This window comes from Rhincodon typus, chromosome 5 (genome assembly GCF_021869965.1).
Source record: "Rhincodon typus isolate 14 chromosome 5, sRhiTyp1.1, whole genome shotgun sequence".
Classification (NCBI taxonomy): Eukaryota; Metazoa; Chordata; class Chondrichthyes; order Orectolobiformes; family Rhincodontidae; genus Rhincodon; species Rhincodon typus.
The window spans coordinates 59,535,471-59,641,670 of NC_063336.1; the positions used below are offsets into that span (position 1 = coordinate 59,535,471).

Sequence of the window (106,200 nt, forward strand, 5' to 3'; positions counted from 1 at the left end):
GTTCATCCAGCTCCACACCTTGTTATCTCAGATTCTCCAGCATCTGCAGTTCCTACTATCTCTGATACAAAAATAAAAGGTGCCTGATCTCTACAAAAATATCACTTCCTGAACACGAACGCAATGCGAATTATATCAATATGTTTTGACTCCCCTTTCACCCCAATGGGGGTGCATCTCCTCCATGGCAAAAATACAGGAAGAATTTGGGAAGTCCAAAAAAAAGTGCCAAATGCAGCATTTGTTGCAGATAGTCTATTGTTCATGCATGTGCAGATTCAAGAACAGCTAGCAATTTAAATTTCTTTTCTTTTGTGCAAGATGTGTGTGCCATTGGCTAGGCAAGCACTTACTGCAATTCCACATTGCTCGAGAAAGTAGAGATGAGCTGCCTTCTTGATGTAATGCCATTAAGATGGGAGTTCCAGACTTTTGATGCAGCAACACTGATAGAACAGTGATTTATTTCCAAGTCAAGTGAGTGGCTTGGCGGGTAACTTGCAAATGGTCATGTTCCCATATAGCTGCTGCTCTTGTCCTACTGGATGATAAAAGTTGCAGTTTGAAAGCTGTTGTTAGAGAACCCTTAGTGAGTTACTGCAGTGTATCTTGTAGATTGACCGCACTGCTCCTACTTTACATCGGTGATGATGAGATTGAATGGAATAGGTGGTAGATTAGACACCAGACAAGTGATCTGCTTTGTCCTGGATGGTGTCAACCTTCTTGATATGGAGAATATTCCATCACACGCTTGATGTTTGTCTTGTAGATGGTGGACACACTTCAGGGAGTCAGGAGGTGGGTTATTCACCACAAAATTACTAACCTCTGAACTGTTTCTGTAACCATACCATTTCTATAGCTGGTCTACTTCAGTTTCTGGTCAATGGTAGCCTCCAGGATTTTGATAGTGGGTTCTTCAACTGAGATGGTTAAATTCTCTCTTGTTAGAGATGGTCATTGCATGGCATTTGAGAGATACCAAATGTTATTTGCCATTCATGAGCCCAAGCCTGAAGGTTGTCCAGATCTTGCTGCATATGGACACACAACTCATTAGAATCTGAACAGTCATGAATAATATTAAACATTATGCAATCATCAGTGAAAACACCCACTTCTGACATTATGATGAAGGGAAAGTCATGGCTGAAGGGGCAGAATATGTTTGATCCAAGGACCTCCTACAGTGGTGTCTTGGGACTCCAAATTTGCAGATGGCACAAAGCAGGGTAGAAGAGCAAGATGTGAGGAGGATGCAGCGATGCTTCAGCATAATTTGGACAAGCTGAGTGAGTGGGAAATTGCATGGCAGATGAAGTACATTGTGGATAAATGTGAGGTTATCCAGTTTAGCAGCAAAAACAGGAAGGCGGATTATTATCTGACTTTAAAATTGAGAAAGGGGAATGTGCAATGAGAACTGGATGTCCTCATACACCAGGCACTGAAATTAAGCATCTGAGGGCAGCACTCAATGAAGCAGGCGAATGGTATGTTGGCCTTCACAATGAGAGGATACTAATACAGGAGCAGGTATGTCTTGTTGCAATTATACAAGGCCTTGATGAGTCTACACCTGGAATATTGTGTACAATTTTGGTCTCCTTATCTCAGGAAGGATGCTCATGCAATACAGGAAATGTGGCAAAGGTTTACCAGCCTGATTCCTGGGATAGTGCGACAGACATATTCGGAGAGGTTGAATTGTTTAGGATCATATTCGAAGTTTAGAAGAATGAGAGTGTAGTCCCATAGAAACGTGTAAAATTCTAAATAGGACTAGACAGGGTAGATACAGGAAGAATGTTCCCAATAATGGGGGAGACAAGAACCTGGGGTCACTGTCTAAGAATACAGATAAACTATTTAGAGCTGAGATGGAGAAATTTCTTTACCCAGAGTATGGTAAGCCTATGAAATTCGCAGTTGAGGCCAAACATTGTATGATTTCAAGAAGTAGTTGGATATACCACTTGAGCTAAAGAGATCAAATGATATAGGGGTATACGAGCAAACTTGTCAGAGGCAGTAACTACTCGGAGGTGGAGGAGTTTGTTTAAGCGAATCAAACGGTCTAATACGAGCAGTTACCGGTAAATGCAGGGAGAGAAGTTCTAGGTAGACACACAGGAATATCCAACTCACTCTGATTCATGAGCACGAGTTACAGCTTGTCTAGCAATCAGCTGGAGTTTATCTCCATCCCCTTTTCTAGTGCGGTCACTCCATCATGTGCTCTCATTTTAGTTTGATAATTTAATCAGAGTTTGATCATTTAATCAGCTAATTACTTTGTCTGCTATTCCCGTCCTAGCTGGTTGACAAGATTAGATATCTAATGGTTAGGGTTCACGGTCCTGTGGTCTAACTGAAATGTCACAGAGGTGTTGCCATTTCAACATAGTCAGTAGACCACATTGTTCCACCCAAATAAGCCTTGCTTAAGCATTTTCAGTCAATTATCTCATGTCTACTCTATTATACCTCTGTGCGAGAATGGGACAGTCTTCCCTTTCAGACAGAAAAGCAGGAACAGGCTATTGAGTTGCTTGATCAGCCATGACCATTATGAATGGCAGAGGAGTCTCGATGGGGTGAATGCCTACTCTTGCTCCTATTTTTTTTATTTTGCTGTGTTTTGTACTATTTAGTTGATTGATCGCCAACAATCTCATCCATCTTCCTTGTGCTAGGTATAACTCCAACAAGCAGAGAGTTTATCCCAATTCCCAGTGACTTCACATTTGATTTCTTGATGCCATACTCAGTCAAATGTTGCCTTGATGTGAAAACAGTCACTCTTGCGTCACCTGCAGAGTTTAGCTTTTTCTGTCCATGTTTGAACCAAAGCAATGGATGAGGTCAGGAGCTGGGTATGCCTAGTGTAACTCAAACTGGGCGTCAGTAAGCAGGTCATTGCTGAGCACGTGTTTAAGAACACTGTCAATAACCCCTTCCATAACTTGACTGATGACTGAGATAATGTTTAAGATGGCCTAACCTGTCAAGGAACTGTCCAAAATAGCGTGTGCAGTGAAAAAACAAAGCAGTGCCAAGTATTTTAGTGTTCCTGTTGACAGAGTATCATTAACTGAGTTGCGCTGCTCACCAGGTAAAGATTTTGCTGAATAGCTCCAACTGATTAAAGATGTGGATCAAGAATTTAAGGCATTAAACACTTACGTGAAATATTTACTTGCACAAGGGATTAAGCATTTAAGTGAAATATCTGTTTTCATAAGGATTTAGTTAATCGAATTTCAGTCAATTGAATTTTTTTTTAAATCAATGAGTGTTTTATTTCACGAGTAGAATCACCAATAGACACAATAGACACCAATAGACATTTTCTTTCAGCTTGTCTGCTGCCGTATGGCCACGATTGATAAGTCATAAGTAAGGTGAGTTGACATGGAGAGAGATGGACATATGGTTCTGGGTAGGGGAATGGTTTGGGATAGAGGCTATAAAGGGTCATTGAAATGATAGGGGACGCAGGAACTATGAGAGGCTGAGAGGTAGCTAGATGTGCTTCTGGTAGCATTGAGGAAATGAAGGGCCATGAAAGATGAATAGATGGGCACAAGGTAAAAGATGCCGTGTGGATCGGTACAATGGCAGATGTTGACATGGATGATGTAGGAGCATGGGATCAGTATAGGACATTTGTTGGCATAGATGATGCACAGAGCCTGAAGAGGAGTGAGCAGATGGGATGTTTTTGTTTTCATCTTTTAAACTTTGAGCACAGTGCCAAAGTTCACAGGCAGGCTTTCTGCCCAGTCTAAGTTGAGAACTGGCACCCTTCTCTCCCCCTCCCCACTTCCTGCATCACCTGGTTTGATTCTCAATCAACCTTGGAACAAAAATAGAAAGAGCAGGAGGTCATTTTTAAAAAATCATGTTTGTAGAGCCAAATTCTCACCTGCTTCTGTACACATGACCCAGGAATGAAAATCTGGCATTTTGAGTTTCTGAAGAAATTATATTAATGTTTGCAAACAATTGTCATGCATTGGGCATTCCTTCAAAGCAACTCATCTGTTTGAGATTCACTTTCATTGAAAGTGAAACCAAATAAAATTTACAGTCAAGCTATTTAATAAATCAAGCTACTAAAGACCTCTTTGAAGATAAAAGTACAGATCAGCTTTGTTCAAAAAATCATGGATACAACATGTATCATACTGTGATGGAATCTATACTTATAAAAGTTAGTATTTCTTGAGGCAGATCCTAACTGAAAATAGAAACGGAAAGAAAAACAGAAAAGAGAAACAAAAAGGAAGCACATCTTCCCAGTTTGTAAGGAATCAAAAGCAAACTGAGATTTAGAAAGCAAAAATTCTAAGCAGATCAACCATGAAGGATATGAAGACACAGACTAAGTTGAGTAGTTGCAATTAATGAATCCAATGGTGTAGAACAGGCAGTTTGAAGAAGGCAGAGTAATGATCCAGAAACTAAGAATAGGTTGCTGCAGCTATTTTTCTTACTTGAAGATAATATTCATGACTTCACCACATCTAAACCAATATGAACAGGTTCTACAAATGTGCAATTTGTTGTGAAGACCATGCCTGTGCAATTCAGATTGGGTCTGTGCTACTGTAGGCTGAAAGGTTATTCTATTTTAAACCATGGTATCTTCTGTGTAATCCTCACCCTTTCAAAGGTAGTGTTGAACCAGGTTTTTGAACAATTTCAATGTACAGGTACATCATAATCCTGCAGGGATAGGAATTCCAAGATTTTGATGGAGAGCAAGAGGGAGAGAAGGAATGGCAAAATAGGTCAAAGTTTGGATAGTGTGTGACTGGAAGGTAACTTGCAGCTCCGTGGTGTTCGCATACAGATTCTGTGTTTGTCCTTCTAGATGATGGGAGTCACAGGTTTGGAAGGTGCTGTCAACAGAGAAGTTGGTAAGTTGCTGCAATGCATTTTGTATAAAGTACACATTACCATGACTGCACATCAGTGATAAAAGGAGTGAATGCTTAAGTTAGTGAATGTTGTGCCGATTAAGTGGTTGCTTTCCATCAGTAGAGTAGAGATCCATGAGTACTGTTAGAACAACACTCATCCAGGCAAGTATTCTCTTACACACCTGGTGGGTAAGCTCTGGCGATTGAGGAGGTAAGTTAGTCACCTCAGGATTTCCAGCATTTGGTCTGAACTTGTGGCCACAGTATTTATATAACTGATTCACTAAGGTTCCTGTTCAATGTTAACCCCCAAAGCATTGATTGTCAGAAATTCAGTGAAGAAAATGTCATTGAACATCATCGAAAGATGGTTAAATTCTTTTCTTGTCGGAGATGGTCATTGCTTGCACTTGTGTGGCATGAATGTTTCTAGCCATTTAGCTGCCTGAGTCTGAATCTCAGTATCTGAGGAGTTGTGAACGGTGCAGAACATTGTGCAATCATCAGCAAACATCCCTAATTTGAACTTCATGATTGAAGGAAGGTCATTGCAGAAGCAGCTGAAGATGGTTCGACTTATGACATTACCCTGAGGAACTCCTGTAGCAATGCCCTGGGACTGAGATGGTTGGCTTTCCAACAAACATTACCATCTTCCATTGTGGGCTTGGTAAAACTGCAGCTAGCATAGAGCTTTCCCCTTGATTCCCATTGACCTCAGTTTTGCTAGGGTTCCTTGATGCCACATTCTGTCAACTGCTGCCTTGATGACAAGGGCTGTCACTTTCATCTCCCCTCTGGAATTCGGTTCTTTCATTCATGTATGAACTCAGCAGTAATGAGTTCAGGAACTGAGTGGCTTTGGTGAAAAGCAACAAGAGTATCAGCAAGGATGTTATTGCTTTGTAAATGCTTCTTGATAACACCCTTTCAACACTTTACCAACCAAATGCTTTCCAGCTTCAGAAAAGCACAAGTCACAGTACAAAGTAAGTAACAGGGAAGCTGTTTGAACAAGAAAATGCCCTCTCAGCCACTTTGAAAATCTTATATAAAGAAATAAAGGAAAGCAGTCAGACCCCACTCCAGGAGGTTCCCCGCTGCCCCATGACTGGACTGAAAACAGAGTCAGCCTCCATTACCACCTTTTAAAAGGGCTGTAAATGAGCAAATTTGCCTGCATGCTTTGTGTGCATTCCTGGACCATGAAAATGAGGTGGTTGAAATGACTGACTTCGCCAATGTAATCAGGAGGCAATCATACTTGCTGGCCATCTGTGTGATATTGAAGCCCCATCTACTCTTGTTTCTGAAAATTGAGCCTAATCTGTCCAATACATTACAGTAGCACAGTACTTACTTTTTTTTTAGGTGAAGACCTTATCCAGAATAAACGTTGATGTTCTTGACAATGCACCTCAGTTATGCAATATGATTCAAAAGTTCTCAAACAGCAAGTGAAAAGTAAAATACTGGTGCCAACTCTCCGACACCTCCTCCTACCGCCCCCTTGATCATGACCCCACCCCCGACCACCAAACCATCATCTCCCAAACCATCCACTACCTCATCACTTCAGGTGACCTCCCACCCACAGCCTCCAACCTCATCGTTCCTCAAACCCGCACCGCCCACTTCTATCTCCTTCCCAAAATCCACAAACCTGACTGCCCTGGTCGACCCATTGTCTCCGCCTGCTCCTGCCCCACCGAACTTATCTCCACCTATCTGGACTCCATGTTCTCCCCCTTGGTCCAGGAACTCCCTACCTATGTCCGTGACACCACCCACACACCCTCCACCTCCTCCAGAACTTCCAATTCCCCGGTCCCCAACACCTCATCTTTACCATGGACGTCCAGTCCCTATACACCTGCATTCCCCATACAGATGGCCTAAAGGCCCTCCGCTTCTTCCTGTCCCGCACACCCGACCAGTCCCCCTCCACTGACACCCTCATCCGCTTAGCCGAACTCGTCCTCACCCTTAACAAATTCTCTTTCAATTACTCCCACTTCCTACAGACAAAGGGAGTGGCCATGGGTACCCGCATGGGCCCAAGCTATGCCTGCCTCTTTGTAGGTTACGTGGAACAATCCCTCTTCCGTACCTACACTGGACCTAAACCCCACCTCTTCCTCCGTTACATTGATGACTGTATCGGCTCCACCTCGTGCTCCCACGAGGAGCTCGAACAGTTCATCCACTTCACCAACCCTTCCACCCCAACCTTAAGTTCACCTGGACCATCTCTAATACCTCTCTCTCCTTCCTGGACCTCCCTGTCTCCATCTCCGGCAGCCACCTAGAAACCGATATCCATTTCAAGCCCACCGACTCCCACAGCTACCTAGAATACACCTCCTCCCACCCACCTTCCCGCAAAAATGCCATCCCCTATTCCCAATTCCTTCACCTCCGCCGCATCTGCTCCCAGGATGAGGCATTCCACTCCCGTACACCTCAGATGTCCTCGTCCTCGATTTTCAAGGACCGCAACATCCCCCCCCTCAGTGGTCGAGAACGCCCTCGACCGTGTCTCCCGCATTTCCCGCAACTCATCCCTCACACCCGCTCCCCGCAATAACAACCAAAACAGAATCCCCCTCGTCCTCACGTACCACCCCACCAACCTCCGGATCCAACGCATCATCCTCCGACACTTCCGCCACCTGCAATCCGACCCCACCACCAAAGACATCTTTCCCTCCCCACCCCTATCTGCTTTCCGGAGGGACCACTCTCTCCGCGAGTCCCTTGTCTGCACCACACTCCCCTCCAGCCCCACCTCACACGGCACTTTTCCCTGCAACTGCAGGAAGTGCTACACCTGCCCCTACACCTTCCCCCTCACCCCCATCCCAGGCCCCAAGAAGACTTTCCACATCAAGCAGGTGTTCACCTGCACATCTGCTAATGTGGTATACTGCATCCGCTGTTCCCGTTGTGGCCTCCTCTACATCGGGAAAACCAATCGGAGGCTTGGGGACCGCTTTGCAGAACACCTACGCTCGGTTCGCAATAAACAGCTGCACCTCCCAGTCACGAACCATTTCAACTCCCCCTCCCATTCCGCAGATGACATGTCCATCCTGGGCCTCCTGCAGTGCCACAACGATGCTACCCCAAGATTGCAGGAACAGCAACTCATATTCCGCTTGGGAACCCTGCAGCCCAATAGTATCAATGTGGATTTCACAAGCTTCAAAATCTCCCCTCCCCCTACCGCATCCCAAAACCAGCCCAGCTCGTCCCTGCCTCCCTAACCTGTACTTCCTCCCACCTATCCCCTCCTCCCACCTCAAGCACCACCCCCATCTCCTACCTACTAACCTCATCCCACCCCCTTGACCTGTCCATCCTCCCTGGACTGTCCTATCTCCTCCCTACCTCCCCAGCTACACTCACCTTTTACTGGCTCCATCCCCGCCTCTTTGACCTGTCTGTTTTCTCTCCACCTATCTTCTCCTCTGTCCATCTTCTATCCGCCTCCCCCTCTCTCCTTATTTATTTCAGAACCCCTTTCCCTCCCCCATTTCTGAAGAAGGATCTAGGCCCGAAACGTCAGCCTTCCTGCTCCTCTGATGCTGCTTGGCCTGCTGTGTTCAGCCAGCTCTACACCTTGTTATCTTAAATTCCCAATGTCTGTTCACACCCAACATTGTGATGCATCCCTCGTGCACAGACAATGGCATTCGATATTTGCCAAGCCCTCAGTATCCTCATGGCACCTCTTACATCCACCTGCAGGACACAGAGGAAACACAGACCTACATTGCTAGTTGCTGGTGAACCATGCAATGAAAGATTGCTGCAAAGACCGTTTGAACACCGGGACAGGCACCCAGCTCATTCATTGGACCAGGCTGCAACTCAGAGACAATGTTGTGTGGAGCTGGAGGAAAACAGCAGGCCAGGTGACGTTTTAGTTTGGAACCCTTCTTCAGAAATGGGGAGGAGGGAGGGAGCTCAGAAATAAATAGAGAGGAAGGGTGGGGCTGGGGAAGGTAGGTGGGATGGTGATAGGTGAGTGCAGGTAGGCAGTGTTGGGGATTGGTCAGTGAGGTGGGAGGGGCGGATAGGTGGGAGAGAAGATGGACAGGTTACTCAGCTGCACACTTGCTCTTTTAGCACTCAAACATTAATGCAGACCTGCATGCTTGCAGTTTTGTTGTCTTGCCTAACAATGCACAATATGGCAAGCTCGTCAGTGCTTCAGCCATATTGACATGCTCTTTTGTGCAGTCACACAGCCAGGCTGCTTGTAAAGATTGCCAGAAGGAAGCTGTCTGGGATGATGGAGGACATCTTGTTGTATAACCCACCAAGCCATCAATCCAATCTACATGTGCTAGCTCCATGCATGGCAAACACGCTGCACATTTATTCAACCAAGTCACTATGTTGGAAAGTGACTGGGGGCTAGTCCTCAATCCAATCAAGGGGGAAGAACCATCAGTCAAGGGCACAGTCCAGGGATTTGGCCATGGTCAGTCATCTGCTTGAGCTAGAGTGATATGTCAAACTACCATCTGGGAATTGGTTATAGTCAGTGTTGTGGGGCCTTCACCAGCACTCAATGGAATCATATCATCAGTAAGAGAGCTGCAAACACAGCGTCCAGTTATGTCTGGAGGCTGCTTGAAGTCAGTTAGAAGTCTAGGGAAACTACCACCCTGAGGGCATGTATAATGACCATTGTGGAGGCTGTAGGTGTAAAAGGGGGATTTGCTGCCAAAAAGGTTGGAGCAGTCAAGGAAGGGTGTGTGGAGAAGGCACAGTTGGGGACAAGGGATGGTTACGTGAGGGGAGCTCAAGGTATAAGGGGGTAGGCAGAGCAGCATTGGAGAGCATGATAGGGTATAGGAGCAGGGGTTATCGGGCAGTTACTACTACAGTGGCCTCCAGAAGGGGAGCATTGAGCACCAGTTTGGGCATCATTTAGACAATGTTGGAGCTCAGATAGTAGAGAGGACAGTTGGAAGTTAAGTTCAACATGCTGGGTGACCTCCTTGGTGGGTGGGGAGGTGTGGATGGACAGAAATGAACAGTCAGCATTGTATGAGGTCAAAGTGGACAGAGGCTGTATGGAGGGAGAATACCTGGTGCCAAAGTGAAGGACAGTGCTCACATGTCCACCATTAGTTGCAATCCCCATCATTTGCTGTTTTCTAGATGCTAACTGCAACTGGAAAATGACTGGGACAATGCCCAGGGTGGGCAAAGTAAGTATCAGTTTGCTGGACAATAGTTTGTGTTCCATGACTGCTGGACACTAGGACATACATGAAGCAAGGATTTTCTACCTCCAGCAGCATTTGAAATTAAATGTATTCTTCATCCATCACAATGCATGCAGAGTAAACACGCTTACAGTTCAAATGCTGGCCAATGGCAATTTGCCCCGTGTCTTTGGTGCTTGCAAATCTAACACTGGCATCACAATAAAGCTGAACTAAATAGCAATGGCTTAAAAAGAAGCACATGCTAGCTAAAGTGTCCCATCACTTGTGAAACTTCCAAGGATGCTGTGGGAGGAACATCACTTCACCATATGTTATATGAATATATTGATGGGCTGTACTGAATACAATGAAAAGTTGAATGGTTGATTGGGACTGGGATGGGAAGGGAGTTGGAATGCAGTCGGCACTCTCTTTTTGATATACGGTAATATGTTGGTCACTGAGCCAACAGGGCACCTTCACCAAGTTGGTGCACATGCTGCATCCAGGGCTGTGGTGGATAGATAATAAGGCTCCTGACGATATTGTTCTGTTATTTGGATTGGTTCGGAGGGTCCCTCCAGTATAGTGCTGCATCATCCTGGCACCCTGTGCTCTGCACAATTGAAGCAGGCACCGAGACAATGTGGAGTTGGACCCTGAGAAACTGGGAGTGTGTGAGCAGCTTTCCCAAGGAGGAGAGTGAGGACTTCAGGAAGCTCTCCTTGTGCATAACAGAGCTCAGATACATTGGGCGTTACAGGTCAGATGGAAATTGAATGACACTCATTTCCAGGAGATGAGAGCTGGGTGCAGCAGATGATCAGTAAAGTAAAATAATCACTGGTCATGATGCCAGTATGGTAGGAGCAAACTGTAGCCTCTATTCATTTCATTTGTGTTGTATTTTGCTTGCTGCAAATAAAAGTGCCTGTTTGGGATTGCCCCATTGTTTACCTGATTGTTCCTAACTGGACCATGACAAGATGTGGGTCAGCCATGGGCAATGGGGAGATAGTAACAGCAACCTACAGCGGGTTGTTAGATAGACTGTAGCTATGGACTGTGTGACATGGTGGTTTAAGAACTAGGGTGAAAGAATAGTGTTGCATGTGAGTGTGTCAGCCATGCCTGCACTGTTCCATGAGCAGGTGTGGCTTTGTGGCTGTTCATTGCCACTGAAGGGAAAACACAATGACCAACTGTACAGGGACACACTGGCCTTATACAGACAGTGTGGACACCAGGGCTGCCAGTCATTTGGCAAATATGCCCTGAGTGGTGAGTTATTCTGGGGGTAACACACGTTAAGATGGAGTTAAACCTGGATGAGCAGGACACCATAGGAGCAGTGTAGGTAGTTAATGAGGTTAGATTGGTAAAATGCACAAGAGATCTTGCTAAGTCTCATATGAAAATCTTCCAAAACATTTGGCACAAATGACACTTACCCAAAAAATGTGAAATTCAGCCTGTTTTGTATTACAGAAGTTACTGTACAATCTGCATTACTTGGAATCTCTTCTTTGAATAAAGCTACAGGAAAAGGATGTTATTGATTAACAATATCTACTTTTATTTTGTGTAAAGTTCCCAAATTTCAAAATCTCTCTTGTTCATACAAATTATGGCTACCGGCAAGTACATTTAATTGGAAATGTAAGGAGGTCAGACAAATGAGGGGGCTCTCAGACTTAAAATTCTAAACAGGACTGGAGAGAGTAGATGTAGGGAGGATGTTCCCGATGGTGGGTGCGTCCAGAACCAGGGTTTACATAGAACATAACAGCGCAGTACAGGCCCTTCGGCCCTCGATGTTGCACCGACCTGTGAAACCAATCTGAAGCCCATCTAACCTAAACTATTCCATTATCATCCATATGTTTATCCAATGACCATTTAAATGCCCTTAAAGTTGGCGGGTCTACTACTTTTGCAGGCAGGGCATTCCACACCCTTACTACTCTGAGTAAAGAACCTACCTCTGACATCTGTCCTACATCTATCACCCCTCAATTTAAAGCTGTGTCCCCTCGTGCTAGCCATCACCATCCAAGGAAAAAGGCTCCCACTATCCACCCTATCTAATCCTCTGATCATCTTGTATGTCTCTATTAAGTCACCTCTTAGCCTTCTTCTCTAACGAAAACAGCCTCAAGTCCCTCAGCCTTTCCTCATAAGACCTTCCCTCCATACCAGGCAACATCCTGGTAAATCTCCTCTGCACCCTTTCCAATGCTTCCACATCCTTCCTATAATGCGGTGACCAGAACTGTACGCAATACTCCAAGTGCGGCCGCACCAGAGTTTTGTGCAGCTGCAACATGACCTCATGGCTCCGAAACTCAATCCCTCTACCAATAAAACCTAACATACCGTATGCCTTCTTAACAACACTATCAACCTGGGTGGCAACTTTCAGTGATCTATGCACATGGACACCGAGATCTCTCTGCTCATCCACACTACCAAGAATCTTACCATTAGCCCAGTACTCTGTATTCCTGTTACTCCTTCCAAAGTGAATCACCTCACACTTTTCTGCATTAAACTCCATTTGCTACCTCTCAGCCCAGCTCTGCAGCTTATCTATGTCCCTCTGTAACCTGCAACATCCTTCCGCACTATCCACAACTCCACCGGCTTTGGTGTCATCCGCAAATTTACTAACCCATCCTTCTACGCCCTCATCCAGGTCATTTATAAAAATGTCAAACAGCAGTGGCCCCAAAACAGATCCTTGAGGTACACCACTAGTAACTGAACTCCAGGATGAACATTTCCCATCAACCACCACCCTCTGTCTTCTTACAGCTAGCCAATTTCTGATCCAAACCCCTAAATCACCCTCAATCCCATGCCTCCGTATTTTCTGCAATAGCCTACCATGGGGAACCTTATCAAACGCTTTACTGAAATCCAAATACACCACAACAACCGCTTTACCCTCATCCACCTGTTTGGTCACCTTCTCAAAGAACTACAGTCTGATTTGGTGTAGACCATTTACAATGAAGATGAGGAGCCATTTCGTTCTTCACCCAAAGATTGGTGAGGCCGTGGAATTCATTACCACAGGAAGTAGTTGATGCCAAAACATTGAATGTATTCAAGACAGGCAGCTAGGTATAGCACTTGGGGTGAATGGAATCAAAGGTTATGGGGAGAAAGCAGGATTAGGCTGTTGAGTTGGATGATCAGCCATGATAATGATGAATGGCAGAACAGGCTTGGAGGGCCGAATGGCCTCATCCTGCTCCTATGTCTCTCTAGGAGTTCCTTTGGCAATTATGCCTCTGCTTTTTGAATCACCTCAGCTCCAGAAATACGTCAGTACATAATGGGTCAAACCTCTTGAAAAATTAATGGCTTGCTCAAGTCATACATCCTATGTGTGTCAGACAGCGAGTTCAGGATTTGAAGAGATAGGCTGTGGGTTGCAAGTCTCAGCAGCTTCCTGCTATATTTTGCTGCTCCACTATTTGCTTATGTAAACAACAGCTTTGCTCCAAACTCCCCATTATTTTTGAGATCATTGGACTAACACATTAATTGACCATTAAGCTCAACACAGTATTTTAAGGCTTTTGTTTAATTGGACATTGTAATTAACTGACAGCACAAGTATCTTCTTAAACAAAACCAATCATCCTCTCTGATCCAAAAAGAAACAGTGTAAGCTGTTAAATCTCATTCCTACTTGGAATAAAATTTTCCACTTTTTCCTATTCTTCTGCCTTCTGGGTTTTTTTTATTTCTCTTCCTTAACCCAATCCTTTTTGATATAGCATGTATATTTGATTTGACTCAAATTTTATGTTCAGTTGTGGGATGTGGGTGTCACTGGCTGGCCAGCATTTCTTGCCATCCCTAGTTGCCCTTGAGAAGGTGGTGGTGAGCTGCCTGTTTGAAACGCTGCAGTCCTCTTGTTGTGGGTTGACCAATAATGCCATTGGGGAGGGAATTACAGGATTTTGACCCAGCGACCGTGAACAAACAGCGATATTTCCAAGTCAGGATGGTAAGTGCCTTGGAGGTGGTGGTGTTCCCATATGTCTTCTGCCCTTGTCCTTCGAGATGGAAGTGGTCGTGGGTTTGGAAGGTGCTGTCTGAGGATCTTTGGTGAATTTCTGCAGTGCATTTTGTAGATATTACACACTACTGCTACTGAACGTCAGTGTTTGAGGGAGTGGATGCTTGTGGATATATAGTGCCAATCAAGTGGGCTGCTTTGTCCTGGATGGTATCAAGCTTGACTGTTAGTGGGACCGCACTCATCCAGGCAAGTGGGGAGTATTCCATCACACGCCTGATTTGTGCCATGTAGATGGTGGTCAGGCTTTGGGGAGTCAGGAAGTGAGCTACTCATCGCAGTATTCCTAGCTTCTGACAACCTCTTGTAGCCACTGTGTTTATGTGGTGAGTCCAGTTGAGTTTCTGGTCAACGGTAACCCCCAGGATGTTGACAGTGGGGGATTCAGTGATGGCAACACCATTTGAATATCAAGGGGAAGCAGTTAGATTGTCTCATTGGTGACGGTCATAGCCTGGCATTTGTGTGGCACGAATGTCACTTGCCACTTGTCAGCCCAAGCCTGCATATTGTCCAGATCTTGTTGCATTTGGACATGGACTGCTTCAGTATCTGAGGGGTCACAAGTAGTGCTGAACATTCTGCAATTATCGGCTAACATCCCCACTTCTGACCTTCTGATGGAGGGAAGGTCATTGATGAAGCAGCTGAAGATGGTTGGGCCTAGGACACTACCCTGAGGAACTCCTGCAGAGATGTCCTAGAGCGGAGATGATTGACCTCCAACAACCGTGATCATCTTATGTGTCAGGTATGATTCCAACCACCAGAGAGTTTGCCCCCTGATACCCATTGATTCTAGTTTTGCTGGGGCTCCTTGATGCCACACTCTACCAAATGTAGCCTTGATATCGAGGGCTGTCAAACTCCCCTCACCTCTGGAATTCAGCTCTTTTGTCCATGTTTGAACCAAGGCTGTAATGAGGTCAGGAGCTGAGTGGCCTTGGTGGAACCCAAACTGGGCATCACTGAGCAGGTTATTGCTGAGCAGGTGCTGCTTGATAGTACTGTTGATGACACCTTCTGTCATTTTACTGATGATAGAGAGTAGAATGATAGGGCATTAACTGGCCGGGTTGGACATGTCCTGCTTTTTATTTACAGGACTTATTTGGGCCATTTTCCACATTGTTGGGTAGATACCAGTGTTGTTACTGTACTGCAACAGCTTGGCTAGGGGACCGACAAGTTCTGGAACACAAGTCTTCAGTACTATTGCCGGAATGTTGTCAGGGCCCATAGCCTTTGCAGTGTCCAGTGTCTCCAACAGTTTCCTGATCTCACGTGGAGTGAATCGAATTGGCTGAAGTCTGGTATCTGTAATGCTGGGGACCACTGGAGGAGGCCAAGATGGATCATCCACTCGGCACTTCTGGCTGAAGATTGCTGCGAAAGCTTTCATCATATCTTTTGCACTGATGTGCTGGGCTCTTCCATCATTGAGGATGGGGATATTTGTGGGGCCTCCTCCTCCAGTGAGTTGTTTAATTGCCCACCACCATTCATGACTGGATTTAGCAGGACTACAGAGCTTAGGTCTGATCCGTTGGTTGTGGGATCCCCTAGCTCTCAGTCACTTGCTGCTAATGCTGTTTGGCACACAAGTAGTTCTGCCAATGCTTAAAGGAGTTTGGCCACTAGAGGGTGATATTACATTTATTAACGTTTTCACAAATACTGACCATAAGATATAGAAGCAGCACAGACTGTTCAATCCGTCAAGTCTGCTCCATCGTTCAATAAAATCACAGCTGTTCTGATAACTCATGAAATTTATTTTGTTTTTGCCAATAAATATTAATAATAGACAAAAGAATTCAACAGGTGCACAAAAAACTTACATAACAATCTTAGAAAAAAAACAAGTCCTCAATCAATTGTCCAGGCCGGAAAACATGGAAAATAAGACCAGGAGTAGACCATTTGGCTCTGAGCCTGTTCTGCCATTCAATATGATCATGGTTGATCAGCCATCCTTACCCAGTCTGGCCTACATGTGATTGCAGACCCACAGCAATGTGGTTAACTTTTAACTGCCCACTATGCAATTAGGGATGAACAACAAATGTTGGCCTAGCCACATCCACACCCACATCCCATGAACAAATAGTAAGCAATTCAGAATTGCTTGTTCTGCATGGTAACACTCCAGGATAATCTGAAGAAATTTGATGGATAGACTAAGATCAGGGTCAGTCTGGTCTATAAGCTGGAGAGCATCACCATTAGTGCTTTGGACATCAATGGCACTTGTGCATCTTTAGCCAGATGGTTACCTGAAGTAACCACCTCAGCTTGATGTCCACCTGAACTGAGTTTAAAGTCTATTCCTGGAACAACAAGTCAACCCCAACACTCTGGGGTGTTGCACACCATTTTCCCATAACCATTTGCCACAATGTCACAATACTCTAGGCAATCCAGTGAATCAGGAAAAGAAGTATCTCCCCATCCACCAGGCACTCCATAACATCCCTTAATGCCACTCTGAAGCTGGAAAACACATGGCCTCAATCTTTGACAATCCAACTTGATAAACCCTGGTAAGTTAAGGAAAGCTTCATGGAGTTCAGGCTTTACAAAAGAACCTAACCTGGCTTCAACCTTACACAAAGATTGTGGGAAAACCCAAACTGCACAAAGCATGGCAGATACTTGATGCACAAGTGGAAAAATAAAAACCTCTCCAGCTTACAGCTGTGGTTGTCCAGCCATAAAGAAAAACTATAACGTACCAACATTAAGGCTTCCAACCACCAAAAATGAAATTTAACAGAATTCTAATATTACAGGTAGAAAAGTGATTATCCAGTACAACATCACGATAGCAAATATCCATATAGTGACTATTGTGTCAGTTGTGCTATAATTGTTGCTTTGCAGAGGCTTCATAGAAACTAATGTAATTCCTTATATTCCCTTTCCACAGGCTCTCTTTTTAAACATTTTCATCGTCTTTGCTATTTATTGATTTTCTTTTATATCAGAATGTAGATTCAGTTGAATAAACAGCAAACCACAAACATGGTTTTTTTCATTTATTAAAAAACTGTATAGGAGTCCTGGCACCCACTTCAAAATAGCTGAATGGTTTAATTGTGGTAATCTACTCTTTGTAGAGGTAACTTATGTACCTGTAAATGGAATTGCAACATCACCACCCTCAGGACAAGAATTTAAGAGGTCAAACTTCAACTTACCCACCTAGATTCAGAGACAGCTGAGAACTAGGACTGTATTGATAAATTTACAATGTGCGTGTTATTATGTTATTATGCAGTTTGCTTTACATCAGTTGCACAGTGTTTACATTACAGTATACAGTAGGGTTGGACACAATTTTAATAAAAACAATTCCCTTAATGTTGTCTACATTGTCTTAACCCCACTGCATACAGCTCAGCAATAAAGCAATCAAAAATGTTTTTTTTCTTCAAATGACACTGAAAAGCATCAATACAATTTTGACCAGCATGGATCAGTGTTAAAATAGAAAGTGCTTGTATTACTAAAAATGTAGTAGCCATGAGAAATAAAAATCAAAGAAGGTGATCAAAAATAAAAAGGGCAAGAAAGGAGTGTTAACTTTAATAGCAAGTATTTACAGAATTGCATTCAGAAAAACAGATAAAGGTACAAAGTACAGAGCAGCTACACTGTTAGAAATACTAAACAACTATAATGCTTCAAAGTAAAGAAGGAAGCCAAGATTCAAGAGATACAATGAAGACCAACATGCTATATACAATTACATGAATTAAGTCACAAGCAAACAAAAAACACCAAAAATTTACAAGTATACAAAGCAGCAGCAGAAGTAAGTCATTCAGTCCCTCAAACCTGCTCTGTCATTCAATAAGATCATATCAGATCTGTTCGTGTTTTGAATTCCACCTTCTTGTCTGTCCCCAATAACCCTTTGTTCCCTTGCCTAACAAGGATCTGTATAGCTCTGCCTTAAATATATTCAATGAGCCCACATCTGCCACCATCTGAGGGAGACAGTTCCAAAGTTGCACAGCACTAGAAGTTTTTCCTCTCATCTGTCCCAAAAAAGGATGATCTTTTAATTTTTAAACAGTTCCCCATGTTTCTGGGCTGACCCACAAGGGGAAACAACCACCTTGTCAAGACTAATCAGGATTTTGCATACTTCAATCAAGTCACTCCTCACTCTTCTAGACTCTAATGGGAAAAACCTCAATCAGTCCAACCTTTACTCATCAGAGGATCTTCTCACTCCATGTATCTATCTGGTAAACCTACAATGCGTTTACATCTTTTCTTGAAGGAAACCAAAACTGCACAGAATATATATGATGTCACTTTGTATAACTGAAGTACAACTTTGTTACCTTTAGGTTTAATTCCTTGTGTAATAAAGCGTAACATTCTATTAACTTTAGTTACTTGTTCTAACTGCACACTAGCTTTGCGACTCTTGCACTAGAATCTAAATCCCACTGTCCCTCAATTTTCAGGTTGTTATTCTTTTCTTTAAGTAATACTTTCCACTTGAATTCTTCCTGTCAAAAAGAAGAACTTCACATTTTTCCACATTATACTCAATGTGACAAATGTTTGCCCACTTGACCCAGCTACATCAATTTTCAACCTGCTTAAGCCTCTTCACAACATACTTTCCTACCTATCTTCAAGTCAACTGCAAACTTAGTCACTATGTCTTTACCCACAAACCACGCCCGCCCCCCGCTCCCCCCCACCACCCATCAAAGTCAGTGAGGTAACTTGTAGAAAGCTGAGATCCAATACAGACCCTGCAGTATTCCACTCATCACATCCTGTCAATCAAAAATCCAAATACATGCATACATTGTTTTCTACCAGCCAGTGAAGCTTCTATCCATGTTAATATGTTACCCCTTACACTGCTTTTAAGTGCAATAATCTTTTATGTGCCTGTAAAAAGCCTTATGGAGATCCAAGTACAGAATGTCTATAGATTCTCCTTTATTCACAGCGCAGGCTTACCTCTGAAAAAAACTCCAGTTAATTAGTGAAACATCTCCGTTCACAAAACCACACTGACTTTTCCCAATTACCTTGAGTTTTTCTAATTGCACAGCTCTAAACTTTTTACTGAAGAAACTAATACTCTCCTCAAGAGAGACATCAAGCCAACTAGTCTATAGTTTCATATTTTGTGCTTTCCTTCCTTTTTGAAATGGGATGTTATATTTCATTACTTTCCAGTCTAATCAGGGAAATTTGGAAAATTAAGAGCAACGATCTACTGTCTCATCAGCATTCTATTTTGAAGCATTAGGATGAACTCCAGCAAGACCTAGGATTAGTCAGCCTGCAACACTATCAGTTTGTTCATTACTGCTCCCTCTATGTATTTTGCATCCTCGATAGCAAAGGCAGAAACAAACTTTGTTAAAGTTTATCTGCTATTTTCTTACCATCTATGATTAACACCTTATTTTCACTCTCTGGTGAGCCAACACTTGTTTTCCTTACTCTTCTCCTTTTGAAATAGCTGTAGAAACACCTGCTATCCATTTTTAGAGTTCTAGCTAGCTCTGTAAAATGCCATAATTTCTTCCTCCTGATTAATCTTTTAGTCACTTCCTACCATTCTTTACGTTCATCAGATTATCTGACCTGCCACTCAAAGTCAGAGTCAGCTGTACAGCATGGAAACAGACCCTTTGGTCCAACTCATCCAGGTTGACCAGATATCCTAAATTAATCCAGTCCCATTTGCCAACATTTGGCTCATATCCCTACTCTTTCCTACTCATATACCCAACCAAATGCCTTCTAAATGTTGTATTTGCAACAACCTCCACCACTTCCTCTGACGGTGCATTTCATAAACAAACCACCCTCCATGTGAAAAAGTTGCCCCTCAGGTCCCTTTTAAATCTTTCCCCTCTCACCTTAAACGTATAACCTCTACTTCTGGACGCCAGTACCCTGGGGAAAAGACCTTGGCTATTTACCCTATCCATACCCCTCACGATTTTATAAACTTCTATGAGGTCACCCCTCAGTCTCCGATGCTCCAGGGAAAATAGCCCCAGCTTGTCCAGCCTCTCCCTGTAGCACAAAACTCCCAACCCTGGCAACATCCTTTTAAATCTTTTCTGATCCTCTCAAGTTTCACAACACCCTTTCTAGAGCTGGGATCTGGATCCTGGTCTCTCCTACTCATGGAAACATCTTCTCCACGTCTGCCCTATCCAGGCATCTTGATATTCTGTAAGTTTCAATGAGATCCTGATGACGTTACCTAGCATGGTGACGAAATGTCTGAACGAAAACAAGCCAGCTCAGTGAGCAAGTCAGCAACCTCACTCACAACCCAAGTTACAAACCTTTGCTAAAACCTCAACATTTAATGAGATCCCTCCTCATTCTTCTAAACTCCATCGAGTACAGACCCAGAGTCCTCAACTGTTCCTCATTTGACAAGCCCTTCATCTCCGGGATCATTCTCGTGACCCTCCTTTGCACCTTCTCCAATGCTAGCACAAACTTCATTAGATACGGCAGCCAAATCTGCTCGCAATATTCCAAATGTGGTCTGACCAGAGCCTTATACAGCCTCAACAGTACATCTCTGCTCTTGTACTCAAGCCATCTTGAAATAAATGACAGACACAACATAGTGTGGAGCTGGAGGAACACAGCAGGCTAGGCTGAAGAAGGGTCCCGACCCGAAACATCAGCTTTCCTGCTTCTCTGATGCTGCCTGGTCTGCTGTGTTCCTCCAGCTCCACACTGTGTTGACTCTGACTCCCGCATCGGCAGTTCTTACTATCTTTGAAATTAATAACATTGCATTTGCCTTTGTAACTGTCAACTGAACCTGTATATTAACTTTAAGAGAATCCAGAACTAGGACTCCCAAGTTCCTTTGTGCTTCAGAATTCCAAAGCCGCAAAAGAAGATTAGAGGCATAGGTTACTTTCCAAAGTGCATAACCTCACACTTTTCCACATTGTACTCCATCTGCCACTTCTTTGCCCACAGTCCTAGCCTGTCCAAGTCCTTGTGCAGCCTCCCTGCTTCCTCAACACTACCTGTCCCTCCATCTACCTGGTGTCATCTGCAAACATAGCAACAAAGCCCTTAGTTCATTGTTCCAGATTGTTAACATATAATGTGATAGTTGTGGTCCCAACACTGACCCATGCAAAACTTCACTGGTCACCAGCTGCCATCCTGAAAAAGACTACTTTATATCTCTGCCTTCTGCAGTCAGCCAATCCGTAACAATGCCAGTAACATGCTCATATCACCATGAGCTCTTATTTCACTAAGCAGTTTCCTGTGCAGCACCTTGTCAAAGGCCTTCCAGAAATCCAAATAGATCATGTCCACTTGCTCTCCTTTGTCTAACGTGCTCATTACCCCCTTAAAGAATTCACAAATTTGTCAGGCATGGCCTCCTTTTGATAAAGCCCTATTTTACTCTGCGCTTCCAAGTATTCTGCAATCGCATCCCCACAAAGAGACTCTTAATCTTAGCAACAACCAGGTTCAGGCTAATCAGCCTATAGTTTCCAGTCTTCTGCCTCCCTATCTTCTTAAACAGGAGTGTTACATTAACCATTTTCCAGTCCCCTCAACCCTCCCTGCCTCCAGCGATTCCTGAAAGATCACTTCCAATAACTCCACAATCTCCTCCGCTATCTCCTTGTGAATCCTAGAGTGTTGTCTATTTGGTCCAGGTTATTATCCACCTTCAGACATTTCAGGTTCCCCAGCACCTTCTCCTTCGTGATAGCCACTACACTCACCTCTGCCCCAACTCTCTTCAAGTTCTGGTATGCTACTGGTGTCTTTCATCATGACCACTAATGCAAAGTACCTATTCAGTTCCTCTGCCATTTCTTTGTTCCCTGTTACTACTTCTCCAGCCATCGAATGTCTACTCTTGCCTTTCTCCTACCTTTTAGATGTCTAAAAACTCTTGCAATCTTCTTTTATATTACTAGTTCGCTTATCCTCATATTTCATCTTCTCCCCCATTATTGCTTTCTTAGCTATCCTCTACCGTATTTTTTTAAAAAAGGCTTCCCATACCTTTGGCTTCCCACTAATCTTCACTGCATGGTATGTTTTTTCTTTTCAATACAGTGTGGAGCTGGAGGAACACAGCAGGCCAGGCAGCATTAGAGGAGCAGGAAAGTTGACGTTTCGGATTGGACCCTTCTGAAGGAATGTCAACTTTCCTGGTCCTCGGATGCTGCCTGGCCTGCTGTGTTCCTGCAGCTCCACTGTGTTGACTCGGACTCCACAACCTGCAATACTTGCTATCTCAGATGCTTTTTTTTTTGCTTTTATGCTGGCCCTGACGTCCTTTGTCAGCCACAGTAGCCTCCTCCTCCCCTTATTATGTTTCTTCCTTGGGATGAATTTCTGCTGTGCTTCCTGAATTACTCCCAGAAACTCCTGCATTTCTACTCCACCTTCTTCCCTACTAGGCTGACCTTCCAATCAACTCTGCCCAGTTCCTTCCTCATGTCTTTGTAGTTCCATCTACTCAGTTTTAATAATGTTACATATGAAACCAGCTTGTCCCTCAAACTGTAGATTGAATTCTATCATATTGCGGTTAGTGCCTCCTGGAGGTTCCTTCATCTTAAGCTCCCTGATCAAGTCTGCCTCAATACATATTACCAAATCCAGTATTGCCTGTTCCATATTGGATGCTATCGTAAGTTCCTCCAAATAAAACCCATCTCAAAAACATTCCACAAATTCCCTTCCTTGGTATAAACTACCAACCTGATTTTTCCAGTCCAACTGCACATTGAAGTTCCCCATGATTATTGTAATAGTGCCTTTCATACTTGCCTTTTCTATCTCCTGATTTATTTTCTGCATCACATCCTGACTACTACTGAGGACTGTATACAACTCCCACCAGAGTCTTTTTCCCTTTGCAGTTCCTCAACTTATAAATTTAATTTCATTTCTTTCTAAAAAGGCAACCTTGCCTCCTCTGTCCATCTGCCTGTTGTTTCAATAGGATCTATATCCTCAGATATTTAGTTCCCAGCCGTGATCCCTTGCAACCACAACATCATACCCATCAATTCCAATCTGTGTTACAAGCTTATTTACACTGTTTCACATATTGCGAGCATTTAAGTACAACACCCCACATTCCGGCATTGACCACCCTCCCCGCTTCTCATTGTTGTCCCATTATTTTCTGTACCCAAAGTTAGATTGATGACACTGTCCTATTCCTTGTTCTGGAAACTTTAATAACCTCTGCTGAGCCCTCTCCAACCACCTTTTCACTTTTTCCATCATTTTCCATGCAATCTGGAGATTACCATCATTTTGGTTCTACTTTTTAATTTACTCCCAAGCTGCTCAAATTCTTTCAGCAGCATTTATTTCCTCTTTCTACTTGTATCATTGGACAAGAACAACTGGATCTTTCCACGCACCCCCCTCAACATTCCAAATTCCCCTGCAGCCCAGATGAAATATCTTGAACCCGGGCACTAGGCAGGGATCTTAGCCTTCAGGACTCTTGAACCTGGCCACAGAGAGCATATCTATCCCCCTGACTATACTATCCCCAATTACAACTACATTTCTCATCCCTCTATAATCAGGGAGACCAAACCCAGACTCGGGGTTTGGTTTGCGGAGAATCTACAGTCTGCAGGCACCAACCAACCCAACCTTCCAATTGCCATCTACTTTAACTCCTCTGGTGACATGTCCATCTCTGACTTCTTCCACTGTCACTGAGGCCTGATGTAAACTGGAGGAACAACACCTCACATTTTACCTGAGGACTTTACAGCCCAGTGGCCTGAATATTGACTTCATCAGCTTCAAAATGTCTCCATCCCCACCTTTTCATCTTTTGATTCACCTATCCGCTCCACCCATTGCACCGACCAACCACAATTACCCCTACCTGCATCCACCTATAGCCATCTCACCTACCCTCCCCCAGCCCAACCCTCTCCCTCTATTTATTCCTGGGCTCCCCTCCCCCTCCCCAGTCCTGAAATTCTCTATCCCTGTTCATTTGTGGGATGTGGGCGTCGCTGGCTGGCCAGCCAGCATTTCTTGCCCATCTCTAGTTGCCCTGAGAAGGTGGTGGTGAGCTGCTTTCTTGCCATTAGAGAGGGAATTCCAGGATTTTGACTCAGCAACAGTGAAGGAATGGCAATATATTTCCAAGTTAGGATGGTAAGTGCCTTGGAGGGGAACTTGGGGGTGGTGGTGTTCCCATATGTCTGCTGCCCTTGTACTTCGAGGTGGAAGTCGTCGGGGGTTTGAAAGGTGCTGTCTGAAGATCCTTGGTGAATTTCTGCAGTGCATCTTGTAGCTGGTACGCCCTGCTGCAACTGAGCACTGGTGGTGGAGGGAGTTGATGCTTGTGGATGTAATGCCAATCAAGTGGGCTGCTTTGTCCAGGATGGTGTCAAGCTTCTTGTGTTGTTGGGGCTGTACTCATTCAGGTAGGTGAGGAGTATTCCGTCACACTCCTGACTTGTGTCTTGTAGATGGTGGCGTTGAGGAGTCAGGAGGGGGGTTATTCACCACAGTATTCCTACTTTCTAGCCTGCTCTTTTAGCCACTGTGTTAATGTGGTGAGTCCAGTTGTGTTTCTGGTCAATGATAACTCTCAGGGTGTTGATTCAGTGATGGTAACACCATTGAATGTCAAGAGGCAGCAGTTAGATTGTCTCTTATTGGTGATGGTCATAACCTGGCAATTGTGTGGCACGAATGTCACTTGCCATTTGTCAGGAATCTCGTTGCATGTGAGCATGGACTGTTTCGGTATCTGATGAGTCACGAATGGTGCTGAACATTGTGCAATCATGGGCGAACATCCCCACTTCTGACCTTTATGACGGAGGGAAGGTCATTGATGAAGCAGCTGAAGGTTGGGCTGAGGACACTACCCTGAAGAACTCCTGCAGAGATGTCCTGGAGTGGAGATGATTGACCTTCAACCATGACCATCTTCCTATGTGTCAGGTATGACTTCAACCACCAGAGAGTTTGCCCCCAATACCCATCGATTCCAGTTTTGCTAGGGCTCTTTGGTGCCACACTCCATCAAATACAGTCTTAATGCCAAGGGCTGTCACTCTCACCTCACCTCACCTCTGGAATTCAGCTCTTTCTACATGTTTGAACCAAGGCTGTAATGAAGTCAGGAGCTGAGTGGCCCAGGCCAAACCCAAACTGGGCATCACTGAGCAGGTGCTGCTCAATAGCACTGTTGATGGCACCTTCCATCACTTCACTGATGATTGAGAGAAATGTTGACTTTCTGGCTCTTCAGATGCTGTCTGACTGGCTGTGTTTATCCAGCTCTACATTTATTGTCTCTAGCTTCCAGCATCTGCAGACCTAACTGTCTCCAAGTCTCTATTTCATTTACTTAGTTCTTAATTTGATGTTTAAAATTGGTCTGTCCCCTCTTCACCTACAAATCTATGTAGATCTGTGAAAGTAACGTATAATAATTGTCAAACTAGTAACTATTCCCAACCTATGAACTTACAGTTTTCCTGTGATGTTGTGCGCTGCACACCCAATTCTGGGTTTCAATTTATCCTGTGAAGTATTATACAAACTATGAACCAAGAAAGCAAACAAAATGCACCAATTCCCCTCTACACTGAAATCTCCCACAGCCTCTAAATTCTTAGAATTACATACTCACTCCCACTGTGATCTCTCCTTCCTGACCGGGTGCAGCATACTAGTCATGTGCTTTCAACAAGCCCTCTCTTAAATAGAGCTCAGGGGGCTGAGGTGACTCACATGACTTAAGCTTCAACAGTAATTTTAACACCCATTTGAGACCTTATTCAGACTTCAGGTGGTAACTGTCCCTCTGGATCAGAACTGAGTCAGCTGTCTTATTTAGCTTTTAACTAGGTTACTGAATTTTATATTTTTGTAATGGAGAATGAAAAGAAAGTTTTCCCAGTTCTATTCCCATGCTGCCTCTGAATTCCCTCAAATTATACACTCACTTGAAATATGTGTTACTTCAGGTGTGATCTTTCCATCTTTGGCTTACTGGTTTTTATGTTACATTTCACATTTTGGAGATGAAAGACATTCCCGATAATTATCCACCTTGAAAACAAAGAACTCATTTATTGGAATACACAAACCAGTTGTATTTCAGGGAAATAGTTCTGCCAGATGAAGGAAGATATATCTGTGACTGGAACTGTAAAAGACTCTCTCCCTATTCTGTCAAGAAGGACAAATTGGAGAAACATCTAAGTACCAAAGATGCAAATATATCCACAAAATGCATGGGTGATCTTAAGTTAAAACCTTACCCCTCAAGAAATGACTTCTCTAACTGATATTTTTCACTCTTCCTTTTTGTACTGAACACTATCTCCTTTGTAACTTTATAACCACATTTTTATGTATGTTTGCTGCATTTTTATTATTTTTTCTTGAGGTTAACAAGTTATTCAATTGTTGTTCCTTTCATGCATGAAAATCTTGTAATTGGCTCCTTATTGCTTCTGGTAAAATAGTAACTACATTTACACTGAACTGAGGTTTGGCTGTGTGCTAAAAAGCATAAAATCTTTTTGTGCCAAATGAGTAGGCTGAAAAAAAAGGTTGGTTCACTTCTCCTCACCTGACCATAACATAATTTGATTTTTTTTTGCGCCACGTATGTGTCTGAGGTCATGAATGCAGGAAGACAAACATTTCCAAGCACACACATTAAGCACTGGGTTCACTGAGTTTTTTTTCCATTCCCCTCTGGGATTGCTTGACTCAGTTAGCTACATGGCTGGTTTGCAATGCAGAGTTGTGTCAACTAAGTGGGTTTAATTCCTGCTCTTGGTTGAGGTTACTGTGAAGGATTCTCCTTTTCAACCTCTGCCCTTGCATAAGAGATGGCCATCAGGTTAAACCACCACTGGTTGTCTTTCTGTCTCTCTCACTCTAATGAGAGAAAGGCTCTATTATCCAGTAGTGCTATTGGTGACTTTACCTTTACCTTTCATCACCCTGTATACGTAGAGTGTATTATGGTTGGAGGAAAGGGGTGAATCTTTAGATCATCTGTTATTCAACAACTACTTTTTAATTTCCCAGTTGCAAAAAATCCATAATGTAATACAAGAAATAATAATGATGAATAAAAAACAACTAAATAACATCAGAAACAATTGCTCAGAAACAGAACTTCCCTTCCTTGTTATAAATTTCAGTTTGACACTTTATAAAATATACTCACTGAAATTGATCCTGAAAGGTTGTGGGAGTAAAGTACTGTTTGTCCTGCTGCTTAATGAAACAATTGGCTTTTGTTAATTGTGTTATCAATTCTAGAAATGTAACTGCTCGCAAAATGCAATAGATGCGCAACTACTTTAAAGACTTTATGTTCCACTTTCTGTTTTGACACCCCGTCCCTTGATTCCATTCACCAATACTTGAACAAATTTGATCTTACTGAGCTTGACTCTGTGAAGTACAATGAAAGGATCTTACAAACAGGCCATTCAGTGATACATGACCCTGTCTCCCCCTTCTTTCCCCCAGTCTGATCTAGGGGTTTTCTTTTGGATTTTGTCAACTAACTTGAATTAAAAATCCTTCTGTCTCATATCTTGCAACCACAACTTCAAACAAGGATGTTTCATCAATCCTGTGACACTAACATCACCAATTATCGGTGTAACCCAGTTTTTGTAAATCAACGTGGAGTTGAAGTGTGGTTTTCCTGCTGGAGAAAGATGCAATCACGGGAAGGGGAAAGACACTATTCTTGAGAATATTACCTTTTAGTGGAAAAAAAGGTTGTACACCGGTTTGTAACTGGATTTTTTTCTTCCAGAAGATTGTGGTACTTATGTTCAAGAGGGCTGTGTGCCATACCAGCCTGTAAATTGCAGATTTCTGTGCTGCATATCCATTTCAGCCATACAAAATCAACTATCAACATTTCAATCTGTTAGGAAAATTTCTGCATTCATAAGATTGACTGTTTAACTATGTTGTAATCTTCAATAAATATGGTGACATTAGGGTAGTATCACAGAATCATACAGCAATTCAGAGGAGGCAATTCAGCCTATCATGTCTGTACCATCCTATTATCTAGTCTGGCACTATTATCTCATGCCAATCTTCAGTCTTTTCCATATATTTCTGCACACCATTACTATCCAAAAAAAAATCCAATGTTCTCTTGAAAGCCTCAATCGAACCTATCACATTTCCAGACATTGCAAAAACCTAAAAACTTTTCGGAGTCCTGGAAGTATTCTTAAACCTTGCTTCACAATTCTGAACTTGTTTGTTATCCTTGTTCAGAGGCACTCTGCACCCACCCCTCACCCATACTCCTGCAAAATACCGGTCATATCCTATTTTAAAAATGGAAAGCACCAGTCACTGATCCCAGAGACTACTGGCATGTATCAAAATAGACATAATCAATTCAGTGGCTACCTGTTATTGCATCAGTTCAACGAATATGGGCACAACCCCATTCTTCCAGTAAACTTTATTTCCAGCTTTACCCTGATAATTACGGTATGTGGAAGATGCCTGTCTATTATGGTAAATACAGTAAGCGCCGAACTCCGCACAGCTAAACTGAACCTGGCTGACTTTGTTGCGAAAGTATGAATCTGGGAAATAGTCTGTACGGTGGCTTAAGGGGAACTCCCGAGGGTTTTCACTTGTGTTTAAACCCAGTTTTTTTTTTGTAAATCGGCGTGGAGTTGAAGTGGAGTCTTCCCGCTGGAGAAAGATGCAATCACGGGAAAGGAAAGACGGTATTCTTGAGAATATCACCTTTTAACGGAAAAAAACCAAAAAAGTTGTACACCAACTCCCATTACTGCCCCCCCTCCCCCCGCAAAATAACACAAGTGTGAGTGGATGTTTTCAATGGCGATCGTGGAAAAAAAAGGGTAGGACCCGGAAGCAGAAGCAGTAGCTGGGCTCGTTTGGAGCTGTGCCTATGGGATTGAAGTCGGTAATGGAAGATGTAAATGTAAGAGATGGGGGAGATATGCTTGCGTGCAGCGAGGATGAAGAGGCGGCTGGTTGCAGAGAGGAGATAGAACGTTGCCCGGATGGGATTGGAATGGAGAATGTTACAGCTGGCTCCCAGGACAATGGGCAGTGTTCCACCCGGCTCACGCCTGCCACTCAACCCTGGCACCAGCAGCACGTTTACTGCACCGTGTATTATGTGGAGAATGAGAACTACCACAACTCAACGCTGGAAGCCGAGACAGGGGAGCAGAGCAACCAGCCGTCTGACTCGGGCCGAACCACACCGACTGATCCGGGCGGACAGACGGATCGTGATACCGCCCCGTCCCTGACACCGGCGAGTTTAGGACCTACCGCTCGGGAACCTTTCAGTATCTCCCGGCAGGTCGACATTCAATCGGAGGGGAACCCTTATGCTGGAGAGTATAAACATTTTGTTATTTTGACCTGTCGCGTTTGTCTAGATGACAAACCCATCCGACCACTTCCATGTTGCAAGAAGGCTGTTTGCGAGGAGTGTTTGAAGAGGTATCTCAGTAATCAGGTCAGTCCCATCGTCACGCTTGGCAGAACAGTAACTTTAGGTATCCCCTTTGCGCCGACAATGCAAGAAACCATAACCCTACAGAGACTGATACTGAAGCCTTGATTGCTACATGAAGTTTTACAGGACTCATTCATAATTCACGCAGGGTGTCTTATGTTCATGTTTAAGTCATGTTACAACTAACCATTTCCAAAACAACGTATTCGCTGTTAACAGTATCTAAAATCGTTTGCTCACCTTTGAGCGCACTTGATTTAGAATGTGTGATTTTTATTTTGTTTAGGACTAATTTAAATAGTGAATTATTTTTCATAGTTAGAAATTGGGAAATTTATTCAGTGCAACTTCAATCAACCAGAAGGACTGACATTCTGCATATAGCTTGCTAAATTAGATTAAGAACAGTCTTCTATTTTAACATCTCGATTGCTGAGGTGTGTTCAGGATCGGTATGCTTGGTTTTTAAAAATGCAGCGTAATCTTCCTAACGTTTTCCAATATATTGCAGACTAACATCAAATGAAGTTGGGATTTTTAATCTCGTAATATTTGAATTGAACGAGTTCTGGTTCTTTCTGCAAATAAAGCTGAACTGAGGTCATACTTTTAGGGTAAACGCTAGAAACAAAGGGAAAGTCAGGCTTTTATCAGAAATTATTGTTAAGATATGGAATACATTTCAGGTCAAATCAGTTGTGAGCTTTTTAAGAGGGAATTGGATATAGAGTTAATGAAGTATATACTTAAAGAGTATGGGACAAGTAGTAGAGAGAGGATTGAAGTAGCTTCCTGCTGTTTTAATGTTGAGCTGACATTCACAGAGGCCAAGTAGTGCTGAAATTTTTACGATTTTAGCATGAGCTGAATCCAACATGGATTGGTAACAAAACGTACGTTCTTAAATTGTGAGGTACTGTTTCTTGTTGTTCGACCTTGTGTTCTGCGACAATATCAAGAGCTCAGCTAGCACTTCAGAAGATCCTGAAAACTAGACCTTAGCGAACTAAAGGTGAAACTTTAAACTTAGTCAGGTAGTTTGTTTATAATTACAGTGGTTTGCTTTTTATCTGAAAGGATGGTATTTTCTCTTTCCTAGTTTTTGTATTTTTAATCAATGGTTTATTTGTGTTCCAAAACAATATAGTCAAAGAAAAAAATCAGCAAAATTAATCAGCCCACACTAAACTCATGTAGTTCGCTATGGGTCCTTGAGGATAAATGACTCTGCATTTATAGTTAATTGATTGCATACCTGTCAAAACAACATTAATCGTCTGAGTCCCGGGACATTAACCAGACATAAAATATAAAAATCAGTTGGTTGCAGATTGTAGCAAACTAATCTGTAGAGATGGAAGTTATAACACATTATTAAATAAAACTTGATTTTCTGTAAGACAGTTTTAAATACTCATAAAATAGTTGCAACACTGAAGGAAGCCATTTGGCCCATCATGTCTGTGCTTTTCTGCTGTATTTCTGAGAGTAGCACCGCAAATGTTTTCTTTTTAAATATTTATCCAATTTCTCAAATTCCATTTTGAAAACCATAATTGAATGTGACCCCACTACGCTTTGAAGTGCATTCCAGATCCTAGCCACTCACTGAATAAGGTTTTTCCATGTCACCTTTGGTCCTATTGTCAGTCATTTTAAATTGGCATCATCACTTTTCACATCTGTCTTGACCCTTCATCATCTTGAACGCTTCTATAAAATCTCTCTGCCTTTTAAGGAGAACAATGCTAATAACTCTACATAATTGTAGTCCCTTGTCCTCAAAATAATTCTTGTAAATCTTTTTTCCCAATTTAAAGTCTTCGTATCCTTTAATGTATGGTATCAGAATTGGATGCAATACTCTAGTTGAAGCTAAACCAATGTCTTATACAAGTTAGTGATAGCTTCCTTTTATTTTACCCCAAGCCTCTGTTTACGATATCCAGGATCCTGAATGTTGTATTAACTGGTTTTTCAACTTGCCCTGCCACGTTCAGTCAATGATGCACATGTATTTCCAAATCCCTTGACCCCTCTTTAAAATTGTACACATTGTTTTATACTGCCACCCCTTGACCTTCCTACCAAAACGTATTATTTCATGTTTCAATTGCAATTCAAATTATTATCTGTATCATAACATCAAAAGTATGTTAATTTGGTGGCCACAGTACATTTACAAAATGATAAAGGACCTTTGTTCTGTGTGTTTATACTGTCAAACTAATGAGTCAGATGATGTGCTACATTGCATTTGGCGTCTTACTATTACCAAACAATCTTTTACCTTCAAACTTATAATGTTTATGTATTGTTTGGAGGGATGTGGGCTTCAGCGGCTGAGCCAGCATTTATTGCTTCTGCCTAATTGTCCTTGAGAACATCGTAGTAAACTGCCTTCTTGAACTGCTGCAATCCATAAAATCCAGATGAAATTACTCCACAGAGGCTGGTATCCTATCATCAAATCACCCTTTGTTTACACATGGAGAGTCCTTGACATTCATACAGCTCCCTCAGAGCCAGCTCTCAGTGTGAGCAGAATGTCTGACACTCCTGTTCTTATCTGTCAGCCAGGGCTCCCTGATTGGACCAGATTAACAGCCCCAATCAGGGAACTCATATTCTATGAGGTCCACCAGGCTGACTTCGTTACAATCACTATATTCGTCCCCCTCTGAGTCCAAGGATAGAGGTGGACTCTTTTTTTTGTAGCTCCTCCTGGGACATTTGAACATTAGGTCAGGTTCCTCAAACTCTGCCTCTGATACAGGTGGTGTGTAATGCACAGTAGCTTGCCTCTTGCACCCAGAGCAAACTCAGAAGAAATCCATTCACTTCTTTTGGTGGCAAATGCGTGAGGTGGCAACATCCACCGTGCCCGGGTTAGGAGGTATCTTCAACGCTTGACGGAGAAGGAGAACTCACAGGTTCCAGAACAGTTGGAAACGCTATTGAGGAGCCGGACACACTTTGCTCCCGCACCATTTGGAGTTTTGGAGCTTTCATATCGTCCACTGCACCTTGTCTGTGCAACCATTTCCAAGGCTGACCCCCTTTTTTTTAAGAGTTAATGCAAAGGTGCCAGGATGGAGGCCAGGTTATGTATGAACTTTCTATAATATTTCACCAGCCCAAGGAAAGACCTAAGCTCCAGTACAGACATGGCAGCCAGGGCACTTTTGATCACGCTCACTTTATCTTCCAATGGGTGTAATCCAGTCATGTCAACTCTGCAGCCCAGATAGGTCACTTGGTTCTGGAACACACTTTTTCTCTTCTAAGACATACACCGGCTTGGGAGAAACATTTAAGGACAATGTCTTTCTTATTGGTCTTCCCTGTTATTAGCATGTCATCGAGATAAATCGAGACCTTGTAAAATGTTCTCCATCGTCTGCTGAAAATTTGCTGATATGAGATGGCATTCTTGTATATTGCAAACCCTTATGGGTATTAATTGTATCACACTTCTCAAATCTTCATCTGACCACATTTGCAAGTACACATGGCTCATGTTCAGCTTTGTGAAGGACAACCCCCACCACCACCACCACAACCACAACTCACAGCCAGCTTTGCGTATAAATCCTTTAAGAGAGGTATTGGATATTCATCCAGCTATGAAAAGTAGTTTACTATTTATTTAAAATTCCCACAAGGGCAAACAAATCTGTCAGGCTTCACAATCGGTATGACCGGTGCTGCCCATTCTGCAAACTGGACTGGTTTGATGATTCCCTCACTTTCCAGCCTCCTGATTTCTGCCTCTACTTTTGCCCTGAAGGCAAATGGCACTGGGCAGGCCTTGCAGAATCAAGGAATTGCTTCCTGATCAATTTGCAAGGTGGTCTGGGCTCCTTTGAAAGCCCCTGGATCTTCCTGAAAAACATCCTTTTATTTAATTAGGACTTTAATCAGGCAGCCATTTTCTAATTGAAAAATGTTGAGCCAATCTAGGTGAATCTTTCTCAACCCATTTTGCCTCATCAAGCTTAGGCCCGAGCTCTTACTGAACCAACTGCTTGCCATTAGAGACCGGAAACAAAGTTGTACCCTTAATCTGTAAAGGTTCTCCATTTATAGGTTCTCAGTCTAGCCAAGGTCTTGTGCAAACTTAATGGTTGGAGTCCAGAGTGAATTTTGTTAAAGACTGGTTCTGCAATCACTGAAACAGCTGCACAGGTATCGACCACCATTAGAACAGGGTGACCATTTCACTAGACGGTTGGTTCTGATTTGGATGTGGTTAAGCAATTTAACTGTTCCAAGCCAGATGTAGGTTGCTTTTCCAGGCCGTGCACTCTCCTGGATACCAGCCTATGAGTTCTTTTGCTCAGTTTAGGACTAGTGGGACTCTTTGCTTTCTCAAGCCTACATACCGGCAGCAACTACAGTAGCTTGCTGGTCCGGATATTGAAGAAAATTTTAACTGTTTGGCCGAGAATTGGCTTTGTTTTGGGGTTGTTGGCCAGGAGCTGCTCACAGACAGTAGCTGTGAACTGAAGTTAGCTGAGCCCAAGCTGCTGGCTTGGGCCTGGTTGGAGCTGGTTGATCTCATAGCGATGATATAAGGGCGAAATCCTTATTTGATGGAAGAGTAATGAATCAATCCTAAAGGTGTCCTTGGAGTGAACCTGTATTGGAAGGCCACCAGTGCTTGAATGAGCTAAGGAGCCAACAAGAACAAGACACCACCGTTTGGGAAGATAAAGAAAAAGGATAAGAATGAAGGATTTCAGTGTCTCGTTGGTGACAACTCTGGAGAACAGCCTTCACAAAGTGCAACCCCACACTTGGGTGTGGAGAAGACCCCCAGACCTGGAAGAAGTGCCTGACTAATGCAATCTTCTATTCTTGGGTATTAGCTTTTATTTTGATGACTGTTTTGGGAAGGTCAAGCTTAGTGGGTAGTGATGGATCGCATGCTTACTGTTAATCTTTTTCTAACCAAATGGTGTGGATTGTAAGTCTGCTTTAACTAAACTAATGAAGATCGTGGAAATTTAATGTAGATTTGACTCTTGTCCTCTTTGTGCTGAGCCAATAACTGTTGTCAAGGGAGGCAACCAGGCAACAGGGTTTTGCTGTGAGCTGACATAGAGACCCTGTGGTCAGGATATGTCCTGAGTGAGGCTATTCAATTTCCTCCAGTCAAGTGATGTTCCACAGGCTCAGTCAGTCTGGTGAGGTGTCCAATTCCCTCGGAATACCCTGCAACCCATATGCTCCACTTGCCATATTTTTCCAATGATAAAGCCAGTTGTAGTGCCTGCTTGAAGTCTACTTGGGCTTCAGCTGGTAGGCACTTTTGCATGGTTACATCGTTAATCCCATATACCAAACAGTCTCTCAGCATCTCTTTTAAGGGTTAAACCAAAGTCACACACCTCTGCCAGTCATCTTAACCTAATCAAAAATCCTGAAACAGATTCTCCTGATTCTTGAATAGCTGAGTAAAACCGAAAATATCTCAGGATTAGAGGAGGCGTGGGGTCATAATACTCCTTAACTAAATCCATCAACTTTTGAAAGGTTTCAGTCTCTTAAAAAGTTAAGCTCTGACTAACTGAAAAAGCTGTGGGTCCACAAGCTGTCAGGACAATTACTCGTTGCTTTTCATCTGCCCCAATGTTATTTGCCCAGAAAAAAAAACTCACTCTTTCCACATATTGGGCCCAGTCTTTGACAGCAGGATTGAATGAGTCAAGCATCCCAAATAACGGCATGATACCAGAGATACTTAGCTCAACTTAAAGACAACTGTTGTGAGCGAATTTCTCCAGGAGCGTGCTTTTCTGTCGTCACCACTGAAATAACTCCACATAGGCCAGTATCCTGTCACCAAGTCACCCTTTATTTACACATAGCAAGTCCTTGACAGTGATCCAGCTCCCTCAGAGCCGGTTGTCAGAGTGAACCGGATGTCCGACACTCCTGTTCTTATCTGTCAGCCAGATTAACAGCCCTAATCAGGGAACCCATATTCTACAAGGTCTACCTGGCTGACCATGTTACAGTCAGTAAGTAGGTACACCCAGAATGCTGTTAGCGAGCAAATTGCCAGGAGTTTGATCCAGAGATTGTGAAGGAATGCCAATGTATTTTCAAATCAAGTTAGAGTATGGCTTAGAGAGGAATTTGCAGATGGTAATATTTCCATATATCTGCTGTTCTTTTCCTTCTTGATGATGGAGTTAATGTGTTTGAAAGTGCAGAGAATTTTTACAGTGCACCTTCTAGATGGTACACAATGCTGTTACTGTAGTGGTACAGTAGTGGAGGGAGTGAATGGCACCACATGCACAGTCAAATGGACAGCTTTGTCCTGGATGGTGTCAAGCTTCTTGAGTGTTGTTGGATCTGTGCTTTGCTGGGTAAATGGGAAGCATACCATCACACTCCTGACTTGTACCTTCTAGATGGTGAACAATCTTTTGGTGAATTGTAAAGTGAATTGCTGTCTGCAGGATTCCTTACCTTTGACCTGCTCTTGTAGCCATAATATTTATATGGCTAGCCCAGTTTGGTTTCTGTTCAGTGATAACACCCAGGATATTTATAGTGGGGGATTTATTGAATGTGTTGCCATGGAACTTTGAGGACCAGTGGTTCGATTTCTCTCTTGAAAATGGTCACCACCTGACACTTACATAATGCATACATTGCTTGCCACTTGTCAGCTCAAGCCTGGATTTTGTCCAGGTTTTGATGCATTTGGACACAGACTGCTTCCGTTCATGAGGAGTCACAAATGGTGCTGAATATTGTGTAACCATCAGCAGACATCCTCACTTCTGACCCTATGATGAAGGGAAGATCATTGACGAAGTATCTGAAAAAGGTCAGGCCTAGGACTGTACCGTGAGGAACTCTTTCAATTTTGAGTAATGCCAGTGTTGTAGCTGTTGTGAAACAACTTGGCTAGGAGTGCAGCAGTTTCTGGAATTCCAGTTTTACAGTAAAGTCATTGGAATATTGTCAGATTGCCTTCTGCCTTCAGCCATTTCTTGATATCAAGCGGAGTGAATTGAATTGGCTGAAGGCTGGCACCCTTGGAGGAGGCCAAGATTGATCATCATTGCATTTCTGGCTGGAGGTAGTTCCAAATGCATTAGCGTCAACTGTTGAGGATTGGATATTTGTGGACACTCCTCTTTAACTGTCCACCGCCATTCACAACTGGATGTGCAGGACTTAGAGCTTAGTTCTGAACTGTTGGTTGTGGAATTGCTTAGCTCTATCTATCGTTTGGTGACAAAATTTGTGGAGATGGAAAATAAGTTACTCGTTTGTAGAATTCTCAACATTTTTTGACTTTCTCTTGTAACCACAATATATGGCTATCCCAGTTCAGTTTCTGATCAGTGCTAGCCCCCAGGATGCTGATAGTGAGGAATTCAAATGCTGTTGATCATCTTGGTTGAAATGGGCATTGCCTGGTACTTGTGTGGTGCCTATGTTACTTGCTGTTTATCAATCCAAACCTAGGTATTGTTCATATCTTGCTGCATTTGGACATGGACATGCTTCAGTCATTTTCTGACATTAGAAATGTAGCCAGCAGTCAGGAATCAAAGTTCTGTTTTGAGGGTTTGAGTAAATATACTCGGTAGTTCCAAAGAAGAATTGTTCAGGACTTGAAATGTTAACTCTGTTTCTCTCTCCATGGATGCTGCCAGACCTGCTGAGTTTCTGCAGCACTTTGTTTTTATTTCAGATCTCCAGCATCCGCAGTCTTTGGCTTTTCATTCCTGTTCAGTGGTGCCCTTTTAATATAAGTGCTTGCTGCCACTAACTTTAAAAATTGATCCACTTCACAAAAATTGTACGGCAGCAGCAATGTGTACCACTTACAAGATGCAGTGCAAAAACTGGCATGTCTTCTTTGACAAGACATTTCAAACCTCAACTATCTGGGAGAACAAGAGCAACTGATCCCTAAAAACACCATCACCTGCAATTTCCGCTTCAAACTACGCACTATCCTGACTTGCAGCTGTATCACAGTTCCCATCACTGTCGTTGGATGAAGGTCCTGAAACTCAGTTGCTGACAGCATTGTGGATATGCCTACACGAAGCAGACTGCAGTCATTCAAGAGGTCAGCTTGTCACCACCTTCTCAAGGGCAATTAGGCAATTCTCCCATCCCTTTAAAACAAATATTCTTTAAAAAGGCACAAGCCTGCAGACGTCAAATTATTAGCATCTCAATGAGGATTGTGTAGGTTTGAAACATGTAACATTCTGGTTATTGTTCAGACAGTGAACTAAATTGTTGGCAAAAATTGATAAATATTTTTTTAAAATCACAAAGGCTGGATGGTGCATTGCTTTACACCATTCAGAAAATATGAATGAAAAGTGTTCCAGGAATGAAGATTTTCAGTGATGAAGATCGATTGGCGAAGTTGGGACTGTTGTCATTAGAGAACAGCAGGTTGAGAGGAGATATGATAGAGTTATTCAAAATCATGAGAGGTCTGGGCAAAGTAGATAGGGAGAAACTGATAAATCTTCTGGATGAATTAAGAAAAGGGTGCAGATTCAAGGTATATGGCAAAAGAAGCAATGACAGTATGAAATTCTCTTACACACAGTAATGCAATGCACTGCTTAAGAATATGGTGGAGATAGTGTCAATTGAAATTTTCATAAGGGAATCAGATTATTATCCGAAAAGGTTAAGTTTGTAGAGCTGTGGGGAGTGGCATCTTTTGTACTCTAACCATTCTGTGATTCTAGACAAAACAGGCCATTAAGCATGTTTGCTTAAACCCTCAAAAAGAATTTTGGTCCTTGATAGTTGGTGACGTTTCTAATGTTAGAAAAGGGTTGAACAATTAGCTATTCTTTAACATTGGAAATAGAAAGGTACTTTAACAGAATACGTAGCTTCTTCGTAATCATTCATTTTGAGATTTAAAAAAAGGATGCAATTACATGAAAGAGGTATGAAAAAACTATTTAAAAGTCATGAATTAAAGCTGGATTAACAATAACTGCACATCCTGTATCAATGCAACAATAGGACCGGCTTGATTTATTTAGCTTCTCTTTATATAGAAAATTGTTTCAAGGTAATTCCAGGGGATAATCAGATGTCAATGGAACGAAATCAAAGGAGAAATAATGAGAAATGATCAAATGTTTAGTTATGAAACTGACATTTTTAGAAAAATCTTAAGGAGTGATAGAGTGACATCGAGAATGGTGGGGGAGGTGTTAGGTAGTTGTAGGCATTGCCACCCGTGTTGGGTCAAAGAGAAGAAAGTAGTAAACAAGATATTTAAATATCTTCACCAATAATGATAAATTCATCTTCCATGTCCTGGAAGTTACTAGACTTCATTTTCCATGGTGTGTTTAATGGGTGATTGCTGTGTAAACGCAGCCCTTCCTCTCAAGTTGTTGACCAACTTTCACCTTGATAATGTTCATTGTGTACAGACCTTTTAGCACTAATTATATGTAAGGGTCGGCAATGCAGAAATAATTTCATATTCTTTTTCAGTTGTTCTTGTGTCCATCATTCCTGTTTCTTCTTTCAGTTGCTCCATAAAGGACCAATTAGTTGAAGAATGAGTAGCTGAGCGCAACAGACCAGAATTTTTTTTTTAACCAATCCCATGATCTATGCTGATTTAGCTAAAATGATGATGGAGTCCCTAAACATGACACATTATCCTAGATTAGGGAAAGATGAAAATGGGCATTTTATTTTTACTCCTAATTGATTTTACACTGAATGGCCAGTGAACATACTGACCAGCAAGAAGATCAACATCATCAAGAGAGGAGAAAATTGATGAAAAATGGAGATACTTGGGAAGTAAAAAATAAATAAATCCTTCATTTTCTAAAAGCAGAGTGATTAAGGAAATATCACTGAATTATAGAACTTGGAGGAAACAAAGAACACAGATTAGAATATGCTTTACTTGATCTGAATCTTGTTGATTGAGAATATGTGGACTAGTAATTGGCTGAACAAGCATGAAATAGTTCTAATTAGCAAAGAGGAAGGTCATTAAATTTGATTTATCGTGGATTCTGGCTGGGAGTAAACTTGGTGCTAGGTTTTCTCCAGATTCCCATTACTTCGCACTTTGTACCACTCCCAGCATGCATGTGGTTCTGCTAGTGCTTTGCGAGCAACATTAAGTGAGGGCCAATAACCAATAACGGACCCATCGGTTTGAGTGTCAGCCTCAAAAATATTGATTTCAGTTCTAGGTAATCAGCCATTTCCATCCAGATTCCATAAGTAGCAGTCCTGAATTAAATGAATTAGAAAAAAATCTGTACCTTGGTCAGGAAATTTGTTTCAATTATAAAATCATAAAATGTAATACAGAGAGGGCATTTGATCTAACACATCAGTGCTGGTTCTTGAAAGAACTATTGAATTGGTCCCATTGCACTGCCCTTTCCCATAGTCCGCAAACCTATCCAGTTCATTATTGAAAGTTATCATTGAATTTGCTTATATCGCCTGTTCCAGTAGTACATTCTGATCATCACTGTTACAGTTGGGTGAGGAGAGGTCAAATAGTTCCCTTCTTCTTCACATAAATTTGACCATTTCAGCTTTTTTTTTAAAAAGGAATACACATGCTAACTCGACAAATTTGTACATGGTTTAATTATAAAAGGCAGAAACAGGCAGGTTTTCTTCAATTTAATTTGCAAAACAGGATTTTTAAAATTGTACTTGCTCCAGTCTAAGAAAAATAATATGTTGGGTTTTGCAGATATAGTTGGAGTTCATGCACACACAAATGACTAACAGAGTGAGAGGATAGATTAAGGAATTTAAAGCCCAGTACTGTAGAAGGGGTATGCAATTCATGAATTGATACCTTGGCTGGCTTCAGTCTGAACTAAATTCTTCTGAGTCAGCATTGAGGCAATTTGATTGATATGTTCCGAAGATAGCAGCTACTGCCTTGAGTTATTTTTAAAATCTCAGAAGCACGTCGAGAATCAAAAATCAGATTGTTCAAAATGTGTAAGTTCTCGGGTCGGGCGAGAGAGAGGGCCCCACACATGGATCTTAATACTTCAACATTTAATGTGCTGGGCTGAGAAAATGGCTGCTGAAATAAAGGATTGATTGGCTTGTTACATGGCCCCTTTTTCTCTGACTGCCCAGTTATGTCAGATATGTTTTTGGTGTCGTGATTCCAGTTGCATTACTTGCAGGATAGATGATCTCTGGACATATTCTTTTCACTTCCAAAGTTCCTCTGCCCAAGTTGATCATTTCTGTTTGTTTGTCTCTATTCATTTGAGTCACCAGGTGATTGTCTTGGTGCTTCACTAATTGGTAGGGGATGGCCCCATTCCTACTCCTAAAGACAATTGTTCCTGTGGAGGTTTTGCAGAAAGTTGATCTCTGCCTAATGACCTTAGAATGTAGAAAGCACAATAATGCAAATGTGTATCCATGTTGACTGTGATTTCAAGTCATTCAAATGGGGCTTTCTAAAGTTCAGTTAGTGGTTTCCAGCAGGTAACTTCATTAAGTCATTTTTCATAAACCGTTGTTTCACAACATTACTGTTCGTTGATTTCCTATTAAAAAATATCATCTTGCCTCTGGTTCTTGTATCAGTTTTTACCTTCATCTCTTCAATGATCCTTCTGACACTGAAAACTATTTCTCCTTGTGTATTCCAGAAGAACTCTTCATGGTCTTGAACATCTTTGTTAATTCTTCCCTTAAGCTTCTCTGTTCAACAGTGTACAGTTCCAAACTCTGTAATATATGTACTAACTGAGGTCCCACATTCCTGGTACCAATCTAGTAGATAGCCTGTGCATTCTCTGAGTTTGCTGCATACTTCCTGCGTAAAACTGAACACAATTTATCAGGGTCATGATTAGTGTTTTATAAAAAATTTAACATAACTTCCTTCTCAAATCATCCTGTCACTTCAAAGACTTAAAAACTGAAAGAACTGTGGAAGCTGTAAGTCAGTAACAAAAACAGAAATAGCTGGAAAAACTCAGCAAGTCTGGCAGCCCATTTGTGAAGCTAAATCAGAGTTAATGTTTCACGTCAGTGACCCTGTTCTGATGAAGATTTCTCTCCACAGATGCTACCACACCTGAGTTTTTATTTTACCAGCAATTCCTGTTTTTCTATGCGAGAGCAGGCTTTTTCAAATCTGTTAATGTAGAATATAGAACAGTACAGCACAGGGACAGGCCCTTCAGCTCACTATGTCTGTGCCAACCATGATGCCATTCTAAACTAATCCCATCTGCCTGCATAATATCCCTCTATTTCCTGCGAATTTGTCTAAATGCCTCTTAAATGTTGCTGATTGTATCTGTTTCAACCACATCTCCTGGCAGTGTGTTCCAGGCACCTTCCACTCTCTGCACAACAAACTTGCCTCATACATTCCCTTTTAAACTTTCCACCTCTCATCTTTAATGCGTAATGATGTATGATTACTAGGAGATATTGTGATTAATTTGTCAGAGGTCGCAGTCACAACATGGTAAAAGTTCAGGAGTTTCAATTTGAGGGAGAATGGTTTGGGCCCTGAGTCAATATCCTCAACATAAGGAAGGGTAATTACAGAGGTATGAAAGACTTGTCTAAAGCAGACTGGGAAGTTTAGTGCATAAGCAGTGTCAAGCATTTAAGCAGATATTTCAGAATGCTCAGCAGAAATTTACTGCAGTCAAAAAGGAAGACTTGGTGAGAAGGGCAAATAATCCATAGTTAACAAAGATGATCAGGGAAAATATCCAGTAAAATTAAAGTAGAACAGTGGTGAAAACTAGTGGTGAGGCAGAGAATTGGGAATGTTTAGGAACCCGCAGCAGATGATTAAAAAGCTAATAAAGAGGAAGAAAATTAACTATGAAAATAAATTAGCAAGAAATATAAAAAGACAGCAAGAGTTTCTATGGGTTAATAAAAAGACTGCAGCTAAAGCATGTGGGGCACTTGGTGGACACAAATGGAGAATTATTAACTGGGAATGGAAATGATAGATAGTTTAAATCAGTATTTTGCCTAAGCCTTCATGGTACAGAGCACTGTAAACATGCGGAGTATATTAGATAAACATGGTGCTAATGGGAGGAAAGATCTTCTAACAGTCTCTGCAGTGTCTCATGAAGGACAAAGTATTTGATTAAACTAGTGGTACTAAGGGCAGACAAGTCATCAGGATCTTATGATGTACAGGTTTTAAAGGAAGTGGCTGCAGAGATAGTGGAGGCAATGGTCAAGATATTCCAGAACACTCTGGCTTTTAGGAGAGTTCCAGTGGATTGGAAAACCACAGATTTGACTGCTGTGTTCAAGGAGGGAAGCAGACAGAAAATAGGCTAACTGTCCTAAAGTTTCCAAACATTTGTCATTGTGAAAATGCTACAGCCCATTATTAAGGAATAAATAGCAGAACATTTAGAAAAGTTTACCACAGTCAAACAGAGTCAACATGGTTTTCTGAAAGGGAAACCACGTTTGATAAATTGGCTGAAGTTTCGAGGACATAACCAACAGATTTGATCAAGGGAGACAAGTAGATGTAGTGTATTTGAATTTCCAGAAGGCATTCAATAAGGTGCCACGTGAAATGTTATTGCACAAGATAGCACACAATATTGTTAGACTGAATTGTTGATTAGTTAGCACACACAAGACCGAGTTGGATTAATGGATCGTTTTGCAGGTTAGAAAAATGTAACTAACGGAGTGCCAAAGGATTAATCCTAGGGCCCCAAAATTATTTACTATCTATTTTAATGACTTTGAGGAGGAGGCAGAATGCAATGTATCCAAATTTACAATATTATATCCTTTATAATAGATTCTAACATCTTCCCAATAGGAGTTGTTAAGCTAACTAAACTATTGTGACCTGGTTTTGTTCCTCTCTGTTCCATTGAAAATAGAGGTGTTACATTGCTAGTTTTAGAATCCTCTGGGACTTGCCAGAATCTAAGGATTCCTGGAAGATTACTACCAGGGCATCCACTGTCTCTGTAGTTACTTCCTTTAATATCCTAGGATGCATCCCATCAAGTCCAAGGAACCTACCCATCTTTAGCCCCATTAGTTTCCCGAACACTTTTTCCGTAATGTTAGTTATTGTATTTATTTCCGCTCCTCCTTTTGCACCTTGAATATTTAATAATTTTGGAATGCTATTAATGTCTTTTATTATGAAAACTGATGTAAAGCATTTATTCAACTCCTCTGCCATTTCCTCATTCCACATGACTGTTTCCCCAGCCTCCTTCTCTAAAGGGCCTATGTTCACTTTTTGGCTTCTCTCTTCACTTTTTAACCAGCTCTTGCTATCTGTCTTTATCACTTGCAAATTTATCCTCAAAGTTTATTTTCTCCCTTTTTTTGGTCATCATTTGTTGGTTTTTAACATATTCCCAGCCCTCTGGGAATAATCTTTGCCAGATTTTGATATTTATTTTTCTCTTTCAACTTGATGATATCTTTATCTTCCCTGTTAACTATGGTTGGCTTACCCCTTCCTAGAAGACTCCTCCCTCACCATAATGTTGCCAAGTCCTCTTGCTTTGTGAGCCTACATTTCCACTCTCCCAAGCCCTCAACAAGTTTGTGACTAGGAATAATCCAATGATTACTGCTTTTGAGGTCCTGCTGTTTACTGTGCTCCCTAATTCCTGGAAGTCTGATTGAAAGACATCAAGCTTTTACTGTGCTTTGTTGATTGCAACATGAACCAGTCTATGACAATGTGTCTCCTGCTATTCCACCTGGCAGAATGTTCTGCATCCATTCCATGACAAGCTTTAGCCTGACACCAGAGAGGCCACACGTGCTGAATTGAATATAGTCGTGGAAACAGCTGTTTTATCACTGATTATGAAATCACCTTATGACTATTGTATTGCTGCATATTGCTATGCCCCCATGTAACCCTTTGCCCCATGTTGCTAGGGGATTGGTCTGGAGTGCATTCCTTGAAGGTGCCATCTCCTAACCAATATTCAGGATTGAAAACTCTTTTCTGAGTGCTATGTGGCTCTTCCCACCACGTCAATCACAAAACAAAATTCCTGCTTGTAATTCATTTATATTTTAATAAATATTGTTAACCTAACCAGATGTCCAAGTTGCCACTTCAGAGCATTTCTAACCATTCAAGTCCTTACATTTTCATTGGTTAAGTAGATAAACCATCGCTTCAATTGTTCACCAAGGTTCCAAAGGCCCTGTTGATGGAGTCTTCCCGTGCAATTAACAATTTGAAGTTCCAGTCATTTGTAGTACAAAATTATTCAGGCAGAAGGGTAAGGGAAAACTCTGTCTCTAAGCACACGTTGTGAGATGCTCTACCCTGCACAGAAAAATCTGAGCTCTTGATTTTTTTTTTGTGTCTCTAGTGGTCTTTTGATTTCAAATTCTGCTGGGAAACTGAATGCTTGGTCCGTTAATGATTCAGAACAAAAGCTAATGAGACATAAGTATTGTTGGTGTTTGCATACATGTAGGTCTCTAGATACATGATCTGTCCTCAGGCACAATTTGTATAAAAATATATTCCAGATGCTGAAAGCCTTGATAAAGAGTTTATAAATGAGTTGACTTGCAAAGAGATTTATTTGAAATTACTTTTTGATATTCAGTAAATAGTAAAGTATGCTCCTGTATCCATTTGAATTTCTGAATTTTCTGGGTTGTGGGGTAACATACTGACTACAGCATATTCACTGTGCCATTGGATTGGTTACTCCTGAAGTTCCATTGTACTTGTTTTGTAATTAGCTTCTTGATCAAATTTCTGAACAGGTCATATATTCACTTTCTTATGCCATGAGGCTACGTGCATTGCACCAGTGAGAATTAGGTATATTGGAGGGAGTAGATGGAGGGGAAAGCTCACATCACGCATAAGCACCAATATGGGTCATTGGACAGATTGGCCTATTTCTGTGCTGTAAAACTCTAATTTTGTCATTGCATTTAATAAATAACTGAAGTTTGAACTTCAGATATTAAGAATCATTGTTATTGCTGGCATTTTAACATCAGCTGAACTGGAGCATTTATTAATGTGGAGATTTGCTTAAGTTAAGATTGCATTGAGCTGGATCTGCTTATAATTTTGATCAGTTGGGTGTTATCTGTTTGAAAGCAAGTTAATGCAATCATCTTACTGTGTTGGCCTATCACATATATGAATATTTTGGGGCGAACAGTATTGTTATGAATTAATAATAATTTAATGTGCTGCCACATTAAAATTAATGCATTATATTATTTCTCCAGTGAGTCAGTTAAATAGACTACTTTTTGTTTCTGCAATTTATACATTGCTGGGATATCAGTCTCCTTGAGGGATGAAAGTGATTCCATATTTCAGGAATAAGAGATAACAAGGTGTAGAGCTGGATGAGCACAGCAGGCCAAGCAGCATCAGAGGAGCAGGAAGGCTGACATTTCTTCAGAAAATATTTCGGGAATATGGGATTTGAGGGATGATTAAGGTTGTTGCGCATTTTTTTTGTAAAAGTGAAAACTTTGTAATCTAACTTAAATAATCAGTGTTATGAAGAAAAATTACCAAAATTGATCAAGTAAAATAGTTTACGTAGGCGGAAGAGGGAATTCAGAAGAAATGTCTACTACCTGGAGGTAAACAGTAGGGAATACGTGATGAGTGAAGAGTACCAAACGGGCCGAAGAGAAGATTAAATTTAATTTCCCGGGTATTAGGATGGGAGGGTGTGATAAGAAAGTGGGTAAGTTGGGCTGACAGTGAGTGAAAAGGACTGATGCTTGAGCTATGTAATATTTAACTATAACAAGAAAGATTGTGTTCTTGTTTCTAAACAGCTGGATTGCATTTTAACACTGACACAGTACTACCTGGAACAGATAGTGTTACCTTGTTTCACACTTCATTGTTGAAGTTCACAGAAGCCAGTTAAAGTCCTTTCTCTTTCTAAGTAAAAGTGTATTGTAGTATACACACAGTTATGCATATGTATTTAATTACACATGCAGAGCTCCCACTGAAGTTGGAAAAAGTACAATGCCAGGCAAACCAAATTTTTGCCTTCTGCTTAAACTTCTGTACAATACTACCTGCTGTACGAATCACTCTCTAAAGCATAAAGTAGCATTTTCTGATAGACCAGAGGTATTATGTTAGTCAAGAATATGAGAAAATCAGTTGGCCCATCAACTCACATTCTAACACTTTACCATGATGCCTAGTTCTGTTCAAAATTCCCAGTGTTCCGTTCTTACATTGTTAGATTCTTCTATAATGTTTATCACTTCTTAATTTATTTTCACCTTATTTTCTACTTTTGGCAATACACATTTTCTTCCCTCAAGTAAAAATTGTTTTCACTCTATAAGGCAATTCTATGAACTCACATTGCCTTTAGAGTGTTTCATCCACTGGGTATGAATGGTGGGAATTCGGGAGCATGTGTTTGCAAATTTGGTGTGCTTTCTAATTAATTCCTTTTTATTGACTGTATGAAGTGACCGTATAATGCGTTAGAGGTTGTTGTCCTTTATCATTCCTCTATGACAATTCTTCCTAGACTACTCACTCAATCTGGGATCATTCTTGTGTTCTTTTCCTGAATTCTTCCTGTTATAAACAATATTTTTTTAACATGATGGTCATAACCAAATGCAGTAATGCCAGATGTTCTCCTACCAATAGAAATAAAGTCCTCCTATTTCTATAATACACTTCCCTATTTTGATACGATTGTGGAGACCCAGCTGCTATAGACTTGAGTTCTGATGCAGCTTTATTAATTGCCTTGCCAAATAGTCTGGACATCTTAAAGTGACATGCTGACTACTATTCCCAGAACAGTTGGAGCACTCTGTAATAATTCAACTTAATTCATTTTATTCCATGAGTTTTTGACCTCTATATAATATTAGTATTTAATTTCTATATGTCTAGTTAGTTGCATAACTAATTGCAAATTGTCTGTCAAATCCTCAGAGGTTTTTTATTCTAAGTTTGTGCTTCTGTCAGACGGTCTTGCCTGCCATTTATGCATATTATAAAACCACTGACCCATTATGCTGACTTTCTGCCAATATACCTCGTGATTAGTCAATTTTTGTTATCTCTGTCCAGGCTATAATAGGCACAGAGGCTTGGTTCCAGATGTAGAATCCATTTGACTTCCATTCTGTGGATCTTTATTTTATAAATTTCCTTTATCAAAGCACGTTATTGTCCAATTCCATATTCGTTTTGGATTCCTGCGATTGTTACTTTGGTTGGAAGTCTAGCCTGGTGTTTGTTCAAAGCTTTATAGAACGTCAAATAAGCAACATCAAATTTCAAGAAAGTAAATATGATAAAATTTAGAAAACTTCAATAATGGTGGAAGATATTGTAGGTATACAATTTGTCAGCAATTAAACAAGCAAGGTTATATGTTGATATTTTATGTAGACTGAAGAATGGGCTCCACATCTGGAAAACTAGTCTGATGTCGCTCTGTTTCAGACATTGAACTATGGTTTCTGTCAGTGATGCAAGCAACATTTTTGAGTAGCAACCAGTCTAGTTCTTAGTAAGTAATTTGATCCATGCAATCTGCGTACAGTACAGTTTCTTTTTTCTGTCTTAATGCAAAATGCTAAGGTCACTATTACAGTTGTTTTACTTATTTTGGGGTTTTGCAAACTTAGGAATGCTACTAATGTGTACTGACATCTCTGTTGCATTTGTTATCACTTTTTTGAGGTGCTACTATGTAGAAGGCCATTATCTAACACTTGATCCCGCATCAAAAATATGGTGTGTTATCTTTAACTTTTTTTTTAAATTTTAATTTCTTTCTGCCCATCTCAGAGGTTGCACCTTTAGGAAAATTATCTACCACTTCTCAACCTTTGAATTGAGACTGAGAAGCAAATAGAAGTTGACAATGCAGGGGCAGGTATGTGGTGTGTGGAGCATATCCAATACCTGTTCACCACATTTTGAATCTGAAAAGCTAAGACTTTAACACAAACCAGTGTAACTGGCCAGAGTGAAGAGTGGTGGGAGTCTTTATGAGCCTTTATGGTTTGTTGAGGTAAATGATTTCTCAGTCATACTACTTAGTCCTCAGCCATAGATGTTCATTTTATACATTCAAGTAAACATTGACAGGTATACCACTTGAAAAGGAAAGAAAGGTAGATTCTTAACTTGGCTCAGCTTGTCTTTGGCATGCTGAAAGTGCTTTGCAGGCAATGAAATACATTTGAAATGTAATTATTACTGTCATACATTGAAATATAGCAGCCAATTATGCACAGAATGATCTGGTAAATGGCAAATGAGCTGAATGGAGAGGCAGTCTGTTTTTGGATACTGTGTCTAGATGACCTATTCTCTCTATTTGAGTAGACAGGTCTCATCCAAAAGACAGTGCAGCACTTTCTCAATGTTTCTTTGAAGCATTAGCCTAGATCAGAGTTCCACAACTATTTTGTTTTGTCTGGGAGCTATTTTCAAAATAATGGCTAAAGTAAAAGTATCAGGAGCAGCAAGACACAAAAATAAACCAAGCATAGTACTTGGAGAATTGCCACATGTCTCTAACATGCAAAATTTTGCGTACATGATAAATAAAATCCAAGGATTGAAAAATAAAAGCCCTTACTGAATTTTTGTTTTTTGAGATTTATTAGAATAATTGTATAGAATTAAAGATTTTTTGGACTATTGCTGGTAGTAATTAAAAATGCTCAATAATTTAACTTATTTTCTCATTTATAAACAACATCAGTTGCAATCTTAAGAAGTTTCTCTAACTAAAGATGTTATAAATAGCAATTGTATAACTATACCAAGGTTTAACTAGAGCATGGTGCTTCTTTTTGTTAAAGTAGTCATTTGAAACTATAAAGTATTGCATCATTATTAGTCTCTTAATATCAAAAACAAAAACACAGCCCTTACTTTTCCTGACTTAATTTTTTTTGGAGTTGTTTTAATTTACTGTGATCCAAGATGTGGGAACAAAGAGGTAATACAAAAGAGAGACACCAAGTTGTAAAGAATATTTGGAAGATAGATACTATTTTCCTGCCTAATACTAAAAAATTGGGTGAATTTGGGAGAAGAAGGAAAGTAATCAAGTTGGAATTAGTTTTACAGTGCATGTATGTGAATGTGTGGAGTGCTGTACATAAGGGGGTTGGTGGGTTGCATATTATCATATAATGTTGTGGCAACAACAGAGACTTGACTCCAAGAAGGACAGGATTAGGTATTAGATATTTGTGGATGCAAGGTGTTCAGGAAAAATAGGAAAGTGTGGAAAGGTGGAGTTTGACAAAATTGATTATAGAGTAATAGTGTCATACAGTATAGAATCAGACTCTTCGGTCCAATTCGTCTGTGCCAATCAGATATCCTAAACTGATCTAGTCCCATTTGCCAGCATTTGGCCTATATCCCACTAAACCGTTCCAATTCACAAACCCATCCAGATGCCTTTATAAATGTTCTAATTAAGGAGAGCACTGAAGTGCATGGAGAGAAGATGTCCCAGACGGATCAAGGACAGAATCTATTTGGTTAAAGGAACAAAAATGATACCATTTACATTAATCCAGTTAGTCTAAAGGCAACCAACTATTGGGAAAAACATGGAGAAACAAATTTGCAATTACAGAGAACTACGAGAATTGGAGAGTAGACATGATAGTGGACTTTCGTTATCTGGATATAAATATTGGTTGTGTTTCGGAAAACATTATGCAGCAGTGTGGTTCAATGAAAAATGAAGCGCTATTGGACTTGGTTCGATGGAATGGGGTGGAACAAGTGGATTAAATGACATTACGTTGGGGAAATATTTTAAGTGACATTGCTAATTGTGCCATAAGATGTAAGTTGGCTCAAGGACAAGGAACAGTTCAGAATGAGGGCCATTAACTGAGAGAAAGCTAACTGCAATGGGGCAAGAATGGATCTGGCTGAGATAAATTAACAGGCAAAATTCTAACTTAACAATGGGCTGCCTTTAAAGAAGACATGGCTCAAGTGTGGTTAAGATATTCCTATGGAGAAAGGGGAATTGAAACAGCAGAAAGAAAATATGAGAATAGATGGACAGTTAGTATCAAAGGGAATTTAAAAGCCTACTATTCCGATAGAAATAGTCAAAGGGTGTAAGAGGATGTATGTGTCCGATTAGTAACTAAAAAGGGGATTTACGCATGGAGGCGGGGATATAACTGAAGTATTAAATGAACATTTTCTATCAGTTTATACAGAAGGTGATGTTGCTGCTCAGGTCTTGGTGAAAAAGTTGTTCAGACACTTGAAGGTTTTGAAATCGATATAAGTAGTGGTATTAGAAAAGCTGTCTCTATATAGTGTTGAGAAGACCAGCTGAAATTCACCCAAGGAAACTGAAGGGCATGAGAGTGGCAGAGGCACTGACCATAATTTTTCAATCTTTCTTAGACTCAAGGGCAAATGTTACAAACCTGTTTTTTAAAAAAAAAAGGTGTAGTGAAAAGCTCAGCACCTGCTTGGCAGACAGTTTAAACTCCATAGTAAAAATAAATGGTCATATGGGCACATGTGGATTTCTGAAGAGTAAATTATTTTTAACTAACTGAGGTAGCTGAGGGCAGTGGTAAGACTTATTATGTGATGCACATGGGCTTCCAAAGGATAACAAAAACAGAAATTGCTGGAGAAACTCAGCAGGTCTGGCAGCATATGCGGACAGAAAAACAGTTAATATTTCAAGTCCAGTGACCCTTTGTCAGCAATTCCCAAGTGTGGTGCACAACAGATTTATAAGCAAAGTTAGAGCTCAATAAAATAAACAGGACAGTAGCAACTTTGATACAAAATCAGCTGAGGGATCGAAAGCAAAGATTAGCGCTGAGTTGCTGTCCTTCGGACTGGAGGAAAGTTTCTAATAGAATGCTCCAGCAATTATTGTTAAAATCCATGATTTTCATGATATGACCGAGATCCTGGTGTGCAAGGCACAATTTCACTATCTGCAGATGAGACAGAATTTATAAGCATTGTGAATCAAGAGGAAGCCATTGCAGAACTTCAAAATGACAAGAGCCAGTTGGTGAATGAGTTGATAACTGAAAGTTAATGCAGAGAAGTGTGCACCATTTTGTTTTGATGGGATGTATACGGAGAAGCATTAGAAAATAAAGAATATAATTCTAAAGTGGGTGCAGCAGCAAAGATATGTGTATATATGTACAGATAACATTCGCACCACACAAATGCCAGGTTGTGACCATCTTCAGAAAGAGACAATCTAACAAGCATCCCATGGCATTCAATGGTGTTTATCAGCACTGAAACCCCCACTATCAACATCCTTGGGGTTTCCATTGACCAGAAACTCAATTGGATTTGTCCCACAAACACTGGCTACAAGAGCAGGTCAGAGGCTAGGAATACTGCATAGAGTAACTCGCCTCCTGACTCCCCAAAGCCTGCCTACAAAATACAAGTGAGGAATGTGATGGACTGTTCCCACTTGCCTGGATGGGTGCATCTCCAACAATACTGAAGAAACTTGACACCATCAAGGTCAAAGCAGCCTGCTTGATTGGCACCACGTCCACAAGCATCCAGTCCCTCAATCACTTTCAGTAGCAGCAGCCTGTATATCTAAAAGATGCTCTGCAAAAATTCACCAAAGATCTTCAGACAGCACCTTCCAAACCCACGATAACTTCTATCTAGAAGGACAAGGGCAGTAGATACATGGAAATGCCACCACCTGCAAGTTCCCCACCAAACTACTCTCAATCCTGATTGGAAATCCATTGCTGTTCCTTCACTGTCGCTGGGTCACATCCCAGGAATTCCTCTCTAAGAGCACTGTGGGTCAACCTACAGCATGTGAACTGCAGTGGTTCAGGAAAGCAGCTCACCACCAACACCTTGAGAGCAAATGGGGATGGGCAATTAATGCTGGCCAGCCAATGATGCCCACACCCTACAAGTCAATTTTAAAAAAATCATTGTTGGTGGCAGGACAGATTGAAAGAGCACTTAATATCATATACAGCATCCTGAGGCCTACACCTGTACTAATCTGAAAAATGTCAGATCTTGTCTGAGCTTGAAAGCTAAGCAGACTGTGATCTAGTTAGTATTGGATGGGAAACTGCCTGGTCTTGTGTAGAAATTGTAAGTTCCAGGTCTTTGGGCCTTTTGGGCTAGCAGGTCTAAGTCAAGTCTCACCTGCCCCATACATGTGTATATAAGAAAGGAAGCTATGTTAAACCTGATTAAAATACTGGTTTCAGCATCACTAGGAAGAATTGCATCCAGTACTGAGCACTGCACTTTAGGAATGAAGTAAAGATATTAGAAAGGGTGAAGAAAAGATTCATAAGTGTGGTTCCAGGATTAATGAACTTTGAGTACATAGTCATTGGAACTGTTTCATTTGCAAAGAGAAAATTGAGAGGAAGTTTGGTAGAGCTATTTAATATCATGAATTATCAGGAAGAGTAGGTGTAAAGAAACTTCCTGCTGTTGGAAGAATCACGAACCAGAATCACAGATTAAAGGTATTTAGCCAAAGAACAATCGTGAGAAGATGAAATACTTTCTGTGGGGTGGGTTTTGAGCACAGCAATCTAGACTGATTAAAAACCGAAAAACACTGCAGATGCTGTGAATCAGAAGTTGCTGGAAAAGCTCAGCAGATCTGGCAGCAAGGAGAAGAGAAATCAGAGTTAATGTTTCGGGTCCAGTGACCCTTTCTCAGAACTGAATCTAGAGTGATAGTCAGATGTGCTACTGAGGGAGTGCTACTTGATCAAAAGTGTGATTTTTGGAATGAGCCATTAAATCAAGGCCCCTTCTACCAAGTCAGGCGGACATAAAAGATTCCGTAGCACTAGTTTTAAGAAGAGCATGGCAATGATCTCAACTGCTGCAACCAGTAATTGATCCTCAATCAATGTCACTAAAACAGATTATCAAATTTTTGGGAGTTTGCTGTGTGCCACAATGTAATGTTGCATTTCCTGGCATTGCAAAAGAGGCTGCACTATATTTAAAAGGTACTGTATTTAGCAGAACATTGAAGATGTCTTCTGATCATGAAAAGCACTGTGTAAATGCAAAGCCTTTTCTTGTATAAAATGAAAATAGTTATTGGGACTTTAGATTCAGTGCTCTTAAGGTAGATTTTATTTATCACTGATCCCAGAGCTGAACTTGGGATTGTGGTGGGACTGAAGTCATCGCAGAAGCCTAATGGGCAAAAAGGTCCTATAGGTTATGTTGTTATTTGCTCCCTGATTTCTCTTACCACCCCCGCCAACCCCAATGCAGACGCATATGTACACCTACCCATATGCACTTACACACGCATGCATGCTCCCACCACACATGTACAAAACAACTGAATTTTCTCTTTACCAAGTGGTTTGTTGGTCTTCATAGAATTGATACATGTGGATCCAAGGTACACCTGGATTCATGAAGGGCAATGTGTTGTTAAAATTGGTCCAAATGTACATAAAGTACTTGGAAGGTGTGTCTGATAGGTGTATATACACAAATTCTTCACCTACAAACACGTCATTGCTTTTGTGTTGCTATCAATGCCATGGAACCTAACCTGAAATGTAAACAGGCAAGTTTGACAGGATCCACAGCCAAGAGAGATTTTACACCATCAACAGTTTTGACAAACAAGACTATATCTGTTGTGAAGCAAATCTGTAAATCGCATTTAAGACATAATTCACCATTGTCATTCTTGCAAGACTATGATCATTTGATTTAAATGAAGAAACTTAAATGTCTAGTAACAAATTCCCATTCTTGCACCTAATTTAAGTTCATAAACTGTATATGGAAATCAGTGCATTTGTTATTCCTTTAATGCACACAATTGACCATGTTATCCTCTTGTAGTGCATAATGCTTCTCCATTTTGTTCAGCTGTGTGAGGCTGCACTAGCTTAGTTCCTTTCTTGCCTAAATAAATCTAGCTGGACAATCACCTGCCATGTCTTCTGTTCTTCTGTCTGCACTCGTATCTCTAGTGACCCTAATGGCGATATTCTATTTCTCATTTGCATGGTACCTCTCACCAGCACTGGAAAACTTATCAGTTTTCACATTGACTATATTGATGTTGACTATACGCAACTGTAACTCACCACCAATACTCTCAAACTCTCCATTGTCTCTGAATTGTCAGATTGCTCGGCCAAAATATGTACGTGCAGATAGTCAAAGCCATTGTCTGAGGCGGAACCAGACTGTTGAAAACTTTGTGCCATACCTAAACCCAGAATCAACCACATATCCGCAACATACTGCCTTTTGTGTCTGTCTCTGCTCATCTGTTGATGACCTTGTTTCTATCTTTGTTAACTCTAAACCTTGTTATTCCAACACATCATAGATCCATAGAACTATAGAAATGATACAGCACAGAGGGTCACTCTGCCCATTTCATCCATGCTGACCCAAAGGCACCCAGATCATAGAATCCCTACAATGCAGAAAGAGGCCATTTGGCCCGTAGAGTCTGCACCAACTCTCCAAAGAGCATTGCACACCACCAACCGATCCCCATAACCCTGTATTTACCATGGCTGATCCACCTAGTCTGCACATCTTTGGACTGTGGGAGGAAACTGGAGTGCCCAGAGGAAACTCATGCAGACATAGGGAGAACATGCAATCTCCACACAGACAGCCACTCAAACCTGGAATTGAACCCAGGTACCTGGCATTGTGAGGCAGCAGTGCGATCCACTGTGCCACCTTGCAGTAACCTTTCAAATCCCATCTTCCTGCATATGGCCAAGAGCACTTCGGCTTTATAGTTCGTAAGGTGCAGATCCAGGTACCTTTTGAAAGAGTTTAGGGTCTCTCCCTCCAAGACCAACTCAGGCAGTGAATTCCAGATGCCCACCACCCTCTGTGTTTAAAAAAAATGTTTTTCCTCACATCCCCTCTAATCCTTGTCCCACATCAGTGGCTGATGTGTTGTGCTAAACCCACTGCAAATGTAAGGTTATCTAAAACTGCCTGTATCGGAACTTGCACCGTGTTCCATTCATCATTACCTTAGCTCAATGTTATATGTTGCCCCTACCCCAATTAAGTGATACCTTGATTTCATATTCTCATCCTTATTTTTAATTTCCTCTGTTATCAAATCCCTCCTAGGCATTGCCTGTTCCTATCTCTTCAATCTCCTTCAAAATATCTTTGCTCTAATTCTTGCCTCGAGCATTTTGATTTCAATTCTCCACCATTAGTGGCTGCGGTTTCAACTGCCACATTGAATACCTTCTCCATCAGTCTGCTTCTCCATCTGTCTGCTTCTCTAATTTGTTTTCTTCCTTTTAAATGCACCTGCAGATTTTCTCTTTGACTCAATTTCCTGGTCATCTGCTGTAAGATCTCCTTTGTATAGTTCAGTGTTGTACTTTGCTTTGTAAAGCTTTTATGAAACACATTGGTGCTTTTTTATTATATTAAAGACTACTATATAAGTAGAAGTTTTTGTGGTTCTTTGCCTTTTCTCATCTCACTTGGATATTTTTTAAACTTTTCTTTTAATAACTTGACTCCATATTGGGATTAGTATGGAAGATATCAATGTCTTATTCAAATGGGCATTAATCATTTGTTAATGCAGTTAGGGTGTTGGCATAGCTTTTAAATTGGCACTATGACCAAACTACTGCTATCCTCTCAACATCTGCGTGAATTTCATGATCCCTGGCTTAGTTTCCATGTTAGGGAATGAAAAATAAGGCAAACTGTCCGGCTCATAATGCTGTCTTAGCTGAAATGTGCAACTCTGCATTGACCAGAAACGTGTTGGACTTTGTAACTCAACTAATCATTGCTAAACTTGTTGGGACAATGCAGAGCTCCTGCCTAATGTGGGTGCAAATTATCAACAAACTGCAATATGAGTGTGATTACTTTAAATATAATTTTCAATATCAGTATTTGATACCGAAAGAAGTCACTCCTTCTAACGATAAGACTGATGCCAATATTCTTAATGATTCCCTGACAGGTGTTTGCTTGCTGTTCTTCCTTCAGGTAAAAACCAAACAGTGTCCAATGGCTCCTGATTGCCTGTGACTTCTCTTGACAAGATTTAAGTTGACGATGGTTCTTGTACAGTACTTGGAAGTATTTAATTGCCAGACCAGTTATTTTCCAGAAACCATTGATCATTTTAACTACATTGAACTTACATGAGACTTTCAGCCTAAATAATTTATTATTTAGACTTTTGGAATGTGGCTTAGCACTCCATTGTCTTTTACCACTGGCCTTCTTAGATTTACTTTTATTTTGAAGTTAAAAGAATTTGGATAGAAACTTATAGCTAAAGGAGCATTTTGGATTTAAATAATCCTGCCTCTGGAAACCTAAAGTTGTTTCTTTGGGGCAGGAGTCAACAGAAAGTTCATTTCTCTACCATTCTAGAGGCACCATTCTTAGATAACAAGAAGGTTTACTGCATGATGGCAATGAGTAAACTACATTTTGATTAGGCACAATTAGTAGGACTTCAGGGAACTGGCACAGACATGTCTACTCACTTGACAAGTGAGAATAGAACTCTTATCTATCCAAGTGGCTGTTCTATAGATATGTTCTATGATGGTGTATCCTCTACCATTATTCACCAAATAAGCTGAAGAGAAAGGCAAGTGAGAATGGAACTCCTTGTCCACACCAACATACATTAGTAGAATGTGTGTTAGTAATGTAACATAACCATTAACCCCTTCAGAAACATGTCCTAATACAACAGTCTCCTTTAGAGAAGAAAAGTTGAGAGGAGATTTAATAAAGATGCTCAAAATCCTGATGGGTTTAGATAGAAAAGAAAATATTGTTGGTCAAAAACCAGAGAACACTGGTTTAAGGTGAATAATAGAAGAATCAAAGACGACTTGAGGAGCAAGTGAGTTTTTTTTTAAGTGTGCAACATTGAGAGTATGATGGAGGCAGATCCAATCACGGCTTTCAAAAGAGAATTGGGTCATTATCTAATGAGGGAAAATTTGCAGGATTATGAAGAAAAGATACTGTAGTGGGATCAATTGGGTCACTCTTGCAGCAAGCCAACGTAGACACGAAGGGTAAGGATCTGTGTTGTAAGCATTCTGTGATTCTAAACAACCATTCATAAATATATCAATCCTGGTTAGTACTGATGACAAGTGTGAGGTGATCATAATATCTTCTTAATGATTGATCAAAATAAAGCAAAAGAGAAAGCTACAAAAGTTACTGTTTTTTTTGTACATAATTTAAGTTCAATTTTGGCACTTGGGTTGAAGTAGTTATCAGCAAAATTTACACATAGATGAAGTACTCAAACTCTGATTTGTCTAGCCATTTGGCTGACATGAAGAAAAGTTACTGGAAATGCGAAATCAAAAAAGAAGTTAGAAAATGCTCAGCTTCTGAATCAGTATCAATGGAGAGAAGCAGAGTTAACTTTTCAGCTTAAAACCCTTTTATCATTGACCTGAAAAGCTAACCTTGTTTCTCTCTCCACAGATTCTGTCAGGCCTGCCCTGTATTTTCAGAAATTTTTAAATACTACTACCAGCAATGGAAAGGTATTTTAATGTGCTTACTCTGGCAGCAAAGATAAGATCTTCCTCTTTTTATATTCGATTCATTTTAGTCCATTGGCGTCTTACAATACATGGAATATTTTTCCTTTGGATGTAATAAAGAGCAAGCTTAAGTTTGAAAGACAATGGTGGTGGACCACAGTGAGTTAGACATTATTAAAAGTGGCTTTTAATAAAATGTGAACATTCCCTGTGACCACGGAAACTCAGATTGTTAAGTGCAGGATGTTCTTCTGCATCTGTTTTAGTTGTGTCAGACTCATATTGTTATTTGACAACATTTCCATGGGTGCCACTAGCTAGACCTGGCATGTCCTGTTGAGGCGCTAATTCATGTCCTGATGTGGTGATAGTACTGCTAATGAAAATATTTAAATGGAAATAATGTAAGATTGGTCGTGAAGATTTGATATGATGATGCTCTGACTATTTCCTTTGACAGCTTGTTGCATTGTAGGATTGTCCTTGAGATCTCAAACAAAATCGTGTGTGAATGTGTTTCAGTATTGCTGCCAAAAACATGGCACTACTTACAAACCATTTCTCAAGATAAAGTCTAGTGATGAAGGGTGAAAATTTGGATTATTTTACAGAATTGTTTGGAGCAGACTGTATATGTGAGGAAGGTAATAGCAGCTCCATTTGAATTTAAAAGTCACCAGCTGCCATCCTCAATGTCAGTGGAAGAGATCCAGAATGGCACTAGAAATTGTGAAGGACTACTTGCAGATGGCAGAGTTGTTTCTGATTGATATAGAATAAATTACAAAAGCCAGATTTACTGATTTGGCGAATTGAGGTTGAAGGAGTTCCAGAATTAGAGTTCTGATGATGAAGTGCCCACATCCTCACAGACCTGTGGATGATGAACAGACATTTGTTCATAAAATAGTGGCCCTGCCAAGATATCATGAGATCTTGCAAGTTGTGTGTTAAATTCCTGTGGTAAAAGGACAGTGTAATCTGTAAATGGTGTTATACATGTCAGGTGATCAGTCCACCTCAACATGTAATTAAACCAAAACCTTTAGTACCCACAAAAACCGAAAGAACTGTGGATGCTGTAAATCAGGAACAAAATCGGAAGTTGCTGGAAAAGCTCAGCTGGTCTGGCAGCATCTGTGAAGAAAAAAAACCAGGAATGGTCACCGGACCCGAAACATTAACTCTGATTGTTTACTTCACAGATGCTGCCAGACCTGCTGAGCTTTTCCAGCAACTTCTGTTTTTGTTCCTTTTAATACCCATACCAGTTTCTGAATAATTGTTCAGATGAGTACTAACGGATTGTGTAGGACCTTTGCAGAAAATGAAAGCAAGAAACCAGTATACTCTTATTGACTTTGAGGTTCATCTTGCAAAGCAAAATTCAGTGGTCCATACAAGGTATTTAGGAGGGTCAGTAAAGTGATTTTTCTAAAAGCTACCCCTGATTGCAGGAAGAAGAATCAGTTATGTCGCATAAACATCATCTTGAAACAATATCATTGCAGTGGGCAGGATTGGAGAAGCAAGGTGGTAATAATGGAGGATGAGCAAGATAATAAGGGCAAGGTGGAAGGAGAGGGAAACTGCTTTCAAAGCAGCCCTCCTACAATTCGAATAGTTTACACAAATACTGGGACCGTTCGGCACTACTGTCATATTTAGAGGAGGGACAATGAGAGGATCTAGTGAGACTACTTAAGGAGTATAAGGAAATCCTATTAGGCCACATGCAACAAAATGTCATATTTCTGTCAACATATTTATTAATTTTAATTAAAGCCTGCTACTATATGAGGACTTTAAACAAAACAAAAATTTAGCAAAGACACATTTATTTGTTTGGCAAAGTTTACGATAGAACTAATAATAAGTGAAAAACTTAGACAACAAACCATTTAATGACTTATTTTCTGATTGCTTATTGAGAGATAAGAGTCAGATATTTGGTTCCAACATCGTTGACCGTAGCTTTAATTGGTCCTCCAGGTGAATATCTGTCATCTGACATGTCAAGCGCGTTTTAATTTGTGTCTCATATGAAAATGTTGATTCACAACAGTAGGTTGTGCCAAAACAAGACAGCATTCGATGAGCATGTTGACGTAGACGTGGGTATTCAACAGCATTTTTCCATATTTTTCCATATTTCAATGGGATCCATCTTAGCATCAAATAGAGACTTCAGAATATTATCTTCAATCAATTCCATCCGTAAGTCATCAGGTGCTTTGGAGACATCATCCAGCTGTAGTTGAAAAGCTAGTTTCAGTGTGAGATCATGTTTCTCAAAATCTGCAAACCTTTCATTGTATCCTTCAGTCAGGGAGCCTCGAACAGTTGTGTATTCTTTCACGTTGCATTTCCTTAATGATTTGCTTGTATCCTGTTCATTAATAATCTTTGCCAGTTCAGGAAAATGTTCAACTGAAGGTCCCAATCGGGTAAGGAGAGTTTTGAAAAAGGTCAGCTTTTTCTGAAATGCCTGGCTTTTTAGCCACATATCACATATTGATTTAGTTTTACCTTGCAAAAAAATTCAGATTATATCACACAAAAATGCAGCATTTCTGCAGAAATCCTCTTTTGACAATTTACATGGTTCACTCAGTTCCCCAAAAAATCTTGTGATTTGTTTTCGCAAAGATAAAAGTTTTCCAAGTATTTGTCCTTGTGACAACCAGCATTAGAATGATATGGCAGATTCACACTGAATGTTTCATCATCAAGCTGAAGCATGTTGCAAAATTGGTGACACCATGATGCATTGCTCGAATGTAGTTTACAATGCCTATAACTTTATTTAATGTGTCACTTAAAACAATAGATTGTCTTTTGCATCAATAGAATCTCCGTGCCAATGAAAGGAAATCAAAGTATCTGGATCTGGCAATTTTTGTAGTTACGCAACAAATCCTTCACATTTTCTCTCATGGAAGGTGCACCGTCTTGGGCATACACTTACTAAATTACATAAATTCAGTTTCGCTTCATGACATTTTTCTTTGAAGATAGTGAAGATGTCAATTCCATGCGTCTTTGCTGTAAGGGTACCCAAAGCCAATAACTCCTTCTGGCAATGAAAATCCACAATTATAACACGAATAAAAAATAACACCTGCACCAAGTCAGCAATGTCAATGGATTCATCCAAGGCACCCAAGTAATAAATGTCTTCGCTTTGGCATGTTGTATGAAGTTGTTCTGTTTCGTGAAGGGCTAATTCATGTTGCCGATCAGTTATGGTGGTTCTTGAAAGAGGTAGTTGTTTGTACTTATTAACCTTATCTGAATCTAAACATCCTACAGCTTCAACAATGCATTTTTTTATGATTTCCATATTGCTAAATGGCTTACCTCTTCCAAGTACTGCTACTTTATAAGTTGCTTCAGTGATGTCAGTCCCTTGTCCTGACGTCATTTTAAATACTTGCTGCTGCTGCTTTTGACCTTTCATTTTCTTAAGTGCAGGCTTTCGGGGTTCTCCTTCCAGTTCAGCATATTTGTAGTCTTTATGAGTTGCATAATGCTGATATACGTAACATTTCTTCACAGTTACAATTATGGCAACGCAGAGCAAACGCATCATTTTATCCTTCACAGCAACTATGTAATACTGCAATTCCCATTCTTCATTGAATATTCTGCTGTCTTCCTTTAATGTTCTTTTCATAGTTTTTGACATGACTGGGTTACCAGTAAAAATTTAAACGATGGTACACAGATTTTAAAACGGTGGGTTTAGTATTTTCGGACAAATAGGCAGAAGGCCGCAACTATTACCCTAAAAGGCTGCATGTGGCCTTGAGGCCGCAGGTTCCCCATCCCTGGACTAGACCAAACCCCCTCAAAATATTCAGAAGATAGTCTAGACCCTAACTATTCTTATTTTAAAGGTAAATGTAAGGTCTTGCATTCCAGGTGCAATTCGATTGGTCAAACTACCAGATTGGTCAAACACGCTTTATTCACCTGCTTTAGTAAAAATACAACAAAAGAAAGAAGGGATTGGAATAACTAAACTCTACTGGAAAACTTAACAGAATAATAGATACAGTAACTATTACTAATTATCAGTTCCAATATAGTAACATCCCATATACACACCCTTGGCAAAAGGCACATTCAGAACACAGACTATCCCTGTGTAGTCCCACCAACAAGGGAGAGATACATGCAGCAGCTCCCCAGAGAGAGAGAGAGAGAGAGAGAGAGAGAGAGAGAGAGAGAGAGGTCTTTTCCTTCCACAATCTCTTTTCACACCCACTAACTAACTAAAGCAAAACCTGCAAAATCCTAGCTCTGTGTGTGCCTCCACCCACTTGTGCTTCTGTTGTTCTAACTTCAAAAAAAATTACTCAAGGCTTCACAAGTCGTTTATTTTCTCTTGATTGGGGAACGGGTGAGGAGCAGGACAAAACACACCTTAAAGGCACAGCATCGTCACAACAGAGAATTCGTACATGCTGGAAGATCACTTGATTGAACCTACCAAAGTAACTGGAGTTCATTGGGAATGATGATTCCTAAAACTACATGGGAAATAATGAGATTTTTTGGAATGTGAGTTTGACTGGAAATTACTGTACATAACTTCTAACTGGATGTACCTTTAACAAATTTGTTAAGACCGCAAGCAAAAACAGTATGGTCAGCAGAATGCCAGGCAGTATGAATAAATAAACCAATATTTGCTTCCACTGATTTTTCCAAACCTTTTAAAATATCGATTGATGTTAATGACGCACCACAGATTAATGTTCTAAATGGCCAGTTGATGTAACTTCCTGTATAAACAGTGAGCTTCAATAATGTCACCTTCAGAATTCTCTGTTTGGGGATCTGTTGCAAATATTACGTTACTATAATTTATGTTTTATTTTTGTTTGCTTTTCTAATGTCAATGGGTCAACAAATATAAATTCCCAGTATTTGGGAATTCTGATTTGAAGTGTTTGCTGTGATTGAGAGGTTTGGGAATGTCTAAACCTCCAAACTTTAAACTGCTTAACTTCTAGAACTGGTGTTTGTTTTTCAAGTGCATTTTATTTTCTTCAACAAATACTGAACCATAGCTTAGATGAGGTGATGAAAAGCTTAGTTAAAGATTGTTTCAGTTTCCTCACTTCAAGATCAAATGAGCAGGTTTAGGAAACTGGTTCACAGAGTTCAAAGAGCCTGTGCAACTGGAGGAACAGCTTCCAATGATGGAGTGAAAAACGAGAGACACGTTCAAAAGACAAGATTTGGCAGACGAGAGTGTTCAAGAGAAGATTTGGGGCTGTGGATTAAACCGTGTAGGTCAGTGAAAACTGGAATGATGGGCAAGCAGGATTATGTGGTGTGCGAACTGGAGTTTATGGAAGGTAGATAATTTGGAGGGGAGTAAGAGGAATGTTGCAATATTCATATCTGATAGTGTTAAAACTTGCTTGAAGGCTTGGATTGAGGTAGGGGCAGGACTTGATGTTATGGTGAATGAAGGTAGTCTTCGTAGTTGGGATTTTATTGGAGCTTGATGTTGAACAGGGCGCTGATGTTACAAATAACCTTTCAATTTAAGACAGTGGCCAAGAGAAGGATTGAGTCGGTAGCAAGTAAGCATAGTTTGTGGCAGGGGCTGAAGACAGTGACTTCAGTCTTCTAAATGTTTAACTGGCTAAGTTGAAGTAAGGGGAGATCTGAATTTTTTTTGAGAGTTCAAAGAAAATCTTGGATAAAAATGTTTAAGTTTCACAGATTTAGTCTTCACCACAGTCAATCGCTGAATTTACAATAGTTTTCAGAATAAACTGTTCTAGGAATAGAGGCTTCCTGAAGCTTTCCTGTGGAGGCAATAACATAATTTAGTAGAATATGCACTTATCAAGTATTCATTGAACCAGAGAATTTGGCAGTTCTGAATGTGCTGCATTTTTTATCTGGTAGTTTAGCCAGAGTTGAGATTGCGCAAATGATCTTTCACCCAAAATCCATTCCTGGTATGCAATATAACTGACTGTTGCTAATGGCATTAGACCCTCTCGTATAGAATCAAAAATATTCTCAATGAGTGCTCAAATACACATCACTAAGAGAAGAACTACTAGCCAGAAAGCCACATCGATGACTTTGTGAACCCTGAGAATGCAGTCCACAAAGAAACCAGATCACTTGCATTTGACATGTTTCCATATATTATTAACTTCCTGTTACTGTCCACTTTAAGTGCTTTATCAATTGCTTTCAATATATGTTGTAATGTTCAACTGCCTCATGTTACTCTGGAATTATTACCTCTAGACTAGACTATTTCAACAATTCCTGGCTGGTCTCCTGCATTCTACCCTCTGTAAACTTAAGGTCATGCAAAACTCTGCTACCCATGTCTTAACTCGCACCAGATCTGGGTTCACAAATTCCCCCTGTGCACACTGACCATGGATTTTGGGTGACAGACCTTTTGAAACAAGATCAAGCAACATCTTGTTTTCACATTCTAATGCTTGTTTTCGAATTCCTCCATTGTCCCGCCTTTCTCCCACTCCGTCTACTTACCCAGTTCCGTAACTCTACAGTCTTCTAATTTTGGCCTCTTGAGTATCCCTGATTTTAAACTCTCCAGCATTGGTGGCTACACCTTAACTTGTCCAGGTTTCAGGCTTTGGAATTCCCTCTTTATACCTCTGCTTCTTAACCTCACTTACCTCCTTTAAGACACTGCTTAAAACCTTCCTCTTTTTGGCCAAGCTTTTGGATATCTGAACCTGATATTTTCTTATGCAGCTTGATGTTCTATTTGCTTTGTAATGCTCCCGTGAAATGTCTTGCGTTAAAGATGCTATATACAAATGAGTTGTTTGCTTGTCCTATTTTAGTTTTGTATAATGAAGTTTGGATTGGTCAACAAGTAGAGATCCTACTCTTTAATGTAAGATTCTGATAGGGCAGTCAGTAGTTCACAAATTGCCCTGAAGTATTTGTTGAATTAAAAAAAAGACTAAGAATGATGTAAAAACTGAGCCATTCTTTTCTATGGTTGACATTAGTGGACAATCTGCTGACAAAATTAACGAGTGGATCATCTCTCAAGTATGGACGTAGGCTGACTGAAATGTTCATCCATTCTTTTAGTTAGTTAAAATAACCTTGTCATTTTCCATGCCCTCATCCCATTGGACTTCTGTAATCTTTCTCAAGCTTTGCATTTCTTCAGTATTCTCTAATCTTCTGACTTCAGTATCCCAGCGTTCCTATGTCAGTTTTAGTACTGGCACAGTCACCAACCTGACCTCTGCTCCTTCGATCTTCCTTCCTAAACCCCTCTACTTATCTGCTTTCCAAGCTTTTCAATTCACATCTCTTCACCCAAGCTTTGGATTCTGTTAAGGCTGGAGACCTAGTTCCATTAGGACATGCCATGACAAATTGTACAAATGCAATTTGTTATTAACTGACACTGCATCCAACTCTTGTCTCTCTCCTGCTCAACAACAGCAGAATGTGTTTTTATATCCGTTTTAGTGTAACAAAATCTCCAGGGCATCTCAGTGGAGTACTATGAAGTAAATGTTGACATCAAGCCACAAATGGACATGTTATGGCAGATGACCAAAACCTTAGGTGGAAAGAGACTTTTAGGAAAGGCTGCATTTAATAGAGCACTGTTACCAGGATTCAAAAAAAGGTCAGGAGAACATGCCCTTGATCTTCCAGAAGTTAAAGCCTCAGCAGCTGAGGGCATGCCCACCAGGGGTGGAGAAACTAAATTCAGGGATGCAGTAAGATATCAAAATTAGAGGAGTGCACATATCTCAGCTGGTTGTAAGGCTGTGGAAGGGCTTACAGATAGGGAGGAATGAAGCCACGGAGAATATGGGGAAAAAAATTGCTAGTTTTAAAATTGCGACATTGCTGAACTGGAAACTGACCGACCAACCTAGATCAGTGAGTACAGATGATGGCTGAGTTAGATGATGTGAATTAGGACAAGGGCAGCAGAGATTTGAATGCTTCAAGGTTTACAGATGTTTGTTGACTTGTTTGATTCCATAGTTAAGTCATTAAACATTCAGCAACAAGTAACATAACTGTAAAATGTAACAACTTGAGATTATAAGGTTTTATAAAATTATTTTGTGACTTATTTGCTGACCTCAGCATATCTACTGGCAGCTTACAAAAATTAGAATGAAACATGCAGTACACCTGTATGTTTTGTTTCATGCCACATTTAAGCTTAGATTTGTTGCACTTTATCAGCAGGTAGACTTAGTGTTTTAACATTTTGGATATTTCCCCATTTTCCTGAGTTACAAATAGAATGAGTTTGTTAAAATACTCCATACCTAGGTGCTAGTTGTTTTTCAGAAGTACAGAATTTGGGTTTAATTGAGTTTTGATTATTGTGTTTATATTTTCAATTAATTTCTTAGCTGGAAATCAAACTATTTTACTGGGTTTTTTTTCACTTTCACACTCTTCCCCTCTCATTACTTTGCCTTCCAACCATACAAAAATTTTCTCTTTCCTCATAATGTTTTCATCTTTTTTTTCAGAATTATATTTTCTCGAGTCGAAGCTGGTCAGAGTAGAATTTGCTTTATTTGTATTGGAGGAGTTTTGAGAATTAAGCTAGCACTGTGAAAATCCTTATTAAAGTATGGTGTAAAATTGGACCGGAGAAAAGATCTTATCAAACCAAGTTATTTTAAGAAAAAAATAAACAATGTAGCTGCTTCACCCTGATATTATTTTTCGCAGGAATTTCTTGTTTGTCAACATCTCCTATAGTCGATGTGACCTCCAGGAATTGACCAATCATTTTGAATTGTTTTAGAATACTTGTCCACTGTAGGGGGTGCACATTCTGTGGGTGACTGTTTGCAGTACTTTTCGCCTCCTCTGTTTCTGTGCCTATGGATTTAGTTTAAAATAGAAAATAGTTCCGAGACACAATGTTAATCCACCTTTCGTTTTCATTTATTGACTGACCTAATCTGGATTTCCCATATTTTCTGGTTTAACTTTTGGCTTCTAGCCTTTACAAAAACTTTTTAACTTATAAATTTCTATGAATAAGAGATCTTTTGTTTGTCGTAGTGTGTGGGCAAAGCTGATCAGCATTTCTGCCCATCCCTATTTACCTTAAAGTTATGATACTTTCTAGAACCACTGTAGTTTGTATAATGAAGGTAGTCAAACAGTGCTGTTAGGAAGAGAGTTTGAGAATTCTAACCAAGTGACAATGAAGGAATATTTCCAAATCAATAGTGTATGATTTTGGAGGGGATCTTGCAGGTAATGATGTTCTCATGTACCTGCTGTCACTGACCTTCTAGATGCTAGCACTCCAGCTTTTGGAAGGCGATGTTGAAGAAACCATGGCATCTTGTTGCTGTGCATCCTGTAAACGGTACTTCCCGAAGTTGTGGTGCCCCAGTGGAGGAGGGAGTGAATATTCAAGATTGTGGTTGGGATGCCAATCAAGTAAGTTCTGGATGGTGTTGAGCATTGTTGGAAGTATGCTCATCCAGACAAGTATTCCATCACAATCCTAAGTTATGCTTTGTGGGCGGTGAAAAGGCTTTGGGGAGGCAAAATCCAATTTTCTCACCACAGAATGTTTGCTCATCTGCTCACATAACCACAGTGTTTATGTACTTGGTCTCAATAGGTTTCTGGTAAGTAGTGACCATGAGGATGTTGATGGGAACTTTGGTGATGGTAATATCATTGAACATCAAGGGGAGGTGATTAGACCTGGTTTATGTTAGAGATGCACATTACCCAGCTGGTCTATGTTATGCCGCTGTTCAGCTCATGTTTGAATGTTGTTCAGGTCTTGCTGCATGCAGATATGAATTACTTCTTTTCAGTTTGTGTGGGTGTCACTGGCCAGGCTGGCAGTTATTACCCATATTTAATTGCCTTTGAGAAGGTGGCGGTGAGATACTTTCCTGAACTGATTTCTGACCTGTTTTTGTAGCTGCAATAGATATATTGCTGGTGCATATCAGTTTCTGGTCAATTGGTAATCCCCAAGGTGCCAGTAGTAGGGTTTCAGTGATGGCCATGCCATTGAACGTCAAGGATTAGATTTTCTCTCTCTCATCGAAGGCAGTCATTGCTTGGCACTTAGTGTGAGAATGTTACTTGCCACTCATCAGCTCAAGCTTGAATGTTGTCCAGATGAGCAGCATTTAGACAAGGGCTACTTTCTTAGGAATCACATGTGGTGCTGAACATTTGCAACCATCAGTAAACATTCCCACCTCTGACCTCGAATTAAGGGAAGATCACTGAAGCAGCTGAAGAAAGTTGGGCCGAGGACAGAACTCTGAGGAACTCCTGCAGAGATGTCTGGGGCTGAGATGATTGATCTCCAGAAACCACAACCATTTTCGTTTGTGCCAAGTATGACACCAGGCAATATTCATAACTGGGCAGTGACATTCCTGTCAGATTTTGTTGCCATTAGAAAACAATTTGATGAGTTCATCTGCAAACTTAAAGGAGTGGGTTGATCTGTTATTTTGAGGATGGGTGTGATTTAATGTTAGCAGTATAACTCTTGATCACTGAACAGAAAATGGTCTCAAAAAGCAGTGTGATGATCTCTGAGAAGGAAATGACAACTTTCAACAAAAGCCAAGTGTTGTGGATTGTAGAGTTGCTAGAAATAAAATCAGAAAGTTCTGGAGAAACTCAGCAGGTCAGCAGCACTTAAGAGAAAGAAACAGAATTAACATTTCTAGTATGAATCTCATTTGAAACCGACATTTGATCATTTTTTAAATGCGATTTATAAATTTTAATTTTTGAACATTTTTTCCATGATAAGAGCAGAGGTTCGGGATAGACAAACTGGAGGCTGGAAGAACACAGCAGGCCAGGCAGCACATGGAGGAAAGGATCGGTCAATGTTTCGGGTATTACCCTTCTTCAGAAAGATGATGCTAAATGCTATTCGCCATTCACAATTCTTTAGATAGTGAAATAGACCGTATGCAGCAAGATCTGGACATCATTCAGGTTTGGGCTGAAAAGTGACATCTAACATTCATGCACACAACTGTCGGGCAGCATCTTCAACAAGATAACATCTAGCCATTCCCTCTTGACATTCAAAGATAATATCATTGCTGAATCCCTCACTATCAACATTACGGGGATTACCATTGACTAGAAACTAAACTGGATTAGTCATATATGTACTGCAGCTGCAAGAGCAGACCAGAGGTGGGGAATCCTGCAGCGAGTAACTTGCCTCCTGACTCCCAAAGCCTGTCCATCACCTACAAGTTGGGAGTGTGATGGAATACTCCCCACTTGCCTAGTTGAGTGTAGCTCCAACAACACTCAAGAATCTTGACACCAACTAGAGTGAAGCAGACCATGTGATTGTGCTATTTCTTTGCTGTTGCTGGGTCCACATCCTGAAACTCCATTTTTAACAGCACTGTGCATGAAGCTATATCAAATGGATTATGACAATTCAAGTTCAGCTCAGGACCACTCACCATGCTGGAGGGAAATTAGGGTTGGGCAAAAAACGCTGTCATAGCCAATGACATTGATATCCCATGCGCAAATACATTTTTAAAAAATATTATTAAACTTCAGTGTTAAAGTTTTTAATACTTTTCAAGAATTCACAGGCAGTTCATTGTAGCAAGTGTTAAGTTTGTGCTAATTGTGGTTACACGATTGCTAGTCCTATTTTGCATACTATTGTTCAAGTTGGCTCTCATCTTTTCATCGGAAAAGATAAAACCATTTCCCATCAACACAAAATTATTTGGTACAATGGGACTGTAGTTTTTAGTAATTTGTTACTTTACAGCACTGAGCTGTATGAGATATGTGTGTGTGTGTTATGTATATATTATCTATAAAAAGCTATATACATGACTTATTCAAACCGTTGTCTTATCTGTATGCAGGTGCAGCTGGGAAGAGCAGAGATAAAATGCCCCATTACAGAATGCAGCAAATACTTGGATGAAAGCACTGTCATCTCCAATCTGCCTCGTGATGACATTGTCAAATACAGCTACTTTCTGGAGCTCAGCAGGGTGGATTCAAGCACCAAACCTTGTCCACAATGCAAACATTTCACTACTTTCAGACGGAAGAGCAACATTCCAACACTTACAAAATCAGAGAACAAGTTCAAAGTGAGCATCTTTCTCTCAAATTCTGTTCTAACTCCAAATGATTGGAGGTAAGAAATATCAAGGGGAAGAAGACACTGATGGGAATAGTACATAGGCCCCATAACAGTAGCTGTTCTGTATGACACAGAATAAATTGTGAAATAATGAGGGTTTGCAAAAAAGCAGTACACTGATCATGAGTGACTTTAATCTGAATGTAGATTGGGGAAAATCAAAGGTAGCCATCAGGATAAATTTATAGAATGTATTCTGAACAGGTTCCTGGTACAATATGTTGTGGAGCCAAACAGGGAGCAGGCTTCTTTTGATCGAGTGATGTGTTCTGAGGTAGGTTTCATAAATAATTTCAAAGTGAGAGATCACTGATGCAATAACAATCATAACATGGTAGAATTTAGCATTCAGTTTGAGGGTAAGAAACTTGAATAAGGAATAACTGTGCTAAACTTAAATAAGGGGAATTACATTAGGGGGCGGGCATACCTACTTGGAATGCACTGGGAAAGGAGTTTAGCAGAAAAGACAGTTATGGAACAATGGCAGACATTTAAGGTCATGATTCACAGCAGTTATTCCAGTGATAAATTTGGGTTCTAGAAAGAGGATAGATGAACTGTGGTTAACCGAGGAATTTAAGGATAGTATCAAATTGGAAGGAAAGAAACATACTGTGTGGCAAAGAGTGGAGGTACCAGTGGATTGAGAAAGTTTTTATAAACAATAAAGAAGACCAAAAATTAATAAATAGGGAGAAAATACACTGAGGGAAAACTAGGAAGTAACATAAATGTGGACAATGAAAGCTTCTTGAAAAATAATGAAAAGGAAAAGAGAGACCAAAGTGAATACAGGCCCCTTTAGAGAACAAGGCAGGGGAGACAAGAAATCACAGAGGAGTCAAATAAGTGCTTTGCATCAGTCTTCTCAGTAGATGATGCCAATAGCATTCCAAAAATGCTATGGTTGGGGAGAGGGGGATGGTGGAGATAAACAGTAAATATCACAGGAGATAAAGTAAAAGGGCGAAAGGCTGATAGGTTCCCTGAACCTGACAGATTACATCCTAGGATTTTAGAAGAAGTCACGACAGAGATAATAGGGATTGTTAGATTCAGAAAAAGTCCTAGAGAATTGGAAAACTGCCAGTGTAACTCGATTATTCGAAAAGGGAAAATGCTATAGTCTGTGCAATAGCAGGTGCTTAGAAATACATCAAGAGAGTCAGCATTGCTTCACAAAGGGGAAATCATGTGTAACAAATTTTTAACAGTTCTTCGTGGAGGTAGCATGCAGGCTAGATAAAGGGAACCAATAGATGTAATATATTTGGATTCCCAGAAGATGTTCAATAAGGTACTGCAAAAAAGACTACGTGGAAGATAAGAGTCCATGGTGCTGGGGTAATATATTAGCATGCAGAGAGAAATAGCTAACTAGGAGAAGACAGATGGGTTGAAGGGGACACTTTCAGGATGGCAACCTATAACTAGGGAAGTGCAGCAGAGATAGTGTTGGAGCCACAATTATTTACAATATGTATTAATGACCTGGACGACAGAAGTTTATAGACAATGCAAAAATAGATGGGAAGACGTGGTAAAGATGACTTAAAGGGTCTGTGGAGGAATACACACAAATTAAAGAAGTTGGCAAATACTTAGCAGATGGGAATATAATGTGGGTTAATATGATGTTATGCACTTTGGTAGGGTGAAGAAAAGAGCTGATTATTACTTAACTGCAGGAAGGTTGCAGATGGGATTTGAGATCCATGTGCATGAATTGCAAAAAGCAAGTACGCAAGTTCAGCAGGTAATGGGGAAATCAAACGGACTATTGGCTTTTAGTTCAAAGAAAATGGAGTATATAAATAGAGAGGTCATACTAAACTATTCAAGGCACTGGTCAGACCATACCTAGGATGATATGAAACATTTGGATCCCTTATCTAAGGATTCTGTCGTTGCAGGCAGTCCAAAGAAGGTTTACTCGGTTTATTCCATGTATAGAGAGATTTTCTCATGAGGTGAGATTGAGTAGGTTGGGCCTATACTCATTGGCGTTTAGCAGAACAAGAAGAGACCTTATTGAAACATGAGATTCTTGAGATCCTGTGCAGGATAGATGCAGAGTGGTTGTATCCTCCTGTGGAAGAGTCTTGGACTAGAGGGCATGGTCTCACAGTAAGGGCTCGCCCAGTAAAGACAGAGATCAGGAGGAATTTTTTCTCAGGGTAGTGAACCTATGAAATTCCTCACTAAGGAGAATTGTTGAGGCTGGATTCTTCAGTATTTTCAGGTAAATAATCAACGTTTATGATAATAAAACAAGAAAGCTGAGGACAATCAGAACATCCATGGTCTAATTGAATGGTGGAGCAGATGGCCTACTTCTGCTACATCTTTTGGTCTTATGGTGTTATAGTTTAGTCATTGAATAGAAGAGTCTACTGTAGATTGCTGGTAAGTTTGGCTGATTCTTAAGTATAATACCTGAGCTTGAATCAAGTCAAGTGTCAATTTGGCTGTTTGCTTAAAAGGTTAGTGGTTTTTACAAGGTTGTCAGGAGGAGAGTTAGAAAAGCTGATTGACATACAAGCAGTGTCTTCAGGCTAGGATAACTCTTGGTGGATCAATCAAATGAACAATAATGGCTCCTGTGAAGCTGTCTCCATTTTTGAGCATTTTGCCTTCCCAACAAAAAATAATACTGTAGTCTACTTGCAAAATTGTGGAGCAAACTGAGAACAAGAGAGCAATTTTCACTCATCGGGTGAAATCCATTTGGTAAATTTTAGGATCTGCATCAGCCAACAAAAGCAACGTTAAAGTCCATTAATATAGGTTCAAAAGCCTAAAAGGAATTGAGTCAGACTGACTTATTACAGGGAATTTTTGTTTTTAAATCAATACTTAATTTGAAAATTTAAAATGATTTTCAGTACAAGAGACTTTGGAAACAGGAAACAAACATTTGGCCAAGAGTCTCATTCACATCAAGTCCTGTCTTGTGATTCTTGGAGCAATTTTTTTGTGTGGTGTTGGATCAAGTTTGGAGGCCTTTAAAAGTGGTTGATGTGACCTGATTTCCAAGTGCCTGGTACCAGCAATTCTCAGCAATGCTGGATGATGGTGGGGTAGGTCCAGACCCAGTCATCTCCAATTCAGAGATCGGCATCTCGTAATCTCCCATCAATTTTTGTCATATCGACCTAACTTCTTGAGAACAACTGATTCATGGCCTTTCAGCATATTAGTGGGCCATAGTCTATGTTTGCAAATATGGCACACTTCCTGTTACATAGACACTGCTTTGCAGAATTCAACACACATTGCTAGAATACTTCACCTATTCTGTGTAAGTTCTTTCTCTCAGCAGTCACAATCTCTGACCAAGGATTTAAAGGACCTCAAGAACCATTTACAGTGCTGAATTCCTACCTACTGTGCTATCCAAGGAATCTAGATTGAATTGTCCAACTTAAAGATAGCCACCAGGAAAACAGAACAACTTTCCCTGCCAATATATTGCAAAATCTTAGCTCATAATCCTTAATTCATTTCCTGCTGCCCCATTCTTACAATCTTATAACTATTTACCAGATATGAAGGAAAGAACATTTACTTACTTACTTAGACTGCATCAGGATACCTCAATATGTTTGTCAGTGCATTTTTGTACTAAAATAACGAAAAAACTATGGATGCTGGAAATCAGAAACAAAAACAGAAATTGCTGGAAAATCTCAGCAGGTCTGGTGGCATCAGTGGAGAGAAAGCAGAGTTAACATTTTGGGTCCAGTGACCCTTCTTCAGGACAGATTTTTTGTCCTGTTGTCATGCAGGAGATACAGCAGCTCACTTCCCAATGGTGATATAAGAGTTCATGACCGGATAATTTGATATTAGCTGAGGCATTAAAATTGGCCAGAGCGCTAGTGAGTACTCTCCTGCTAAATACTGCCCTTGAACCTGCATCTACCCAAGAAGGCAGATCTGACCTCATTGTCATGTATCCTCTCCAAATAAACTACATCAAGAATTTTAAGTTACAGACCACACAAAATGAAGCAGCGCCATCAGAAAATAAGTTTACATCACTTACATGGGAGCAAATAATTTTCTTACACTGCTTTGACCTTGTCCAGAAAATGGTCTAATTTTCGAGAATTAAGGGAGCCACACAGGCAGGTGATAGTTTGTTCGAGATGAAGAAAGATGTGGCAGAAAATTTCCAGAGTCATGACCTCCGTACAATATGGACAGAAGGGTTTCCTTTTCTAAAAAAAAGTATCCTGGACGCTTGATTTGAGTTAATGTTGAATAAGTGTTGGGCTCCTCGTTTTACCTGACTGTGCATGCCTTTTTTTTTTGAATGGCTTCACCTTTACTTGTATTTTTGTATCTTAAGCTGGACCCATTTGTCAATTTGCCTCCATCCTACGTACCTTATGCTGCGAAGTTGTGAAACTTGCAAGACTGAAGTGATCTAGGATGTTCACTGCGCTGACTTTGCATCTGTATATGAGAAACCTCTCAACAAGATGCATGAACAGATTTGCATAGGTTACATTAATTTCATGCTGTATGAGTCTGGAGGTTGAACCCAATCTTGATTGTACGTGATCATATTTGTACAGTAGAGCACATGATTTATATTGTAGTTTGTGCTCAGGAAAAGCATGTAACATGTGCACACTCAGTACTATACACATATACAGCCTACCACGTACTTTTCTTTTCCTTCCCATCCTGCTTATGACCATAGCCGGGTACTGCTGCTCTGACTAAGAATTGATTTAGCGTGGATCATTCATCTGTAAGCCCAGAACATTAGCCTGGGATTCTGGCTTATTAGTTCAGTGACGATACCTGATGAGTGCAAGATGAAACGCTTCAACAAAATGTGTCTTATTTCAGCAGTACTCAGGCACTACCAAACAACTAAATCTGTCCATTTTTCAGACGAAGGTTTCTGCACTATTTACTGTCCCTTGTGTACCATCTATTTTCTGAACTTTTGACTTCGTCCCTTTGGAATCTCCAAAATATATTACTCGTGCTTAGTCTACCTGTTCTTTAAGATATGTTAATATTGAAACAATATTCCCTCTTCCCTGGAGTAAACCTCTCCTTGTAACTAAGGTATGTGGTTGGTTGCTTCCTAATTTCTTTGTTGATATCGGAACAAGACTGTCATTTCTGTAATATTATAGATGGCCAGATTAGTACCCTCAGCAGGCGACTTAGCACTTCCTGACTTTGTATGCTATCTTTCTGCTTATGCAGTCAAAGATTTAGTTTGCTTTTCTTTATGCACAGGTAACAATCGCTTTCTTCTTTGTCCAGTGAGCTCCTGCTATAATTATTATAACCATTGTCAATTTGAAGAAGTGCTTCACAGAATTATTTAGCAATCCTCCAGATCCTGGTGCCCTGGGACACAATTCTATTTTGGAGGAAAATACTCTGCATGTCTTTGGGGCTGTCGGTATTTTTCCTTAGTAGAAACTCTCAGAATACCTTTTTCCATATCAGTATAGATCTAGTCACTAATTAGCTGGTTTTGTTCCTTTCAGAAGCTTTTCTCCGAATCAATGCCTCCTTATCTTGTGGACTAATAGAGGTTTTGTGATGTACAATATCAAAAGCCAACTGATGTGTAGAAATTAAACAATTCACCTCTATTCTATGCACAGAATCCTTTATATTTCCTGTTCTTTCAACCATGCAACAAGCCTATTATTGTTTTCATGACCTCTATTTCAATTTCTAACTCTGATAGTGCAATTCACTCTCTGTGTACTGCTTTTCTTTATTTTCTATCTCGATATGTTAATTTTAGTTTAATATCTAAGCTGATCCATGTCCCTGCTGTCAAACACTTCCATCCCAGCCACATTACCACCTAATCCCATCTGTTCTGACTCTGAATTTTAAATGTAATGTGTGTCATGGGTTTTTACTGATTATTTTTTACTGTAAAGCCCCTTCAAGCAGACAATACCAGGGCCATGTTTAAAGGAAACTAGTAGCTTAAAATTGTAGACAGAGTACATTTTAAGTTCATTTTAAGGATTTTTCTTATAGGCCTGATTTTCCTTTTCTCAAGCCTTCTGAAAAGTCTCCCCTCTCTCTCTTCCTGACAATGTGATTGTTCTACTATATTTTATGCCTTGATCTTACAGATTCAGTGTCCTGTGTGCCAATTTGTTTGGTGCTTTAAGTGTCATGCGCCTTGGCATGAAGGACTAAACTGCAAAGAATACAGAAAGGGAGATAAGCTCTTGCGTCACTGGGCTAGTGAGATTGAACACGGACAAAGAAATGCTCAGAAATGCCCAAAATGCAAGGTGAGTTTAAAACTAGGTTAATTAATAATGTATTGTATTATTTGTGCGCAGAATGTTGGGCTTTTTTTTTGAATTGTTAACAGCTCACTAGTTGTGCCCCACAATTTTGTACAGTGAAGAAGTGATATCCTAGCCTGGATTTTGTGTTATGTTATGTTTTCCCCTGCAATTCTCTTAAAAGATCAGTTTTTGGTGCAGATTATATTCAATGTAAATTGAGTTTCCGTGAGCCTTTGCAGTAGTTTATAAAAGAATTAGCTCGAATCTGGAACAAAAACAGAAATTGATGGAGAAACTCAGCAGATCTGGTAGCACCTGTAGAGAGAAAGCAGAATTAACATTTTGAATCCAGTGATCCTTGTTCAGAACTAAAAATCATTTCTCTGCTGAGCTTCCTCAGCAATTTCTCCAGCAATCTCCATGTAGATATCCGGGGCGGCACAGTGGCCCAGTGGTTAGCACTGCTGCCTCACAGTGCCAGGGACCTGGGTTCAATTCCAGCCTCGGGTGACTGTCTGTGCACATTCTCCCCGTGTCTGCATGGGTTTCCTCCCACAGTACAAAGATGTGCAGGTTAAGTGGATTGGCCATGGGAAGTGCAGGTTTACAGAGATATGATGGGGGTGGTGGGTCTGGATGGGTTGCTCTTCGAAGGGTCAGTGTGGACTTGATGGGCAGAATGGCCTGCTCCCACACTGCAGGGATTCTATAAATTTCTGTTTCTGTTTCAGATTTCCAGCATCCGCAGTTCCTTTTTAAAATTAGAATCATTCTCTGCCCACACAACTTTTCTGTTTGCTAATAAATTGACCGATGTACCATTCTGTTGGTTTTTGAAAGAATTTTGGAATCCATGTGTGTGAATCACAAAGTTAACTTTCAGGTATAACATGCAATTAGGAAGGTAATTGGTTTGCTGGCCTTTGCTGCAAGGGGTTGGGAATGCAAAAATGAAGAAATCTTTTTGCAGTTACATGGGGCTTTAGTGAGACCACATCTGGAAAACTGCGTACAGCTTTCTTAATATGAAACTTGCCTTAGAGGATATGCAGTTATGGTTAACTAGATTTATTTCTGGGATAAGAAGGTATTCTATAAGGAGGGATTAAGTAGAATGGGTGCATGTTCTTTGGAGTGTAGAAGAATAGCAGGTAAACTCATTGAAGTGTTGTTTGCTCGTATTCATTGACATGACCCTGAGAAGGCTTGTAGGGATAATTGCTGAGAAGTTATTTCCTGTCTTTGGAGAATTTTGAACTAGGTAAGAGTCTCAAGATAAGATTTCGACCATTTACTATTAATGTTAGGAGAAATATCTTCATTTAGAGGGTTAAGCATCCTTGGAATTCTGTACCCAAGAGACCGTATGGCCTTTTGTCCCTGCTTTTCCATTCAATAAGATTATAGATGATCTTTGGCCTTAACACCACTTCCCTTAAAGCCCAAATTTATGTCAATCTCAGCCTTGAATGTCCTAATCAACTGAGCATTCTTAGCCCTCTGGGACTTAGAGGATTATGAAGCTTTGAAGTTTTGAGTGAAGAAATTTCTCCTCACCTCAGCCCTACATCGTTTCCCCTTTCTTTTACACCATCACCACAAGAGAGTGTAGGCACATGTTCCTCAATCTCCCCACCTCCACGTTAACTCCTGAGATGGGAGATGTTTTCCATCCAGTGAGCTTTGATTGCATAAAGGAAGTATATCCTTCCTTGGGTAAGGAGACCAAATAAATACTGAAGAATGTTTCCTACTGTATGAACAAGCAGCTCATTTGATCAACACCATCTTACGTATTCACTGTCTGTACCACTAATGCACAGTGGCTGCAGTCTATACCATCTTCAAGATGTACTGTGGCGACATATGAAGGCTTCTTTGACAGCACCTTCCAAACCCATGACCCCTACCACCTGGAAGAAATAGAATGCCATGCAGGCATGTAGAAACGTCAACTGCAGCAAGGCCTTCTCCAAGTTATAGGCCAAACTATGTTGGAACTCGATCGTGGATTCTTCACTATCACTGTCAAAAATCCAGGAACTCCCTCCCTAGCAGCTCTGTGGCTGTATCAATACCAGGTAGATCATAGATCATAGAATCCCGACAGTGTGGAAACGGGCCCTTTGGCCCAACAAGTCCACACTGACCCAAGGAGCACCCACCCAAACCCATCCCCCTATAACCCACCTAATCTACACATCCCTGAACACGATGGGCAGTTTAGCATGGCCAATCCACTTAGCCTGCACATCTTTGGACTGTGGGAGGAAACCGGAGCACCCAGAGGAAACCCACGCAGACACTGGGAGAATGTGCAAACTCCACACAGACAGTCGCCCGAAGCTGGAATTGAACCCGAGTCCCTGGTGCTGCGAGGCAGCAGTGCTAACTGCTGTGCCACCGCGCCGCCCCAGGTAGATGCAACAGTTCAAGAAAGTAACTCACAGCTACCCTATCAAGGGAAATTAAGTTGGTAATAAATACAGGCCTTATTGATTACACTAAGACCCAAGAATTTATTTATGAAAATCTATATGCCTGATGTGGACTCATCAAAACACTGCAGTTGCAGAAAAGTTTCCTTACTCTTGTACCCTTAACCATCTTGCAATAAAAAACAGCCTTTGCCTATGGTTCCACCTGTCCTGGATTGTATCTGAATAGGTTGATTAAAAATATCTTCCCTTTTCTCGGCTGTACCTGTATGTTAACTTTCAGTCTTCATGTACAAAGAACACCCAGAGCCCTCTGAACACCAACTATTTAATAGCTTCTCATTCAAAAAGTATTCTCCTTTGCTATCTTGCCTACTAAAATATCTCCCATATTATATATAGTTGCCACCTTGTTACCCTATTTCATTTAACTTCATAAACTTTTTTAGACTCTATCCTCTTCCAACCTGAGGAGACAAAGAAAACACTTCAGAGAATGTGTGCAATTTGTACCTGTTAGACCAACAGCAGCCAAACTGGAGAGTGTACCCTATTGTTCAGATCTTGAGCTATGACAGAGCACCCTTATTAACTTTTAATTAAAGCTGCAAGCCCACAGTAAGCTTGCTTGCCACCATCGTGATGGTGGATGCTTGAGTGGAATACTTTTACAGCAAAATTATCCCTCTTGGAGATGTAGCTGCATATGCCCCTAAGCTCAGTGTTATGGGGAGGGAGTAAGAAAACTCTTCATCACTTCTAATGGGTTTAATAAATGACTGAACTGATGTGCTGTGTGGATTGAGAGCTGTAGGCACAAAGCTTAACTCCTTCTAGAGTTTTCTGTGATATTTCTTTAAAATTATGAATAATACTGAAACCTAATGCTGGTAATTTTTTGTTTTCTTTATAAACAACTACATTAAAAGATTCACATCCAGAGGACGGAAGGCTGTGATCACATGAACTGCTCACAGTGCAACACCAACTTTTGCTACCGTTGTGGGGAGACATACCGGCAGCTTCGTTTCTTTGGCGACCATACTTCAAACCTAAGTATTTTTGGATGCAAGTATCGCTACCTCCCTGACAGGCCACATTTACGAAGATTAGTCCGGGGTTCTGTCTGTGGTAAGCAGCAGATTTTAATTGTTTTAGGCTTTAAGTGTAGTGGGAAAGGGGAAGGAAATTTCCTTTGTGAATATCACACTTTTTAAGAAAGAAAGTACAAACTCGATCTTTATTAAGTTTTTGAATGCAAGGAAAACGAGAAAAAAACTATCTGTCATGTATTACATAATTAATCAATAAGACTAGCTTGCACCTCGTGATGTCAGCTCATTACAGGACTGAATGCTGATCGCCATCTAAAGCTTTTGATTCTCGACAGCCATCTACATAGTGCCATTTGTACAGGTTTACAATCCTCTCCAATCAGTCTGTCCTGGTAAATAATCTGATTAACTTGCATTTTTTTGTACTGGAACATCTTTCTCTCCTTTGGATGCAATCATTGTTGACTATTTAAACAAAGGACATACAAGAGTATACTGCCATTTACTGTGAAGAACAATGAAACTCATCAATAATTAATATTTAGCGCTAAGGTACTGGTGGACACACAATAATAAAGAGAGGCACTTTCTTGGAAAATGCAGCAACAAGTTTGCGACCAGTCTGATTTAGCCTTGAACAGTTGCTCTGGAGCGAGAGAACGTTTACTAAGGAACTGTATTTGTGATGGGTACTGAAGGCAGTGAGGCCTTCTCAGCTGAAATCTGTTCTTTTGGTGCCTGATGGGATTGATGTAGGAGAGAGACAGTGGAATAAGACTGGGTCCCAAAATCTGATGGTATCACTTATTTGTTTCCAGATTTGTTCCTTCACCTATTGTAATACACTGTTTATTAAGCTTGTGTTGGAGTTTGCAACCTTGGTCTAAAATCAACGCTGAGATGAGCTTCCAATCACATGCCTTCATTAAGACTGCCCATTTCTACCTATGTGAATTCATTCAGTTCCACCTTTCTACAGCTCATTCGATGCTGAAACCCTTGTTCGTGCTTTTTTGTTACTTCTCGACTTGACTCTTCCTGTCCACTCCTGGTTGGCATCCCATATTTTAGACTTTTCAAACTTGAGGTCGTCCAAAACTCAACTCTCCGTGACGCTGCATGTACCAAGCACTGTTTACCTACCACTCCATTGCTTGCTGACTGTCACTGGTCAAGGGATACATTTATTTTAAAATTCTCAAGTGTGTTTGCAAGTTATTTCATGGCTTCTCTAATTATGACTTCTTGAGCTTCATTGATCTTAATTGTCTACCATTAATGGTCATGCCTTCAGTGACTATTTTCTAAATCCTGGAATTTTCTCCCAGAACTGCCTCACTTTTTTCTCTCAAAGTGTGTCCTTAAAACCAACATCTTTGCTCAAACCTTTTGGGCAATTACCCCATGAGCAGTTTGCTGTTAAATGTTACTGTATAATGCTCCTGACAAGTGCCTTGAATATTTTATGATGTTAAAGGTGCTTTTTGAATACATTATTCTGATAAAATGTAGTTGGTGATTTGTCAAGTATTATGTGAATTTGCTGCTGTTGTTCTTAAAAGCTAAATTCTTGATACAGTCAAATAAATAATGTAGTATGTATAGTGTAATATTATATAAAACTCCCTGTTAATTTTTAATAACTAAATTGTATGTTAGCACAATCTTTACACTGCCTGTAAATATGGGGAGGAAATGGCCTAGTGGTACTATCGTTGGACTGTTAATCCAGAGACCCACATTACATTCTGGGAACCGGGGTTCGACTCCCGCCACAGCAAATGATGGAATATGAATTCAAAAAATACCTAGATGGTCGTGAGTACGTTGTCAATTGTTGGAAAAACCCATCTGGTTCACTAATGACCTTTAGGAAAGGAAACTGCCATCCTTACCTGGTCTGGCCTATATGTGACTCCAGACCCACAGCAATGTGGTTGACTCTTAACCTACCCTCTGGGCAATTAGGGATGGGCAATAAATGCTGCCCTAGCCAGCAGCACCCTCATCCCATGAATGAATATAGGGAAAAAAAACATAAAATATAGACTGTAATTAAGTAAGTGCACTTCAGTCCAAACTTGTTGAATGTTGACAATAGATTTTTTGCCAATTTTGCAGATTAGTTTGGTTGGATTTTGACCATTCCATTGTTCCATATTTATATAGTGACATAAATACAAGTTAGAATTAAATATAGAGGCTGTATGCTTTTGGTGGAATAAGAATATATTTTATGTCAGTGAAAACAAGTATTAATCTTTCTGTTATAAGCCAATTGCACAACCACTTTTACTTCAGTTGAAAGTGGTTTCACATACATTCATACTTTGGTGCAAGTGTAGTGTTGCAACAACTTTCCTTCAATAGCACCTTCCAAGCTCTACTATCTATAAGGGAAAGTTTAAAGGCATGTGTTGGATTGAAAAATCCTGCAAGTTCCCCTCCAAATAACACACTGTCTTGATGAGGAACTATAACTCATTCCCTTCACTCGTCCAAGCAAGAGGAAATATTCTATCATAATTCTGACTTGTGACTTGCACATAGTGGATAGACTTTGCAGAGTCATGAGGTGAATTACTCATTGCAAACATCCTAGTGTCTGAGTAGCTCTTGCAACCACAATATTTATGTAAATACTGTGGCTAGTCCAGTTCAGTTTGTAGTCAACTTCCAGAATATTGATAGTGGGGGATTCAGTGCTGGTACTGTTATTGAATGTAGGAGGAGCTAGCTAGTTAGATTCTCTCATACTGAGTGTGGTCATTACTGGCATTTATCTAGTATTACTGTTACTAGCCACTAGTCAACTCAATCCTGAATGTTGTCTGGGTCTTGCTGAATATGGATACAGATTTCGGAGCATCTATGGTGTTGTGAATGGTGCTGAATTTTGTGCAATTATTTGCAAATGTCCTCACATCTAACCTTTCTGATGGAAGGAATATCATTAATGAAGCAGCTGAAGATGATTGCGACTTAGATACTGCTCTGAGGAACTCTTGCAGAGATGTCCTGGAACTTAGATGTTGACCTCCAATGACCACAACCAACTTCTTTTGTGTCAGGCATGACTCCAACCAACGGAGAATATGCCCCATGATTCCCATTGACTGCAGTTTTGTGAGACTTCTCAACTGTATACTTGTGGCATTGATGGCAAGGGCAGTCATTGTCACCTGACCTCTTCAGTCCATGTTTGAACTAAGGCTGCAATGTGGTCAAGAGATGAGTGGCCCTGGCAGAACCTAAAATGAGCATCAGTGAGCAGGTTATTGCTAAACAAGTGCCACTCGATAACACTGTTGATGACCCCTTCCATCTTGGAGTCATAGTCATAGAGTCATCACGGAAACGGATCCTTCAGTCCAACCAATCCATGCCGAACATAATCCCAAACTAAACTAGTCCCAACTTCCTGCTCCTGCCCCATATCCCTCCAAACCTTTCCTATTCATGTAATTATTCAAATGTCTGTTAAACGTTGTAATCGTATCCGCATCCATCACTTCTTCAGGAAGTTCAATCCACATGCAAACCACCTTCTGTGTAAGAAGTTTGCCTCTATTGTCTTTTTTAAATCTCTCTCCTCTCTCCTTTAAAAATGTGCTCCCCAGTTTTAAAATCCCCCATTCTAAGGAAAAAAAACAACTAGTATTAACTCTATCTATACCCCTCATTATTTTAGAAACTTCTGCAAGATCACCTCTCTACCTCCTACACTCCAGTGAAAAATGTCCCAGCCTATCCGGCCTTTGTTTGTAACTCGAACCTTCCAGACCTGGCAGCATCCTGGTAAATCTCTTTTAAACCCTCTACTTCCTATAACAGGGCGACCATAACTGGACACAGTATTCCAAACGAGGCCTCACCCATATCCTGTACAACCTCAACATGGCTTCCCAACTCCTATACTCAAAGCACTGAGCAACGAAGGCAAGCATGCCAAACGCCTTTTTAACCACCCTGTCTAAATGTGACACAAACTTCAAAGAATTATGTACCTGCACCCCTTGGTCCCTCTGTTCGACAACACTACCCAAGGCCCTACCATTAATTGTATAAGCCCTACCCTTGTTTGTTGGACTAAAATGCATTACCTTGCATTTATCCAGATTGAACTCCATCTGCCATTTTTCAGTCGATTGACCCATATGATCAAGATCCCTTTGTAATCTTAGAAAACCTTCCTGACTGTCTACTGTGTCACCAGTTTTGGTGTCGTCTGCAAACCATTGACGATTGAGACTAGAATGAAGGACGGTAATTGTCCTACTTCTTGAATTCAGACATACCCGGGTAATTTTCTACATTGTCAGGTAGGTGCCGGTGTTGTAACTGTGCTAGAAATGCTTGGCTAAAGGTGTAGCAGGTTCTGGGCACAGTCTTCAGTGTCACTGCTGGAATGTTGTCAGGGGCCCATTGCCTTTGCAGTATGCTGTGCCTTTAGCAGTATCTTCATGATAACAAATAAACAGTCTAACCAATGCCACCATTTCAATCAATTTCAAACCTTTCAAGCTTCAGAACCACCTTTTTTGACCAAGATCTGAGCAGCAGCATCGTCATTGGTATAAACCAATACAAAATATTTGTTTAATACTTCAGCCATGTCCTCTGCTTCCATTCATAAATCCCCTTTTTGGTCACTAATCGAACACCAACATCCTCTGAACGCCATTTTACTATTTCCATCACTGTAGAAGACTTTTGAATTCCTTTTTATGTTGACAACCATTATCTTCTCATACTGTCTCTTTTTGTTTCTTCAATTCCCCTTTTAAAAATTCTACATTTGACCTGCTTCTCAATAATCTGATCTGACTGACAGCTCTCGGCACAATTTTCTTCCTTTATTTCAATCTTTACCTCCTCCTTCATTCGGGGGCTTTGGATTTGTTTGTCCTGCCTTTCTCTTCATAGGAATATTTTGACTGTACTTGAACTGTCTCTTCTTTAAAGGCAGCCCATGAGTTTTGCCTGCTAAAATATCTTGGCCAGATCCATTCTTGTCCCATTGCAGCTGACTTTCCTTGGTTAATTACACTTACTTTGGATTGTTCCCTGCACTTTAACCAATCTGTGCTATATGACACAATGATCGTTGTCACCTAACTGTTTGTCTAATTCTATTTAATCCACTTGTCCCACCCCATTCTGAAAAACAAAGTCCAGCAATGCTTCATTTCTCGTCAGACAGGAAATATATTGCTGCATAAAATTTTCCTGAACAAACTCTAGGAACTCTCGTCCCCCTCTACCCTTTGAACAACCACTAGTCTAGTCTTTATCCAGGTAATTAAAGTGCCCCATTGTACCTACTCTCGAGTTCCAGCACTTCTGTGTCTTAGAAATCTACAGCAAGGAAACATGCCCTTCAGCTTGCCCATGCCATCCAATTTTCACAGTTTAAACAAGTGACATTTGCCTGTGTTTGGTCCATATCCTTCCATACCTATCCCATCCGTGTTCCTGTCTAAATGTTTCTTAAATGACAGAATTGAACTCACTTCCACCACTAACTCTGGCAGCCCATTCCAGATGCTCACCAAGCTCTGTGTGAAAAGATAGTCCTGCTCTCTGGACCATTTTGTATCTTTCCCCTCTCGCCTTAAACCTATGCCCTCTAGTTTTAGACTCCACCAAGTTGGGAAAAACTGTTGGCCATCTACCTTATCTGTGCCTCTCATGATTTTATAGACCTCTGTAAGGTCACCCCTCAGTCTCCTACACTCCAGGGAAAAAGGTCCCAGCCGACGCAACCTCGCCTTGTAATTCAAACCTTCTAATCCAGATAGCACCTTAGTAAATCTTTGCTGCACCCTTTCTAGTTTAATATCTATTTTCATTGAATCATAGAATCCCTACAGTGTAGATAGAGGCCATTCTGCCCATCAAGTCTGCACCGATCCTCCGGAGAGCATCACATCTAGACCCCATACCTGTAAGCCCACATGTACCACAGCTAATCCACAGAGCCTACACCTCCCTGGACACTACGAGGCAACTTAGCATGGCCAATCCACCTAACCAGCACATTACTTTGGACAGTAAACTGTTTTAGAGTCATAGAGTCATGGAGATATACAGCACAGAAACAGACCCTCTGGTCCAACTCGTCCATGCCGACCAGATATCCTAAATAAATCCAGTTCCATTTGCCAACATTTGGCCCCTATCCCTCCATACCCTTCCTATTCATGTAACCATCCAGATGCTTTTTAAATGTTGTAACTGTACCAGCCTCCACGACTTCCTCTGGCAGCTCATTCCACACACACACCACCCTCTGTGTGAAAAAGTTGCCCCTCAGGTCCCTTAAACCTATGTCCTCTCGTGTTGGACTCTGCTACCCTGAAGAAAAGACCTTGTCTATCCACGCTATCCATGCCCCTCATGATTTTATAAACCTCTATAAGGTCACCCCTCAGCCTCCAATGCTGCAGGGAAAATAGTCCCAGCCTATTCAGCCTCTTTCTATAGCTCAAACCCTCCAACCCTGGCAACATCCTTGTAAATCTTTGCTGAACCCTTGCAAGTTTCACAACATACTTCCTGCAGCAGGGAGACTAGAACTGAATGCAGTGTTCCAAAAGTGACCTAACCAATGTCCTGTACAGCTACAACATGACTTCCCAACTCCTTTACTCAATGCACTGACCAATAAAGGCAAGCATACCTTCTTCACTATCCAATCTACCTGGGACTCCACTTTCTGTTTTGGTTAGCACTGCTGCCTCACAGCACCAGGGACCCGGGTTCAATTCCAGCCTCGGGTGACTGTCTGTGTGGAGTTTGCACATTCTCCCTGTGTCTGCGTGGGTTTCCTCCGGGTGCTCCGGTTTCCTCCCACAGTCCAAAGATGTGCAGGGTAGGTGGATTGGCCATGCTAAATTGCCCATAATATTCAGGGATGTGTAGGTTAAGTGGGTTATAGGGGGATGGGTCTGGGTGGGATGCTCTCAGGATCGGTGTGGACTTGTTGGGCTGAAGGGCCTGTTTGCACACTGTAGGGATTCTATATAAAAAAAAAATTCCATTTAAAACAAAACTTCCAGCACTGGCTGGTCCAGACGCATTGTGCTCTTCCAGGGTGTAGGGAGGTTCATTAATTTCACGCAGCAATTTTCACACAATCATTGTGGTGTCAGATCCTGTCTTCCACTGCACATCTGCATGTGTAAAATGCACCAGCGGTGTATAACAACAGCTGGGAGAAGCAGATCAGGGTTTACCAAGAATGTGGCATTCTTAAGAATATAAGGGTATCAATAATTGCATTCCCAAAAACATTTGTGCACCTCTGACCAGTATCTGCCTTTTTATCCACAGACCTATTTCTGCATTCTCAAATCATGTGCTTGTTGCCACTGCCAAAGAAATGTTCAAGTTTATGTTCACTCTCCAGGGAATTCTCACAAGGCACAGAATGTGAAGGAATTAAGAGTTCTCTCAATGTTCAAGGGGAAAGTTAAAATTCAAGGTCAGCTTCTGACTGATATGGGTTACAAGCGTGGGTTACTGTACTTGTGAGGGTCTGTAGACATTGCAGGAAAAATCCTGAATTGAATCTTATTTGCTAATCATAAATATGTTGGAACAACAGATCATTGAGGTCAGTAATGCTTTATTTCCTGCTTTACAACAGTGACTGTACATCAAAATTAGTAATTTGTTGTAAAGCATTTTGTAAAGTCCTGGGTTCTAAAAGGCATTCATTGCATTAGTTTTCTTTTTTTAATTTGAGCCAGAATGTACTGTTATTCTGCGTGCAGTCAGAGAGCGAAAAAAGTCTCATTTAAGGCTTGCGAGAGTCAGCTCCATGTGTATCGAATGACCATGCTTTTTAGCTCAGTAATTCCTCAAAGCCAGATCGCCCTAATGATGGGATGTGATGGGACAACTGAGGAACTCCCTACCGTATAGCATTTCTCTGCAGCCAAGAGGAGTCTATGTAATTCCCAACTGTTTGCTGATACTGTGAGTGATTGCAGTTTCAAGATGAAGAAGTACAAGAGACAAAACACCAACAAAGCTTCAAATACATCCAAAGCAAGATAGAACAACTGGAATGCCTTGAGGATCAGAGCTGTGGGTTTCAGTTATTCACAAAATATGTCAAAAGCTTGGATAGTGGGTCTGAATGTATGGTTCTTAAATTTGCTGATGACACAAAGATAGGCAGGAAAGTAAGTTTTGAAGCGGACTTGTGTGCAACGGGATATGGATGGATTAATTGAGTAGACAAAAATTTGGCAGATGGAGTACAATATAGGAAAATGTCAGCTTGTCCATATTAGCAGGAAGCAGAGAAAAAAATGCATATTATTTAATAGGGAGAGCGAGTTGCAGAGATCTGTCTGTCCTGGTAAATGAATTGCAAAATGTTGGTAAGGTGATACTACAAATTATTAAGAGGTCAAATGGAATGTTGCATTTTGTAGAGGGAATGGAGTATAAAAATAGCTATGTTTTCTCCATTTTTAAAGAGCATTAGTGAGACAATGTCTGGAATGCTCTGTACAGTTTTGGATCCTTATTTAAGAAAGGTTATAAATGCATTAGAGGCACTCCAAAACCTTGCATTAGAGGCAGTTCAGAGAACGCTCACAATGGATTCCTGGGATGGGCGGGGTTACCTTATGAGAGAGGCTGGGCAAGTTAGGCCTGTATCCATTGGAGTTTAGAAGAATAGAGTCAAACTTACAGAAAGATATGACATACAAACAAAAATAGAATTTACTGGAGAAATTCAGCAGGTTTGGCAGCATCTGTAAAGAGAAAACAACATTCATGTTCTCATGTCCACCCCTCAAAGAAGGATCTTTCTCTTCACAGGTACTGCCAGATGCTGAGCTTCTCCAGGAATCCTGTTTTTGTTTGTTTTAGATCTCCAGCATCCACAGTATTTTATTCTATTTTATTAAAACATATATGATGCTGAGGGGATTGAGAGGACGGATGCTGAAAGGATGTTTTGTCTTGTGGCTGGGAACTATGCAGCAGTCTTCAAATAAAAGTTTGCCTCTGAAGACAGAGATGAAGACAGTTTTTGGAACTTTGTAGCCAAGAGAACAGTGGAGGTCGAGGCTGAGGTAGATGAGGTAGATGGACAGACAAGGATGTTAAAGCTTATCTGAGTTAAGTCTGAACATGGAGTTAAGGCCTTAGTCGGATCAGCCATGACCCTTATTGAATGGCTGAGCAAAGGACCTTCACTTGACCTTCTACTACTCCCAGTCTGAATGTTCATATGCTTCTGATAAAAAGGATTCTTCTAGGAGTTGAACAAAGGTCCAGTATACATTATTATTATAGAGTTTGAAGTGAGGTGTGTGATGATTTGCAGCATTTCATAATTCACGATTGCCAGAATTGTGGCACATTGGAGATCCCCATGTATGCTGTCCTGCCTCCAAAGGAGGGAGATCAAGTCACGTGTACAAGAGTGCTTGTCTGCCATCTTTTAGAATTTTGGCAAGTATTCTGCCTGGGTCAGCTCCCTTGGTTCTGAGTCTACCAATAACCTTTTCAACTTCATTTCGGGTTGAGGTTGTGCATGAAGTAGTGACAGATTGCATACTCTAGATGTGGTGAAGGACTTTTCAGATAAGGACTGAGTCTTGGACGAGGAGATCTTCGAACAGCCTCTCTGTCCTTGATGTTCACCACTCCGTCCTTAGCACTCAGTAGGTGGTTTGACCATGGTGAAGAATCTACACATGTCATAGCTGTTCACGAGGTTGGATTTGCTGCACTCTTTCTGTCTACTATCTGTTCTGCACATCGTGGGATTTTGTTGGAACTGGACCTTCATTTATCTATACACCTCTTTCTTTCCCTCATGTTTTGATGGTGTGTCCAGTTCAGGAACTCCTTATGCCTGAGGGTTAATAGCTCCTAGATCTCCTAGTCATGCTCGTCAAACTGGTTTTGATGTTTTCTGGTAGAGGAAGCTTACGTCTCCTTGCAAGTGCTGTTTATTTTAGATTTTGCATTGTCTGACTTGATCTTTCTCAGCAGGTTCCATGAGTCCATCAAAGTTAAATTTCCTGTGGAGATGCTTCTGCAGCCACTGCCAATTTTGGGCCAGGAGACGGAGGACTGGATTAGTGAAGCTCAGTCCAGCAGTTACCACCTCCCATCATGGTGCGGGTGATGGGAATATTCTTACGGCCCATTGTTCATAGTTGAGCAGATGCCAGTGTCTGAAGTGAGGGTGTTGTCATGAGCTTTTGCATTAGCCTCTCTGAAACAAAAAGCTTTTAGCTGTGACAAGGTCATACTCTGGGTATTTTGCCAGGAGGCGAGTACTCTGTAGCTGATAGCATTTCCTACACCTTGCTTGGCCCCTGCCCCTTTCCAGATGTTTGTATCCCTTTTAACTCTGGCTTTGAAATCACCAAGGGAGTATCAGCTCACCTTGCTTTGCGTCACAGGATAATTGATCAAAGCTAGAGTAAAATGCATCTTTGGCCTCATTTGTTGTTGCTGGGGTTGAGATTCAGTCATTGACTGTGGTTTATTGCTTCTAGGTGACTCAAAGCATCATGAGGCACTTGTTTCTCCCACAGAGGCTCACTGAAATGATCCACTAGTTTGTTTTTCCTGGGGGTGGCATCCCAATGGGGTTGGAGGAGTTCTTCCAGAAGAACGTGTATAAACTATCTTCTCTTGCCAGTTGTGTCTCGGTCAGGATACCAATGTCATTGCCAGAGCTCAGTGCTGTCACTGCTGGGGTCATCTCTAAAGGGTTCTGACATCCCAAATTTAATTTGGAGAGAATCAAAGGTGCCTGTGTGTGAAATAATCTCATGTGGGATGGCTGTTACCCTGCCACTAGTTTGACGAGGCAAGGAATTTGGCCAGTGGCAGATATAACCAAGGTGATTGGAGACCGGGGATTACTATAGAAACGTAGAAGATAGGAGCAGGAGGAGGCCATTTGGCCCTTTGAGCCTGCTCTGCCATTCTTGGCTGATCATCCAACTACATAGCCTAATCCTGCTTTCTCCCCATAACCGTTGATCCCATTCACCCCAAGTGCTATATCTAGTCGTCTCTTGAATACATTTAATGTTTTGGCATCAACTACTTCCTGTGGTAATGAATTCCACAGGCTCACCACTCTTCTGGTGAAGAAATGTCTCCTCATCTCCATTCAAAATCGTCTACCCCGAATCCTCATACTGTGACCCCTGGTTCTGGACACACCCACTATCAGGAACATCCTCCCTGCATCTACCATGTCTAGTCCTGTTTGAATTTTATAAGTCTGTATGAGATTACACCCTCATTTGTCTGAATTCCAGCAAAAACAATCCCAACCCAGTCAATCTTTCCTCATACGTCAGACCTGCCATCCCCAGAATCAGCCTGGTAAACCTTTGCTGCACTCCCTCGAGAGCAAGAGCATCCTTCCTCAGAAAAGGAGGCCAAAACTGTACACATTATTCTAGGTGTGGTCTCAACAAGGCCCTGTATAACTGCAACAACACATCCCTGCTCCTATACTCGAAACCTCTCGCAATGAAGGCCAACACACCATTTGCCTTCTTTACCCCCTGCTGCACCTGCATGCTTACCTTCAGCAACTGGTGCACAAGGACGCTCAGGTCCCACTGCACACTCCCCTCTCCCAATATACAGCCATTCAGGTAGCAATCTGCCTTCTTGTTTTGGTGGGCATCCCTTCCCCTGATGTGTTATCTACTGGTCCTGCTCTCGCTGCCTGTGTGCCAATCTTATCACTGCTGTTGGTCTCAATCTTACCATTTACCCCTGGCTGTACTCTCACTGTCTCTGCAGCCCATTTATCCCCACTGCGCCCTCAATTTGACTCATATATAACAGTCAAAGGAAATTAGATATGCCTTAGTATTTTTCATTCACAGATTCTATGCTCCTTAAAATAAAAACTGAAAGAACTGTGAATGCTGTAAAGCAGGAACAAAACCAAAGTTGCTGGAAAAGCTCATTAGGTCTGGCAGCATCTGTGAAGGAAAAAACAGAACCAAGTTCTGAGAAAGGGTCACCAGATCCGAAACATGAACCATTTTTCCCTTCACAGATGCTGCCAGACCTGCTGGGCTTTTCCAGCAACTTTGTTATTATTTATGCTCCCTAAAATAATTCCTTGTCATGAGTCACTGAAAAACCCAAGGACTTCATCAAAAGCTGTGTAAATGCAAATTCTTGCCTGCTTTTTCCTCTGGAAAGGATGTAGAATTACATACAATAGGAAGAAAGGAAACAAGAAATAATCTTGGCACAGTGAGCAAGATGGTTCATAACACTGCTAGTTAATTATTTGGAAGATTTAATAAAATCCTAAACCCTAGGGGTAGCATCTCCTAGAACTTGGTAATAAATACAGTTTCTCCCAATCATTTGCAAATCCTTTGTAATATCTAATGACATTAAATTGCAGTGTCTTTTTGCAGCAATAATGTGCTCAATGTGGGCAAGAAGCTCAATAAAGTATCCCCCATTGCATTGTCATAAACTTGTCCATCTCTTCTGCCAGCCAGTCAGGTAGTACCAAATTCTAGGCTGTTTTGTGCTGTGAACCCGTGTACAGCAGCAGCAGGATTAAAATAACCAATTTTTAATATTTCCCACGCACTGCACAAATGGTCAAGGCATTGACTAGCTGATCTCTACAGACAAAAAAAAGTTCTTAGGTTCAAATTGTGGTTTGCACTGTGCTAGCTAATCACAATAAAATTGGAAACATGAGTTACATGTTATTCCTAATTGCTATCTGACAACTAGGAGGTGGATAAGTGAGGATTGAAATGGCTCAGTCATGATCCATGCAAGCACCCAAGCTCAACTGTAAAGAATGGACACACGTAAGACACAATGCCTTCAGAAAAATCAGAAAAGAAATAGAATGAAACAGTTTTGGATTCTTTTTATTGAAAGCTTACAGGCAACTTAGAAATGATTCTTGTATCAATTTCTGCATTTCTGCATTAAATAATCCCCTTCTCCTCCAGCACAATTTATAAAGCATTGGTTGAGTTATTTGGGACATAAAATGAGGCAAGTACGACTTTTAATATTCCAAGTGTCAACTTTACTGTCAATATTATGCTAGGAATCAATGCCAACATCTTTGACATCTAAACTGATACCGAGACTGTGTGTTTGTGTGTCTGCACCTAAGTTCTAATAACAGTTATAAATATGTTTATGCTTTATTGCTAAGGTGATAGGGAAGGAAGGATATGTCTTTATACACAATCTCTCTAAGAACAATTTTCGTTTTACAGCTGGAAAGTTACTTATAGCTCCTTTGATGCTGGTGTTGGTGGTAGTACTAGGAGCCATAACATTTGTAGTAGGTAAGTCACGCAGCCTTTCTTTTGTAACTTCATTGCTGTTAATACTGAAATAATATTTTAGTAAATGTTCTGGAATTTCAGTGAAGCACTACAAATGAGAAGTGTTTTTTCTTTGCAAATGTACTCCTTCAAAGACACTTATCAGATTTTTGTTTTCTGAATTTGAATTACTGTTGTTGTGTAGCCTGAAGTTGCATTTGTACATGCTTATTAAATCAAATTCCAGTCATTTGGAGGATGAAAAGGAAACTCGGATGGAAATGACTGACAGCACTGTAGAGAACCTACAGCATGACAAGAATCTGTTTCAGGCAGCTGATAGCAGCTGACTGACTGGTTCAGGGAGGAGGCTTTGGAAGTGACAATTATCAGACAGTGCAGATAGTGCTGCAGAGATAACCAATAAGGTCTGTAAAGTTCTTGAGGATAGCGGCGGGGAGCGGGGGGCACTCCTGCTCCTCTTGGCTCCACAGAACAGTTTAATTGTCCAGAGATGACTCTGTTGAATGTGCCCCATTCCTATCCAACATCTTTGCAAGAAATTTTATAGAGGGACAGTTTGGAAATTGGGCCCCCCCCCCCATAATATATTTATTGTGTCTAGTATCTGTTTGCCTGGATGCCTAAAAGTCAACCATCCCATTGATAGATTGATATACTTGTTAAACTGAGAAGTTTACAGAACAAATACCGACTTTACCAACACATGCAGACAGTTGAAGAATGCTACGTTGCTCTCAAACTTGGGTCATTTCTTTGAATAAATGATTACTATGGAAAACATACTTTATTCTATGTTGTCAATTGGTGAAGAGGTTAGTGCTCTTATTCAGAACAGTTCTTGGCTTATCTTGTCCTGAATTGTCAGGGTTTTCCTTAAAGCTCTTCTACATATTTTGCAAAATCTTGAGCAATATTTCTACTGCAAACCAGAAATAACTGCATCAAAGATTCTCAAGTGCTCATGATTCTTGCATTCAAGCCTGATTTTATGCAAGGTACTTTTTGTATAGCCAGGCTCCAAAAATATATTCAAAAAGACTAAAGAGATTTAAAACTGCTAAGAACTGGTATTGACTTCTTAAAGTCTTTCCACAACCAACATCAGTTCTGGATAATTTTGAACAGGATATTCTACAGTTGCTTTAAGTGACTTCCTGTTGTTAACAACAATTTTCATGCCTAGTCTTGTTTTAAAGTGAGTTTTTTATGTAAACCATAGATTTCATGGTACAAGCCATCTGAATGCAGTTTGTTTGATTTTCAGTTGTGGAAATCTGTAAACTAGAGAATGAAATAAACGATTGCACAATGTCTACACTTGAAATAGAGAAATGAATCGAGGCGAAAATAAGTTATATGCTGATCTTTTGCCATTTTTACATTATTCCCTCCATAACTAGCCTCCAAACTTGCAGATGAATGAGGTGCCTTTAAAATTTGTTTGACTATGTTGTAGGTATTGACAGTGCTACTGAAACTGTGATAATAATGTTGTCTGATTTATAGAGTCATACAGCATAGCCCATCAGTCATCGAGTCATAGGCTCATCATGCCTATGCCAACCAACAAACATCAAACTATGATAATCCCATTTACCTTAACTTGGTCCAAAGCCCTGACGTTTTAACTCCTTGTCCAGATAACACTCATATTTTGCAAAAGTGCCTGCCTCCACCACCACCACCCTCTCAGGCAGTGCATTCCATATGTCTGCCACCCTCTAGGTGAAAAGATTTTTCCTCAGATTCCCTCCAAACCACTGACTCTTCACTTTAAACTTATGCCATCTAGTCTTAGTCAAGTCTGCCATGAGGAAAAGATTCTCACGATCCATCCTATGTATTCCTCTCATAATTTTGTATAGCCCAATCAGATCTCACCTTCGCCGCCTCTGCTCCAGGGAAAACAAACCCAGCTTATCTAGTCACATGTCATAACTGAGACTTTCCATCCCAGGTGACATCCTAGTAAATCTCCTATGCACCCTCTCCAATGTAATCACGTCCTTCTGGTAACGTGGTGACCAGAACTGCACACAGTATTCCATGTGTAGCCTAGCCAATGCTCTATAAAGTTGCAACAAGACTTCCCTGCTCCTATGTTGTATGCCCCAGCTAACGAAGGCAAATATCCCATTTGTCGTCTTCACCATCCTGTCTGTTGTGCTGATACCTTCAGGGTTCTATAGACTTGTACATCGAGGTCCCTTTGTTCCTCAGTACTCCCTAGAGACCTACCATTCGTTGTGTATATTCTTCCCTTATTATTCCTAAAATGCATCACCTCGCACTTATCAGGATTAAATTCCATCTGCTATTGCTCTGATCAATATCAGGCTGGAGCCTGAGACCATCCTCCTCAGTATCAACAACACCCCAATTTTCATGTCATCTGCAAACTTACTAATAATACTTTGTACATTCACATTCAAGTCATTAATATACATAACAAACAGCAGGGGTTCCAGCACTGATCCCTGTGGTGCACCACTAGTCACAGGCTTCCAATCACAAAAATATCTCTCCATCGTCATCCTTTGCCTCCTCTTTGCAAGCCTGTTTATGTAATGTCTGTCCATCATAAGGTGGGGCTGTTCACTGATGTTTCATCAATCAGCTCCATTTGTAATTACTCAGGCAGTGTTGCAATTAGTGCCCTTTGGTAGCATGACCTAGAAAAAATTAAGCAGGAATAACATTTGTGTCACTCTCATACTGGGCAATGGCCATCTTCAACTAGAGGGCACTTGTTGCACATCCCAAATTACCTTTGAGAAAATGGTGGTGAGGCGTCTTTAACTACTGCTTCCTGAGTGATTTAGGTACAGCCACAATTCTGATTGAAGTTCCAGATATTTCACCCAGGGTAATAAAGTGATGATACAGTTCTAAACATGATTTTGTGTGGCTTGGAGGTGATAAGTCATCCTTCTAGGTGGTAGAGGTTTTGGAGGTACCGTCAAAGGAGCTTTGGCAAGTTGCTGCAGTGCATCTTGTATATGTTACACACTGCCAGTGTTTTCCAGGTATGGATCAAGCAGGCTGGTTTGCTCTGGGTGATGTAAAGTACTGAGTGTCGTTGGAGGTGCATTCAACCATGCATCTAGAGAGTATTCCATTACAGTCCTGACACGTGCCTTATAAATGGTAACATAGCTTTGGAGAAATGAGTTATTAGATGCAAAATACTCAGCTTCTTACCTACCCTTTTGGTGCAGTGTTTATGTTAATGTTTTAAGTCAATGGTGGCCTCATGAATGTTAATGTATGGGGATTTACTAATGGAAACTGACTATCAAGGGGAGGTGGTTAGGCTTTCCCTTAATGGGGATGGTCATTGAGGTGTGAATTAGCCATTGGCCCATAACATTAAATGGCATTTTCACAGCCATGTGTCTTTATACTGGGAGTCAGCATTGACTGGAGGCTGAAGTGGACTAGCTACATACATGCCTTTGCCACTTGAAAAGTTATCGGTTGGATATTTGTGATGAGTGAAACGTACCCGGACTCCCCAGAGCCTGTCCCCCTCTACAAAGCATGTGATGGAATATTTTCCATTTGCCTGAATGGTTGCAGCTATGTGAGTTATGACAAAAAAATGTGAGCAATGGGACCTTGCCTTAAGCAAGGTAAGTTGACTGTGAGATTGCTCTAGGCGGGGTGGAGTAACCTGCTTATTTGATGGAATCGCTTAAATACAAAAATAGGATTTTGGCCTTATGACTGCAACCACCAAACCTGAAAATGGATTAAAGAGCTATACGGTGTCATCCACTGGATGGCTCAATGAATTTACACAACAAGCCGGAATTAATGCAGAGTATGAGGTTGCCACATTGTATTACAAATCTGTTTAATTGATCTCAATTGACACAGAGTATCACAGGGAAGTCAGACATAAATTTTAGCTGTGATCACCGTAAATGCTTAGGTGGTGAAGAATATTGAGATGATTTGGCTGTGTACCTCACTTGTTCACAGGGTTAAAAAGAAGGGATTTTGCAGCTAACTGTTGAGAAGAGATACAGACTAAGTAAAACTCCTCAGACTAGATTTTCTGGTGCAGGTCTAATTTATATCTGAATGGCTAGAAACAAGTGAAGAGCTTGTTTGGTTCCTGTCTGTAATAGCTATTGTCATAGCTATTTATAACTTCACATCAAGCTTCATGCATATGCCACTGTTATCTGTCCCTCACTTTAAGGATGACATCAACTTGGGGTTGTCAGTTCCTGCCACAGCTCTCTCTGTGACTGAACAAGTTGATTTTTGATACACAGATCTTTGGGCTTGGATTATACACAGACAGCTCATATCATATTGGGTGTGGTAAATTCCTGTTAAAGTAAAATTTTGAGGAATAAAAAATGAAGCTGCAGAATAGGAGGCCAATGTTGCTTGATCTTGGGAGATGCTCAAAAGATCAACCAATGACAAGCCAAGTCAAAAGAAAAATGAGCCTGATTGGAACTTTACAAGCCAGTAACAATAAACCAGGAATTAATTCTCCTCTTGTCTCCTAAAGTGGGAAAGGGTGCTGTTTAAGATAGTTACAATAAAGCTGGTCTTGTTTACAACTGTAGCTCAATGCAGCAGCATGACTAGAAGGAGTCTGAAACAGCTGCATTGACTTTGCAACAGGTGAAATAGCTCTGAAACAAAAACAGAAATTGCATGGAAAAACTTGACAGGTCTGGCAACATCTGTGGAGAGAAAGCAGAGTTAACATTTTGGGTCCAGTGACCCTTCAGAACTCAGTGAAGACACAAGAGTGGTGGATTTCCTCTATAATGTGTTTCCTCACAGAGAGAGGAAGAAAAATAATCATTTTGGCTTGGCAACAAATCAGTGGCATCTTTTCCTAATGATGTAGTATGTTGCAACATTAATATGCATAATCTCTGGACAGGATACTGTGCCAACAGCGTAATAAAAGATTAATGAGCAACAATGGCCTTGTATTGCTATTTGTAAATGTGCCTGCCTGGTAGGTTGTTATGGGTGTCTGTTTTTGCAGCCAATCTAACTTACAGCCATTATTTCCTGTGTTAGCTCAATGTTAATCTTTTTGTACGCTTCATTTCTTAGAGCTGTATTCAGCAATGCTTTTTACTTTCCCCCTCGAGCAAAGAAAGAAAATTCAAAGAAATGCACAGGAGATCAATCAATCTGAGGAAGGGTCACTGGACCCGAAACGTTAACTCTGTTTTCTCCTCCACAGATGATGCCAGACCTGCTGAGCTTTTCCAGCAACTTTGTTTTTGTTCCTGATTTACAGCATCCGCAGTTCTTTTGGTTTTTATCAATCAATCAGTATTTATAAAGATTGCAGACAAGTTGTGGCATTTTAGATGTGAAGCCTCCATTATGTCTTTGAATGGACTACAGATATTCCACCACTCCCTCCAATATTGTTTGGTAGCCTGTAATTCACATCAAAATACAGACCAAGTAGAGATTGTGGATTAGAGTAGATCTCAGTTAGATAAGTGGCCTGCAAAAGATTTCCTCATGTTAACAAGATCCCTCGCAGCACAGAAAAAAAAACTCAAGGGATATGGGGTAAGTGGCGAGTTGGGTTCAACATTGGCTCGGGGACAGGAAACAAAGGGTAATGATCAATACATGTCTTTTGTGAGTGGCAAACGGTTTCCAGTGGTGTTGGGGCTCGGTGTTGGATCTTTGTCGTTTGTGGCAAATTTTAATTATTTAGACTCCGACGTGGGAGGCATGTTCGGGAAATTTTCTGGGAAGTTGATCGTAAAGAGGATGATTAACAACCGCAAAATGATGTAAATTAATTGTTGTATGGGCAGAAAAGTGGCAAATGGTATTCCATCCGAATAAGGTTTGGGAAGAGTAAACAAAGCAAGGGAATACACAATAAATGGAAGGATATTAAGAAGGGCAAAGGAAGTGGGAATTGTTGGAATGCATGTTCATGAGTCACCAGAGGTGGCAGGACAATTTGTTGGGATAGTAAAGACGTTGTGTTGGAGGCTTTCCTTCATTAGATGAGGTATTAAATGCAAAAACAAGGCTGGAATGCTGAAACTGTAAAAGACACTGGCTAAGCTACAGCTGAAGTTCAGTCTATGTCTTTTTTGTTACCATGTTGCAGGCAGGACGTTATTGTTCTCCAAGAGTACAAAAATATTTGGAAATATTTTGTGACAGCTTAGAAATTGTAGCCAAGATGCAAGATTGGGTAGGCTAGCACTGACTTCCTTGGAACAGAGGAGGCTGATGGGTGTCTTAATTGAGGAGTACAACAGAACGAAGGGCTTGGGTAAAGTGGACAGTGAAGACCAGTTTCCCATAGCAGAGAAGTCTAAGGGGCAAGGGGTAATGACCAAGGGAAATCTAAGAGAGAAGGATTCAAGGGAAAATGAGCAAAAACTTTTTCACCCAGACAGTGGTGCATGTCTGGAATTTGCTGCCCAGTTTGGTGTTTGAGGCAGGAGCCATTGACTCATTTAGATTATTTCTGGATTTGTGCCTGGACTATAGGCCAGGTGCTGGAAAGTGGGTTGAGAATCAGCTAATAGTTTATTCAGCTGGCACAGACATGATGGTCTGAAAGGCCTCTTGCTGAGCTGCCACTTTTCCATGGTTCAATGATACCTTATTCTAGGGCATACTTTTATTCACTTACGTGGGCAAATGTTGAACTGATACAAATTAAGTATATTAAAAATGTGCGGCAATGCTGCCTGTATGAAAGCTATAATGCAGTGGTTAACAAAACTGTTTTAGGACGTGGTTATGCTTATCACATGATATTTTTATAATAACCTTATAGCAGTTAGCGGATTTGACATGTAGCTTTTCCCAAATTTGACTATCAAATTTCAGTAAAGGAAAACCCAAGCAGTTCACTGCTTTAAAAAGCAACAATCTGATAATAATTAAATTGAGAGCGTATAGATTCTTCTGATAACTGCTGACTACTTTGTTGGTATTCTTTCGTACAGCGTAGTACCATGAATATTAACATTTGTTAATTTTCATTAGTTTTTGGTACAATGGAGTGCTATCTAAAATTAATTTCATTTTGGCAGGTAAAACAGTACTGAGTTACTTAATGCTATCAAATTTAAAAATGCATTTAAAACAAGATGTCTTATCTGAAATACTTAGTGATGTTATAGAGCTCTGATGTCATCTTGTAGCAGTTGTAAGCAGGCTGCACTGCCCATTAGAAGTGGATGAGCCACAAATTCTCAAGGTCAAGACAAACCCAAGCCCAAGGCTGTGCTAAAAAAATACACTTTTTTAAACCAAACCCAGATCTAACTTTTCCACTTAATTTACATCTTTTAAAGAAAGACAGGAATATATTGGGGGAGTTTGTTTCCTAAATTTATGAGTATAGTCCTTCACTAAGTGAATATTTTAAACAAAATACAATTGAAGAACTGTGATGCTATTGACTACTTTCCAATCAGCATTATGTGAATGGTGCCATTGAAGACACATTTAAATGAAGGACTGCTGATATTAAAATGTTGTCAATTAAAAGTCTCACCTTGACTATTTAAACAACAAAGCAAAGCTAGCAGAATACTTGCAGTACAAATTAGTTCCCGTCTGTCATTTAAGAAAAGAAAGTTTGATTTCAGTTGAAATACCGTCCAGTGGGTGTACTGCATTGTGTATGGATTCAATTGGGAATGTGTCAAGATTCCCATTCCAGATCATCTTATAATGACTGATGCCAAAAAGGACAAAGATGAGGACAGGACAGTATTTCACTGTAGTATCCCCTACCGCCCTCCTAACCACACCCCAAATGTTGGAGTAAACTGCTAGTATTCTCCAGCTAAACACAAATGTATAGGATGAACACTTGTGTTCTACCAATAGGCTGCCTGTGGAACTGTACTTCAACATGACTCACCAATCAAAGGAAATAAGTCAAAATGTTGAGACAGAAAACAACCTTCTTTCATTTAAGTAGTGTATTTCCCTATCATAAAAACTGTCCAATTGGTTTTGCATTCACACATTATGTGGCTTTGATTGACGTTATGGGAGCAGTCTGAACATATCCAGGACCTGCTCTGTGCAGTAATGAACAGCTGAGTGCCTTTGATCTTTCCTGGATTTTGTATTAAGTTGATAACTGGGTGGGTCGGGCGGTTTATTTTTCAATTTCATCACTTGAAAACCTTCACATATTGCATTGCATGATGCTGTCCATTATTTATAGTCACAAGATATTTGAGGAATGGCAAGCATGGCATTTGGCTGTCAATACTAAGAATTCAGTGTGTGAATTCAGCCCAGATCCGCACCATGGATTTCCTTGTGAATTATTCTGTGCACTAAGCTGAGCAGGATTTGGTGATCATCTGATACTGGTGTGTTTACATAGTGAGCAGATCTTCGTAGGAACAGGAGTAGGCCATTCGGCCCCTCAAGTTTGTTCCACCATTCAAGGAGATCATGGCTGATTTGTGACCTAACTCCATATCTCTTTGAACCATATCCCTTAATACCTTTGATTAACAAAAAAAAACACTATCACAGAATTAAAATTACCAACTGATCCAGCATCCACTGCCATTTGTGGAAGAGAGTTCCAAACTTCCCTTTGTGTGTAGAAGTGCTTCCTAACATCTCTCCTGAATGGTCTGGCCCTAATTCTCAGACTATACCCCCTGTTCTCAAAATCCCCAACCAGTGGAAATAGTTTGTCTTTATCTACCCTATCTTATCTTGTTATTGTCTTGAAGACTTCGATCAGATCACCCCTTAACCTTCTAAATTCGAGAGAAACAGACTTAAATTGTATAACCTGTCCTCAAGACATAACCTCTAAAGTCCAGGTATCATTCTTGTATGCCTTCATTGTATTCCCTCCAAGGCCAATGTATGCTTCCTAAGGTTTGATGCACTGATCTGCTGACAGTACTCGAAGTGGGATCTAACCAGGGTTTTGTATAACTGCAGCATGACTTCTGCATCCTTGTACTCCTGACGTCGAGCTATCGAGGCCAGCATTCCATTAGCTTCTTGATCATTTTTTTTGTATGTTTTTGACATCTATGCACCTGAACCCCAAGACTCTTTGGACAGCCACTCTATTTAACTTCATGCCATCCAGAAAGTACCCTGATCTGATTTTTCACTCTAAAATGGATAATCTCATATTTCCTTACGTTAAACTCCATCTGCCACAGATTTGCCCATTCACTGAGTGCATCAATACACCCATGTCTACAATACCACCTAACATTGTGTCATCAGCAAATTTGGATATATGACTTTCTATGCCATTATCCAAGTCATTAACAAATAATGTGAATAATTGAGGCCCTAACACAGATCCTTGTGTGACACCACTGGTCAAATCCAGCCACTTTGAGCTGATTTTTGTTTCCAATCAGTAAAGCTACTTTGTCTCCTCTGCCATTTTCTCTATCGTCCTGTAAACACTCTATCCTGGTATATTTAGTCCCCTGTCCCAAACATCCTGCAGTCATATCTCAGTATTGGCTACTATCATCTCTAATTAGATTTTGTGCCTACAGCTCATTTAATTGATTCCTTACACTCCATGCATTTGTAGGTCGAACTGTTATTGGGGACATATACTGTAACTTTTGCCTCATGCTTTATTCACCTGTTTATTTCTCTCTTCCGGTTTAACCAATGCATTTCTGATAGTTTTGCTGTTACCTGTCGTATCTGAAGTAGGATTCCGGACTCTTTCTCTGCTGTCTATCATGTTACTTATTTTGAAACTGTATTGACTTTCCTGAGCCCTGCCTCCCATTTCCCAGTTTAAAGTCCCTGTGCCCACCCTATTTAGCCTTTCCACTAGGACATGATCCCAGATGAGTTCAGATGGAGCCCATCCCAACAGTACCATTCCCAAGGCCCTGTTTTGTTGGCACAGCTTCCAATACAATAGCTGACCTATTCCTGACATGGGGTCTCAAGAATCTTTGGCTATTGTCTCCATTTCTCCACAAAGCCTTGGTGACTGGATGTGGTGAATACTAACAATATTGTAGGTCTACAGTTTCCGAGGCTACTCATTGGCTTTTTATTGTGAAACCAAAGTGCAGAGGAAGGAACAATGTCAGTCTTTAAAACTGTATCAAATCCATCAGGCTGAATCAGTATGTAATACCATTTCTTCTTCTTCTAAATATCCATTGATTTTAGGAAGGATAGAAACTGAAAGAGATGGTGCAGTTCCATGGTTTCAGAGGCTGATAAAGAGTTAGCTAAATTTGAAAATGGTGAAATTGGGCAATTTCAGTGCAGTTAAGAATACAGTGAGGAGAAGACCAAATAGGATTGTTGACTTATATAAACTTAGATCTATTGTGTGTGTATGTAATGTGCATATTAACTAGAATAGTGTTTGACTTTAACAATATTTTCTCTTTAGAGAAAACATATTCCATTCTCTCTGCAGTCCAAAACCCCCACAAATGATTCTAATTTGACTAGTTCTGTTGTTGGCTGCAGATTAAGTCTTTTGTGAAGAGATTTAAATTCTGCATATGTGGAAAAATAATTATAATATCCATGTAATACAATATATTCCAAGACTCAGTAAAGCTGGTATGATAACATAAGCAGGATTGTTATTACACTCTAATTTTAAGTATTATTTACCAGTTTCTCTTAAATGATTGTAAGGGTTTTAGTTTTGTTGTGGTAACAAATGGAGCAACAAGAATTGGGGACAACAAACTTCCTTGTTGTCTTTAGAATGTAAAGCTTGTGGGAAACCTCAAGAAATGTCCAAATATAATCTTGCCAATTCTACATTATAATACCGCTAAAGTGCTGATTGTGTGTGCCCTTTCTGTTTCGGCCACAGGCCAAATGACGCATTTTTATTGTTTTTTTTTAAGTTGGTGAGTTTGACATTCATGTAGGGAGAATAATGTTAGATGAAATTTAATACAGACAAATGTAAATTGCAATTCATTGGAAGGAAAGATTGACAACACACGTATGCCATGAATGGTGTTAAAAGACTCTAAGGCTCAACATTGAAATACCCCGTCAATACAAAGTAGCAATTAATTAAGTTAATAACCCAAGCAGCTGAATATAAGTTAGAAAAGCTAATCAAACTCTATAGCACTCTGGTCAGAACACACATTTTGTTTGTTTCAGTGAATTTTTGTGTTTGGGCTTAGGAAACACAAGTCAGATTAACTTCCAACTTTTGAACCCTGAACCCATTGCTTATGCACATACTTTCACCTTGTATAATCCGGACGAGCAGTGTTCAGGTTTTCCAACACCCAGGTCAGCATTTGGAGACGTGCAGGTGGCAAAGGCCTGCCTGGATTCATTGAGACATTGACCCACATCTCCACATCCTTCCTATGCGCCCTAACTCTCACCACTCACACCCCACTGTAATTCTCCGTCTCCCTCCTTGACTCCACGTAATTTCCAGTTACTCAGTATCCACTATACAGTGCTCAGGGACCATGTAATAACAATATGGGGTATTTCAAATCTGTGTACAATAAAATAAATCTGCAACAATTTAAGACAGCTGTCACTAGCGTTCCCTCGAATTTTCTTTGTGGCTGCATGGAGCCCTGTGGTCCATGCGTAGCAGCGATGCTATGATTGGCATGGCAATTCCCATGCACTGAACCATGGAGCAGCTGCATGCACAGTCACTCAGCTTGGAGGAAATGTTGGCTGTCACTCAAAAACACAACCATTCATACTGGAAAAATATCAGGACCAAATGAAAACGATTTAAATCCCCTCATGGTATTTGTTACGGAGCCAAGCATCTGTTAAGTAATGACATCAAATACTGTTAATCCTATAATAATTTCTTAAGACTGTCAATCAAACTATGTGTGGAAACTTCTGCTGAGATAAGTTGTTAACCATCTTTTAAAACTCAACCAAGCATTCATAATGGAAACAGATATTGAAAAAACCATACATGTGCCACACAGTAGAGCCTGTTGAAATTGAAGGAAAATGACTAGTTATTTTTTCTAAGCTACAACAATGGCCTGCAGTCAAAGCATTGGAGGAGCAGATGATTTTTTTTTTCCCAATATATAAGTTGCAGATTTTTTTCAATTTAAACACTGTGTACATTTAAATCACTTCAGATCATTGACAACCAGAATTACCATTCACTTTTTTCTTCAGTTTTGAATGCCAAATAGCACTGACTACTGTGGGAAAAAGTATTGTAAACCATCTCAATACTTGCACAAGTGTAATCAAAGCAAGAGATAGTAGGAACTGCAGATGCTGGAGAATCTGAGATAACAAGTTGTAGAGCTGGATGAACACAGCAGGCCAAGCAGCATCAGAGGAGCAGGAAGGCTGACGTTTCGGGCCTAGACCCTTCTTCAGAAATTTCTGAAGAAGGGTCTA

General features: G+C 40.6%; 1 protein-coding gene across 1 annotated transcript; it reads left to right on the forward strand.

Moving 5' to 3' along the window:
- Positions 1-28,846: 28,846 nt before the first annotated feature.
- rnf217 (ring finger protein 217) lies at positions 28,847-99,606 on the forward strand. The gene is made up of 6 exons (XM_048597038.1): positions 28,847-29,814; positions 70,374-70,607; positions 76,795-76,959; positions 80,327-80,528; positions 93,733-93,804; positions 99,524-99,606. Exons 1-6 carry the CDS (start codon positions 29,233-29,235, stop codon positions 99,604-99,606), a joined length of 1,338 nt encoding a protein of 445 aa, XP_048452995.1. The 5' UTR covers positions 28,847-29,232.
- Positions 99,607-106,200: the final 6,594 nt, after the last annotated feature.

Coding starts and splice junctions, on each gene's coding strand:
- rnf217 (XM_048597038.1), top strand. CDS start 29,233: ATGGGATTGAAGTCGGTAATGGAAGATGTAAATGTAAGAGATGGGGGA. Junction 29,815..70,373: donor AGAGGTATCTCAGTAATCAG/GTCAGTCCCATC, acceptor ATCTGTATGCAG/GTGCAGCTGGGAAGAGCAGA. Junction 93,805..99,523: donor AGCCATAACATTTGTAGTAG/GTAAGTCACGCA, acceptor TTAATTATTTAG/ACTCCGACGTGGGAGGCATG.